The 144,179-nt window shown below is 36.2% G+C and overlaps 7 protein-coding genes across 12 annotated transcripts in view; 3 read left to right on the forward strand and 4 right to left on the reverse strand.

The window, feature by feature from the left end:
• Nucleotides 1-507: 507 nt before the first annotated feature.
• Pask (PAS kinase) lies at nt 508-35,312 on the reverse strand. 3 transcript variants are annotated; one of them, XM_071585152.1, is made up of 21 exons: nt 35,284-35,312; nt 34,548-34,652; nt 33,865-34,043; nt 29,033-29,232; nt 28,232-28,399; nt 28,019-28,150; nt 27,778-27,921; nt 27,036-27,155; nt 23,294-23,410; nt 21,088-21,312; nt 19,950-20,412; nt 18,821-19,047; nt 16,966-17,205; nt 14,383-14,505; nt 14,124-14,264; nt 13,708-13,907; nt 10,787-10,920; nt 7,816-7,953; nt 4,517-4,897; nt 4,161-4,212; nt 2,023-2,126 (listed from the first exon to the last, which is right to left on the reverse strand). In XM_071585152.1, exons 1-20 carry the CDS (start codon nt 35,301-35,303, stop codon nt 4,175-4,177), a joined length of 3,495 nt encoding a protein of 1,164 aa, XP_071441253.1. In that variant the 5' UTR covers nt 35,304-35,312; the 3' UTR covers nt 2,023-2,126; nt 4,161-4,174. The 3 variants fall into 3 exon arrangements, with proteins under 3 accessions (XP_071441251.1, XP_071441252.1, XP_071441253.1); XM_071585150.1 differs by lacking the exon at nt 4,161-4,212 and having other exon boundaries at nt 508-2,126; XM_071585151.1 differs by lacking the exons at nt 4,161-4,212; nt 23,294-23,410 and having other exon boundaries at nt 508-2,126.
• Nucleotides 35,313-38,726: 3,414 nt separating this feature from the next.
• LOC139687943 (mitochondrial intermediate peptidase) lies at nt 38,727-60,468 on the forward strand. Of its 2 annotated transcripts, XM_071585308.1 has the most exons (10): nt 38,727-38,880; nt 39,002-39,118; nt 39,199-39,461; nt 50,553-50,819; nt 52,891-53,079; nt 53,160-53,301; nt 53,800-54,138; nt 55,831-56,052; nt 56,397-56,639; nt 59,878-60,468. In XM_071585308.1, the coding sequence occupies exons 1-10, from the start codon at nt 38,872-38,874 to the stop codon at nt 60,175-60,177; spliced, it is 2,091 nt and encodes a 696-aa protein (XP_071441409.1). In that variant the 5' UTR covers nt 38,727-38,871; the 3' UTR covers nt 60,178-60,468. The 2 variants fall into 2 exon arrangements, with proteins under 2 accessions (XP_071441409.1, XP_071441408.1); XM_071585307.1 differs by having other exon boundaries at nt 38,727-39,118.
• A 6,675-nt stretch (nt 60,469-67,143) lies between these two features.
• Cul4 (cullin 4) lies at nt 67,144-92,262 on the reverse strand. Its single transcript, XM_071584902.1, has 14 exons — nt 91,663-92,262; nt 91,196-91,369; nt 90,915-91,104; nt 90,561-90,749; nt 89,283-89,429; nt 87,711-87,897; nt 83,758-83,950; nt 83,404-83,540; nt 82,386-82,550; nt 78,074-78,301; nt 75,862-75,969; nt 74,487-74,657; nt 73,547-73,699; nt 67,144-67,760 (listed from the first exon to the last, which is right to left on the reverse strand). The coding sequence occupies exons 1-14, from the start codon at nt 91,910-91,912 to the stop codon at nt 67,665-67,667; spliced, it is 2,388 nt and encodes a 795-aa protein (XP_071441003.1). The 5' UTR covers nt 91,913-92,262; the 3' UTR covers nt 67,144-67,664.
• A 951-nt stretch (nt 92,263-93,213) lies between these two features.
• PIG-Z (phosphatidylinositol glycan anchor biosynthesis class Z) lies at nt 93,214-104,414 on the forward strand. 2 transcript variants are annotated; one of them, XM_071584905.1, is made up of 5 exons: nt 93,214-93,781; nt 93,857-94,245; nt 94,564-94,833; nt 95,799-96,173; nt 102,406-104,414. In XM_071584905.1, exons 1-5 carry the CDS (start codon nt 93,589-93,591, stop codon nt 103,030-103,032), a joined length of 1,854 nt encoding a protein of 617 aa, XP_071441006.1. In that variant the 5' UTR covers nt 93,214-93,588; the 3' UTR covers nt 103,033-104,414. The 2 variants fall into 2 exon arrangements, with proteins under 2 accessions (XP_071441006.1, XP_071441005.1); XM_071584904.1 differs by having other exon boundaries at nt 93,215-93,781; nt 94,564-95,055.
• Nucleotides 104,415-108,363: 3,949 nt separating this feature from the next.
• Lipt1 (Lipoyltransferase 1) lies at nt 108,364-113,712 on the reverse strand. Of its 2 annotated transcripts, none has more exons than XM_071584907.1 (6): nt 113,519-113,712; nt 113,097-113,440; nt 111,887-111,994; nt 111,447-111,654; nt 111,192-111,337; nt 108,364-109,859 (listed from the first exon to the last, which is right to left on the reverse strand). In XM_071584907.1, exons 1-6 carry the CDS (start codon nt 113,706-113,708, stop codon nt 109,560-109,562), a joined length of 1,296 nt encoding a protein of 431 aa, XP_071441008.1. In that variant the 5' UTR covers nt 113,709-113,712; the 3' UTR covers nt 108,364-109,559. The 2 variants fall into 2 exon arrangements, with proteins under 2 accessions (XP_071441008.1, XP_071441007.1); XM_071584906.1 differs by having other exon boundaries at nt 111,887-111,997.
• Nucleotides 113,713-113,885: 173 nt separating this feature from the next.
• LOC139687666 (uncharacterized) lies at nt 113,886-114,225 on the reverse strand. The gene has a single exon (XM_071584908.1). It carries the CDS (start codon nt 114,030-114,032, stop codon nt 113,889-113,891), a length of 144 nt encoding a protein of 47 aa, XP_071441009.1. The 5' UTR covers nt 114,033-114,225; the 3' UTR covers nt 113,886-113,888.
• A 21,145-nt stretch (nt 114,226-135,370) lies between these two features.
• LOC139687869 (venom protease-like) overlaps nt 135,371-144,179 on the forward strand; it is a 23,944-nt gene continuing 15,135 nt past the window's right edge. Inside the window, exons 1-2 of the mRNA XM_071585204.1 lie at nt 135,371-135,522; nt 139,103-139,215. Coding sequence (XP_071441305.1) covers nt 135,414-135,522; nt 139,103-139,215 — 222 coding nt within the window. The 5' untranslated portion in view covers nt 135,371-135,413. The remainder of the gene's footprint in view (nt 135,523-139,102; nt 139,216-144,179) is intronic.

A 144,179-nucleotide genomic window follows, 5' to 3' on the forward strand; every position in this document is an offset into this window, starting at 1 on the left:
TTCGCCTCCTCCTTGTCCCCCTCTCTCACCCACCCCTCCTCTCCCTCATGATTGGTATATAAGTGAACTGCAACTGATTTATTTTGTACCTGATGATGACGCTTGAGCGTTGAAACCGGTTGTACGCTAATAAAGGACAGTGGAAAGTTACTTTGTATTCTTAATTTCATTACCATAATTTCTCGTGGGATATATAAATGATTACACTTTTAAGTAAGATAGAGATATTTTAAACATTTATTGTTATATATAATACAATCTTATCTTACCATACTCATGTGCACAACATAAATTATACTTTTACGAATGTGTACAGCCCAGAGGCATTGGTAATTTATTTATAAGTATCATAGAGATATTTTCAATTTCTTTCAAAAATATAGCACTTTGACTGGGTCAATCAATGGAATTTTATATTATTTGAATTTATGTCTACTTTAATTAATGACACTAATGTAATATTCAGAATATTAAAAAATAGCAATGAAATCACAAAAATATATTAAATACTGATGCCACATTGCATTTATTCCAATGCTTGTGTATAAACCTCATTATAAACATTTTATAGTCATGATATCATTTTCCATCACAAATTTTAAGTATTAATTGGCCAAAATCATTGTCTCACTCAATAATCAAGAGAATTGTGCATTCACTTTAATATTTTTGTTAATGATTTTGGATCAATTGATAATTTTAAATGCCTGCATATTTGTGGAAATACATTTCCAAAGATTGAGGAAGACATCTGATCCAATAGATCTTGATCAAATCACATGCTTTTACAATACACATAATCTAAAAACTTGCCTGAAAATTATGCAATACTTGTTAATGCCAAGAGAAGTACTTCTCCCTCAGTAAAGTACTACCTTCATATTATTTAACCATTCTGATACATCTCACTTTCAGTAGTATTATCACAAATTCCTTGTCTCAAATAAGTTTTGAAAAGAGCCTCCACTAGCATAAGCAGCATCCCAATCTTTAGGAATGTACCCTTTGTAATAGAAAAACACCTTTCTGATAAAATATAAGGCATACCAAAACAAAATAAATTGCTGAGTATTTTTCTAAAACCTATAAATGCTTTCACATATAACACACATATTTTGAGATGCCATGTCATGTCTATCACAAATGTATAGACTCACAAAGATACAGACTTTCCAGTAACATTTTATTTGCAACTGAAGTGTCGAAGTGCCAACCCATTCAACATCTTAGATGGAAATTAAATGCATCCATTGCAACATTAAATAATATGCATAATACTAACAAGGTAGTAAAATTCTTCCAAAGGAAATATGTGCGTGAAATAAAAGATTTTCTCAGAAATAGAAGAATACATATCTTTCTATATTAAGATAATACTAATTACTTAATAGATTCTTTGTTTAAACAACATAAAATAAAATATATGGTAATATCAGGTACTCATGAGATTGCAGGTGAAAAACCTATATCCAGGTAACTTAAAAATACATGAACTGGCCATGAGCTTTGTGTAAAAAAATGTCCTCTCTTTAAATGAAGCACATCCCATGGAAGTTGTGTTATGAGAATAAAAAACTGAAAGCAGATTCACACTGAATTCTTAAGTAAATGCAATAATATTTGAGGATATATGTCTTTGTGAGTTAATTTTAAGGCAAATTACATCACTATAATTGCATTCACTGAGCATAGCTGAGTGCAAAAATAAGTTTATTAACCTTAAAAACCTGTAATATTCCCAACGTATATATGCGGGCACAAAGATGGTCCAAAATGTACACTAACAGCAAAATGCAATAACTATTTCTCCACTTCAACTCAAGGACTTCAATAGCACTCAGAGTCATTCTCAGCAAATAGACTACAAAATATTCAGTAAATCAACTTGTTGTTGCTGATCCGATAGGTAGCACATTAAGCAAAATTACAATTTGGTATCACTTTTCATGAGAAGCTGTCTTGTTCATCATATGGACTATCATCTAATTCATCATAATTATTAAAATCTTCAACAGTAAATGGATCAAAGCCATATGGCCTGCAGTCTCTCATATTTCTAGTCTCAGATGATGGTTCAACTTCACTATCCAGTTCATCCACTACAAAACGAAGTTGCAATGGCACACCTGCAAGAAAATTCAACATGTGTATTACAATAAAATATTGTTTTAATATCTCCTTTACCTAACTTAATTTCCTCTTTCTCCACTGATAAATTATACAATGAAATGAAGGAGATGACATATAATTTGATAATGGCATCACAATAGAGTAACTAGTAGTACACTTATATTAAATATGAACAACCTCCTACACAACCTCAAAAAGTAAATATAAATTTGTTACTCTTGATAGATAATAAAAAAAAGGTAAATGATGTATACACTAACGCACTTCATGCAAATTATCTTAATAATTTAATGGATTATTAGCAAATATTTAAACATGCTAAAATTTTTATCATTATCCTTATTTCCTGCTATTCAGGACAATAAAGGATATTTTAAAATCACTGACCAATCACTATTTTTTCATATTTCACGATTTAAGAACCAGGTTAAATGCACCAATTAGGGTATTTGATCATTCATCTGCCAGGGAGGTTTCTTCAAATTTGCTTTAATAAAAGTCTAATACTTTTGTGAGAAACTAAAATGGGGAACCCATTTTGAAGACAATCTAGGCTAAATATTGTTTTACTTTCAGCATGTAAAGCTTTTAGGAAATATATACCACCCAGATACAACATTAGAAATAATCTTAAGATGAAAGGACAGACTTTGAAGAAAATTTCTACAGAAGATTTCTTTACAGTTGCCATTCACTTTTTAGGAAACTAGTATATATACCAAAGTTTCCTTTCAACATGATATGAATCTTAACATCCACACTACCGAGACATTATATCAGTCATATAAAATAAGAGAAATGCCCTACAGCAGAAGTGATAGATTAGATGCACATTGTCCTAATTTTTTCATTGCATAGGTACTTTTCTAATAAGGAAGTTCAGGCTTGCTTATGTGAAGATGCAAGAAGATAGCTAAATATGTACTGTCTTCATGACCATTTCTGAAAACTGCAGAAGGTACAAAATGTCATTAATTAATGATATACCTGCATTAATTCAACATCCAAAAGAATATTCTTCCATGAAGAAATTTAGCATTCAGACAAAGTCATGAGCAACTTCATGTCATTTTTAAGGGATATTTCTGACACACTATTGCAAGCAAATGCAATGGCTGTATTCTTCTCCATCCCAATATATGAGGGTAATGAAGTCACCCTTTAGGTTGATAAATTGCCACTTCTTTCACAAGAAAAGGCAAAAATTTTAAAGGAAGAACAATGGAGTGGGAGCAATAATTTCTAAATATATTAGCAAGCAAAGTAGCTTTATATATTATATCAGTATCAAGGACAAGAAAATGAAAATGGCACCATGTTAATAAGGCTGACTCTTATGTTCGATATGTTTTCAAGCTCAAGTCAATTCCATTTGATTCCTCATCCTACAAACTACAGTGCAGACATTAATACATTATAAATTATTTCTGTTACTATGTGAAAACTGTAGGTATACAGTGTTTGTGAATAAGAGAATTTGCCCTTTCAAAGGAATGGTCACATATTCTAAAGGGTTAAACACCATTATGAATATTAGTTGATTCATCCCACACAATTGCATTTTATCAATTGATATGCTATAAATAAACATTGCACCAGGCTTCCAGTGAGTACAATATATCATATCTCATATATCTTAATACAAGTATATGCATAATTTCTTTATTTTATCAATATCATGTATCTTGCTCAAATCTTTTAATATGACCAAAAATATGTCAATTTTATTTTACATAAATGACTTATTTATTCCTATATTCAGTGAAACTTATTTTATAATGTATGCTACTGTTGCAAATTTCATATTAATATGGCAAATTAAAAAATTTTCATGATTATTTGGCTGATGATCATTTCATTGATACTTGCTTCGAACAAGAATACATGCTCATTATTAACATTGATTGAATCTCAGGCATAAATAGTTTCAATCCAATAATTTAAAGAGAAACCATACAGTCTTGCCCTTGGTCAAGGAAAAGAAAAGCATCCACATGTCTTTTAACTGCTAACTAAAACTATTAACTTACAGAGAATCCTTATACTACAAGACCTCATCATTTATGCTAGCTTCAATGGCAGCTGAAATAAAAGTGGAAAATAAAAAAAGATATACATAAATGAATAAAAAGTAAAGCGATATGATGTTTAATTAAAATAAATACTCAAAACAAAAAATAAATGACCTGTTAGGAGATTCTAATCCAAATTTTCCAAAAAAAACCATGAGACAAATATTAAATTATTATAAAAAGACAAAATAAACATTTAATGTTTACTCTAAATGAACTGAATTCTACATAATACATGTAACTTAAGCAAGGTCAGTTTTGTGAGGCAGCAATACATTTATTAGACTGAGAGAAGCAAACTACCATTCACTTACAAGAATCATTGTCTTTAGACTCATGTCCAACGCCACTGATGATGCTGCGAGTGGAGGTCATTGTCGAAGAGGTGGAACCACGAGAATGGGATGCTGAATGGTAAGATGCAGATGAAGCAAGTGAATCAGAGGAAGTAGAAGAGGAAGAGGATGCAGAGGTAGAGGTGGGAGAAACCCGTGAAAAAGAGGGAAAGAGAGAAGAACCGTCATAGGATAGAAGCAAGCTTGCATCAAAACCTTTCCCTCTATCATCACCATGACCTCCTCCATCTTCCTTCACTTTCACCTCTTCACCGTCACTTATGTCAAAGTCTTTGAAGTATGATGACTCAATGTCTTCACCCTCATCAAAATGAGTGGGCGGATTCTCCTCATGGGGTTCTGCAAAGTTAATAGTGGGTACGCTTGCATAAGTGGAGTTAAGTAGAAGCTTACTTATTGACATTCATGCGAAAACAACTCCACACCGAGCATATATTTAAAACAAACATTTAGTCTAAAAATTTTGAAATTTCTGGACCAGAAAGATATGCAGGACTACATCAAATAATAATTAAATGCAAATAATAAATTTGCAAACTTATACATACAAAGAAGGTTGGACTCTAATTCTTGACAGAATTAATTAGTTTCAATACAATAATTTCAGAGTGTAAAAAATCCCTTGACCGGGATTCGAACCCAGATCCCTCAATGCCCAGTCGAGTGCTTTAGCCAGTTTAAGAGAATGCCTCAATAGCTTAACTAGCAGAAGCTTAACTCCACTGGACATTGAGGGATCCGGGTTTGAATCCCCGTCAAGGCAAATGATTTTTACACTCTGAAATTATTGCATTGAAATGGATATTAGCGAATGACTCCATTAAAAGTTACTGTTGCGGCATCTCCTACAGTTTCTTTAGAATTAATTGGCTAAAAACATATTTAACATGTTTTGGCCAAAAATATTATTATTCTTAGGGGTTTCCCATAAGTTATGAATTACACATTTATATTAGCCCAAATTTGAATGAATTCTATTCCTGAAACTATCTCAATTTCTTTTTATTTTAACAAAAATTGAGCCAGATGCCAAGAAGATAAATACTGATTCAAGGATATTACCATACTTTTGCGGTACATATAAATATTTTTATATCTGTTGTCTCCTACATTATGCAGCCTAACATTGAAGACAAGGATGAGAATGAAGCTTTAATTTTTGTATTTGTTGTCACTAATGAAAAATTTAAATATAAATGCTTCAAATTACCTAGGGTGCATAAAGATACTTCAAGTTCTGGAAATTATGGAAAAATAAGTTTGGTTCTTCGATTCAGAGCCTTGCTACACTGTCCTAAAAATACGCAAACTGAGGCCATTAAAACTTCATTTTTCAAAATTTAGCCTACATTGATTTTGTCCCCTTCAAAATACTCTCCATTCCTTGCTATACACTTATCCCATCTTCTTTTCCACAGTTCAAAGCACCCTTGGAAGCCCTCAGCAGTTAGGCTTTTTAGTTTTGTTGTCGTTTTTTGCTTTATTGTGTCCACATCTTCCCTAAGATGTCCCCTCACCACATTTTTGCATTTTGGGAAAAGGAAAAAAGTTGCAGGGGGCAAGATCTGGTGAATAAGGAGGATGATCAAGGATGGTGATTGAATTTTTTCCCAGAAACTGGCAAACAATCAATGCTGAATGTGCAGGGGCATTGTCATGGTGAAGGATCCATCCATGACGTTCCGTTAAAATAGTGTGCACTGTTGATTTTCCTAAAATTCATCAGCTATCATTCAGACAGTTTTTCGATGATCAGTAAGGACAAGGGACCTTGCACGATCAATGTTGTCATCAACACAGGTGGTTGAAGGTCGTCCCGGCCTTGCATCATCCATGGCATTTTGTCAGTCATCTTTAAAATGCTTAATCCACTTGAAAATGGAGGTTTTCTTCAGAGCATTATCACCATAAACAGCTGTCAACATTTTAGTAATTTCTTGATATCTTTTACCGCTCTTCACCAGAACACTTGATGCTGATTCGCTGCTCCATAATTTAGTAAATTTTCATTTTTGAAATACAGTAAAAACAAGGACAACAGAAACTGACATAACTGGCACCATGCGCACAGCTCGATGACCTGCCAAGCACAAACGACTCATTGGGTCTCAGGCAACTAGCCCCGCTAGCGGGTGGGGCTATTTGCCTCAGACCCAATGAATCCACGTCATGGCCGCCAGATTGCACCTGTTCACGCATTCCTTGCACAGACCATGCATAATCAAATATGGTTTTTGGTATTCAGCTTCATGTGCATTAGTTCAAGAAAAAATATAAAATAGAATCTTGATTAAAAGTATACTCAGCACACTAATTTAAAAAGATAAGATGCAATAAAAATATAGATGGGAGTCCCAAACGAGTGACCTATGATTCCACTACACAATGCTTTACCCTCTTGTCCACCGACCAGTTGAGAAACAGAGCAATGGTAAATTAGAGTATTAACTTCATTAATGATAATGTGATGGGCAACTTGACAAATATCCAGAGAAGTCAGCACAAACAGACTACATTGGAAAGGTTCTTTCTAGTAGAAAAATTGGAAAGTGATCAAAAACTGTAACTCAGTAATTTTAAGATGCAGTCATCAACCCTCCTCACTAAGATGCAGTAAATTTAATTTTGATTTAATTATGAAGTATTTACACATGTCATATTTTGCATTCATGCTTTAATTTATTATTTAGGGCACCAAATTTTGTTAGTTGTGCATTTTCTGTTTATTAAGTTTATCAAAACGACTTTGTTTTGGGTCTGGGAATTGACTAATTTACTTTCTACTACTTCTAACTGGGAAAAGTGATTCAGACTTAAACAATTCAGTTTGAACAGCCTCTTAAACAAATTAAATTTGAAGTATAAGTCTTCACTATAATTAAAAAGTTATGATGCTAGTAACATTTTTATTGGGGGGAAACTATACAATCCAATGATTAACTCTTTCTATAAACATCAGTCCAAACTAACTTCCAAAATATTCTTCAAAATTCACATTACAAGATTTTCCCATTCCCAGTTTTTGAGTATTGTTGGTTACCCTTTCATCCCCATTCTAATTTTCTTTCTCTGCACATATATCACACAAAATAAAAAAGAAATAGCATGAAAACGTGAGGCTTATACTGCATCAGTATTCCCTAACTTCTAGGTAGCCGGACCATGTCCACCAGGGGACAGCAACCATCTCTTTCCAGAGGAGCATTGAAACTACCTAATGGAATAAGAATTTTTGAAAATAGGAAAAATTTACTTACTACACTGAACCACTTCACTAAACACATACTGGGAGATATCCACATTTTGGTTAAGCCATGGATTGTTTACCAGCTGATCCACTGTACATCTCTTAGTAGGATCCTTCTCAAGCATAGATTCCAACAAAGCCTGAAGACCTAAAAGCAAAAAAAATTTAACAAAATAAACATAAACATTGTGAGAGGAATAAACATGAAAAGTTTAGATTTTGTAAGACTAAAATACTTTAAGCCAAAATAAAATATTCAAACTATTAAAATAAAAAGAGGAGCAATATATCAACCAAAACATAACAATCGTTGGTATGAATCAAGAATGCTTTATACCAATTTTTTTGAAGCTTGTCATAAATTTAGTAGTATTTCCAAGGAAGGAAAAGAAGTTTTGAAAACAAAAATTAACAACATAAAAAGGATTCAAGTACAGTATGTCTCTTTTAGGGTAAATTTATATCTGTACACAGGAGAACTTGTTAAACACAACATAATTAATTTACATACACATATGTGATACATGCATTTGATAATAATGAACTATTTTTGCAAGGAATATGTTTACTAGTTATGTAGGTACTGTGAAACTACTATTTTAGTCAATCTTTCTTATTGGCAAATTTCTGAGGATTGCTTTAGTCAACTGAATGTTATGATGATATGTAATAAGTTTATTTTCGTTAATATGGATTAGTTAAGTACAAATTACTAGTCAACAGAATTGGAATATAACCTAGAGCATCCAATTTTGAATAAATACCATCATAAGGACATTGAAGGAAGGTGACAGTTATGCAACAGAAAAATAATTGGGAGATCTCATGATCCCATCCTGGTGCATATTGTGATTTTTTCAGAGGAAATTGCATTTATGCGCATTAACTTAGCCCCAGGCTAAGGACTGTATAGCATGATGCTGGGATTTCTTTCAATGCTATTATTGTGAGAAGATAAATACACTTGTAGATCAATTATTACTCCATTCTTGAATCAACTTATTTTGGAAAACTTTAATTTACAGGAATGAAAATCATTATTATGAATTGAAATAAGCATTTGATGCTGTCATGGCAAATCATACATCACGGTTTACATTTCTCAGTTTTTCCACTAGGTATGGTATTTTTCATACTACATTGCGATATCATTAAACCTCAAACCATGAAGATAATGGCCACAGAGATATCTGATATGCTAAAAAATCTATCTGGATTTAGATTTTAGAGATAGGAACTCAAATGGATTTAATATAAATTTCATAAGACCAACAATTATCAGTGTGATATTTTAATTTAATCCCTATAAGGAATACCGAGGAAAAATTTTTAATGTAAATACGATGCATGTTTGGATACATCTGAACGAAGTAGATTTTCTAAAAAAGGCAATTATTATTTCACTCAAACTGTGTACAGTCCTCAAAAGATGGCTAAAATAAGGGGTGCATCTTATGTGCCAGTACTTAAAATCACTAGCTTAACTTGATGTCTATAGCTTCTGGTTTTTATTAACACAGGTTTTTAAGTAACCTATTACATTTTCTCTTTTGGTGACAGTGGTTACAAATACATGTTCCATTACTTTTTCGGGTCCACAATAATAAGTTGCATGATATAATTTTTTCTTTACTCTGAAAGAGGGAGTATTCATGTAAATGAGTTTACATCCACTGACATCTAAAGTTACAATTTCTCTAATATGTGTAAGTTTGCGTCATTTGATTAGGCAAAAGCTGATGAAATCATGTATTCTATTTGGATGTGAATGATGCAACTCTCACCTTAAAACTAAGCTCCCTTTGGGTGTACAATAGCAATAAATCCACATTCTTCATTTCTGCACGAATTTTAATAATGCACTATTGGTCATATTTGACCCTTGTATGTGAATTCATCATTCAAATGAAGGGGGGAAGGGGGGGTTGGCGTATTAGCCAGCATGGTCAACACCAGATGGCCATGAGCCTATTTCACATGTTCTATCACGAATAATCGCAATTATCACAGTTGCACATCAATGAAAACATAGAAACAGCAGGGTGTTACTTTGTTTTCAAATAATGGGATGTATATTTTAATGAAATATTTTTTAATAAATCATCAACGTTATTCGTATGTTTGAGATTACATGGCAGAGCATGGCTAAAAAAATGCAGATTCTTCTATGATATTGTACTCAAGCTATGAATGATTGCATATGCCAAAGAACATGGAAATGGCAAGAGAACGGAATTTTGGAACACCATTAGCTGAAAAGATAAGAACCTGACAAAGACGGAAAGAGGAACTATAAATATCTATTCGTAGTAAACACAACTTGTGATATGTAATTGCAAAATGTCCAGAACTAGAAGAAGAATTTGAAATTAGACCACAGGAGGTTGAGAGGTTTCCATGTCTGTAAAAATGACTATTCAACAAGAAAAGAGACTGCTACTAACAGAGACATTGCTGATTTTACAGGATAAACATGATGGTGTCCCAGATTCATAGAGGGAAATGACCTACGTATGAGGGCTAAAATTTGAAGATGCCAACAGAATATGGAGACCAGATTATGGAGTTGCATAAATTTGTCAAAAATGCAAGAAAAAGATTAAATTTGGAACTTTAAAAAATAAGAAACATGGATGAGGTCACACTAATGTTCAATGTACCCTCAAACAAAACATAGATTCTAATATTGCATTGACGGGTGTGCCTCTCCAGAGATGAATTTCTTGATTTTGAGATTGGAGTCAACAAGCCACCTAGCTACAATATTCCTCATTTATATTTTTATGGACATATATAACTACAAAATAAGTGACATAATATCATTGTGGAAATTCATGAAATATGCAGAAATATTTTATATTAAAAATATTAAAAATTGGGACGCGTTCATTATGCCAGTGAGTCATATACACCAGAAAATGTGGTTATTTAATTTTCATTATTAAAATCATAACAATTATAGAATAAACTTAAATACTCACCCTCTGATACAGTGTATGGAGGATTAAGCTCAGCCTTCAAAGTTTCCTCCACATCAAAGAATGGATTTTCTCCAAAGCACAATACATACAGTGTCACACCCATTGACCACATCTCAAGCTCAGGTCCAGCATACCTAGAGAGATCATCCAAAATTCAACAGCAAAATGTAGATTATCTTTCTGGAAGTGAGATATTCATGTAAAATACATAATGAGCACATGCTTGATTATCTTTTTACCAAATAATCCATATTACATTTTGAGAGAAGACAATGAGATAATTATAGTAAATTCTTGATTATCCATGTTAATGGATGCATGATGAACAGACAATTGAAATACATGGATAACCAAACTATGGTCGTGATATAAATGAATATACAGAGAAATTCACCTTCTTCATTCCCTGTGATTAACTTGAGCTTTTTTTGGCGATGGAAAATATATTTTTTCCTTTACAGCCATTTTAGAAGAGTAGAATTACAGATTTACAATAACACAGAACTATCGTGAAGTGAATAGCAGAACGTGTTTTCCTCAGAAAGCTAAACCAATTTTGTAGTCGGGGAAAAAAGATGACTGGTAAAAAATTAATTTTAAAAAAGGATTGCTGATACGGATTCATAACTATCATATGATACTGATTTAGACAATGCAGGGTAGAGGGTTAATGATTAATTTGTTGCATAGTAAAACTATGTAATTGCTTCCCTTAAATGAGAATATGGAATTCTCAGGGCTAGTGAATGCGAGGGACACAATAATGGTTAAGGACAAATAGTACAAAAATTTTTAAATTAAACCATTTAATTCTATTGACAACTTTTGATTTTGTGAATTTTGCAAAGTTTTAAGAAAGCCCAGGTATTTTAAACTCGCATCATTTTAATGCATATCAAAGTTTCAAAGCATTTTATTATCTTTACAATTATAACTGCATTAAAATGAAAGGGGCAAGGAAGAGAGTAGCATGGATAATCCACAAAATGGATAATCAAGAGTTCACTGTATGCAAAAAAATGGACAGGAGGATGTGATGATGAATTGTTATGGAATTGAAAAAACAAGTATTGGAATTGATAGGGATGATCCATAAGGAAACATAAAAATAATACAATAATTTTTGCATGTTTCTTCTAGTGCTAGTGATAATTATTGCAAATAGATTTGATGCCATTATTTATTTTACTTCAGGATTTCAATGGAAATAAATACATATTTTGAGATTCCTTGTAAACATTTTGTTCATTTTCTAAATGTTGTACATATTTATAAGTGACAGATTTTTTGTGCATACAGTAATTCAAAAATATTAACCCAAGGAGGGTAAAATTTTATATTTAACATTTTTTTAGAAGGGTAGATTAACTATTTGATTTTTTTTGCCCACTAGAAGTGAAGGTTTCATAATTTTTCTAATATACTTTGATCGTGCTCTGATAATTAAAAACCATTAAAAAAAGAATGGATAATCAGAAAACTATTTTCTTGAAGCACTACTGCAATCAACCAATAAAATACAGAAGCACATTTAACTTCAATTCTTATTTAAAATGATTTCAATTCCCATGAAACATCAATATATTTTTCCATAACAATGGAGGAAGTTAGTTATCCCTCTCAGCATGAGACTTAAATCATTATAACTGTAAATAATTATAATTTTGAATAATTAGAATTTATCTGCATAAATCTTATACCCAATATAAGTAGTGAGGTAAGACCTTTCTTCTTTTACAAGAAGGTATGATAAAATTTTAGTAATTACCAAGAAATAACCAAGATGCCTGGATAAAATTAACTGGGCATATTAATTGTTCCTAATGTACATAATGTTGTATATTATAACTATTGCAATTTTTTTTGCTTAAGGAAGCAGTAATTGAAGTAAAAAGCAGTATGGAGAAGAAAGAGGCTTGCAGTGTGATTTATTTACATGATTTGTTACAATGTCTGCTGGGAAGGTCATGCAGTTTTTTGGGACTGTTGAAGAGTCATCTCAGCAGACTACCTACAGAAGGGCGAGATCACTGGGGCTTATTACTTCACAATGCAGAACAAATTGTTCTGAAGAAGAAACAGTGAGATATAATCACCAAAGACATCTGTCTTCTTGCCCACAATGCATCTGCTCACTCATCTCGTGCAGTGGTTGAAGAATCAAAGCTATGTGGCTTTGAAATTTTGCCAAATCTATCTTATTCTCCCAATTTCCCCTCAAGCAACTTGTTCTAATTCCCAGAAATCAAAAAACTTTTTCAGGATTGGAGATATGACAACACAAATGACCTCATTGAAGTGGTGAAACAATGGTTCTCAACAGACTACCTAGATAAGGGCGAGATCACTGGTTCTAAAATTACAACCTTTGAAGGGCGATATCAATTCTACAATTACAACCTTCGAAAGTTCCAGAAACAAGGAGAAATATATAACTGTGGACACCTCAGGGCATCAATTCCCAACTTTTGCAGATTTTGTTACATTTTTTCATATTTTTCTGCTAAACCTTTCCACCCTAATAAATATTCTGCCATGAAAACTGAAAGCAATTATCCAAAATTTTAATACTTAAAATATATACACTGAATTTTTTCATGGATTTTTTATTGCTTCACTGATAATTAATAATGAGCCATTTCTACCAAATGAATTTGTATTCAAATCTAGGATTATATCAAGGTGATTTACTCATGAGTAGTCACTAGACTATGCCCAGACCTATCATATTCTTCATGCATGGGAATATCCCTTAATTACCCCAAAGCTGATTTCCTTGAATCTGTCATCATTATCCTTCAAAAGTACAAATAATTTAATCAGAGTAATATCTAGCACATGAACTGTAATTTTCATGTGCAAAGTCATTCAGAAAACAAAGAAAATATTATGCTGCAAAATATATATCAAACAGAACTTACTTGTTTCCTGCCAAAACCTCTGGACTACAATACTCAACAGTGCCATAAAAATTGGAAAAGAGACGCTGAGGGGAAGAAAATGTAGCTGACCCAAAATCAATCAATTTTACTTGAAAAGTTTCATTCAAGATAATATTCTCATCTTTGATGTCACGATGTAGAATTTGTAATGAGTGCAGATATTTGACAGCAGAAGCAACCTGTTTACAATAAAATAAATGCATAACCGCAATTGATTTCATACATATAACTTTCACTAAAAATATTTTCCAAAATAAAGCCAAATGATAAAAATATATATTGGCATCATGGAGCTTATATGTTAAGAATACGAAAGTTAAATGATGTTTATATTATGACCAAAATCAAGAAATATGGACAACAACACAGAGTACTAACACAAAATTTCAACCAACCTGACGAAAAATGTAACTGATGAGAGGCTCATCCAAATCAGGGTTTCGATCAATGAATTCAAAGAGATCCATTCCTGCTCCATGTTTTTCCATGATTAGTTGGAAGTAGGATGGATTTTCAAATACTTCCAAAACATTGACCTGAATGTAGGTAAAGAGTGGTCAAAATAAATTTCACACAATGATAAAGACTATAAATTCAGAAATAAGTGAATTCATGAGTATCTAATAGATCATGAATGCAAAAAAACATACTTACAATATTTGGGTGATTGAGTGTGGTAAGGAGACTGATCTCAAGGGGTACACGTTTACCCATTTTTGGGTCCACCACCCATGATTCTTCACAGACTTTTTCTCTGCGAATGAACTTGGTGATTACCTGATGGACAATGAGAATTTTAAGAAGTACAACAAAGTTTAGGAACCAAAAATAAGGTCAAATGCTTCAAGTTAAACAAATATTGAGTTAAAAGCAATTAAATAAAAAACATTTCCTTATTACATATATTTGATTCAACTTAGACAATTGATTGGCAAATATTTTTTCAATACAAAATGAAAAGGAGCTTAATTTCTAAAACAAATTATGCTTAGTATATATCCAATAAGATACATAAGGATTAGTCAAGGAGTATGAAACTGCAATTTACTCTAATCATTTATGTACCATTCTTGGGGACATTTTAAATAAATATATTGGGCTACAGATACATGACTAGCGATTAATTGTAAAACTATATCTTCTAGTGTTTTCATTATGCATTTCAGAATAGCTGCTAATACAAGCAATTCTCAATGATTGCTTCTAATTCAATTATCTTCAATTTTTTCCCACAACAAAGCTTTATGGACAATACATACGAGGGTGGCCCCAGAATTACCTGACCCAACAAAGAAAACACAAAAATTTTGGAAAAAAATGTATTTATTTTCCTACATTATCTCCTTTCAGCTATATACACTTTTCCCAGCGATGTTCAATAAGTCCAATACCCTTTTTATAATAAAAATTGTCTTGCTCCTCAAAATAGCCATTTAATACTGACATCACTTCTTCATGGTTGGAAAATCTTTGACCACCGAGTGATTCTTTCAAGTTTGCAAACGGAGAGTAATCCGAGGGGGCTAAATCTGGTAAAAAGGGTGCACGAGGTAGCAATTCAAATTTCAATTCATGAATTTTGGCCATTGCAATAATGGATTTGTGAGCTGATGTACTGTCTTGATGAAACAACACTTTCTTATTAGACAGCTGCGGCTGCTTTTGCTTGATTTCTTTGCTCAAACGTTGCAATAACATGCATAATACTCGCCATTGATAGTTCTTCCTTTTTCAAGAGTGCGAATGAAAATTATCCCACACGCTTCCCAAATAACCTTGCCTACAGATGAAATGGTCTTTACCTTCTTTCGAGGCGGTTCTCCCTTTTGAATCCATTGTTTAGATCATTCTTTTGTCTCATGTCTGACGTGATGGACCCATTTTTCATCCATGGTTATGAAACGGCACAAAAATTCTGCTTTGCTGCTGTGAAACTTTGCTAAACACTTGATTTAAACATGTTCACAAGACTGGTTTTGCTCGAGTGTGAGCAACCGCGGCACCTATCTTGCAGACAGTTTTCTCATGTCTAAATTTTCAGTAAACATTTGATGTACCGCACTTTTTGAAAGCTCGGTCACTTTCCGTGTTCGGTCACCCATTATCTTTTTGTGGATTTTCTTCACCATTTCTCGAGTCTTCACTTCCTTTGGTTGACTAATTCAATGCTCGTCTTGACAGCTCATATGGCCTCATTGAAACTCTGCTACCCCATATTTTACTGTTGTAAACGAAGGAGCAGACTCACCCAGAGTAGAATCCAGTTCAAATTTTATACTGGTTGGACTGAGGCCTTTCAAATAAAAGTATTGTATCACCTAACAATGACCAATTTTCTCCATTTCCACAAATTCACCGAAAATGTTCACAACTGATGGCTGCCAATCAAATACTAAACAACGTGGCATCTTCAAATTTAAAACATATGCTTTATAAATTGCATACTTTCTAATCTAGTGATATTTTTCAAACAACTACCGCCATTTCTAGGTGAGGCTGGGTACTTCTAGGCCTTCCCATGTATATCACGAATCCATCATCCTGCCTCGAGGTTATTTCTGGAGTTGAATTAACCTTCTGATAAATAGCCAAAGGACATAAGTACTTTTGAATTATTTTGATTCCATTTGATGCGAAATAGTATGTCTACATTTCTTGTTAAATCTGATCATTGCATTAAGAGAATATTACCTATTTTGTTTCTAATTTATCCAGGCTGTAATACCTAACCAAACACCACCTAGTCTATTATACTGAGGATCATGCGTATTAATACAGTTGATTCTAATATGTATATTTAGCTAACTTCAAGTAGAAATTTTATGAGAGATGACCCATAGGTGATGTCATTTGCACCATTCGGGATAGATCGGAAAGGGTGAAGGGTGGAGGGAAACCAGGGTTTGGCATTAGCCTACTCTTGACCTAAGGCGCCAAGGGGTCCGCAGCATAACTTCCCATCCGATGGATGGAATACTTACTCAAAGTGCTCTCCACAAAGCACCTCAAGTAGGGATCAGGATACCATTGAAAAATATCTGCCACTGACGGGATTCTAACCCGGGCCCTTTGGGTGGGAAGCCAGTACATTAACCACCTCAAAATTTCAATCCCATGTCAATTTCAAATCAAGAATTGATTCATTCTAATATCTATTCAAATGAACCAATCCATGCTCAAATTTATACATGTATTTCAACAAATATTCATATTCGGAGTCAAACCAAGATATCTTACCAGTAATTGGTCTGATTTTCGATAGCCCATGCAAACACAGCCAAAAGCTCCCTTTCCAATTTGATAAAGGGATGAGTATTGTTTTTCATAATCTCCTTCTTCCATTCTATAAGCATCAGTAGCATAATCATCTTCACTTTCATCTTTTTCACTATTGATTTCTTTAAAAGCTGGAGCCACTTTTACATTGGCATTTCGAGTCAATACATTTTTCAGTAGTGACTGATTGTTTCCATTGGTCTAAAAATCAAAGAAAAACACAATGTAAATCACATAATGTAATTTATGTTCTGAATGATACATTAAAATTTGTTAAAATTGTCATTAAACTAAAGTTTTAAAAACTAGATATACAGGGTCCATACAATAAGTATTGTGACTGCTTTACTGTAGCCTCAACGGAGCGGTGGATGGAGGTCTGACCGGTTGGCTCGGTAGAGGGGTCCCCCACCACTCAGGCGCACTTTGGCTCAGTCACCTTCGGGCATAAGTTGAGACAGGAGGTGGATTTTTGTGACGTGTGATTGTTCGTGGTGTCATCGTACCAGCATGGAGCACACCGTCGAGCACCGCTATGCTGTGAAGTTTTGCGTTAAACTCAGGAAATCCACATCGGAGACCCTTGAGCTCATTAAACAGGCTTATGGGGATGATGCCTTAAGCCACACAACAGTTTTTGAGTGGCACAAAATGTTTAAGGAAGGCAGGGAACTCGCTGAAGATGAGCACCACATCGGATGCCTAACGACCGCTCGAACCAATGCTCAGGTGGCCAAAGTGAAAAACGTTTTGGACTCTGACAGGCATTAAACCATTGCCCTTATCAGTGAGGAGATCAGCCTTTCAGTTGGAACCATCCACACCATTGTAACAGAGGATCTTGCGATGTGGAAAGTGTGTGTGAAGCTGGTGCAGTAAGTCTTGAGTGAGGAACAAAAACTGTCGCAGGTGGAAATTTTGCAAGAAATTTTGGACTGCATTCAGGAAGATGAAGATTTTCTCAACAATGTTATTACCTCAAAGGATAGCTCAAAAGGAGCTCAAAGAATATCGGTTCAACTCCATTGAGGCGGTTCAAGCGGTGACGACAAAGGATCTCAACAATATTCCAGAACACCGACTTCCAGCTGTATTTTGATGAGTGGCAGACGCGCCAAGCTAAGCATATATCGATGCAGGAGAAATGTATTTTGAAGATTATTAAGTAATTGCAATAAATTTTGATTTTTGGAACCAGTCCCGATACTTATTGTATGGACCCTGTATGTATATGAACCACAAATATTTTGCAACGTGCCAAATATCTTTGTATCTGTGAAATTTGCGACTATGTGAAAGTTATAACATGTAAACAGACTCAGTTTTTAAGTTTCCATAATAAATTTAGCGGCACCTTAAGTTTTTCAAAAATTTTAAATTATATCCAATTTCTTTGCCAGTCTAAATTAAAATGTATTTTTGACAAAATAGTTGAATTTCCACCATCATTTGAAACAATTTGAAATGCTTGTTTACTGCCGCAATGCTCTTATCAACAATGTTCTTAACTTTTGTGATGTGGCACTGGAGCAAGCATGCATCCTCACAATTACCACACAGAGCACTTATGTCCAGCACTTATAGCACTTATGCACAGAGTACTTATAGCACAGAGTACTTATAGCACAGAGCCTTATCTTTCAAAAGAGAAATGAGTGCAGAGCCAATTCTTAAAACCTTACTAGTCCCTATACTTATAGATAAGACCATACAGTATGATAATGTACAACTTTGAATACAAATGACATTCATCAGTATGACCAAATTAATACCTCAAGTTATGTTTAAAGAAATATACAAGTACAAAATATAATACCTTTGCCACGGGCACCTCTTTCTTAGGGGTACTAGTTGCAGAAGTGGCTTCCTCTGAATTTGACAGAGTTAGATCTCCAATATTTTGGAGTTCAGTTTCATCATAATGCCAACCACTAATAGCTGCAGTTACCTCAGCATCCGGACTGGTGTTTTTAGCTACCCACACACAGTAGACCAACTGTTTTGACTCAGTCAAAACAGCACTTTGGACCCTGTATTTAACACCTGAAAAGGGAGCAACAACTTTTAATAATTCCAAACTTCCTTAAATTTATAAGACCCAGAAACCCTGGCTAAACATAGGTGGCTGCCACTTTCTACCTGACAGGAGATGAAAATTTCTAGGATCATTAAAAAGTTATGGTTCATGCACCTAGAACATGGTAGTTTTAAGAAATTTAAATCACATGCTGAGACCAAAGTTCATTACATTTTCAAAAAAATTTTACTTGCAAATATCAGGAATGTCTACTGGCAATTATTACAAAAAGAGTCAAAAGGGACTAAATGAAAACTTCAATTTGCTCTTGGCACTTAATTTCCCGATATTACTTTATTGAGATTTTCCCTATTTCCCTAAGGCATAACTATGCTGGAACTAAAATGGACCTAGGTTTAGGAATACACAGTAAAAATACTAAAAACTAAGCATATCACATCGATTTAACTAGGGTCCACTTTTATGCTATGAATTAGCAGGAAAAAAATTTTTAGTGCTTATTTTTGCTTTGTTGCTTCATTTAAAAACAGCAAATGAGAGGGGATATTGTTGAATTCAAGAAAGCACAAATAACATAGACGTCAACATATTTTCCTGCTATATGCATATACTATATGCAAACTATATGAAAACTAGTGACCAAAAGAAACAACAAAACTACATTAACCATCTACATTTTTATGCATTAAAATGCAGAAATAACAAACTGTAAAAAGAATTTGCCATGACCACGTTTCAAACCCAGTGCATATTAGTGGATGCTCCGTTAAAAATTACTGTCGTGGCATCTCCCTAAATTCCTTAAAATTGCATTTTTTAATTTAATTGTGCATGTAAATCAAATTAAAATGGATAAATAACGTCTCTTGCACCATAAAATGTTCAAGTACCATGTAAAGAAACTTACTTAATAAACCTCCATCCTTATGCATGCCAAATCCACAATACTCTCCATTTGTATATGGACCACATGACAGAGTATTCCCATTATCCTCTTGATCTACAGAAAGAATTCTAGATGCTGAAGGTGTATCATCATTTTGCTCCACTCCAAGAGTATCATCACTTTTATCATAAACACTCTTCTTGACCTTGTGCCACAACCTATTTGGCACAGCTGGAGTAGATGTGACCAATATATCTTCAGACTGATCCATCGGAATGGTATCCACAGATATGCATTCATCTTCACAGGGCTCTTGGTTTTCATCCTCCACTTCCTTCACAGGAGGAGCAGTAAAAGATTCTTTGAAACCATCCAACATATTCCTACTCCGATCATACATGAGCAGTGAACGCTGTCTCCTTTGGTGTTTGGGGGTATCAGGCTCTGATTCACTGCGGCTCAAACTGAAGTATGCCATGTTCAGCTGAAATATTGAAAAACTCATAAAACTCTCCTAAACCAATCAAAATATCACAATTTTTAATAGTTTTGATTCAAAATAAAATTAATAAAAAATACTCAATAATTTGAATTAAGAACATAAATTCCAAGGACCAGTGGATTTTGGGGCATTTAGGTGAGAAGGGAATGGTACTACATTCCAGCAAGTCTATTACATATTTATTATCCATATCCTGTGCTGCAATTTTTTTGCCACTAGTGATTCCATTGCATCACATCTTTTAAACCAGTCTTTCAATTAAATTGCACCAATCTCTATACCAGAATTTAGGAAAAAACAAACAAGAAGTGGGGAAATTAAATATATGTAGATATCTTGGGTTGGTGTAAAATGAGATGGAAACAGCATTAGTTATTGGAACTCGGGCCATAATTAGAGAAAGAAAAGCCAGCGTTAAAGTTATGGCGATGAACAATGAGCCAAAAGAAAAAGCATTCAATGCCAGAAGGAAAAAATTTTTAATTAAGAAAAGATACATCTCTGATGGTAAGGAGGCACTACTAAATATTAATGGATTTCTCTCATTTTTTTAGGAATGGGTCATGATGCCAAACTTCGTCTTACGTGCATAGAAGAAATTCACGAAAAGGAGTTGTTGAGCTTTGTAAAAGTATGTTCATGAGAATAAAGTTATACCTTCCCCATGGAGTCAACAATCTCATCTACTGATGACAAAGACTGTCTCCCCTTCAGCCCCATAACTTTTGAATTTGTATTTCCAACAGCGGCTTTCTCCCGGTCATTTCCTTTGGAACCATCATGGCATATAGTTGAAGAAGATGGAGTCATTCCCAATACTTTGCCACCTTCATGTACATCTTTCTTGTATGGGCAAAAATCTGGGATGATCTGAGTTACTTTCTGATGGATAAGAGAAATATCATCTGATTAATCGCAAAGGTTTGACATCATTATGACAACTTAATACTCCAAAGAAAAAAGTATCTTTTGTATGAAATAAAATAGATTAAAAAGCAAAATGTATTGTTATCCTCAACCAAACAAGTTTTCTTCTATTAGTAATGATTAATTGTGCACTGTACAGAATAGCCAATTTTATAGAATAGCAAAATGATGTCAATGCTCTCAAGTTATCCCTCAAAGAAAATTTTAATTCTATTATTTGACTATTAGAAAGAACTTATATTCTAGACAAACTAAGGTGTACCAAAATACCATTGATTCCTTTAGCTTTCATTATTTTTAAATACATCAAGAATTAAAAGTGGGCCTAATCATAATACAAGAAAACCGAAACATCATTTATTATTGAAGCATTTTCTTCAGGTTTTAATAATGCATTTAAGCCATCGTGACTGATTCAGCATGATAAAATTAGGTTAACTATCAATAAAATGGACGACAGAATATTTTTTAATATTTTGCATGAGAGCTCCTCCATTATTTACATAATTGATCTAATATTTGCAAGATCTGCTACACAATGTATTTACTTTTTCAAACACAATCGTAATAAATATATTTTATTCACACAAAACATGCTTGAAAACCATGTAGCAAAGCCTTCAATTGAAATAAGTGGAAGATAAGTACAACAATTTTAAATTTTAAGGAAATGGATTAATGACAGCAAATTTTTATGAAAACTCACACAAAAAACCCAACTTCATTCACAGTTTAGAAAAATATTTTGGAAATTCTGAGCTTGAGAAGGGGAATAAATAACTTTGCCAATGAATTTTCAGGTTCTTTCATTGCATCAGACGATTTTCCTGCTGATGATATTTTATTCCTATTGAAGGTATATCATCGGCAATTAAGAAATATCCTTCAATGGATACAAATCATTATCAGCAGAAAGTTAAAACCACCACAGCAGAAGAATCAAATCATTCAGAATCTTTATGCAACTCAGCAATGTGAAGAACTTCATCTTAAATTACTGACTGAACAGTTTTCATTAAAGTTCATTACTGATTATCATTCCTCTAGAAGAATGGAATGAAATTATGGCCAACTTTTAAAAATTCAAATTTTTAATGTAATAAATGGATTTGATTTTATACCAATTCTTATCCATTAAATTAATATTAAAATGATGGGAATTGCATGGCTTATTATTTATCCATATTTATTGGTTTATTCAATTATTTATTCATCCACACTTTAATACACAAGTATTATTATATGCATATCAAATCATTTTCTTTACTCAATGAAAAGTGAACATATTGAGTAATAGAAAAAAGTTTGAAATACACATAAAAAGGAATTGTTAAGATTCTACTGGTTCCACAAGCTACCTCATTTTGCAAAATATTTTTCAAAAATACTTTTTATATGTAAATTCTGTATGCATAATCTCCTTTAACATATCATCCCAATTGAATATGTATTACTTATAGCAGCAAATGCATTGATGCTCGATTTGTACAGCAATCAAACAATATCATTAAGCATTTTAAACCATTTATACAATTTATGGTGGAAAAAAATGTAATTAGTACATTTTAATAAACAAAAATAGCAATGTAAAATAGCAAGCAACAGAGAACCTACATCAAAAGAAACTTATAAAAGCTTAAATTGATTAGGTGTATTTCAGTATATCATCTGCCAACTCATTTGTTAAGCAGAAAGTTGTCAGGAATCAATTTGGTATCTTGTTAAAAATATTTGGCCACTATTCTGCAATGAATATTTCTTTGATGTTTAACAAAAAACTCAAAATTTAGAATTAATAAATACTATAATGGCACAGCGGTCTTTTAGCATTATCATGATCTGTGGAATAATGACACTTTTTTAGGATAATTCCACACATAATTTATTGAAATAGGCAGATAATTCAAGTAATTTCCCTTAATATGTCCACACTTACCTTACCAACAATTTCAGAACGAGGATAACCAAACATCATTTGAACAAAATGATGGTTACAGCCCTCAACAGTGCCATCATTTCCAAGTACCAAGAGTCCACTCATGTTAGCAAAAACCTAAAAATTAACAAAATTGCTAATAAAAAGCTCAAACAAATCTTTTCTAAGCAGTTGGAATAATGAAACAAAAATTTAATGAATACTGAATGCATTTTGTGGAGGAAATATCAGCCAGTGCACTAAAAATTTGGGTATGGATACTCAAAGTATAACTCACTCATACTTTTCTCAAATACATGCAGAACAAAGCTACTGGAATAATTTTCACGAATTCTTCTCACAACCAAAAGGCTTTAGACTTAGATGTTATGGAATCAGAATGTATCATGAACAAATATTTTTCCATATAGAATAATTCAAGTTACAGCACACAGTACATATCTTCTTCTGGAGTAAATTTAGTTTATTATAAAGAATTATATCCAGTACATTATATCCAGTTTGATGGGCTAAACAGATGAGAAATGTGCCCATCCGCTAACCTGGCACCTGTGAGCTGAAGTAGGACATACTCCTAAGTACCAGTTATGAAAACTTTGGCGTTTTACCTCCAGAGAAAACTAAGAGCAAACAAAAAGCAGCTAATCCGGACCCCAATGGTGCATGGGAAGCTTCTTCTCTTGGCACTTATCCATCCCTAAGCTATCCATTATCCTCTAAACCTCTACCCTCATAAATCAAACAGAATTAGAGCTAAACCAGTCTCATCACCCTTCATCATCTGGCTCTACAATATGTATTTCCTCCATCTCCATTGCACAATCAATACCATAATTCAAAATTTCCTAAGAAGTAGACACTTGTTTCTGAAGGGAAGAGACAACAATTTAAAAAAAATGCATACATTTTAAATCCAATGACTGCACAACTTAGCAGTACTAACTATGCTAATACTCAGCAAGTAGCCTTACGCCAAGTTAAAGGAATGTTGATAGGAAAATTGGCAATCTATTTTTAAACCTCTTCAGGACCATGAAATTCCCCTAGTATTTTAAAAGGTTGTTCGCCAAAATATAGGCAACCTTAAGAGATAACTACATATTATTTTTAGCTGGTCCCATGCCTAAAGTGGAAGAAAATGATAATGATCCCTATATTTAATTATGATAAAAGTTCAGCTGAGAGTGTAGCCCCTAATTAATTAGCAATAAGTTTCGACAAGAGCAAAGAGCCTTTTAAAGGTGCATTTACTAGCTAACATAAATAATGATTCAGTTTTCCGATTCAGTTCAGATTCAATCAGGCCTATTATAATTCACAAAGTACAGCTAAAATTTCCATATCAGCATAAGGAAGGCTGCTACATACAAAACATGTGAATTTACAAACAACATATTTACAAACTGTGTATATGCTAAATTTCTAGTCTGTTTAGCTATGAATCAGAGAAATTTGACAGTTTTTACATCAAGATCTAAGAAATAAAGTGAAAAAGAAATAAAGAATCTAATAGAGTGACTGGATTCTTTATCTTTTAAAAATAGTGATACAATTTGTATTTCAGTTTATTATGATATGAGGGCAATTCGAAAAGTATGGTCTCCTATTTTTCTTTCATGAAAAAATCATTATTCCCAACTTTATGTAGATTGTAGGAAAGGCTGTGCATTTAGCTATTTTTCTACATATTCACCTAGACGATCAATCACTTTTTTTCATCCTTATAGGCAGCTTTTTAATACCGGCGTTGTACCTTTCTCCCGCCGCGTCGCGAAGCATAATGACAACTGCTTCTCCAATATAAATTCATCACTATTTAGTGGAAGTGTTCGGTGAGAAGTGTATGGACATCAAAAACATGTGGAAGTGGTGCAGGGAGTTTTTTGATGGCCGGGAAAACGTCCAGGATGAGCAGCAGTCGGGGTGGCTCAGTTTGCCGGAATCAACGGTGGCTCCAATTGACGAGATGGTGTGCAATAAACGGAGAATTACCCTTTATGAGATAAAGGAAGGCCTTAATGAAGAGAGTGGCTACTTCTCCACGCAGAATATTGTGTCGGAGGTCCTCAGTTACAACAAAGTGTCTCACCAAAGGAGTGTGTTTGCATCATGTCAATGCATGTCCACATGTGTCACATCAAACTACCATCCTACTCAATGAATTCGGCTGGGATATCATCGACCACCCTCCTTACAGCCCGGACGTTGCCCCCAGTGACTACCACTTGTTTCCCTCTTTCAAAAAACACCTTGGAGGACAGAAATTAAAGCCAGACGAAATGCAAGAAGCAGTCGTCAGTTAGCTTAATGACGCAGCGGGAGAAAGGTACTTAGGTATTAAAAAGCTGCATACAAGGATGCAAAAAGTGATTGATTGTCAAGGCAACTATGTAGAAAAATAGCTAAATGCTCAGCCTTTCCTACAATGCACGCAAAGTTGAGAATAAATTTGATTTTTCATGAAAAAAAATAGGAGAATAGGAGACCTTACTTTTTAAATCGCCCTTGTATATCCTAATTTGCAAAGCATTTTACTTTGGCAACTTTTTAAAGCCATGGGCATTACAATGCTGACCATTGGTCATTGGTATTGTCTTCTGTTTTGAGAGACAATTAAGTCATTGGAATGAAGATGAACAGAATGAAGGGATTGCACAGAATTGAATGGGGCTTACTGTAGCGTGGGATGGCAGATTGTGTTTTCTTACAGGAGGTAAGTAAATATATCGTTGTACAGTTAGTTGTACAGGCTGTGTCCATTCAAAACCTAGTTTAACTGGTAGAACACCAATAATAATGTAATTGTTCAAAAATGCAAGCCTCATTAGCTGTTAACATAGGCTATCATAGTGACTATTCATTTATAGTGCGAGTACATTTAATCTAATGACATGAGTGTGTATGATTGGTTGCCCGTGGAAACTGAAACCTTCTTAGGTAGGATGTACTCCCTGATGTTTTCAGTTGAATGAACATTGGAATTTGGAAAATCAGATTTTGGATTAATTTATGTTGCATCTTACAAAATAAATTTCATACTTAATTTTTAGGTCATTAAGTTTTACGTCTACTCGGAACATGTGATGAGACATTGACTATGATTAGGGCATTCACAACTACTATATAACACTCAATTATTGGGTTAAATACTGAGGAAGAATAAAAATCCAGTATATTCAACTGAAAAAATGTAGCATCATGATGAAGATACTATTTACATTCCTAAATAAAACAGTTTCTTGCCTCACTTGGTGGAAAATCTTCATGTTGAAATTGAAATTAAACCACTTGGCTTTTCCACATAGAAAAATATTTTATTTACTACCTAGGTTTTGTTATCATCAGATGATTGACCTGATGATGTTATACCATAACGACACCTAAGTATTAATTAAAAAATTTTTCTAGGTGGAAAAGCCAAGTGGTTTAATTTCAATTTACATTCCTAATATATTTTATAATTAATTTTATAATTAAACCATCATGAAAAGAGCCTTAAGTCAGGTATAAACATAAAATCCACAGGGCTGATCATCATATATTCCATAAAATGGCATACAATGAGTAGCACTCATCTTTTAATGATAAGGTTCATAAAAAAGGAACATATTATGAGAGATGGATAATGGTCCAGTTAAAATGAAGAAACATGAAAAGAATTACACTTAACCCCAATATTTTGTGCATAGCCCTTGTGCTTTATGGAAAATAATTAAACATCATGCAAATACTTAACACCCACCCAAATTGTGACTAAGTAAGCGATGACATTATCACCAGAGTCAGCTTCATCCAGAAGCAATGAAATGGGAAAACTTTCACCATCCCATGTGCGTCCAGTGGCTTTCTGCTTCCTTTCCTCCTAAAATAAAAGTTGAAAAAATCAGGATTGATGCTGGCTTAGTTTCTGATCAAATGCCATAACTTGCTCTATTACAGAGACAGCTAACAAAATTGAGGTCCCGAATTTTGTCACATTTTTGCTCCTTTCTGACCCTCTTCCACTACTCATTTTGCTTCTACCACCCTTCCCCAAATCACCCAATTTCACAAATTCATCTCTTAAACATCCCTTAAGACACCCAATCATCAACACTGCAGTTGATGATTGGGAGTCCTATTGAGTGTTATGAGATGCCACATTTTCCGTAAACATTACATTTCACCATCTCTTTCTTTATCAAACCTCATCACCCCTTTGGCGTGGCATGTATCTGGACAGTCACAAACAGTACACACCAAATCACATTACAGGCTTTCAATTTTGTAACAGAATATAGATAATACGCCAATTCAGTTTTGATGACATTATTACTTTATTCATCTACATCTACATAATACCCCGCTAGCCGCCGCAAGGGCGTGTGGCGGGGGGCAGAGAGGAGCAAACTATCAACTATTATTCAAGGCTATCAAATAATATATTTCAAGGTGCAGTGGGAAATGTAAAATAGGAAACACATCACAGTGAAACTCACACTTACCAATGATAAGTTGTTTTTTGGAAGTTTAATACTTGGAATCAATACATTCAAATTCATACCATACAGCTCTTTATGGTCATACTGGAAAAGTGCTGCAGTACATTTATCAGCAGATATAATGCCACCTTGCTCATTAATTGTGATCTATAAGCAAGAAAAATATTACATGTCCAATTAGTGCAATATATTTCTCATACACTTCATTGTAAATAAGGTCATGTTATCCAAAAGCAAAATATACCTGTGCAACAGCCCTCTCAACTGGTTCGGCAACTGCTAGACAGCGATTAGTTCCTCCTGTCTCTTCTGATTGCAGACGTGTTACCCACATAGAAACTGGTATAACTCTCCCATCTTTGGCTACCATTTCCACCTACAGTAATAGCTTTCTGATGAAAATAATCTTGTCACGTGAAAATGGAAAAATTGCCCATTTATAAACAAATATACCCACCACTTTACCACAAAATGAGACAAGATGATTGAAAGCACCATCCAAGTGCTCTTCTGATAAGGCCGTTTGGGTTTTTGTTCGTCCCAACAGATCCTGAAGATGAATTCCTACAAGCTCTGAGGCAGGATAATTTAAGAGATGGCAAGCAGCATCATTCACCACCAATATCTGTGAAATAAATGATTTAGTATAATAAGAGGAGGAAAAAAACAATATTCTAACAGCAACGCTCTCACATGATCTATATTCTGAATTGGAAACTATGAAAAGAAGAGCATGGAATACTAATATTTACCCCCTCACATGTGGTTTACAAGATGGAAATGGGTATGCACTAAAAACTCAAAATCACTCACCTGTAAACAATGACCTCATATTTAATCATTTATTGTCAAGCTATCACAGATTCACTTAAAATTCAATACTTAGAAATACTGTGACATTATTAAACTAATATGAATAATTATGAAATCAATGACAAAAAGTTTTACATCCATATCTTAAATTGAAATGATTACATTTATATTTATTTCACATACATATTTCAGGATTAGCTAAGAATTGTACAACGAAAATTATAACGATTGAATTAAATACTAATCACAAAATAATTTTGGTCAATCAAGAATTCACAGTATAACAAAGGATCTAAACATTAATTTGATTATACCATTAGAGTTTTTCACATTTTAATGAATATTCACTCCTGATTACGTAGTCATTTACGGTGAATGAGGTGAGAAATGTGCTAATGAAAGCAAATAAAAAATTTTCCATTGCAATATCTATACAAACACTTACCTCAGTTGACTTGGAGTCAATCGTAAATACTGCCTTGGAAGGATTAAAAACTGGAAAATTGTGAGCGGACAGCGGACTAAAAGAGTTGAGGAAGGACGAATTTCCTTGATGGCATGGAGAGCATAATTTCTGCTCACCTGCTGAATTACGCAGAAATGGGGGTGCAGCTGAGGAATAACTCAAACTGTGTTGGCCATCACCTGAATCATAAATAATATTTAATTCACTAATCAAGAAAACTGGTATACACACAAACAGGAATGGCAACCGTATCAAGAGTGAGTATAAACAAGAATATGAGACCAAAATTCCAGAGGATCCACATAATAGTTATGGATCCAAATTATACGTATCACACCCAAAATTACAGAAATATTAAGGTGATATGAAAAGTTCTTGGCTTAATGATGAAAATGACAATATATGTTTTCAAACAAATTTTAATTTTCAACATAATAACCTTTAATACTAATGCATTTCATCCAGCAGTGTTCCAGTCCCCATCTCTGTACTGTTCTTATGGAAGGGCTAATAAGTGTTCACCTACAGCGTCAATTATTTCTTGATTGAACGGAAAATCAGCATGGAAACTTATGAATTTTTGGAAGCGCCAGAAGTTTGAGAGAGGCAAATCCAGGGAATAAGGTGGATGTTCCATGTCATACTTCATAGTGAAAATCCCTCAATTTTCCCAACACCAAGAAACTTTTGTGGTCAGGTGTATTCTCATGATGGAAAATGGTTTTTTCCTCTACAAACCGAGTCTGCTTTCACAAATTTTTGCATCCAAATCGTTAGAAGGCTAGAATAGTACTTCCAAGTTATTGTTTTAACTTTATGAAGATAATAGACCAACAGAATTCCTTTCCCATCCAAAAAAAACAGATGCTACGACCTTCCCTGCTGATGACATCATCTTCGCCTACACTGGAGCTGAAGTACCAGCCTTTATCCACTAAGGGGATTGTTATGTTGAATCTGGTGTATAATGATGAATCTATGTTTCATCCATATTTATATGTTGATGCAGAATATTGCTCTCTTTTTTCGTAAAGCACCCCAAGTGCAGTTTGGAAATTGTCATCCAAATTCGTCTCTGATTCACAGTGAGTACATCAGGAACCCATCTTGAGCAAAGCTTTGTCATGTGCAATTTCTTGTGCTAAATGTTACCGATGCCATCTTTTGCTATCCCTCAGTATTAAATATTTTACGAATCATCAAATGCTGATCTTCCAAAATAATATCATGTACTTTTCCGATGATTTCTGGCGTGGTAGCACTTTTCGGGCGACCTTCACATGGATCATCTTGGGAGGCTTTCCCAGCCACATTTAAACTTGGCCAATAATTTCTTCAGGGTGAAAAAGAAAAGTCCCTAGGCATATTTAGAATTCTTCAATGAATTTTGGTCGGCATTTAATTATCTTTCCCTAAGAAATTTTATCACTTCACAACACAAAATTTTTCTTATTTCTAACAACATGCACACTACAGCTGATTCAAACAACTGTCTACAACAAACTGCTGGATGGAATGGCTTGCAATTTAACACAGTGTCTAATTACAGTTGAGCCAACATGATAGAAAACAGTCATGTTAGTAATAGTGCCATCAATGTGTGAGGCTGAGAACTTTTCAGACCACCCTTGTATATCTATAATAAAATTTGAAGCAATAATTCAGTTCCACGAATCAAGAAGAGTATTTTTAGAATCTGTATTGAAAACAGTATTATATATTTTTCAAAGTTTTGTGGATGCATCATAAAGGCATCATGTTTCTGTTCTCCATTAGATGCAAAAAAATCCATTGTTCTTCGCAAATTTTAGTTTTAGTGATTGAAAATTGGGTGAATCCTGCAGAATGGGAGGCGCATGGCAGAGAGAGGTTATGATCACTAAGACATGAGAAATAAAAGACACTTTATAATGCACAAACAGTTCATACAACCATTCAGAAGTCTCACTCATGGATTGCTTCCTAGAATACAGGCCTAAGCCTTAATACAGGAATATTCCTATATTAAGGCTTAGTGACTTCTCTTGAAGCCTCCCATTATGCTTTCTGCTGCAGGTATGGACTAGAAGGGAAGAAAATAACTGCAATGACTCTTGCCCCAATCCCAAAACCTACCCTTCTCTGAAGTTTATCAAAGAAATTAAAATGCATGGCTCCATGCCAAAAAACAAAGGGAATTTATTAAGGGAGACCTAAGAGATTCATGGAGGGAGGAGAGAATAAACAGCTGATAAGCTGAACAATGTAATGGTAATGATATAAGTCCAGAACACTCAGAAATAAAAATAGATGCAGACGTTAATAGCTTGAGCCAGGAATACTAAGGAGCAAGACAGAACATTAACATAAAAACATCATAATAAGATTCACACACTTATAATATTATGGAGCTTCACATGTACACTATGTCCAAATGGGGGATCTCAATTATTATTTTATGTGGAATGAAACTGAGACATTTTTGACTCTATTTTCCCCTTCCAAGGTTTCTTGAATGCATATTCTCATTCATTTCTTAATACTATATTGCTTAATACTTAATATGTTATTTACAATATATAACAGCTCCTAAACAAAAATTGATAACCATCTACTAAAAGATTATAATTATAAAACTACCAATTAAGTCTCAGTTCTTTATAATTAAAGTAAAAGAGCAGAAGAATAATTATTATTGGAGCTTTTTCCTTTATACCTATTTGTTCCATTAGGGTAAAGGAAGAAAAACATAAAAAACAGGAGTTAAGAAAACTGCATTTAAATATTAAGCCACTGCAGTAGTCAAACATTTCTCTCATCATTTGTTTATAATACGGCCATTGCAAATAATGTGTAATGCCATCTAGGAGTCACCCCAGTATGCTTGAAATGGCTAGCATAAAAAAATTGCAATGATTTGAAAAATTTGGAAAGAATCTTTGACTATTTTTAACATAATTTTTAATATTACTGGTATACATGCAATTTTTATTTTTTCATCGCACTATCAAAGTTAAAAAGAGGAATGTATAAAACAAGTCTGACTTTTCACACCATAAATCCTGCCAAAGGGTCTGAAGGAAGAGCATAGTAGTACATATTTCCTTTATTGGCATTAAATGAGAGGAAGTACATGTTAGGTGAAAGCATGCAAACACTAGCAAAACCTCCAGAACAGATAAAGTATTGAGACTTAATTCTAGCCAATAGTTTACCGAAAACTCTGCAAACATATTCTCCTACTTAGCTTCATGAATTGAATGTAAAACAGGAAAATAGAGAAAGAAAAAATCAGAGTCAATGACATATGCCAAATAATCAATTGATAGACTTAGCGACCCATAGGTAAACATATTTCTTACAACATTAGAATCACAGATTTTCTCAGATTGCGAAGATTACAGGTTGCCAATTATGCATAAAATAGATTTACTATGACTCATTCATCAGTTTTCTCAAGGAGCTATCAAAAGTTATCAGAATATTCAAATGATAAACTGTAAGACGATGTTGATTGAAATCACCAAGTTAAAGTGAAATTAGCGTCAGAATGATACAGCAAACAGTCAAGTGCTCACAAAGATCAAGAAATAGAGCTGGGGAAACTGCTGTAAAGAAATGTACCTCAGTGCTGTAGGTATGGTCAATTTTGAAAGTTTGTTTCATGGAAAAATAGTTACACTGCTCACTCTGAATGAACTTCACCATGATTTCCCTAATTAATTTACACTCCAGGGTACATATTTGTAATTCTCATGAAGAGTTCCTTGCAGTAATCACATAGAACAAGAGTGAATTTTTTTGTGTTTAATGAATTTTCAAAATAACTGCCACCACACACACAAGAAATGAATAGAAATAATTAGATTCTTGACAAATAATACAGGCATAAATTGCACCTCCATCACATTTTTTCTTGCACTTCAAGTGGAGTATGGGGAAAGTGAGGTTAACTGCCATTCTTTGGAGAGATCAAATCATGTAAATCTAATGCCATACATAATTATATAACAAATACATAACATGGAGCTCATCTATTTGCATAAAATATTCCGTATTAAGGTACTAGGTGCGAAGAAACTTAATATTAGTGCAATTCCCAAGATATAAATTTATTACATCCATCATTTCTATAGCAAAATCAATTTTTAAACAAATCATTTAAAATGTATTTACAATAACTGTTCTTATCTCATCACATTCATCAAACGATTTCCAAAATGTGATAACGCCACTTTAATCTCAATTGTTAATGTAAAAGGCACTCACATCCGGGAAAGCTAGAGTACAACACATATTTCAGTTTCAGAAATTTATAGAATCGAAGAAACTGCAAGAAAAAGCATGGAATTAGGTGCACACAGTTAGGGCATCTGCAAATATATTTATCTCTAAATTAAGAGTACAGAGTTAATACATGGTTTCTGCAGATATACCATTAGTATCAGGCAGTGAACCCAGCGATTCTGACAATTTTTGGTATTTTTAATCATGTAGTATGACATCAAAAATAAATATTATTTAGGGGCATCCTGGCATATATTCTAAGAATTTAACAGGAATCAACCTATATGTTATCCACACCAGGTTTGGAGGTAATTTTAAATATATTGTCATACATTTACCTACGCAGGAAACCATGAGCCCCATCATTGGCCATTGTACAGAAGATCTCCATTTCCTTTCTTTCCTTCTAGGAAGCCATTGGTGAATTTTAAAGACACAGATTACTCATTTATTAAATCATTAGATCTTTGTTACAAACAGTTGTCTCTAAGGATAACTAGAAAAAGAAAAATGTAGCAAGGGTAAATTAAAAAATTAAACCATACCATTAATATGATCCATACTAAATCTTGATAAATCTAAAGGCTGCTTAAGTTGATGAACTTTTCTTGAACGAAAACAACGTCGAGGTCGAGTACTTCGGGGGAAGCTCTGGTTTGCTTCAAAAGACGACAACCTCACTCCACATTTTTCTTTAAATTTTCCACCATAGCTATTCCTATCCCTGATGAAAAACAGTTAAAACACAAAAAAATATATATTTGGAGATATATTCATAACAAGAAATGTCAAGATATAAAGATACTTAACTAGTTTCAAGAATCTAAGAGGTAAATGGCCTTCAAAAAATAAAATGTTCCCATTTCTTGACCGTTAAAGGAAGCAATATTTCTGGACGATTTTACTCAAGAGTAAATGGGAGCAACCACCTTCACTGTAGTTAATCCCCAGCTAATGTTAATTACAGTTAATGACCATGAGAGATGAAATTTCATATTTCAACATCACCTGTATTTAGGAATGCATGAAATGCCGCCCGTGCATCGTCCAGTTAACTGGACGAAGCCCACCCCCCTTAGCAGACGTAAACATAAATAGCCACAAGGTCCATCGATTAATTTCAACACATATACAAACGAGTCCGTAGAGATCTATATCACCGCACAAGTTCAAATAAAATATCACACGGCATAAAAAATGCATTGAACAACTATTAAAATAAACAAACCTTATTTTATCAAGTTCCAAATGACAGGATCTGCTGCCCAAGTTCACTTTTTCTACAAACTTTTCCCATATTAGCTCTCCTGGATTAATATCAAGGGCAGGGATGCTAAATAAGAAAGTAAAATGACAGAATGTAACAAACAAACACTCGTAACGAAAACAACAATCTGGATGGTTACATTTAATGACGAACTGCACATGCAACAATTTCATTTTTATTGTTCAGCTGAAGATTGTCGATTCACTCCTCATCCTATGTTGTAGAATTATTACCTACCCGAGGTATTGCCTAAAATGTTGTTTGATTTGAGGATATTGGGGTCCTAAACATTTACCCCGTTGTCGCAGTTGAAAATATTATTGATATAAGCCTACGAAAAAATAATGTGCCTTTACGACTGATGAAGACAACTGCGCATGCACTAACCTAACCAAAGCAGAACATTGCAGAGGTAATTAACTATTCAGTTGCAATCCCGATTTACAACCTCTAGAAAAGTTGTCTTATACGTTAATGTTGCTCACACTTAATAGGCAATTGATATTCATCAACGTATCGCGAATAATGTCACAATTGACCAAAAGTTGTGACAAAAAATTACAAATAATTCTCACTTTCTGATTGATTACATACATGAACGCACTCAAATAAACCATGACGACTTCATTAAAAGGAAAAACTAAAAATATTGAATATGTGCTCATAAATTAGCTAATATAAACATTTAAGGGCTTACCCGTTTGAAATTTCCGCCATCTTCGACCGATTTCCATCAAAACTTCCAACGTTTTTTCAACTGACAAATTTAATGATCAAGCGTTAATTTATTTCATCCTTATCGCTCGAGTAAATGTTCCTATATTGCAATCAAAATATTATATTTTATTATTTTATTTTGTTATAAATAATGTGACATAAATATTGCAAATTAGTTTATGTTATTTTGTAAATAGATAGTCAGTTGATTCGTCTCCGGGTTAGGGAGTGTGCGTTTGAAATTTCGAATGCCTGGGTATAAGTTAAAGTCACCAACACCTTGCCAGCCACCCTCCCAGTCAAGATGTGGGTTCATTGAAAATGTAATCCAGAAAACGCCATCCCATTGTGTCACTCTTTGTCCTTTATTTTCCAGTATTCTTCGTATCCAAGAAGATCTTGTTTGTATCATTCTAATCTCGCCCACTACTGCGAACTTGAGATGAAGTTAGCCCAGTGGAAATATTGGAGAAAAAATTGGTTAATTATCTTTCTAATTGCTACAGATAAATTTATATCATGTTGCAGAGACTTTTGTGCCATGAATTTTAATGGCGATCTTTTCGACACACTGACATTATTATTTTGACACTAGAAGAATTTTCGGCAGCTAGTATATTTCTGTCTAACTTTTATTTTTTTGGCAGTTGTTAAATGTTTTTTTTAATACCCAGCGCATTTTAGGTGTATTGAAAGTCATCTGTCTCATGAGGATGGTGATAGTGCCTCTTTTTTCTATGTTTTCAGCCTATACAACAATGATACGGCTGTATCATGCTTTCTACGAGCTAATGATACAAATATGGTGCATCCATTTTTGCTTGTATACGTACGGAAAGGTCTTAAGATAGTAGTGACAACAAGTTCTGTAATCTTAGATGTTTGTTATCACATCGTAGCCCACAGCATTGTCGAACCTTGTAAGTTGATATATTAGGACTTCAAAAATCCAGGAGACAAATTTCCAGGAGCGATGTTTAAAATAAAAAATGAAAATGCCAATTCTTATCCTCCGAGATTGAATTATCCACAATTCAGTGTGATGTTATTCTAGTTGGTATGCCCATGTAGTTTTAATTCCCTATAAGCAACCGTTATTGCAATTGAGTATTCAGCTTAATCATTTGCTGACATATATAATCTGGGTATCGAGATGGTGCGGGGGCTAACGTACTGGCTTCCCACCCTGAGGGTGCGGTGTTAAATATTTTTCAGAGGTATCTCGATCCCTACTTGAGGTGCTTTGTGGAGGGCACTTTGAGTGAGTACGCCGTCCGTCGGATGGGACGTTAAGCCGCGGACCCCTTGGCGCCTTTTGTAAAGAGTAGGCTAATGCCGACGCCGGGTTTCTCTCCACCCTTCATCCTTTCCTGTCCTTCCCCAATGGCGCCTCCCCTCAAAACTACTACTATTACAGTTTCTTAATTATTTACATTCTAAGTAGTTCCCTAGGTGTTAACAACCAATGCAAACATTTCTCTTTCACTTGGTTCTTTCTTCGGTGAGGTTGATACTGAATTAATTATGCTATGGAATCAATGAATTTAGGTGCCATGTGGGTACTGAATCATTTTTATTTCATCCTTTTAGAGTAACTACTCTAATGATACAATATGCCTAGGTAAGATTCACCCCTAACATTAATTTAGAAATGCTGTCCCTCTCAATAGTCAAATCAACATACTACAATGAACCACTATCTCTCTTGTTGGTTTAGCAAAAATTTAATTATTCTTTCCTGAGTTGTGATTTTCCCATAGTATGTCAACCATATTTGGTTAGGACAATTCCAACCAAACCAATGGTTGGTTTGATTGTTAAGGGTAGATCTTACCTAGTGCTAATCACAATTGCAAGTGAAAACCATTAGGGTGGGGGACCAGTTCCTTATTCTGTCCCACCAATCGTTTCCTAGGAAGAACTGGTGCTTGAGAAAATTAAAACAGATTGGGTGAAACTGAGGGTACCTTGTAGTCAAACAGGCCTCTGGTCAATAACACAGTGCTCTACCCACTGAACTACTAATTCCTTGTTAGACCAATTAATAAGATGGAACACCTAAAGTTTTGTATAGTAGGCCAAATTCTATTTTGAATACTTTATTTTAATGGTTTCTACACATTGTTTTGAATCAACTTCTATAATGTTTGTCGTAGAGATTTATTGATCCCATGTCATCTGGTAAGAGTGCATAATAATTCATTCTCCAATTATTGAAAGTTTGAAGGAAAAACCTTGAGAGATAAATTATTTTGTTTCACTAAAATACTGTTTTGGAATTTCATGACATACAATTTGACTGGAAATACACAAAAGTATTAGAACTTCATACATTTTTTCCCTGCCAAACATACACTTTATTTAATCTTTCACTATCTTGTTACTGTAAAAAAATGTTTTTTTGTGGGTAAAATTGAGAAAACTTAGTAGATAGCATATTGAGTTTACAGAGAAAGAAAGGATTCTTGCAAAAATCCAGTGAAAGAATTGCTTACATTATTGAAAAAGCTGAAGCTTGGGTAAGGATGTCAACTATATGCAGTGGGTATGTGGTACTCAAGGGGTGTTTGTGATGGCAATTAGAGGATGAGGAACGACATGGCCATGGAAGAATAGATATTGGATATGTTGTTGAGTGGAGTTCTCCATACTGTTTATCCCAATGCAAACAGAAGAACTCACTAGCCCAAAGGAGTTGAATGGACCAACGCACCAGTAAAGCTAAGGCGCGAATGTGCTGAGCTGTTTTGATCATTTTGACGATTAGATGACAGTCGTTCCACCAAGTATAACATCAATCATTAAATGTTTTGGAAGAAGGGGTTAGCTGAAAAAAGGCATATTTTCTTCATGACTAAGGGAAAGGTTAGCGAAATAATTATTCTATATAATATAATTATTCTTCATAATACTACTAAAGAGCTACAAAATCTACTGTCCACAGAGCAGCCTTGAATGTGGAAGTAAGGTTAGTGGTCAATAATATTATGTATGTGTGTAATAAGAAACAAACCTGGCCTGCACCACTAGCTGGAGGTCTTATATCATTAATATGACAATTAATGCTTTCGGCAGTCTTCCTGTCCACATTAATGGACAATCACTAAACACCCTATAAACTATGACGGGTAAAACGTATATTTAAGTAATTTCTATTATAGCTCAATCCCTTGATATTGATGGATTTATTACGCATGGAAAATGGACTTTCCTATGAAGATTTTTCTACTGGAGAATGCATACCATTTTAGATTCAAAATCATTATGTATGGTTATTAAAAATAAACTTTTCAATTATTGGTGAAAAATTGAATTACTAAGAGGAATAATATTGGTATGGTTTTCATAATCGCGGTAGATGCTAAAGATATTTGAAGAACGCCAGGCGAATATAAGATATAAGAAGAGCGATATTTTAAATAATTATCTGAATTTATAAATAATATAACTACAGCTATGATCTAATTCGTGGAAGGCCGAGTTTTAACCATGAAAGTTAAAAAATAGAATTTACTCTGACTTGAGAACTAGCATGCCTCTCGATGGTTTTTATGTAATTTAAAGATATATGTGCACGGTATTGTAATCAGGCGAATTGAATAGTCGGGAAATGGAATTTATTTAGGCCCTTATTAGGAACAGTACTTAAAATCAACATGAAACTTCTTTCTTCTCTGCGGTATGTACCGCATCGGAAGATGGTGGGTTATAACTGCTATGGAAAAGCTTTCTCAAACACTTGGTCGTCATTAGCTACTGCGTTCAACAAAAAACCAGAGAAAAGGCTAAATTTGAGTTTTAGAAGGGATGAAGTGGTAAGTTTTACGCTCCATATATGAGCACGTGAACTAGTAAAGCTAATAATTTACTTTGCGATTTCAATTTATCTGTAAAGGGGCTTTTTGGAGTACCAGAACTCACCGAAGCTGATGGATTTAGGTTACTTCAGGAAAGAGCCATATCTGAAACGGAGGAATTAGTGACAGAAGCATGTGATCCTTTAAGGAAGAGAAAATTGGTTGATATATTTGATCAACTTTCGGACACACTCTGCCAAGTAGCTGACCTCGCTGAGTTCATACGAATAGCTCACCCAAAAGAGTCCTACGCGTCGGCAGCCGAAAATGCATGCATCACCATCAGTAGCATAGTTGAAAAGTAAGATTCCTGAGCGTATGAAAATGATTGATTTGCAAATGGGCCATGGGAACAGAATTTCTTCTGTCGGTGTGATACATTTCTTAAGATAGGCTGATAAGTGATAAACATGCCTGATTAACCTTTACTTACTAAAACCCTAACTCTAGTAGCTCATTTTAAACTGTACGTAGTCGAAGAAAGTATTAGGAGTGTTTAATGTGGTAACTTTAATATGTTTTTTGGACGTCCACGACTAATGCTTTTTGCTAAACATCAAGTTCTCATTCAATGATTACAATAATAATAATACTTTATTCATTTTGAAAAATGTTGCAACCATATTAAATGTCGTCAATTCAAATATTGCTTGATGTATAAAAATAAGTTCTTAGATGTGATGCTGATTGTCACAAAAGAATTCGTCAAATGAGTAAAGAGGGTGAGCAAGTTATCAGGTATATACCCTATTCTTGAAACTCGGGATACAGTCCAATTTCAATTGAGTAGGTAGATAGTTAAACAGTCTTGTGTTCACATTATGAAATGTGTTGTAAGTTTATGAAAATCTACAATTAGTAGTATTTAGATTCTCTGTCCCTCCTTTGGTGTAGTTATGTATGTGAGATCTTAATTGGTAAGTTTATAGATTAACTTTCGCATAAATCAGAGTCTTAAAGATATATAAACTAAATACAATCATGATTCATTGCGTAATAAAAAAAGGTTTGCAGGAATCATGTGGTGGTATATTAGCTAGAGAGTGAATAGCTCTCTTTTGTAGTAGCAAAATTTGTTTAATATGTGGGGAATGGCCCCATAACTCAACACCATGATGCAAATGACATTGAAAGAAGGTATGGTTAAGTGTTAAACGGTACTCATTTGAAATGAGAAAGTTGAGCTTTCTTAACATATAAACAGCTTTACTTAGTTTATTACAGATCTTACTGATGTGGGCTTCCCAGTGAAGTTTTTTATCAAGATAAATTCCTATTATTTTAGCAGTTTCAATATCAGTTATTTTTTATTTAAGACTGCATTCAATTTGCTCATTTTTTGTATTTAATTGTTAATGGTTAATATAAAACCAAATTTGAAATATAAAACCATTCCTTAGCCTGTCTTTGGCTAGTGCTAGATCATTACTTTGCATCTTCTAGAAGTTGACATTTTTGTACAAAAGTGGTGTCATCAGCATATAACACCAATGTAGATTTCATATTACAGGGCAAATCATTAATCATGATGATGAAAAGTACAGAGCACAAGCGCAGAGCCTTGTGGGACACCGTATTTTATTTAAAGAGCTGCAGACCGAGAGCCATCAAGTTCAACCAATTTGTGGCGATCATCCAAATATGACTTCATTAGTTTCAGTGCAATACCTTTAACACCATACTGTTCTAGCTTTGATTGTAAGAGTGAATGATTAGCACAGTCAAAAGCATTACTAAGGTCACATAGTGTCACATATACTGATTCATTCTTTTCAAATGCATCAATGGCATAATTTACAATGGGCTCTACAGCCAAAATTGTAGATTTCCCATATTGAAAGACGTGCTGTGATTTGGAAAACAGATTATTTGAGTAAAAAAAATAACATATTTGATCTTTCATTATAGCTTCAAAAATTTTACCAAAAACAGGGACTATGGAAATGGAGCAGTAATTAGTTTTATCATCTTTATCACCTTTCTAATAGATGGTTACTGTTTTGGAATATTTTAGACCCATTGGAAAATCTCCTGTCTCTAAACATAAATGCACAGCAGCTATATTTTACATTTTGCAACGCCTGGTCCAAAATTTGAAATGCCGTATTTTCCCATCGATAATGCGCACCCAGAACATTGTAGTTATCATGAATTTGTAGAGATATCACACGCCAAGGGCTTCATAGTTAACTTGAATGTGTATAGATGCCGCGCATCTGTATACATATATATATATGCAGGGTCGCACCCAAAAGTGGTAGGACTGATTTTTTTACAAGAATTTTATTGACGATGTACTTACATCGACTTAATAATCTTCAAAGTATGCTCCTTAAGCTGCTACACACTTAGTATAACGTTGCTCCCATTCCCCGTACGCCCGCTGGAAATTTTCTTTGGAGATGCCGTTGATGACCCTCGTCGAAGCCTCTTGAACGGCCTTTATCGAGTCAAAACGTCGTCCCTTGAGCTGTCTTTTCATCAGGGGGAAGAAGAAGTCCGGTGGTGCCAGATCGGGAGAATAGGGCGGGTGCGGCAACGTGGCAACGCCGTATTTGGCCAGGAGCTGTCTGACGATGAGCTCGCCATGGCACCATCTTGGCGCACACCTTGCGCATGGCCAAATCCTGTGAAATAATGCGTTGGACGTTGGATGCAGACAGACCCAACTGGTCTGCAATTTCTTCACTGGTTAAGCGTCGGTCTGTGTTCAGCAGTGTCCTCACTCTGTCCATATTCGTGTCGGTTCTTGCCGTCAACGGCCGTCCGGAGCGATGGTCGTCTTCAACGAGCTCCCTACCCTCTTTAAACAACTTGTGCCACTCAAATACTGTGGGACGACTTAAGGCAGTGTCCCCATAAGCCAGCTTGATCATATCGAGGGTCTCAGTAGCCGTCTTCCCGAGTTTCGCACAAAACTTCACGGAATAACGTTGCTCTAAATTCAGATTCATTTTGTTTTTCGACACGGACAAAAAACTTGCTTCACTAAAAACGGTGTCCTCACTCAACGACAGCCTGCAGGCGACTGAGGTTGTTGTGGGTCTGTTGCTAAGAGTCCCCTCCACCTTACCCCGCCAGGCAGACCCCCCTCCACCGCTCCGTTCGTGCCAGAGAAAATCAGTCCTACCACTTTTGGGTGCGACCCTGTATATGCACGTAAAAATATATAGTTTGTGTAAAAATACGTCTATATTGGATGTTTATGTGTGTAAAAATACATCTATGTTTTGAATTTTTCAATTTTCATTGCACAATGGGCATCGTGATTTTTTTGATCATCTGAACATTTTTGTACGGATAACGTGCGTGTTATCGATGGGAAAATATGCTACATGTATTCATGTATTTCTCTTGAAATAACTTTGTTGAATCAAAATAAGAGATTGATCAGGATTGAATAAGAACGAAAAGTATGGTGATGTGATAACTTAATGTCAGTTAAGGAGGAATTAGAAAATGTATTATGCCAAACCTTCTTTTATTCTTGTGTACTAAGTTTCATGTTGGCTAGGTTAACGCACATGTTGAAGCAGCGAGGTGTATTGGTTACACAATCTTATTCCTTATTGGATTTCTCTTTGGTAAATCAAGGCTAATGAGTTAATGCAATGGAGCCATTATGTGTATGTAGTTATTGTCATCATAGTTAATCTCTTCAATGTAGTGAGGTTTTTCAAAATGTGTTTTACATTAGCTGATTCTGTGAAAAAATACCATGAAGCAAATGATACTTTTTTCAGCATGCTTGGTAAATTATGAGTTCAGAAATAAAGGCTTGTGTTCCTGGGCAGATGCTTTGTGAGTATCATATTTTCGTCGGTGTCTTCAGGTTTAGGTGCACACCTAGGGTGGCATTATGAAAACAGGCAGCACTTTTCTTATAATATGGTAGTAGAATGATAATTTTTCATTCTGTTACCTACATTTTAAAGTGGGTGACAGAACCTTTCAAGGAAAGTAGGGGCAGAAAACAGCTAAGCATGCTCCTGCATACCCCCACCAATATAAATGATTTTTTGGGTTCATTTTTGTTTTTGGCCCTATGTATTTTATGTCTATGATTTAAATTTATTTACACACTTTCTCCAAAAATTGGGGTAGCAAATAGTACTTGGATGGCTGAGTTATTCTTGATATAAGGGTCCTGAATGTTAAATTTGTTTCCCATTAAAAAATAATATTTTGGAATGTTATTCCCAAAATGGAAATTATTTTCTTAAATGATTAAAGTTAAATCAGAGGCAGTAATCAATGCTCAAAAAGAGTTTTTTTTCTATTTTATTTTGTTTGTATTGAAAGAGAACCTCTGAATGGACTAAAAGAATTGTTGCCTACATTTTGTTTTTATTAAATAAAGGAATATCAGAATGTAATTATTCATTACTGTGCTCAGCAACATGTAAAATGTTATAACTGGTAACTAAGGAGGAGTGATTTTGTTCATGCTTTTCACCATTAGGATTATGATTAATAGGATTAACCCACTGTTTTCACATCAAAGCAAATTAACTCAGTCTGAACTCGGCACAATGCAACTATGTAACAGAATGGTTTTTTTTTCTGTACATAAAGCATAAAATTATGCAGCAATAACTCAACAATAGTGGCCATCTCTGCATTTATTTGACAAAAACAAAATGATTCTTTGTGACTTTTATGCATTTACCGAAGAAAACTTATTGATGCCATAAATTGACTCCAGTTGAATGAGTTCCCTAAAGTTCAGACAAAGCTAAATTGCTTTCTATCATCTAAAAACAGTATTTTAATCCAATTCATCAAAATCTCTTGGAAGCAGTCCTTCTTTTTGAAATATCTCTAATATTTTAAATCATGCTGAACTCAGCAATGAACAATTACAGTCTGCTATTTAATTATTTGTGGGGCATGGTCGTCCAGGGGTTGAGTGTTGGACTAATGACTGGAGGGCCCGGGTTTGATTCCTGGGCAAGCCCCTCTGGGCACCTGCAGCTCCACCCAAGCAATGTGATTTTTCGGGTATCAGATTTCCTGGGAAACCATAACTGGCTAAAGGAAAGGAACTGGCCCCCTACCCTGATGTCTGAATTTCACACACAGACCTTCGGGTTAATTACAGTGGCTATGGTATATATATGGTATATATATATATATATATACAATATTTGTGCGTCGCCGAAGAGCGTTCCATTTCGAAGATTTTATATATATATATATAAAATCTTCGAAATGGAACGCTCTTCGGCGAAGATTTTATATATATATATATATATATATATATATATATATATATATATATATATATATATATATATATATATATATATATACTACCTTGATCAAAAATTTCCCGGAATTTATTCAGAAAATTAAAAATACAAGTTTATTCATCTAAATCTATATTGTCCCCTTCAAAGTAATCCCCATCGACTGCAACACACTTATGCCAGCGCTTGATCCAATCCTCGAAACATTTTTTATATTCGGTTTTCGGTATGTCCATCAGTGCTTCCTGCGATTTTTCCATTACTTCCTCTCGGCTGCTAAAACGCGGTCCCCGTAATGGTTTTTTAACTCGATTGAACAGAAAGAAGTCACAGGGAGCCAAATCAGGTGAATTCGGTGGCTGTTGGATGGTATTTGTTGCATTTTTCGTCAAAAAATTACGAATAATGATAGCACTGTGCGACGGTGGTGCAAAATCCACGAGTTTTCTGCCCACATTTCTGGTCTCTTTCGGCGAATTGCTTCACGCAAACGTCTCATAACGCCCAAATAATACTCTTTGTTTACTGTCTGGCCTTCTGGCAAAAATTCATGATGCACTACACCGTTGTAATCCATGAAAACCGTCAGCATTGCCTTCTTTTTTGACTGAAAACCACGTGGTTTTTTTGGTCTCGGCTCATTTGGTGAACGCCATTCACTTGCCTGATGTCTGGATTGCGTGTCGTACTCATAAACCCACGTCTCGTCTCCAGTAATGATCCTTTTGATGAATGTGGGATCGGATTCAGCCTCGCAAATCATGTCTTTTGCGACGTCAACACGGTCTCTTTTTTGCATGAAATTGAGGTCTTTTGGCACCAACTTTGCTGCTACACGACGGAAACCCAAATCATTAACCACAATGTCTTGGGCGGATCCATAGGCAATGTTCAAGTCCTCCGCTTTTTCTCTGATGGTTAATTTGCGGTTATTGACCAACATTTCTTTTACTTTATCAATTTTTTCACCGACTTTCGATGTCGATGGTCTGCCACTGCGTTCATCATCTTCGATTGACTCACGACCACTTCTGAACCGCTCGTGCCACTGGTAAACGACCGTTTTTTTAGAGAATCGTTGCCGAAACACTTTTCCAACATTTCCAACGTCCGTGCGCCACTAAATCCGTTTTTTACGCAAAATTTAATACAAGTCCGTTGTTGCAAATTTAAATCCATTTCTGCAATTGTAAAAAATCGCCAACACACACAGAGATAGATGTACTCTTGGCTACGTAACTTTTGCAAATGTCAAGTTATGACACTAAGATTTAAAGGGAATATCAACAACAGATGTACCAATTTAACAAAAAAAACAGAACTCAAATCGGAACGATGGGAGCGCCACACGGTGGTTATTCCGGGAACTTTTTGATCAAGGTAGTATATAAAATCTTCGCCGAAGAGCGTTCCATTTCGAAGATTTTATATATATATATATAAAATCTTCGAAATGGAACGCTCTTCGGCGACGCACAAATACATAAAAACACAGATGTAGATTTTTAGAATATAGAGACACAAAGAAAGGACACTCACAATTTGTTATTTGTCCCTGTCCAATTTGTTATTTAAATCCCTACTCACACCGCTTCCCACAATCAATCTTTTGACGACTGTTTCTCCGTTTCGGTGATTGAAATCCTTCCCAAATCTGCGAGTATAAAAGAGGTGAGAACCCGCGAGATGGCGCATATCTGGGTGGCCTAATCATTCAAACCGCCCGGGCTGAACCAAGCCCACTGAATGCATCATATGGCTGCCTACATATCCCCCCCACCCCCTTGTTCATTTCCTATTGGTCCCTTTACCTCTCCTTCCCCCACCTCTCCCCCGCACATTCTCTCCGCTCTTCCCCAAGAATGCCATTCTGAAGACGACAGCCGTGCTGTCAAAACGTCAAATAACAAATTGTGAGTGTCCTTTCTTTGTGTCTCTATATTCTAAAAATCTACATCTGTGTTTTTATATATTTGTGTGTCGCCGAAGAGCGTTCCATTTCGAAGATATTTTATATATATATATATATATATATATATAACGATTGTACGGAAAAACTCATACGAGCGGCACAATAATTGGCTGACACAACATAACACAAATAGAAAAGAATAGACACATATAAAAGAAGAAGGCCCCTGAGAGGGCCGAAAGCTCGAACAATTTACCGTGTAAGTGTTCTTTTATATGTGTCTATTCTTTTCTATTTGTGTTATGTTGTGTCAGCCAATTATATATATATATATATATATATATTATATCGACTGTTAAAAAATTTAAAAAATCCAACAGTAAGGATATTTATGGTCTTTCTAACTCCCTAATAAAGGACATTATTGTGCTCATTGCGGAACCATTAGCAATGTTAGTCAATTTATGTTTTAAGACAGGAGATTTTCCAACAGCTCTAAAATATTCTAAAACAGTACCTGTCCATAAGAAAGGTGATAAAGATGATTTAGCTAACTACCGCCCCATTTCCATAGTCCCCGTTTTTGGTAAAATTTTTGAAGCTATTATGAAAGATCAAATATGTAATTTTTTTGAGTTAAATAATCTCTTTTCCAAATCCCAGTACGGCTTTCGATCTGGTAAATCTACAATTTTGGCAGTAGAGTCCATAGTTAATTATGTCATTAATGCATTTGAAGAAAAGGAATCAGTCTCAGTGACACTATGTGATCTTAGTAAGGCCTTCGACTGTGTTAATCATTCAATATTACTAACAAAGCTAGAATATTATGGTATTAAGGGAGTTGCACTGAAACTAATGAAGTCATATTTGGATGATCGCCACCAATTGGTTGAACTTGATGGCTGTCGGTCTGCAGCTCTTAAAGTAAAATGTGGTGTACCACAGGGCTCTGTGCTTGGCCCAGTACTTTTCATTATCATGATTAATGATTTGCCCTGTAATATGAAACCTAGATCTGTTTTATATGCTGATGACACTACTTTTGTGCAAAAGTGTCAACATCCAGAAGATGCAAAGTTACGATCTAGCGCTACCCAAAAACAGGCTAAGGAATGGTTTGATGTTAATCATTTACAATTAAATACTAACAAAACTCAGCATATTGTGTGCAGTCTTAAATCAAAAATAACTGATATTGAAACTGCTAAAATACTAGGAATTTACTTATATTGATACAAAACTTAATTGGGAGACTCACATCAGTCAGACCTGTAATAAACTTAGTAAAGCTGTTTATATGTTAAGAAAGCTCAACTTTATCATTTCAAATGAGTATCGTTTAACACTTTACCATGCCTTCTTTCAATGTCATTTGAATTAAGGTGTTGAGTTATGGGGTCATTCCCCTCATGTTAAACAAATTTTGCTACTGCAAAAGAGAGCTATTCGCTCTCTTGCTAATATACCACCACGTGATTCCTGCAAACCTTTTTTTATTAGGTATAGAATCATGACTGTATTTTGTTTGTATATCTTTAAGGCTCTGATTCATGTGAAAGTTAATCTAGAAACTTACCAATTAAGATCCAACCTCCATAACTATTCCACAAGAGGTAAATCGAATCTAAATACTACTTATTGTAGATTGTCATCAACTTACAACACATTTCACAATATGAACATACGACTGTGTAACTATCTGCCTACTCAGTTGAAATCAGATGGTATCCAGAGTTTCAAGAATAGGGTATATACCTGGTTACTTGCTCACCCACTTTACTCATTGGATGAATTCTTTTGTGACAATCTTCATCACATTTAAGAACTTATGTTTATATATTAAGTAATATTATGATTGACGACATTTAATATGGTTGTACCATTTTTAAAATGAATAAAGTATTATTATTATTATTATAATATATATATATATATATATATATATATATATATATATATATATATATATATATATATATATATATGTATTCATACACAGACACACAAGTATATGAGGATAAACCCTACCCAACAAAGAAAACACAAAAATTTTGGAGAAAAATGTATTTATTTTTCAACGTAATCTCATTTCAGCTCTATACACTTTTCCCAGTGATGTTCAATAAGTTTGATACTATTTTTATAATAAGAACTGTTTTGCTTCTCAAAATAGCCATTAACTGCTGACATCACCTCTTCACGGTAGGAAAATCTTGGACAATCGAGCGATTTTATCAAGTTTGCAAACAGAAAATAATCCAAGGGGGCTAAATCTGGTGAATAGGGTGCATGAGGTAGCAATTCAAACTTTAATTCATGAATATGTGGCCAATGCAATAATGAATTGGTGGGCTGGTGCATTGTCTTGATGAAACAATACTTTCTGCTTAGCCAAATGCTGCCGCTTTTGCTTGATTTCATTGCTCAAATGTTGCAATAAGTTGCATAATATTCGCCGTTGATAGTTTTTCCTTTTTCAAGATAGTCAATGAAAATTATCCCACGAGCATCCCAAAAAACTGACACCATGACCTAGCCTGCAGATGAAACCGTCTTCGTCTTCTTTGGAGCCGGTTCTCCCTTTTGAATCCATTGTTTTGATTGTTCTTTTGTCATTTGTCTGAAGTAATGGACCCATGTTTCATCCATGGTTATGAAACGGCACATAAATTCTGCTTCGCTACTGTGAAACTTTGCTCAACACTCAATTGAAACATCTTCACGACACTGGTTAAGCTCGAGTGTGAGCAACCACGGCACCCATCTTGCACACAGCTGTCTCATGTCCAAATTTTCAGTTAATATGTGATGTACCCCACTTTTTGAAATGCCTACTATGCCTCTGCTAGCTCGCACACTTTCAGTCGATGATCACCCATTATCACTCTGTGAATTTTCTTCACCGTTTCTGGTGTCGTCACCTCATTTGGTCGACCAATGCGATGCTCATCTTGACAGCTCGTGCGGCCTTGTTTAAACTCTGCTACCCAATATTTTACTGGTGTAAATGAATGAGCAGACTCACCCAGAGTAGAATCCAGTTCAGCTTTTATATTGGTTGGGCTGAGGCCTTTTAAATAAAAGTATTGTATCATATAACGATGACCAATTTTCTCCATTTTCACAAATACACTGAAAACGTGGCATCTTCAAGCTTTATAGATTGCATACTTTCTCATACAGTGATATTATTCAAACAACTGCCGTCATCTCTCGGTCAGGCCGGTACTTCTGGGCCTTCCCGTGTATATATACACACATACAAAAAATATAACATCATAATATAACTCTCTGTAATAGATTGAAAGCAGTACATCATTGTTGACTGTATGCCAAGTGGATTTAATGAAAAAACACAGCACTGCAGCTGATTAAAATGACCATGAATACGCAACTGTCTATGGTAACACCCAAGAAATTAGAACTTGTATTTTGTGGGTTAGATTTACCATTGATATGAACTGAAAAATTAATGATGGTTATTTTTGTCGGTAAAGTAGATTGAATTAGTTTTCATAACATTGAGAAGGAGATATACTGATAACACTACTTCTATAGAAGGAGTGCCGCACCAGCTCATCTTAAATTTGGTTGTCCATTGAAGGCTCAGATACTAAAGCAGTTGTGTCATCAGCGTTCAATGGTAGAAAAAAACTCGAGGTACAGAGTTTTTGTAGTGGTTTTGGAATGAAAAGATCCATGTTACATTGTCCTTGTCCAGTCACATTTGGAAAGCAAATTGTTTACAAGTTATGAAAAATATTGTTAGTACATTGTTCTTGATTTTTATAGTGCTCTAAAGGCTGAATGATTGCACCAGGTGTAATTAAACTGTCTAAACAGTATCTCGTTGTGAAAAATACTTAATTTTTTCACGAGATGGCATCAATTTACAGGGGCATTTATGTATATTGTGACCAGGCCCAAGCACTGATAATGTTTTTTAACAAATGCTGTGTTGTTGGCTTAAAGTACTTGAAGTATATGTATTCAAGGAGATGCTCTATGGATAATTTGGGACATTTGACCTGTTAATGTTGACAAAAATCATCAGTATGGGAAACAAAATAGTTTTATAAAATCAATTAAACAAATTGTAAATTTTGTGGTTGTAAGTTATAATTAATAGTGTTGCTTTGAAAGAGAATCAATAAGATATTTGCAGGAATATTACAAGACTTTAATAAAGATAAAATCAATGCTGATTTATTTTTCATATTCCACCTAGGCTCAACACAAACCGATCCATTTATGAAGCTCTTCATTCAGTCTGCTACAAAGGTGATTTCATCCCTACCACAGCTGAAGATAATCATGTGGCAATGCTCTTTTTGCTTGACTTTGAACTTAGTGGAATTCACTTACCAGAGGAAAGGAGGAAAACAGTTGTAGCATTGAATGATTATATTTTACAGCTGGGCAGAGATTTTTCTTATGAAGCAGCAGCACCTACCCGTGAGCTCCTCAAAAACATTCCATCATCAGTTAGACAATTGTGAGTGTGTATTCCTTGAGAAGTATATCCTAACCCAGCATAAGGACAATTTATTTTTCTGAACATCTTGTGAATTATAGTGCTCTTTAGGTCTCATAATTAAATAATGTAAACAATTAATTAAAAGTTAATTGCATGTTCATGAATAATTCAAGTTTATATGTATTTGCATGTTCAGATGAGGATGTTACCCCGCTGGCCTCGGTGGTGGTGGGGTAACATCCTCATCTTCCAATCCAAGGATCGTGGGTTTGATCCCAGTAAGCAGAGGATACTCTTGACTTAATATATGCATAATAGTTAATATAGTATTCTACATAGTTGAAGAGGTGTAAAGATCATTACTCTACTATATAGTGGACAATATTTAGCCATTAGAATTTTTTAAATGGCATTTGAATCGAAGAGAATGTGTCATGTAATATTGGATAGAAGAAGGTAGAAACGTGTGGAAGAAGGGGTGTGGGAAAGGCTGAATGCACAAAATCATACTGCATACATGTAGTAAGTGGTATTATTGTTAGCATTATTTAATTGAATTTTAAAAGTTATGAGGGAGATTTATGTTTCCGTATTGTTTCCCTTTGGTATTGTGTTCCTCTAAATCTATGGGTAGATAAAAACTAGGTCAATGAAGCTGTTAGAGATAGTCTTACTTTCTTACTTAAATTTAGGGAAATTAATAACTTAAAGGATACATGTAGTAGCCATCCCCTTTCTAACTGTATCAAAAACTGCGAGTTTGATTATGAAATATTACATACTTGGAAATACAGAGTGCTTTCCTAAAGTAATGCAATGGAATTTCCCACACTACTCCTATTGGCTAGAATGGGACAAAACCACTTGGAGTAGGTGGGGAAGATGCTAAGCTCTGCCGCAAAACCAGTCAATGTTCTTCAAACTGTGAAAGTGGCAGGATATCAGTTATTGTAAACCTCTGCGTGCCAACTGTGTCATAGAAAAAATGGAATCAACAATCTAGCAACGTTATGTGATTACTAAGTTTTGTGCTAAACTGAAAAAATCTCTTGAGGAGACCAACAAAATGATTCATGAGGCTTACAGGGACTCTGCTCTGTCGTACTCACAAGTTTTGAGGTGGTCAAAGAACTAAAGGAGAGCTGGGAAGTGGTCAAGATGAACTATGCTCTGAGCAGCCATCAACTAGCAAAACCAACAACAGTTGTGTTTGACAATTGTTGGACTTGGACCATCGATCAAGTAACAAGATGGTTGCCAATGAACTGAACTTGTCATCTACTATTGTGTTTCGTGTAGTTACTGGAGATTTAGCGATGAGGAAAGTGTGTGCCAAGCTCATGCCTAAGGTGTTTGCCACTACATGCTACAAGTCTGTGAGTTCCTGGCCAAACACCAGGAGCCAACGCTGCCCAACCCCACTATAGTTCTGACGTTGCCCCAGCAGACTTATTTTTGTTCCCTCCGATTAAGGCAGCCTTGAAAGTAACCCGTCTTTCGCCCATAGAAGAGGTTCAAACAGCCATGACGAAGGCCTTGTGAGAGGTCCCCGAAGGCACCTTCCATGGTGTGTACCAGTCATAGCAGAGTCACTGGAAAAAATTTATAGAGGGCCAAGGGCAGTACTTTGAGGAATTTTAAGTGTTTATGCAAACATGATCCATAAATTACTTAAAAAATCGCATTACTTTTGAAATGCACCCTGTGATAAAATTAGGATTAAAATAACTTTAATTTCTTACATAGCAAATAAAAATAATGCGGGGTACAGTGAGTTGGCCGTAACAGCCAGAACTTAGCAAAGAATCTCTCCTATATCAATTTCACCTTCACCCGATTGTAAGATTTCCATTATAATGTAGTTAATAATAAGAGTCTATCATTACATGTAGTCTTTAATTAATCTCTCTCTTTAAAGCTAATACAATTCTTTTTTCATCACTTGTCTCATTGCCTGGACTTTTATTTCCATGAAATGCATTTCTTTTATAAATCTGTAATATTAGTTTTGAAAGTTATAATATTGATAGAAAAAATATTTTACATATTGTCTATAAATGTGTTATTTGTATATTACTCTTTCTTATAGAATTCCTAATGATGGGAAGGAAGCAATTTTTGGTGGGGTGCGTGTTGATTCCAGTGATGAGCTGGTAAGGGAGACAGCATTTCGTATGTTCCTGAGACCTGATAGAAAACGGGAAGAGTTGTTGTATAAACTTTTAGAAGCCCGATATCAATTAGCCACACTCTGCGGATTTCCTTCTTATTCCCACCGGTACATTGAATGATACCAATACCTTCTGCATCTTATACCCTTCTTTTTAAAATTTAACTAATAATTCTTTCCTTTATTAGTGCCCTCAGAGGCAGTTTAGCTGGAGAGCCTTCAACTGTCGCAGAATTTATAAATGTTCTCTCTGTTGAGTTGGGAAAACGAGCTTTGGAAGAATTAGATGCAATGAGGAAAATAAAGATGATTGACAACCCATATTCCAAGGTTATTATGCTTTTATAATTTTGTTAGATAGTGACGCTGTTATATACAAATGTGAAAGTTGAAGATTTGTAATTTTTCATAAGTATCATTGTGTTAACAGATTAGCTATTTCATGAATCAATCTAATTAAGTTTAGATATTGATATAAATTAGTGGTGAGGTGGTTCTGGTTGAAGTTGGAGTTCTTAGCTTCAGTTCTCAGTTTCAATTCTGACAGTTCCAGTGAATAATACTCATCAAAGTTTTGCATGCCTATGATTCTTTAAGTTTCATAACTAAAAGGTGGTTATGCATAATTTATTTTCTTGTGCATCCTTAAAATTGGTTGCTAGATTGTTGAATATATGGTGTTGTTCGGTGAGGTTTGGAATTGTAGCAATGCTTAGTCCCTAATGAGTAGTGATAATATGCAGTAGTTTTTCTTGATCTATCAAAAATTTACTTTTAACAATTTGATGTGTACTTAAAAATAAAATTACTGATTCTGACTCTCTACAGGACATCTACCCATGGGATGTGCCATATTATGTGAACAAATTCAGGAGAGAATGGTTAGGTGCATCAGACTCTGAGATCTGTCCATACTTCTCATTAGGAGCTTGCATGCAAGGACTGAATTTGTTGTTGCAGTCTCTTTATGGTGTTTCTTTACACCGTGAAGAAATGGAACCAGGAGAATCTTGGTCTCATGATGTTCATAAACTTTCTGTGAAAGAAGAAGATGGATGCTTACTCGGCTATATTTACTGTGATTTCTTCGAACGTTCAGGAAAACCTGCTCAGGACTGCCACTTTACAATTCAAGGGGGAAGGAGATTGCCAAATGGTTCATATCAGGTAATTTAACTGCAATGACAGTTATTTTTAATGAAGAAGAGCAAAACTAATGGAATCATGCAAATAGTATTTTATGAATATCCCTCTGTAAGCCCATAGTCAATGTATTAAGAGTGGTATTAAGTCCATTAGTTAAATGTTTCAATGTTAATTTGTTGTGGGTATTGGGAAAAATCTTCCATGACATTTTTAATTTTATTTTTTCTCCCTTTTACATCCACTGTATGCTACATACTCATTGTTCTTCTTTTAACCCTACGTCTTATCTACATAGTCATTTTGAAGGAATATAATCATTTTAGATTTTTAATTCATTAACATATCCCCTATTTCTCTGCGTCCATACAATTTACCTGACAGCATTCATTTGGTGAAACTCATTTTCATTCAAAGTTCAATGTTTTTAAGCAACCATATCTGTAATGATTCATTTACTTCTTTTAATGTTAAGCATTCCCAAAAACTACCATTATGTTAAACTAAGTCGACATCATCAAATGACTGAATGGCAATACTATCATACCATGCTTGCTCTTATCTTTATGTTGATTAGCTTACCATATTTTTGTATAATCAACCTCCTACTTCTCTGTCCCTACCCATGGACTACCTTGATGTTTTTAAAGAGCTTGTGCATTCTGATTATCCTCGGAGCTGTTCTGGCTGGAGCAATGGCAATTGCTCCTTTTGGGTCACTTATACCAAATAGTTCAAATGGTAGAAGCCAAATGAAAGCTAGTCCTCACAGTGTCTGTTCCTCAGCAAGAGGGTTGCAAAGGTATCTAACTCCAGTGGGATGGCCATTTGAGAGATAGTGTCGCTCTAAAAACACTATAAAGGAAGGCAACAGGAAACCACCTCAATTATTTATTCCATAAAGAAACATTGAAATAAGATAAATATGTCCTGACAAATAGTCAGGTCACAAGCAAACAATGTGGGGAACTAATCCTATGCCAGGGACCAACCTACTGTATTCATACTCCCACTTCAAGAGAATCAATCCTTAGGCTTCCGCGCCGTCTATCTGATGAATCCATGCTGGTTTCCGGGAATTACCGTCGCGTAGGTTAGTCGGATGACAACTGTTTCGCCCCCAGTCCTGGAGGCGTCTTCAGGTCGAAGTGATGTGCGTTGCGTTTTGGCCGCTATATATAGGAGACGCTGGCTGGCCAGGAGCTCTCTGATTGGCTCTTTCTTGACGGCGAGTGGGAATCACCCTTTTCCAAGTGGAGGTCAGGGTGTAGCCGTCCTCACGGTTGAAATTATATGGATTTTTTATTATTTCCACCGGACTTGGGAGTTGTAGAATGTCACAGGTGCAGGATTAATTTTCCTGTTGGCAACCAGAGGTAGTTTGTGTGTTTTCCTGCGTAAATTCTTGTCCGTAAACCTGGCATGAAATATTCTCCTTGAAATCACATATTACTGTTTTTGTGGATTGTGTACAGTTGGTATTTAATAAATGTACACCTATTGGAGCTTGTTCCCCCAAATTAGGTCTTTATGGCCGTATGGCCAACTTCCTTCACATTGAATTGTACCAAATATTAAATATTTCGTATAACTTTTTTAATGACTCACCTCCACAACATAATTCATAATGATTTTTAAAAACTGAATCAATATAAGTAAATTGTATCATTATTTTTGAGGTAAATTATAATTTAGAAACATTATTGCTTCTTTCAGGATCCAGTTGTCGTAGTTATGCTTGGTTTGCCATCTCCAGGATGGGGTCAGCCTGCCCTTCTCTCTCCATCTACTGTTGACAACTTGTTTCATGAGATGGGACATGCCATTCATTCCATGTTTGCACGTACTACCCATCAGCATGTTTCAGGAACGCGATGTTCTACAGATTTTGCTGAAGTACCATCGGTTCTCATGGAATACTTTGCCTCCGACACTAAGGTAGCACCATGCTATTTCGATTCCATCTATGCATTAAATTCTGGAGACTGTTATGCTGAATTATCCAACATTCTTTCAAAACTATATTTGAATTGAACATAGACTTTCTTTAACTTTTGTGCATTTAAGATGATTTTAGTTGATTAGAAATGACTGAAATGAATTTACTGTCTTGTGCATCTCATTATTAAAAATAATATACACATAATAATGCGATAAACATGTTGTAGTTGTGGCTTAACTGGGTTCATTTAATATCTAAATAAAAATTGTGGAAATTTCAACATTCTCTTTCATCATAATACAGGCTTAAATAAATAATTATTCTCTTCCAAATATTGAAGGTCCTGAGTAGTTTTGCTCGTCACCATCAGACTGGAGAAGCAATTCCAAAAAACCTTGTGCATCGCCTATGTGCATCGAAGCATCTTTTCTCTTGCTCCGAGATGGTTACACAAATATTTTATTCTGACCTAGATCAAGAATACCATGCAATTTGGCCACCATCTAATGGGTCAAGCACAACTGATGTTTTAGCAAAAGTTCAAAACAGGCATCCAGGCCTCTTACCTTTAGTCCCTGATACGGTGAGTACTAATGTGTATGTACAAGGTTTTTATAAAAAAAAATGGGTAACAATTTTTACGTGAGATGTGCTTGAAGTGCTTAATGCTGATCCTCAGTTAAGTGTGTGTGTGATCACAGATCGTATTGGCATTGATAAAATGATGCACATCATATTACTGAAAATTTGGCGATGCGAATGATCTGTGCTAAACTCATTCTTAAGGTCTTGACGAATGACCAAGAGCAGAGCTGAGTGTCTGCTTGCAACCTTCTGCAACAGCATTGTGACAATTTTCGAACCCCCTTACCATCCTGATATGGAATCAGCAGACTATTGCATATTCCCAAAAGTGAAATTCTTCCTCAAAGGACACCACCATGGGAACTAAGCACCATCAAAGAAGCTTGCATGCACACCCTTAAAGACCTTCAGGAATCTGCCTACCAGGGAGCCTTGAAGTTGTGGAAAATTCACTGGCAAAAGTGTGTCGACACTCAAGGGATGTACTTCAAGGAGTTTTGAGGCACAGTAGCAATATTGTATATTCTAACCAATTTAAGAAGTGTAAGAGTTACCCCGGCACAGATATAAATAGCAATCACAACCTGGTGATAATTGACAGCAGACTGCTTTCCAAGAAGATGAAGAAAGAGACGCAACCACCCAGATGGAGCACAAAGATACTGGAAGAAAAGAGCGCAAGAGAAAAATTCACCGCAGCCATCAAAAGGGGAGTAGAAGGAAATAATGAAAATACCAGCACCCACACTCTATGGAAAGAAATGAAGAATATAATTACCAAAGCGGCAGATGAGAGATGAGAGGGAAATGGCGAGATGGCTTATAAACTTATGAAGAGGCGATTTGGGGAAAGAAAAACAAAACTGCACAACATCGGAGCCACTAATAGAATAGTTAAAGACCATTGGGGTCCCCAGATATTAAGAAGCGGATTCAAGAGAGCCGTGGCTGACCTGAGAAAGAGCAAGGCACCAGGAGTTGACAAAATAAATGGAGAAGTAATGAAGGCACCCAGGGTCAAAGCAAAGTATGCCTTCTATGGAATAATCAAAGATAGCTACAACAGTGGAAAGATACCAGAAGACTTTGAGAAAAGTATAATGATTGCAATATCAAAGAAACCAAAAACAGATAAATGCAAAGAACACAGAACATTGAGCCTGGTGACTCAAGCATTAAAAATCCTTACTCGGATAATTAGCCGAAGAATAGAAGGAAACCTCTCAGAAAACCAATTTGGATTCAGGAAAAACTGAGGAGCAAGAGTGGCAATTCTCAGCTTGAGAGTTCTGGCTGAAAAAATGTAAATGAAAAACGTATAAATTAGCCATTTTATGTGGCATTGGTGGACTTAGGGAAGGCCTTTGACAATGTCGAATGGAGCAAGATGTTCAAGATACTAGAAGCTCTTAGATTGGACTACAATGGCAGAAGAATTATCCATAAGCTCTACAAGAATCAGGTTACAACAATTCAAATGAAAAGTGGAAGAAAAATAGAAGCCAAAATTAACAAAGGAGTAAGACAAGGATGCAACCTCTCTCCAGCAATATTCAACGTGTTCCTAGAAGAGGCAACAAAAGGAACACAAGCTATGGGTATCAAAGGAGTCAAAGTAAATGGAGAAGAAATCAAAATGCTCCGGTTTGCAGATGACATTGCAGTAGTGGCGGAAATGCGAGAGGACCCACAAGCAACTCTTAAGTGCTATGGATCAAGTACTAGGGGAATATAATATGGACATCAACAAGTAGAAAACTAAAATCCTTGTTTGTGGAAGAGAAGCTGAATGCAGCTATCACAATTCGAGGGGTGAAACTATCCTAGTGAGGGGTGAAACTATACTAAGCAAGTGGAATTATTCATGTACCTGGGTAGCAGCATAACATGGGATGGAAGAAGTTGGACTGGCATCAAGCAAAGAATGCATTCAGGAAGAAGAGGCAATTCTATGTTCAAAGAACCTTAGACTGGAAACAAGGAAGCAATTCGTCAAGACTTTTGTGTGGAGCATGGTGCTCAATGGTTCCGAGACTTGGAACATTGGAAAAGTGGACAGACGAAGAATAGAAGCCTTAAAACATGGTGCTGGAGGAGAATGTTGAAGATAAAATGGATAGACAAAGTAACAAACGAAGAAGTATATAGAAGAGCAGAAGAGGATAGGGCCATGTGGAGAACACTAAAGCAAAGAAGAAATATATGGATTGGACACACATTGAGGCACAATGGGTTGATTAAGATTATAATAGAAGGGAAGATTCCATGAGGAAGACCAAGAAACAAGTACATAGGACAGATTAAGAAGGATATAAAATAGAGAGGGTGTCAAGGATTGAGGGCATTGGCATTAAATAGAGTAGAATGGAGGGCTGCAGTAAACCAATCCTAGGATTGAAATACTGATGATGATGTAGCAATATCTGAAATAAATCTTTTTTTCTGAAACTTTCTGTGATGCTTTTTTATACAAACGATGTACATGCAATGCTGCATACAGCAGTGTTGTATTCATTATATCATATTTCTGTGTTTAAGTTCACATGTAATTTATTCTTGTGTAGGCATGAAGTACATCTAGAGGTGCTTTCACATACTCCAATTACATGTGGATAGTTCACCTCTAACACGTAACAGAATTTTTATCATAATTATAATCATGTCAAAAACTTTATTTTAAACAAAAATATCAGTTTAAAAATTAAAAATCTTTTTTTTGATGGATTTTTCTTTTTTTATGGCATTATTGGGCTGATTCTTCGGACAGTGTTGCGTCTTTGCAGCAGCAAAGTTGTGTATTTAATGGCAATCCAAAAACCAAAGAATTATAAAGTTGATCAAACAAATGTGGCTCATTATTATTTCAGTTTAACCCAAAACTATTATTTGAAAGTTTTGGAACAAGTTATTACAAAAGTAAAATGCTTCATAATGTGATTACAGTTATTTTATAAACTATTTGTTAATCTTAAAAATTAACCCATTATAAAATACATAAGCAAACTGAACACATGGCAGTTATGTAATGCATTTCATAAAAAAATATCATGAATTTGAAAAAAATGTCATAATCCTTATGTGTACACTATTTTCAAGAATTTATTGATTAATGTCCTGTTTTACTTTATTTATTCATATCTTCACACAGCCCAAACAAAAATTTCATGTGATTGATTTTCAAAATTTTAACCGACCTTAGGACTGTAAAGCTAATTGGTTTTAATTAATATTTTCAGGCATGGCAGCTTCGTTTTGGGCATTTAGTAGGCTATGGTGCCAAGTATTACTCTTACTTAATGTCACGAGCTGTAGCATCACGTATCTGGAGTCAACACTTCTGCCATAATCCTTTGGAGGGTGGTATTGGTAAAATATATAGAAATACATGTTTAGCTCATGGAGGTGGTCGACCCCCATCTCAACTTCTGAACAATTTCCTTGGTGAGGAGCCAAATCCCAGGAAGCTGTGTGAATCACTGATTAGTGAGCAAGATTTGCACTTAGAGAAAACCAAGATGGTGCTACAAGGAAGTTGAGGCTGTTTGTGCTCTCAGGAATTTTTAAATTGAATTTTTTTTTATCTAGAAGTGAGTGCTTCTTGAAAGGAGTTTTTGTTTACCTGTGTGCAAAATAATTTTATTTTTACTCAAAAATGAATAATAATGTTTGAATCAATGATCATTTTAGAGCAATACAGAAAATTGAGTCATCTCATTATGAATTCATTTTCACCATAAAATTGTAATGTATGTACTTATAATGCAGCTGTATATTAATTCCTATGTAAATATATGGCAGTTACACTGTGATTGTTGAGATCTAAAAGAATAAATTATTAAATATACCTTAATTTCTTAAGAATTCAACTTGATTTATAAGCTACAGTGCCAATAAAACTAAATAATTGATGTCCTTAATTACAAAATACAGTTGAATCATGTCATATTATGTGAGAATTTTCATAACAGCAAACAACCTCTATTAAAAAATTGTTGCTTCGTAATAAAGAATTAAACAAAGTACCACTGGTAATGATGAATTCATGAATCTTTTGAGTAAATTTCATATTTAAATATACAAAAGGAAAACTTTTATTTGAAAAGCGGTAGCATCATTTGCCTAAATTTCAATGCTTTCACTATGGTTCACAGCATAAATTCATTCATTTATTAATTAGAATGTTAACATTGAAAGTCGACCTACATAAATTATGCAGTAATTTTAAGTTATGGTTCATGGAAACACTGAAGATGCTTTCTCCAGCATTAATGGAAGTTATGAATTAAGTAAGCTCCCTCATGACTGACATCATTCCAAAGGGCAGCTTGCACTTTGGAATCAATTATTTGGGGAAGGGAGTGTGACATGTCCAGTTGTTTTAGAGAAGCAAAATTGAAAGGGGAAGACTGATCGACATCAATTGATGATTCAATGTGCTACACGCAAGTGCACATTTTATACATTTTAAGTATCATTGTTTTTTTATGAGAATGATGTCGTTTGTGTGATCTTGAAAGTGCGTTTTGAATTTTTCTAAATGAATACAATTCGATCTCCCCTCCCCTGGATTTCTAATTTGAATTCAAAAACAAAATCTCCATAGCTTGCCATCCTCAAAGTTTATCACATATCTCAGTAACTTTCTGGTCTGCTTTAGAAGAAGTTATCTCACTGCGCACTAAGGTTGCAACATTACAGAGGACTCTACTAAATCACAAAACTTTTTCATTTCACTGTCCCACCCTCTGTTTTGATTCCCAACCTTGGGAATCCTTCTCTCCTTGCACCTTTCGAAGGCACTTGGTTTAGCGGAAGGGTGTATTAAATCTGGGATCCAGAAAGGTTCATCTGCAAGTAGTGCATTTTCTTCAACTTCTCTAGTCTTTTTTTATACATGCCATCAGGTAATTTTTTCCCTACAGTTTTGGCGTGGTTTTTGAGCCAGTGTATCCATTTTCCAAGGATATGCTTAGTGATATCATCTTTGATGCAGTCATTACCTTTTAGCTGCTCAATTTTTGTGAAATCTTTAAAAATCAGTAAAATATTGCAACAATGGACTTGTGAGTAGATGCTAGGATAAATTAACTAATAGCAAGCTACTAATAATGAACTATTTTACTGGTTGTGATGTTTTCCACCTCTTAGTATTCAATGGCATTGTACATGATTGTGTCCTTAGACTCCATAATCCTTGCCATAACTTTTGTCGACTTCCACCTTGTTTTTACACTCCATTTAGCATTTAACAGTAAATGCTGAAGCTAGATTTGCATTTTCTTCAAGTTGTCTGCAGTTTTGGGGTTTTATTTTAAATAGTTCTAATATTGATTTTGCTTTCAATTCTTTATCTTTAATATCTGTTTTTCCATCTTTTGTCTCCAATTGCTTTTTGGGTCCAATTTTGCTTTGGTATGAAAGACTTTAAGGGTAGGAATTTTCTTTGTTGCTATAGCTAATATAATCAGAAGTAAGATTAATTTAACAGTAATTTATGCACCTTTGTTTGCTTGTGGAAGTATAAAAATGTGTTAACCAGAACAAAAAAATCTGTAAAGGAACTTGAGTATGCTGTTTCATGTACACATTCATATCTGCATAGGTATAAATTACGCTAACGTAGAGGGATTACTGGAGTGAAAGAGAGTAATATAGAGTGGGGTGAAGATAACTAGCAAGAGCCAGCAATAGTATTGACTAACAAGGTAGGAAGAAGTGTAGCATACTTAGAGCAAGCCATTGATAGAACATTATCAGTAGAAGTAAAAGCTGAACCAATGAACTTAGTCATTTTTCAAGTCTACATACCACGTAGCAATCATAGGGAAGAAGAAATCTACAGTATGTATAGATCAATTAGAAAATATAATTATTGGTGTTCCTGGTAGAAAAAAAATGATAGGGATGGGAGTATGCAAAGGAAGAGATGGTATTGAGGTTTGGGATAATTGTTTTTGAACAAGGAATGATTACAGGAAGAAAACAATTGTTCAGCAGGAGACAGGGCTTAATCATAGGAAACACTTGGTTTAAACACCACAATAGGCAGAGGTGCACATGGAAAATGCTGGGGATTCAGGAATATGTCAGATTATGACACAGATTTAGGAACAGGGATTAAGTCACACCGTTTCCCTGGAGTGAATTATGATTTAGATCATAATTTAGTTCTAATTAAGTGTAACATCAGATTCAAAAGGATAAAACCGGGAATATTTAAGGAAATGGAGTATAGAAGCATTCATTATGATGAAGGTAAAGGTAGAGAAAATTAAAAATGATGATAGGGAGAGAGGTACGAAATAAGAAAAATGAGAATGTATCAAACATTGCGTAGGAAACTACGAGAACAGTGAATAGGATAAAGGACAAGAAAACCATGGATTACATACAAGAGAAGGAAATTAAGCTAAAAACTTGAGGTGGGAGACTAAACTTAATAGAACAGAATAAGCATGGGGAAAGGCAAAATTTGAAAGCATGGAGTTTTCAAATAAAGAGTGAAATTGGTGAGATATATAGGAAGTTCAAAGTCCTGTTAGGCAGTAAGAAGGGAAAAATCTTTGACCACCAAGCCATTTTTTCAAGTTTGCAAACAGAAAATAATCTGAGGGGGCTAAATCTGGTGAATGAGGTAGCAATCCAAACTTTAATTCATGAATTTTGGCCATTGCAATAATGGATTTGTGAGCTTTTGCATTGTCTTGATGAAACAACTTTTTTCTTAGCCAAATGCGGCCGCTTTTGCTTCATTTCTCGGCTCAAGCATTGCAAAAAGTTCATATAATACTCACCGTTGATGTCTTTCATTTTTCAAGATAGTCAATGAAAATTATCCCACGTGCATCCCAAAAAACCGACGCCATGACCTAGCCTGCAGATGAGACGGTCTTCACCTTCTCTGGAGCAGGCTCTTACCTTCTGACCTATCTGGTATGGGCGACAGTAACAGGATCAAATGCTATTTCTCCCACCAGCACAGCTCTTAGGGTCAGAACATACAAGTCCTTCCACATCATTAAGATTATATATAGTCCATGGGGAAGGCATATATACATGGGAGTATTGTAAAGTTATAATTATTACTAAAGAAGAATCAAGATAGAAATTTAATTTTCTTTCTTAATACTTCTCTACACAGTCACCATCCACAATGACACATTTCTCCCAGCGTTTCTTAACCTTTCAAAGGCTATCATTGTGGTGGAACTCAGCAGATTGTATTGAAAACCAATGTTTCACCTCTTGAATGATGTATGTCATTTGTGTTGTCAAATCTATGACCTCTCAATGATTTTTTGAGTTTTGGGAATAAGAAAAAGTTGCTTGGGGTGAGATAGGGAGAATAGGATGGATGCTGTAAAATTTCAGAGTCAGATCGCTTTGATTCCTCCACTGCGCCTCAAGATGAGTGAGCAGGTGCATTGTTATCAGGAAGACAGATGCCTCTGGTGTTCATACTGTGCCATTTCTTTTTCAGTGCATTATGCAATTTGTTATCCAAGCTTCATCTATTGTTTCCAGGTGACCAAAAAATCCCTTTTTCTTGCTCCAAAAGAATCAGCATCTCCCTTGACAGGTTGTGCTGTATTTGCTTCTGAACCTGGAGTCAGTAGTCTGTGTGCTGACACTTTGGACATTTGGCTGTAGCTATGATCAGTCTCATTCATGATAATTTGGATGGTTATTCTTCGGTCTATTAGGATAAAGTCCTCCCTTTTCTTCACTGTGGCATTACCATCCATGAGTGATGGTCTTTCACTTCCAGGATTGTGAGGGCCATAGTGCCAGTTTGGAAATACCTTTTCCACCTCACAACTGTATCATATGATGGGCTATCATACCCATAAGTAGCCATCGTTTATTCATAGATTTGCCAGTCAGTGTACCCTTTTAAATAAAGGAAATGTGAGCCTCTCACATGTGTATATATATATACACCCCCACTGGTGTATATATATCTATAAATGTATGTGTAGTACACTTGCAATGTGATAAACATGCGTAATCGGTCATTTGAAAACCTGTAGCATTTCTTTTACCTACCACCACTACCTTTTTCATTCCAATTCCTTTCATCGAGAATTCCATCACAATTTCTCAGCATTGAAGGAAAACTTCATTCTAATCTAATTCCCATTTCCTTGTCAACATCCAACAGTTCCCTACCCTAATCAATGCCCTCCCCAATTATCTAATTAATACCTTAAATAATCAGTGTAGCAGGCAATCAAAGACTTCAAATTTATACAGCATAAGATCACATATCCTCCTTTTTATCTCTTTCCAACCCTATCATATCTGTTGCCCTTTCTTTTCCCAAAATTAAAATGATCTTCTGTCATGCTATCTAATATTAAGTTTGACACTTCTAAGTTTAGGAACTCATAGTAACATCCATACTGTATGATCAATCAAATCCACTCTAAACATTTGGCAAAGAGCAATCAATGCCTTTCTCTGTGTCCCTTTCTTTCGGCCATTGGAATGCATAATTCCATTTTTTATAAAATCGGACAGCCATTCCCATTTTAGAATATTTGATTATGCAGTGAGTTAACTATTTTAGTCATCTCAGTAAGCTTTTTATAAGAATTTAGTGTCGCCTGTTCCTATTGTTTTTTCTGTTAAATTACTATTATTTATTTTTCATTCACCTTTATAGTAAGTATTAATTACCTCCTCTACATTCCATTTCTTCTATTTCCAAATCTTTATGGGCCTATTTTGTTTTATATAACCATTACATATATTTTGTACATCTCATATCTTTTCTTCTATCAATACACCTTGTAGTTTCATCATTAGAACTGACTCATACTATACTTCAATCTAATGTAATGATATTTTTAAAGGGTTGAACATCCAATAATATCTTTCAATTCAACTGCTCTATTCCCAATTTAGCGACAAATAAATACAAAATATTTAGAATGAAATGAGGAGAAAGAAAGTATACTGAGTTTACACTTTAACCATTCAACTTTCAACATGCATCCTTAATATACGAGTTTTCAACCACACTTATCCAGATCACTGCATTGGGAATGAAACTTTAGTGACTCCTTGTAGTGTTTAAGGGAGGCAACTGACAGCTGAGGTCATTTGCGCCATTAGGGATGGACAGGAAAGGATGAAGGGTGGAGAGAAACCCGGCAGCGGCATTAGCCTGCTCATTACGAAAGGCTCCCAGGGGTCCGCAGCTTAACGTTCCATCCAACGGATGGCGTACTCACTCAAAGTGCCCTCCACAAAGCACCTCAAGAAGGAATCGAGATACCACTGAAAATATTCAACACCGCTGGGATTTGAACCCGGGCCTTCTGATTGGGAAGCCAGCATGATAGCCACTGCACCATCTCAATCTCCTTTAGTGACTCCTAGACTAAGCTGAGGGCAAGGCTAGAAATGTACACCCATAGCCCAACAAACAATATTAAGAGCAATGCTTATATTTTACTGCTTGAATATTCATTTCCCCATCTAATTTTTACTCAGAGTCAGATAAAAATAATTAGATTAATAATGTGCAAGAATGACCATTTTGAACCATGAATTGAAAACCCATTAATTGATTAAGAGAGAATACATCATTAACCAAGGATTCAAGCCCATAACCCATGAGTGGGCCAACCTAACCTCTATGTCTCTGTGAACTAATATTAATGACTATGGATATTCTCAACTTTTACAATTTTACATCATAAATTTACTGTTTGCCAAAGCAAAGAAACGACAATCCATCACTAACCATAATAATCAGCCTGGAGTTTGGCTAAATAGGAGGGGCTAAAGTTCATCTAATACTAATTGTTAATTCAATAACATGTGAAATTCAGACTTCAGGGTAGGGAGGCGTTCCATTCCCTGCACCAGCTGTGGTTTCCCTGGAAAATCTAGCTCACCGAGTCACACAGCTCAGGTGAATCTGTGGGTGTTCAGACATGTAACCCAGAAGAACCTGAAACTCTAACCACTGGACCTGTATGCCCTTGAAATCTAAAGAATATTTTTGGAAAAATATCATGCCTCACACTTTGACTAACACCTAAAATCTATTTGAGGCCTTGTCAATAGACATACAATAAAATAAAAATATACAAATAAATAAATTTATATAAAATGAAATTACTGCAGAAACAGCAAAATTTTAAGGTCCAAATGTTATATGTTATCACTGGATGATAAAATGTACATGGTCCCACAGTGCACACAAAATTATTAAGCAGATATTTCAACAATTTTTGATATTTCTCCATCAACTTTCTAGTCCTCATTTTATTGATTGTCAAGTCTACCCAGATCATAAAATCATCACAATTCAACAAAATGAAAGTATATCAATACCATTTCATTACATGAGCATGAGAAGTCCTTTTAAGGTAAAATAAACATAATTAAATATTGATATGAAAAACAAAATGAGGAGAGTGCTAGAAACATGTACAGGGAAGTGGTAATAGTACATGATTTTACAAAAATACTGAAAACATTAACATTAATGAAATTCCAGAATTTATTAACAATACAGGATTCCACCAAACACCAATTGCCTGGTGTGGATATAATTAAATTTAAGGCTATGAGATATTTTTTACATTGTACAACACAATAGGTTTTCTCACATCTGGATTAGCATTCCTGAACTTACTATAAGCGAAACCCTGTCTCCTTGCTTTCTCACTGGACGAGGTAATCAACATTTCACATGGAGTAAGAGGCAGAATGGAGAGACAGCTGCCACTTGAGGAGGGTAAAATTTTTGTCTTTTCCCAAGGAAGACCGTTATAGGCCATACACACCCTACTTCCCCCGACCCTTGAGGATGTCCCTCCCGGCACGTGAGACTTCAATAAACCAACCACGCCTTCTGTGAGTCCTCTTGGGTAATGTCACCAAGATAGCAATGCAACAACACCTAAAGGAGACATGAAACCTTGCCTCTCTCAAGGCTGGTTGTATCCCACCATGGCAGAATGGGCAAAAGATCAATACAGTTGAGTCTATTCAAGATTTCCACAACTTATGCCACATAGTTGTACTGATTGGGGTTGTCCTTATCTCGCTCCATATAATCTCTGTCTATAAGGGATTCAATTCTTTTCTTGAGGTCTGCGGGCTAGAATTAAAAACCAAAAATAATATTAAGAAAATCTCAGAAACTATGCATCATGTATATGCTACGGTCAAAGGCACAGTCGTAAAATGTACAACGCAAACAAGATATTCATACAGAGATTTATGAATTCTGGAGGATTGCATGGCATCATGTAGAAAATTCAACCTGCTCAGAGAGACTAAAAGTTGGCACTAAATTAATACAATTAAAATATTTTAAATAAAATGCACACAAAAATATAAAGGAGAGGAGATGATGGAAGGGTGGAAGCAATCCTTGAATTCTTTTGGTTTAATAATGTGTTTTGAACTTCATACGATCTGCTTTGAAATTGAGAGCTATGAAAACTAAAAACACTTTCCAACTTAAAAGCTAGCAACAGAATTTGTTGTCATATCTCCTCTTTACATGCAAGAGAATCTCTAATATAATGACTAGGGGTATTACATCCTCTGGATTTGTGGCATTATGAGAGAAGTAACTTCACATAAAAAGTTATTTTCAACATAGCTCAGATATAAATTCCTTGAAATTGCTCAATATTGAGATATTTCACTACATGAAAAACAAAAAGGTGAACATACGAGGCATATTCATAGAGTAAGGGCCGTTTGCTTATATTTAAATAATGGCACTTCAGAACACAGTTTTACCCCTGCAGTGCCATCTACTGATTCATTGAGAAGCTATAGCAGCAGTTGTTTTGTTTCAGAAGTCGTTTGCATGTCCGTGCATGCAAACAACAATGTCTGCGACAATCGTTCATCCCGCCAGCTATGAAGTACGTTCTGTCATACGATTCTTGTATGCAAAAGGATTGTCGGCTGCTGAAATTCATCGGGAATTATGCCTAGTTTATGGACTTACAGTTATGAGTGAAAGAAAGATTAGACAATGGTGCCGCTATTTTAAAAATGGATGAACAAATGTCCATGACGAAGAGTGAAGTGGCAGGCCCAGTATTCTGATCAATGAAAATGTTTTGCAAGTGGAACAAAAACTGCGATGTGATCGTCGATTGACGATTAATGGCCTGGCTGAACAATTTCCTCAACTTGGGCGCACTACTGTTTACAATATTGTAATGGAAAACCTCGGATACCACAAATTGTGTGCAAGCTGGGTACCGAAACACTGCTGCTAAAACCAATGAGAAAATTTAAGATTTTCGTTGGGAACTCTTTGACCACCCACCGTACAGTACTGACCTTGCACCTAGCGACTAATTCCTCTTCTTGCACCTGAAACAGTGGATCGGTGGACAACGTTTCGAAACCGAAGAAGAACTCAAGAACGGCATTGTCACTTGGTTCAACTCTCAGGCGGCGAGCTTCTATGCAGAGGGCTTAAAGAAGCTGGTGCAGCGGCACGAAAAATGTTTAGAAGTGAACGGTGATTACGTAGAGAGATGCAGTGGGTTTGTGGCTAACTAATAGTGCCAATAAAATGTGTATCATATGAGTATATTTTTTTCCTGCGACCAAACGACCCTTACTTTGTGAAAATGCCTCGTAGTTCCCTCAAATACTCCACTGTATGATTTATTCCACATAAATCAACAGCCTTAATTAAATACTGACATTTTTTACACTTGCAAATGGTTAAAAACTGCATCGGATCTTATTTTGAGCCATAAGCAAACTACTCCCAAAATATAGCCAGAACAGGAGCACTGAGTCGTGCAATGACTTATTTCATAGAACCATGCATTCAAAACAAACATGACAATATTAAAAAACAGTATTTATACAAGCCATGCATATCAAACTGACTCAGACTATCCAACTGTCTATCTCAGGTTGACATATCATTTTACAGATCATTTTAAAATAAATACATTTATAGTTTTTTAGAAATCCTTTTTTCCATGGTCAAATAAATTTGGTAAAGTTCTCCTATTAAGGAGAATGAACTGGCATTGATATTGAGATTTCTATTGTGACGTCATTCAAAAGGGGAAAAAAACAAAGAGCACATTTGAATGGCATTTTTTAACTTGCTTGTTAGATTAATTTTAAATCCACCATGACAATAACAAAAAACTGAGTACATATTTATGCAAGCCAGGCATGGTAAAATGCCTCGTCATTTTTTTCAGTTTTTATTAAAGGTGACGAGCCATCAATAAAAGATTAACAGAATAAGAAAAATCAGTCCTCCATCCTGTATGATACTGCAACAACTCAATTCTTTCATTTTTTTTAATTAGAAAAATAAAATAGAAGTACAAGAGAAGTCTACCAGATATAATAAAAAAATAAATCTCAAATCAATCAATCAAATTGGTTACAAAATACTTAGGGGACCTCAAAACATCTTTTCCCAAAGAATTCCAAAAGTCAAGCATTTGAATGAAAACAATATACTATGAATGACAAAATAGAGCATGGAGAAAAAATTCAGGACCGATAAATTATTTTCATTCAAAGTTAATTTAAAATTATGCTGAAATATAAGAAATTTACAAAATGAATAATTTAGCCAAGTAAAATAGAGTAGAAAATAAATTTCACTTGATAAAGGAGATAGCTTCAGGCGTCACTTTGTGGAAACGATACATATTGCAAAGGAAACACTTGGTTTTTCCACATAAAATATTTATTCACGACCTAGGTTTCGACGCTCAGCGTCATCTTCAGGTGAAATACAGGCCAAAATCTTTCTTTATATAACAGAAGGAATTGGGAGGTGGGGGGGGGGTGTGTATGGATGTAAGAAAGGAAGAGGAGATGGTGGGGGAGGGAAAGGAGCGGGATTGGGGTATTACTGAGAAGGAGGAGTCAAGGTTAGTCTCCGGGGGGGGGGGGAGGGGGGGGGGGAGGTTAAGGAAGCATGGTAGGGAAAGGGTTGCCTGGCGGGGGTCCGCCTTGGGGTTAGTGGAGATAGGACAAAGAGTTTGGGAGTTTAAGGTTGAGGAGGGGTGACCAGGAGTTACATAGCACGTCGTTCACTATATTATATAACAGAAGGAATGGGGAGGGGGGGGGGTGTGTATGGATGTAAGAAAGGAAGAGGAGATGGTGGGGGAGGGAAAGGAGTGGGATTGGGGTATTACTGAGAAGGAGGAGTCAAGGTTAGTCTCCGGGGGGGGAGGGGGGGGGGGAGGTTAAGGAAGCATGGTAGGGAAAGGGTTGCCTGGCGGGGGTCCGCCTTGGGGTTAGTGGAGATAGGACAAAGAGTTTGGGAGTTTAAGGTTGAGGAGGGGTGACCGGGAGTTACATAGCACGTCGTTCACTATATTACAGGAAGAATTTGCTCTTTCCAATATCTCCATATTTTCCAAAATGTCCAACCGGGGGCCTTTTCTTTCGAAATGGAGAAACTCCACGCTGAAATCACTCTTATGGTTCTGGTCAATCAAATGCTTGGCAAATTGAGATTTTCCATTACCGTTCTTCAGGCAGGCCTGGTGCTCCTTCACACGTTCACGGAACTTCCTTCCCGTCTGGCCTACGTAGACGGCGGAGCATTCACAGGTTAGCTTGTACACTCCGCTCCTTTCCGATATTGGGATTTCGTCTTTGTTATTTGCGAGGATGTTTCGCAAGTTGCGTCTATTGTAAAAGGCTGGCTTTATCCGTTTTTTTGGTAACACTTTAGCGACCGAGAGAGACAACTGTCCTAGGAAGGGAAGCCTGCGCCACTTGGCTTCTGAAAAAACATTATGATTGAAACCATATATTAACAGCGTGCTTAGTTTTTTTCTTTTACACTGGTATATTATATATACACGGCCAATTAATTGACCGTTTATACCAGTGTAAAAGAAAAAAACTAAGCACGCTGTTAATATATGGTTTCAATCATAATGTTTTTTCAGAAGCCAAGTGGCGCAGGCTTCCCTTCCTAGGACAGTTGTCTCTCTCGGTCGCTAAAGTGTTACCAAAAAAACGGATAAAGCCAGCCTTTTACAATAGACGCAACTTGCGAAACATCCTCGCAAATAACAAAGACGAAATCCCAATATCGGAAAGGAGCGGAGTGTACAAGCTAACCTGTGAATGCTCCGCCGTCTACGTAGGCCAGACGGGAAGGAAGTTCCGTGAACGTGTGAAGGAGCACCAGGCCTGCCTGAAGAACGGTAATGGAAAATCTCAATTTGCCAAGCATTTGATTGACCAGAACCATAAGAGTGATTTCAGCGTGGAGTTTCTCCATTTCGAAAGAAAAGGCCCCCGGTTGGACATTTTGGAAAATATGGAGATATTGGAAAGAGCAAATTCTTCCTGTAATATAGTGAAGGACGTGCTATGTAACTCCCGGTCACCCCTCCTCAACCTTAAACTCCCAAACTCTTTGTCCTATCTCCACTAACCCCAAGGCGGACCCCCGCCAGGCAACCCTTTCCCTACCATGCTTCCTTAACCTCCCCCCCCCCTCCCCCCCCGGAGACTAACCTTGACTCCTCCTTCTCAGTAATACCCCAATCCCGCTCCTTTCCCTCCCCCACCATCTCCTCTTCCTTTCTTACATCCATACACACCCCCCCCCACCTCCCAATTCCTTCTGTTATATAAAGAAAGATTTTGGCCTGTATTTCACCTGAAGATGACGCTGAGCGTCGAAACCTAGGTCGTGAATAAATATTTTATGTGGAAAAACCAAGTGTTTCCTTTGCAAAATTTCACTTGGTTTGAGAGGCATTTACTGACCATTGACAATCAGCAAAAAAGAATTTCGGGCAGGAAATCTATCATAATGAAGTAGCAACACAACTTTATGTGCAAACAAAGAAAACAACATTGTCTTATGGCAATGAGGAGAAAGAGTAATCATAATGTATTAAAATGAAAACATTAAAAAGCACTGTAAAATTTCAACCTCCTTAAATGAATCTGTTTCTAGCATTTCATAACAATAACATAAAAAGTAAAAGTTTGTTTCAGTTATGACAACTAAAAATTGCCTTAAACAATGAGAAGAATCACTGCCTTGCAAGAATAGGATTCATGCATCCATCAATATAAAAAATTAAAAGAAATACTAACATCACCTCAAAAAGAAGGTTTAAGTTGGCATGAAAACCTTTCTCACACCTTCAGAAACAATCTCCTACTAGTTGAATTATTTATTAGCCCAATACTGTATCACTTTTCCAGTATTTTTTTATTTTTTTTTTAATGTTCACAAAACACTAACCACAGATCCCTTTATATCTCTCTCATGATATGGCTTTATGAAAGTCCCCCACTTTTGATTGAGCCTTGTACCTAGGGACAACTTTCCCGGCATGACTTCTCAGTTCCCTGCCTTGGACTGATAGCTCTTTGAAGATTTTGACTTACAGGTAATAGTGAAAATGTTAATAATAATTTACAGAATTATTTATAACCCTAAAATCATTGTTTACGACACCAACTAACAAAAACAAAGTAAAAAGAACATCCTAAACAAAAGATCAAGGCAAATGATTTTTATACTTTGTAACGGTTACACTGGCAAAAGTTTTACGATATAATGCCAGTGAGAAGAATATAAATGATTGGGAGGTACCTGATCCATTAGGCGGGTGCATGAAATTACATTTTTTTTCAATGGGCAGAAAATATAATCATACAAACATTGAAGGAGAATAAGCATGCATATAAACTTCTCAGATTTAAACATTTCATGTATGCCTACACAATTAACAGGAAATAAGTATAATGAAAGTATTTATAATTATTAACGTGCTTTTCCAAAGTTGCTAAGAGCTCAAAAACTAACACTGCAGTAATATGTGCAAATTTTGAAATTACCCCAGAACTATAGGAAATATAAGAAAGAAATAAACACTTAAAACATACCTTGACCGGAAACTTAAGCTGATTATAGAGTTCACTAATAAGTAAGTTATGACCTAATGCTTTCCTCATCTTCATTATGCGCACTATAGCTGCATCAATCTGGTATTGACGATCTTGAAAGACTCTTTCTTCAGTAGCTTTCTGCTCTTCCGTCTGAAAATAATATAGTTCCATGTTATTTTTATGCTTTCTTTAATATATTTTACCAGGAGGATATTTGATTAGGCAAAACAATCACCCAACAACCCAAATGGCATTGTTCTAGGCTAACCTTGGATATGTGTATTCTATAATTCTAATGGATTTAGCCATTGATAAACCTGAGAGTTTTACAAACGAGTTTATCAGGATAATGATCAATGATATGGAGAATTAGTAAATGGTTACTAGGGCATTTGTTATCATACCATGAATTATTAATAATCTGAATTTATTAAATGCAACTATTGATAAAATGTTCAATGTAAATGCAAATTTTAGAAAACATTCAAAATATTTAACTGGAAATATTACTATGCTAAAGAAAAGGGTCTCACATGATTATTATTATTGGAGTCAATGGCCTCATTGAATATTACTATTTACACTATTTCTACACAGATATACTACTAAGGTGGCCCCTTAAGGACCTGGCCTGACCTAGAGATGGCAGTATTGCATTGGTCGATCAAATGAGGTGACCACTCCAGAAACAGTGAAGAAAATCCACAAAGTGATAATGGGTGATCGTCGACTGAAAGTGCGCGAGCTAGCAGACATAGTAGGCCTTTGAAAAAGTACCGTACATCGTGTATTTACTGAAATTTGGACATGAAACAGCTGTGTGCAAGATGGGTGGCATGGTTGCTCACACTTGAGCTTAACCAGTGCCGTGAAGATGTTTCAATTGAGTAGTTTTTATTAGAAAACTAAAACATTAAGGAATTTATATAATACTCACAGTTTCCTTCATTTGGATTTGATTTATTTTTATCCTGAAAAGTTTATTTGTAAACTCTCTATTAAAAAGGAACCTATCATTATCTTCAACATCCCTTCCTCGGGGCATCTTTTGCAAAACACGTGCCTTTCCACAGGCTAAGGACTGTAGCGTGCGTCTCAGCTCTCCATCCTGAAATATTTAAACATTTCTGCATTAAAAGATAATGTCCTACAAATATTGGGGAGTTTAAAAGTGAATATAAAAAATGTCACAATTTATAGATATTTTTATTAGCTGCCTTTAAAATACATCTCTTTGGAGGTTATTACATCACCAATTAGAACTTATCTTCATCAAAAGATTAAATATATCTATTGAAACAAATACTGTAGATAATGATTTGAAATTTGAGAGGTGATATGATATGATTATACAGCATGTGGCGCTTAAATCCGGACAAGCACAAATTTCCTTGAATGAGATTTCCTCGCCGGGTTAGCGAAACCTTCCCCAGACTTCTCCAAAGCATTATACTCAGCCATAATATTGTAAATAGTTGATCTGAGGTACCAGAAGAATCAAACTATTTCTAAATATAACGCCCAGCGTGATCACTTTCGACAATAGTGGTTCTTCGATTGTACTCTGCACTCGTACGTAACATCTCGCCCATTTGGAGGTTATGACTGCTTACTAGATGCCTATAGCTTTCAAGACCGCCAGTCGTGAACTCCAGTGGAACTACGATATGGGGCAAAGTTCAAATTGAAATTTGTCCGGATTTAAGTGTTGCACCCTGCATATACATTTAAGCTAGATGTCACTATGTACGAACTTGATTCGTATGCAATTTTATCTAAAGGTAAAAAGTTTTTTTTTCTGGACAAAAGTTATTTATTTACCTCAATTTTATGATTTTATCATTAGATATCTATTTCATTTCAATAAATCCCTTTAAAGCCTTATTTGAACAACTTCCTTCTTTAAAATTACTCCAGAAGTTCCATTAATACTATGACTTTTCCAGATCATAATGCATTTTGCACTAAAATCATCACATTAGTCTTTAAAAATTATTAGAACTTTTTCCCTATCCTATCTCCATAGCTCCATTCTGACCGATCAGAGAGGGTAAATGGTTAAAGATGACATATAGTACAAAATGGAAAGCCACACCCTGGTATTCAACAAAGCAAACCACTGAACAAGGTATGTAGTATAATATACAAGTTAGAGCTAGTAGTCTACCAGTAGAATACATTTGTGATCTGACACAGATTGTTGAGGAATGGCTCAATAATAATACAGTAATTTCAAGTAAGCATAGATGCATGCCACTTTGTACCAGTCAAAATTGAAATTATTATTACATTTAACATAATGCGCTAAGTACCTCAATTCCTGTTGCAGTCCCAATTTCCTCTAAGGATAGTTCATCAGCATCATTAAAAAGTAAGAGAACGAGAGCTTGGAACAGTGATACCTGCAACTCCTTTTTCCCCTATAAATAAAGTCACAGAAGTGAGTATTTGCTACATTTTTTGGATAAATGTCCTAAAAAAGGGAGATAGATATGCCAAAATGGGAACGTCTTTCTAGCACAAATAACACACAACATGATCCCATTAAGAGAAAAATTTAGTACATTATAACCACAAAAGCAAGTTACAATGAGAGATGATTAACGGCCTTAGTTATTTGCACTATTAGGAATAGATGGGTGACATGGATTTAGTAGAAGTGTTTGGTCTCAAATGCAATAGTAAGATAAACATGGCATTAGTAGTAATATCACTCTGAATGAATGGTGCCAAAGGATATGTTTTCTTGTTCCATTTAATAGAAAGATTACTGCACTTTCAGTGCTATGCATATCAAACTCAATTAGGGATCGGAGTACCAGAGTAAAAACCATGTAACATCCCTCACATTTGAACACAAAGGCTCTTTGAGATGCAAGGCTATACACAAGGGGGAATTGTGTATATTTTCCACAGTTATCACCATCACAAAAGTAATAAATGTATAATAATATTTTTACTCCAAAGAAAACTAATTGCCCACTGAGTGGTTCAAATAGTTATGTCTACAGTGAAGTACACCATCAGTAATTTAAAAAAAGCACAAAGAAAGACGATGATTCTTTCTTCGTGCTTCACAAATGGATTTCTACAAAGCATTGGCCTCAACTATCACTTACATCATTCATTTTATTACAGTTAAAATATTAATACATGTACATTAAAAGAGTCCATTTCCAATCATCCCTGTCATAGCTTAAACAGAACAATGATTGAATTGAGGAGAACTTAATTTTGCAATAAAATTTGAAATACTTAATACTTTTGTTTTTTTTTTCATTGAATATTTAGCATAAATTGGGTAATTTCCAAACTCTGGTAAAGATATAATAATATTACTACGAGGGTCATCCGGAAAGTAGTACCCGTTCGTGCCGCATGAAGTGCTGACGACGCGAGTAGCCGCTGGACGAGGTCAGATAGCTTCAGTGGCTTGTCTGCCTTCTCTGAGCCAAGTTGCGTGACTCTAGCATTGCCTGTGTTGTTTCTGTGATTGTTTACAATGTTTAAAAAAATTGAGAACGCCGCCAGTTGTGAAGTGAGGGCAGTGATTAAATTCCTCAATGCAAGAAACGTTCGCCCATGTGATATTCATCGCCAATTAAAGGAGGTGTATGGAGACAATGTAATGGACGAGTCGTCTGTTCGGCGGTGGTGTCGCAACTTCAACATGGGGAGGGGGAACACACACGACGATGAGCGTTCGGGGAGACCGTCTGTCATTACAGACCAACTGGTGAGCTCAGTTGACGAATTCGTGAGGAACGATCGGCGCGTCACAATTGATGACATCTGTGAGCATTTTCCCAATGTTTCTCGAACAATTCTTCATGAAATTGTTAAACACCATCTGCATTATGCAAAAATTTGTGCAAGATGGGTCCCTCGCGTATCTCAATGAGCTGGCGGCGAAGGACTATGCAGCAGGAATACAGAAACTTGTCACACGTTATGACAAATGCCTTAATTTGCTTGGAGATTATGTTGAGAAGTAGTTTAAAGTATCCTCTTTCAAATAAAATTTTTTATGTTTGTTAATATTTACTTTTGTGTCTTTATTACATGAACGGGTACTACTTTCCGGATGACCCTCGTACTAATGCTGTCTAACCTTACATTTACCTTTTTTATTGGAACATATATTAGCTTTATAACACAAATTACAACAAACCAATCATCACTTTGAGTAATCGGATTTTGACTATTTGTTCTTGAGCAATGCAGCAAATCCTTATTTCTCTTCCATCTAATATTCAGTGATATCAGCAAACAGTATCTGTCAATGGTATCTACACTTAATGCCAAGATGGATGATCACTGCCTTGAAAACATACCATGAGTTGAAGAGGTGAATCAACATGCCATGAAGCATGGACTTTTACTGGAGTAGAAATATGACTCCATGAAAAATGTTGGTGCACAATTATTTAAAATTGCAAGGAGTTCTAGCATAAAATAACAATTTTCACACCCATCAAAAATTGTGTTTTCAATGCATCAAACTGTCAATATGAGAACACATACCATTGGGAAGACAGCTCGAAGTACACAATGACCCAAGGTTGGCTGCCACTGAAGTTTCCGTCCACCATGTTTTCCCAAATAAAATTTATTAAATACATCCTGATGATGAACCATTTCTGCAGGTGGCGTGACTTCAACAACAGGATAAGTGGGCCAGTAACCCATTGTGAGAATATTTACTGTCAGATCTGTGCCTTGAGCAGGTGGGTTACGAAGATTTGCCATATACTGAGAAAAGAAGAAAAATACATTTGCACTCCTTATTAATAATGATATTCATTCAAAAATAATAAATGGAATATTCCCGATTTCCCATTATACAAAAAGGAAAAATAAAAATAACACAAAATATCCGTACAAATAGTAACCATATGGATTGTTTTTACATAATCCATGCAGCTTAGAGATCAATGGTTAGGGTATGGTGCTCGCATTTATTCCCTTCTTCATTCATCATAATTATTTCAACACTGCATGTTGCACAGTTTGTCTATGAATTAATGCAGGCCGTGTAGCTGTGCTTCATCATAAGCATGTTAAATGCTCAAGTTGAGTGCTTTGAGATTGATATGCCATGTAAATCTTGGAAAATCCACAACAGAATTGTAAGAGTTAATGAAAGAATTTTATAGACTAAATGTAGGCAGAGAAATTGCTTGAAGTATGGTAAATTTATGGCAACAAATAAAAAGCTTTCTCAGTGACTTTGCTTCACTTTATATAACAGTGGAATGTAGTAAAAAGGGAAGTAAGAAGTATGAGCCAATGAGAATAAACATATAGGGATGTGCATATGTGTTCTTTTTATTTTAAAAGGTTATTTTTATATTCACTATGAAAATCCCCCCCCCCCGGACTACAACCTTGACGTGGTGGAAGAGCTTGTGCGTTCCGATGACCCCTAGAGCTGTGCTGGCGGGAGTAATAGTAATTGCTCCTGGTAGGGTCACCCATGCCAGATAGGTCGAAGGTTAGGAGCCTGACGAAAGGTAGTCCACGCAGTGTCTGTTCCTCAGTGAGGCGGCTGCAATGGCATCTGACCCCAGTGGGGCGGCCAATAAGTGATGGTGTCACGTTAAAAACACTATTGAGGAAGGCAACGGGAAACCACCGCAATTATCATTCCCAAGATTTAAATGATGGACAATACAAAGAATTTGAGTCCTGGCAACCACGGGGCTCGGCCCAATCGGCCATGTGTCGTGCCCGGCAGTGGGGGAGGCAAGGCTTCCGCGGTTGTCATCCCACGAAACCCTTGCAAGGGAAAACCAGCAGCAGCAGGACAGAAGACGCAGGGGAAGGAGACCAAATTAGTTAGAATAGGAACGTGGAATGTTAGGACAATGATGAGGACAGGAAAACTGGAAAATATCAAGCGAGAGATGGAAAGGGGAAATATAGATATTTTAGGTCTATGCGAGGTGAGATGGAAAGATAGCGGGGATTACTGGAGTGATAAGTATAGAATAATATACAGCGGTGGGGACAAGAGCCAACGAGGGGTTGCCATAGTATTAAATGAAGAGGTAGGAAGAAGCGTAGTCAACATAGAGCAGGTAACGGATAGAATACTACTAGTAGAGATAAAAGCAGAACCGACGAACTTAGTTATTTCAACCACCGAGCAACCATAAAGAAGAAGAGGTCGATAGGATATACGACCAGTTAGAGGACATAATCACGTGTGTTCCTACAGGGAAACATTTGATAGTGATGGGGGATTGGAATGCGACGGTAGGCGAAGGAAGAGATGGTGACGAGGTCAGGGACTACGGTTTAGGCATGAGGAATGACCGCGGGGAGAAAGCAGTTGATTTCTGCAGGAGACAGGCGTTAGTCATCACCAACACTTGGTTTAGACACCATAAAAGACGCAGGTATACATGGAAAATGCCAGGTGACTCCGAAAGGTATCAGCTAGATTATATCCTTGTTAGACACAGGTTTAGGAACAGTGTGATAAATTCGCACAGCTTCCCGGGAGCGGATGCGGACTCGAAAACCGCAAAAGACACTATTGGAACCGTTAAAGCTAAAAGGACTAGGAAACCATGGATCACGGATGAGATGATTACAAAGATGGATGAGCGGCGAAAATGGAAGAATTTAAATACAGAATGAGGCAAAATGAAGTACAAAGAATTAAACAATAAATTGAGGCGGTCAACAAATAAAGCAAAAGAAGCATGGTGGAAGATGCAGAGCAAGGATATGGAAAGTCTACATAGGAAGGGTGAAATCGGTGCGCTGTACAGCAAAGTTAAATCTTTATCGGGAAGTAAGAAAGGGAGATAGACGATTGCAGTTAGAGATAAGGCGGGTAAGGTAATAGTTGACGCAGGAAAGATCCAAGAGAGATGGAAGGAATATACAGAAGAACTGTATAGTAAAGAGCTTAGACCAACAAAGTTAGACATTGAAAAGGAACATAACGTAGAGGAAGATAGCTTAGGTCCAGGCATACTAGACAATGAGATAGAAAAGGCATTAGGGGAGATGAAATTAAATAAGTCTGTGGGTGTGGATAACATTCCCGTGGAACTTTTAAAATGCTTAGGAAAATGTGGGAGGAAGAGGCTATATGGGCTGATCCATAGTATTTATGAGGAAGTAATCTGGCCGGAAGACTTTGCGAGATCAGTTTTAGTTCCTATTCCGAAAAAGGTAAAGGCCACGTCATGTGAGGACTATAGGACAATTAGTTTGATATCCCACGCAGCTAAAGTTGTTCTCAGGATCATTAACAAAAGGATAGAGAGTAGGGCAAATGATTACTTAGGGGATGATCAGTTTGGGTTTAGGAAGGGGAGAGGTACGAGTGATGCCATTGCAGTAATGAGATTATTAATCGAGAGGAATATAGAACACAACCAGGAGGTATTTGCCTGTTTCGTAGATTTCGAAAAAGCATTTGATAGAGTGAATTGGGAAAAACTAATGAGTATATTGCAGAAAATAGGAATAGATTGGAGGGAAAGGAGGCTAATCCACAACCTGTACATGTCTCAGACTGCTCAGGTGCGAGTGGGGAACGGGGAGTCCGGTTGGGCAGTGTTAGGAAGAGGTGTAAGGCAGGGTTGCCCATTATCACCATTGCTGTTCAACATATAGTATATACATACGTATGCAGAGGAAATGATTAAAGAGGCATGGGAAGAAATGGAGGTAGGAATGAAAGTGGGCGGGGAATTTGTAAAATCAGTTAGGTTTGCTGATGACCAAGCTTTAGTTTGTCAGGCAGCCAAGGGGCTGCAAGCATTGCTGAGTGAATTGGAAATTCAGTGCGATAGGTATGGGATGAGAATCAATATAAATAAAACAAAGGTTATGCGATTTTCTAGAAAGAAAAAGGCTAAGCTTAACATTAAAATAGGAGGGCAAAAACTAGAGCAGGTAGAACAGTTTACGTATCTCGGTAGTGTTTTGGACCAACACGGTCAATGTGGGAGGGACGTAAGGAGAAGAATTGCCCTAAGTTAAGAGGCTTTCACAAGGAGGAGGGAGTTGATGACGGGGACGTTGAGTAAGGATGTTAAGAAAAGACTTGTTAAAACTTTGATTTAGAGCATTGCTATGTACGGCGCGGAAAACGTGCTCACTGAAGCAGGAGGATAGACTTAGATTGGAGTATTTTGAAATGTGGGTGTGGAGAAGAATGGAGAAGGTGAAATGGACAGAGAAGAAAACAAACGAGGAAGTACTTGGTATGGTGGGCGAAGAGAGGGGTTTGTTGGGAGCAATCCTATTGAGGCAGGAAAGGTGGCTGAAGGGGGTTTTGACCGGCAGCGGGATGTTGAAGACTGTAATAGAGGGGAGAATGTTATGCAAACGAGGAAAGGGAAGGAACAGGATAGGGATGTTGGACGGGATGAAGGGAGGAAGAAAGTATTCAGAGCTGAAGAGGGACCTGATGAAAAGTAGGATGTTGTGTTTTGCTAGGGGTCACAAATTATTAAATTAGTAATTATGTCCATCCAAAAACCTACCTTAACCTGTAGATTACCTAATAATAATAATAATAATATGAAAATCCCTTAAAAATGTTAGAGCAAAAATATGCAGCAAAAATTCTAACTTTTCTGATTCAACACAATAAAATTTTTCAATGCTAAAATCTTACAATCCTGTACTTGTACATTTTTATAGCAAAACAATTAATGAAATGAAAATCATGCAAAGCCATAACAATGCACAATAAATAATTATTAATAGCTTCCTGGTTGACATCCTTACATCTCTGAAGTAAAATAAAACCACCAATGACTATAATACTCGGAATATCATTAGAGGTATTCATTCAAGTTTTCCTCACCTGACGGAAGGCAATGTTAATATCTTTACTAAGTTCCATGTCTTTAAACATTCCTTCCAGCTTAGATGTAAAACCACCCCCACATTCCTGTTTCAACTTTGACAGCATACTTTTTTCAGCATCCACACTGGCTGATTTTCCAACAAGTAGGCGTTTGGCTAAATCCTGAGAAAGGAATAATACATATAATTTAAACACCAATAAAATATCAAAAGCAAATGAGAAAAATAACATTTTGATTGCACATCATGCCTTCCAATAGCTTGATAATATATGCAGAGCTTTATATTAAAACACATTATCACTGCAAATGAAAGATTAAAAAAACATAGGAGGGATTCAGAATGCATAAAAAATGGATATACATATGTGAGACCATGTAGATGAAAAGAAAATGTATATAAGTACATATACATATGTGACATCACCTACTCAGCTTAATGATTTTGAGCAAAAATATAGTATTCCGTTACAATGACAATGGAAACAATTTATTATTGCAGAGAAACTTTGCCCTATACAGTCAAAGAGCAAAACTTGAGTCTCATTTCACATCTTGTACCACTTAATAATGAAAAGCAGTTGTCTGTTCTAACCTTGAAAATTATCAGCTGATTCCATTAAAATATCTTACGTACCACCTTACTGTTTCAATGTCCACTGTAACTGTGGTGACCCAAGAATTATTAAACGCAAGCATGAAGACTTTTCCTGATGGTGCACGAGTAAAGTATCTTACTTATGGTTTCTCACTTATAATACACTACTTATGTTAAAAATATTACACCTATTTGCCAGGCAATATTAATATTATATTATGTACAAAGGAATTCAAAAAACAAATCTTAGAAATTTTTAAACAGGCCTAAACCTATACAACAATTAACTGAACTAATAAGATATGCACATGAAAATGAATATTTTGAACACAGTAATTTCTACAAGAGAAAATTTTTTTTACAGTCATTGAATTCGAACAACATAAATAAGAGGTTTTTTCTATTTTAGCAACCAATACCTTCTTGTAGAATGCTTCAAACACATCCTTTCCATGAATAAAGCGGAAAAGAACCATTATCTTATCCAAAAGTTTTTCCAGTTCCTCCTCGGTTGCTTCTTTGTTTCCAGCTCTCAGCTTGGAATCAACAAATTTAGCTAAAATATTGAATGCAAAGAAGAAAATCAACCTTTAATTATTTTACTTATCATGCATTTATGACATTAATAACATACAATATGAGAACATGAATATTATGATAATTAAAAATACACAAATTTTGTTCACATAAATTAGAATTTGTCAGTGAAACTGTGTTGTTTAATTCCCATGCAATTCGAGTTTTCAAGGAAACAGTGACCCTAGGGACATTACCTATTAACTCAGCAGGTTTATTTGCTCGTTGATTGATGAAGTGTTCAAAAGCTTCTTTCAGACTGTTGGTGAACTTTTCATTTTTATGAAAACAAGTAGTCACAACATTATCCATTTTATCTTTAAAATCCAAGAGTTCTTGGACCATAGTTTTATCTTTTTCTGGATCTATCACAATTGTTCGCCCTTTTTTCTGAAAAAAAAAGAAATGTAACATTTGAGAAACTATTTAAATTCATTAACTTAAAAATAGAAAAATAATACATTGTGAAAATGTAAGCATAAAAATAGCACTCAAAATATTTGAGATTGTATTCGCCAGTAGCCATCATAGTGGTAACACAAGAAAATTAATTTAAAACATCCTTGAAATTTCAGATTTTTCTAGAAAAAATTTTTTTGATGGCAAACTGTGAGAAAATTAAAAGATATATCCGACCAATTTTGTTGTAATGAATGTATACAAAAATATTCAATGAGAACAACAGGTACAAAATAATAAATTTACTTTTGGTTTTAAGAGTGAACTCTTATATTTATAGCAATTCCGAATTTTAACAAATATGGTAATTTTACACTGTTCATTAGTTTATTCTCATAGTTTCTTAGAAAACCATACAACTCATGCTACAGTTAAGCATTACAACCCCAAACTTATGGTAGACAGCACATCCCTCGTATAATAATTTACTCTGCATGTTTTCACATTCTTAAAATATAGGAAATTACTTTATCTATCCAAATTCAATAGATGATTTCATATGAAAATACTGACCAATGCTTTTGGCAAAGGAAGGAAAGGAACAGAAAACTTCAATAACAACTTGGTCATTCACCATGAAATTATGGAGCTCCTTCATCGGTCAACTTCTGATTACAGAGGGATAACCACTAGTGATTTTTTTTATATCATCTAAATTAAACAAGACAAACTAGTAAATCTGGCTTAAACTAACAAACTCAGCCTTACTCTGTCAATCAGTACTTTTTTTCAAGACAAATTTTGCAACAGCTTCTGTTAAAAGGGTAAAGGCAAAGAAACTGGATGCTTTTTTTTATTTCTCCAACGTTCAACTTTTTCTGGTATTCCATACCTAATTAAAAATCCGTAATTTCTCCATATTTCCCCAGTATTCCCAAAGCACAGATGACAGCCCTGCATATAGTAATGGTACACATTAAACTTCAATGAGAATTAAACACTGGATTTTCTACCTAAATTTTCCTCATTCCATCACTTAAGCTTCAACTTACAGAACCATATATCGCCATGAGAAGATTAGAAAGGAATGCAATTTCTATATTATTTCACAGAAGGGATTGAGAAAGGGGGATAGAGGAAGTGACACCTAATAGTTAGTGATATAAGTGGTAGTCCTATCCCCATAAAAGTTTTATTTTCAAACCTCCCCTCCTTTAAATAATACATAAGCCAACTCTTCCATAAACTTCACTTAATGAATGCATTTTAAGTCAAAACTTAGGTCATAGATTGAATTAACTTTGTGGAAAATCCAAGAATAAGACTTGTTTCCACAAAGTGAATCTTGAAACCACCCAGTTAATCAGAATTATGTCTCGTATATTCAATTCTATGCTCTTGTTTAATTATCATTTCTATTAACTACTTTTAATGATAATCAGTGATAGCAGGCTATGATAGCTATAGCAAGTGAAGCAGGATGGCAGAGTTACTGAATGAGGAAATTTTGTTCTTTGCAGAAGCAAAAAGTGAACTACGTGAAGAAAAATAGCCAGAAAACTTGAAATAAAACAAGATCTTTGAAGATAAAGACGGGGAAAGTTTTCCACAAAGCCAAAGCATGCCATCACAATGATGCATACAACATGAGATGTGCAATACTATCAATGACTAAAACAATCAACCTGAAATTGCTACGGGAAGTCTAAAAATGTGATTTCAGCAATCCTTACTCGTGATGTTCAAAGAATGGGGAGCGCAGAAACTTAAATGGTCAGAATGATGGGGAGAAAGCAATAAGGGATAGGGAGGAAAGCCAAAAGAAGTTGTGAAGTTATATAGGAGATGTTGGAGTGACTCCATTGTATATTTTGAATTGGGGGTTTCCTTCAGAATGAGATTCCCTCACTTTAAATCTTCATTCCTGAAGAGTAATCAGAAAACCCCTAGGATGGACCTTATAACAGTTTTCATTTAAAACATTTGAAATCACTATAAAAAATAGAGTTCCATATGTGCATTCTACAATTCACTAAGCAAATGCTTGCTTAAATATATCATTTCTGCATCTTTTCTTTAACTCTCTGGAGAAAATCAGTTATCTTAATTTACCTCTGCTTTCCTCTAGCTTCCCATAAATGTGCACCCCAATATTGGCACCAAACGTGGAATGTGAATGCCATCCCTTCTTAACTATCCAAAAAAAACCTCGGCTTGCCATCTTTGTGTTTAATTTTCATTGATACAAGGAATTATATTTGGAAGCTGTTATGGGACATAATTGGTAAGATTATAGGCATGATAGAGGATCACAACAGAAAAAAACAAACATTTTTAATCTTAATTATTTGGTTGCACAACCTTTTCATTTAAATAATTCCATCCTGAACCATTGACACCCAAAAACCCTTCTGAAAAAAAATTCTCAGAAGTGCCTATGCATCTAAAGCTTTCCTGCATGCTCTCACCAAATTGCACCACCTACTTCACAGTTATTCAGCCCCTTACATTTATCCTTGAAGACTTTTACCCCATCCTGATCAACCAAAAAACCAGAGCTTACAATCTAAATAAGCTTACATACTTTTTATACATCCTGTCAACCTATCAGACATCCTGACTAAGTTCTAAATCCTTCAAGTATCCAAACTCTGTATTCTCCATGCCCAATCCACATGAACTCTTAGTAATTGAACCAGATGCAAAACTTTGTCACATCTTTATCACTCTTTCTCTCCTCTCAGAACTCAAACACTCTCTCCCAGCACACTCTATTACCTCTCAAATCTCCAGCATTATTATCCACTGTCTAAAATGTAACTCTGACCCTCCTACGTTGGAAATTTCACCACACACTTTGATTTTTGAATCAACAATCACCCTTCTTTCCCATCAATCTATCTTCCAGTTCCCAAACAAACCTCCCTCACCGGCTCTTATGACAACTGTTTCATAGACCCATGCTGAGTAAGTTCAGGTACCAGGCCTTTCTGGGATACCATAGGTGAAATAGGGAAAGGAACTGACTCCCTTAATCTGATATGTGAATTTCACAGGCTGTTGGGCTTAGTACTAGGTGGGCTCTACCCTCACTTATCACACCAACCTCCAGGTTGAAAACTATGGTTACATGGTTAACTTTAGAATGAGTATAAAAACATTTGTATGACCTATAATTTCCCCTCACTTTTTAAATCTAACATTTAATCCAATAACAGTTTCATGGACAATACTACTGGTCTGCTAAACAAGTTTTACAATGAACTCATAAGTTAAAACTAGGTAAAGCCATTAAAAATATTTTAAAGTGTATTTCATGGCTAAAATGTGTTCAAATGATAAAATAAAGGTAGCAATCTATCTTGAATGGTCACCAAATACTGACATAATTATTTTCAAACACCATAAAATAGACCATTATAATCCACGCATACAAAATAAATACAATACTCATTTTGAAAGTGAATTGAAGTACTTGGATATCAAAGCATGCCTCAATGTAACCCACATTTATAGTCTGCACAGAGAATTTCAATAAGTAATTTATAATAATTATTTTTTATTTTCTCTCAGTATTTCCTGGTGGTTCATGTGTCCCTGGAATGCCAAATAGCTTGTCGTGGGACATCATGATATAATTCTGCTCAGGTTTTCCAGGAGCTGAATAACTTGAGCAAATACAACTTTGCTTTTTTCCAGAACCTAAGTCTGCCACCTATAGCCATGCCAACAGATGTTTTAAATGACTTACTTTAATGTATGCATTAAAGTTGACGCAGAGTCCAGAAAGGCCTTTCTCGACACGAGAGAAAAGGGAATACATGAGTGAGAGATCCTGGATACGATTTCCTTCCAACAAAGAATCCAGACCTTTCTGCAAAATACTTGTAAGATGCTCACTAAGTAGCTGCTTCTCAACTGTGTGGATTAAAGGCCACCTGAAATCAAAGAAAACAAAGTTTCAGATGCAGCGACAACAATATGCATGCAATATTCTAAAACAAAAACCTAATATTCTGAAATAAATAACCTAAATATCAAAATGCCATATTATATTTTAATCCTTTCAAATGAGGAAATTAAAATACCATGTACTTTTCATGGCCATAGGAAGGTGGTTTAGAAATTCCATGCAAAACTAAAAAAATTACTTCATTTTTCATGGGGTATAAGGATTGAGTAGGAATAGTAACTATGTCAATTTTGCAGCCAAAACTGAAGCAGAAAGATCTGGGGCATTGCCATATTGAGTGTGAATTTTCCTTGCAGTTTGGTTTTCAGATGATCTAACAATGATGTATGGCATGCACCTGTAATAGTTCACCCTTTTCCAAATACCCAAAGAAGATAATTACTTGCAAATCCCAAAAAAAATTTGCTATAACCCTCCCAGCTAAGGGAACGATGCTCGCTTTTTTTGGTGCAGACTTCTCATTGGCAACCAATTGCTTGGAATGTTACTTGGGTTCAGGTAAGTAGTGGTACATCCATATTTTCTCCACAGTTGTGAAATAATGCCGAAGTTCAATGGATTATATTAAAACAGCTGCAAACTACTCTGGGATCATGCCACATGATTTTTGTTTTTTTTGAACTGTTAGAAATCACAGCACCAATTTTGTAGATAGCTTTCTCAAGTCCAATTGTTTATGCAAAATATTGTTTACCCATTAACTTGAGATGCCTAAAACATTAGCAATCTCAAACACTAGACTCTTCCACCACTCATCACCATATGATGAATTTCATCTTCGGTTAATGGAGTAATGACTTCAACAGAGCCAACAGAAAATCCAGCAACATTTGCGACCATTAGGTCACTCCAAAAATTTTGAAATCACTTATAAACTATGGCGCAGATTAACCATAATGTTTATCCAGTTGTTCTTCAGCATTATGATGTAATGCACATATCATAGAATAATATTTTATCCAAATTAAATTCTCTTCCATCCATTTTCTGGAAAGGACTTGCTTGATTCAAACAGAAGTTCAACAAAAAGTAATAGACTGATCTGGCCAAAACCTGATCTGTGTTCCTTCAAGAGATGCTAATAACTGAAATAACTTCAATATGCACCAGTGGTGCCAAATCTCTGACTTAGCAAGGAGTTTTCAAACTACCCGACAAATGTACTTGTTTTCTACTATGTAAATATAAATACGAAAAAGCATTGTGTACAAAATTATCAAGTGTTGGTTTAAGTATATATTTCAGAAAGGTTTATCCATTATTACTTATTTTTATTGATCAAAAGTGTTCACTGAGGTCAATTACGACAATTCAAACATAAGAGAATACTAACAAGAAAATGAAACATACTTTGTGGTAGGATCAAGGTAGTGCAACAGGCGCTCATTTTCTTCTGCAATACGTCCATCCACATGTGCCAAGTATTCAGGAACATCAGTTTCCTGCATCAGGGTTTGTCCTTCAGCAGCATACAACCGTTCTGTTGCAGCAAGGAACCTATGAGAGACATAACAAGCTTAAGAAAAATATTGCAATTGGATATCATCAGCAAGAGCCAAAAAAATGACAAATAGCTACAGAATTTGTCAGATAATGACTACAGATTCAATATTTCATTCACATACAAAAAAACCATGATTGTGCCCTATGAAACTAAACCTTGAACTCTATGCATATTGTACTAAAATCATGAATGAGGGAAAGCATGTGAATGCAATTTTTCCCAAGTTAAAAACTTTTTTAAATAGTTTTCCACATGGAGCATACATTTAAATTGTATCATTGTCAATTCTTTTATATTAAAATCTTAGATTCATCATGTCTCATGGTTTGCTTAATTCATATCTCCCTCATAGTGCAACATGGTTATTTTTTCTTCCTTTCTTCCTCATTTCTCACTTTGTGCATTCATTTGTTATCCAGCATCTGTATCAAACAGACATTGAAGTGCCCTTTCTTAATGCCAGCTTTCCCAACAGCCCATGCCTCGATTACATAGGACATCACACTCCTCATGAGTAATTTCACATATTAGTGTTCTTATTTGTTACTTCATTCTTTGAGTGCAGAAGAGCAACCTCTTAGTGGTAAATACCTTCCTCAGACTTCTTTGAGTGATTCTTTCAAACTCCTTTCATCTCGTGTTATCTTACCTCTAGGGGGTGAGCATGATTTCTTATGTTCTAAACCTTTCATTTATCTCAAAAACTTGAGCAAAACGAAATCTTCCAAAACATCTGTGTGCATCTTGCCTCTGCTGCACACTAGAATTTTAGTTTCTTTTCTATCAGTTGATGTCCATGTTATATCTATGGAAGTATTTTGTTCATCCTGTTCAATTATCTTCATGTTCATAAGCCCTGCATGCTTTTTAAGTTTCCCAGTTCACTGAATGTCATTTTATCGGCATTGAGACTTTTGTGGCCAATTTTCCTTATTTTGCAGAGATATATCATTGAGGGACAAGCATTTGATGTTGTTCAAATTCTTCCAACTTATTTCTATCCTTTACCTTAGTCGAAAAACGTTATTGACGACTGTTATTATTGTTGTGTGCAAAGTTAAACCACAAAATGCTCCAAATGCCGAGATATACCTTATTAATAATTATTATGGAAACTGACTTACTTCGTCTCAAAGGCCTCTCTGTAGATTTGAAGATCAGAAAGCATTCGTAATAGGGACTTGAGCAATGTACGATCAACAGTATCCCCTCGTCGCTCTCTTTCGATGAGTAAAAGCAACCCTTCCACCGTTCTTGTCTGTACCAGTTGATTTAATATTATGTGATGGCCAAAAAGATCAAGACCCATATCCCTGTGCACGAAATAAAAGAAGCATTATCACACTGATAAATTTATAAATAATAATTTAAAATCCCAAATTCATAACTTCATTTACCACAAGAACATTTATACATGTTAATGACCACTATCTATGTGACTAAAATAATAATAATATAAAAAATCATCTGAAACTTACCATATTGAATGAATTGTTGGATTTTGGAGAACATAAGTCCTGTCTAAATAGAGGAAAATACTGCGAATCATTATCATCTGACGGCAATGTGCCAGCCAACACTCATTCATTTTCTTAAGGAATATTATCCTGTCCATAGATTCAGTTAAAAACTGTTCTATGTTCGCCTTCACATGCATTTCGGTAAGCTCTGATAAATAAAAATGCCGAGGAATTATGAGTATGTATAAACCAACAAATCGTTTGAATGCCAACTTCCGAGTGCTGAACGAACTCATTACCATTGAGCTTGGTGTAAAGCTGCGAGGCCATTTTATGATTGCACATATTTTCCACCGCTTGATATAATTCTTCCAAGCTGTAACCTATAGATTTGGATGTTTGAATAGCTATTACCGCTTCTTTAAGTTTATCCCAGGTGTGTTCTTGATAATTTTCTGGCAGTTTGGGTTTTTCTGATGAGATACAAATAACAGCAATGGAAGATTACATAATAGTACCTAGGGTCCACATTATAAATGAATAACTCCGTTAAAGACTTAATTTGTAGTATTTTACAACGACTTCAATAGAAGCCAATGATACTCTCACGTTGTCACTGCCGGCGTGAGAGTGGCTAAACCTTCCATATTCATATAGCAAAATATCCTTACTTTCTATCCAGCACGTATGCAACGCTAACATGAAACGTAAACATAGTTGAGACGTCAAAACATTAGGCTTATAGACACAGAGGAAAACACTTTACCTTTAAAATTCTTAATAATTAACTTCTTCGCAGAACCTGGCTTCACATTCACTATTGTAGAATTTTTGCTTACACCATTAGGGTTGGATAGAGCTGAAAAATTGGGTCTTTTCTGGCTTGTGTCAGTCATTGCTTCCTTCTTCAATTTCTTGTTTAGAATGTTTTCGTCCGTTTCACAAAAAGAGTTCCTTTTCCTATAACGCTCTTTGGATAAGTCCTTGAGCCTTGTGAAATTAATAGGGCCTGACATAGGAGTGCATGACAAGGCCTCGGCCTACCGATAATTATACTTTAAAAATAAATACACTTTTCAACTAACAATAAGAACCATTTAATTCCACTACTTCACGGCATATGGGCTAAATTTCCCGTGAATGGCGTGATCTAACGAGACTTGAACTATTTAGCTAGTATGAAAATTTGGTAGCCGAGTCTTGTGATGAGGCGCAAACAGTACAAAGAGAAATGTTAATTTACAAGGTTATGCCCATTAGTAACCAAAATATTCTTTAGTCTAACTCATCCTGCAAAATATCACCGAATTTGGAAGACTAAGGGTGAACAGTGGCTCTACACGTAAACTCCACGAATATCAATAACTTCATAGAAACAAAATGTAATCGCTAAAAGCGCAGACCATCGAATTGGATCCTGAAGTGGATAACGATTTCCTCGGGGAATGCATAGAGGAACGATGTTGTGCCCTATTAATAGTGTTATTACTTCACTTGTCGTCCAATGCAACTTCTTAGTTGAAGTTTCTGGTTTTCATGATAAGATGAATCTGTCGTGTTAATATTCAATTAATTTCCAGTTTTTCATCAATTTCATTTCTATTTAAAGTGCCCTCTTTTTTGATTAGATTACCTTGTGGATTTTTGATAAATAGGAAGCGTACTTCGAAAGAAAGATTGCCCAATTGAATTATTTATGGCAAGAGAACGACTTAAGTTATTACCTTTTTATCATTGGTGTATTCCCCTAGGATATTATTTTCGCACAAAGGGTCTTAAATAATTGGGTTTATGAAGGAGAATTTTCTTTTTTGCTAGCATTTTCAATGATATTGCAACTCTGTCCTTCGCGCATGCGAGTGGTAGTATGAGTATGCATTAGCATACTACCCTCCGACGGATATTATACGGTTTTTGTTTATGGTAGGCTATTTTTAATTATTTGCCGGAAAGTTCCTCTCAAAGAATTAGTCGAGGTAACTACGGCTTACGGTCGAATCTTCGATGCCCATGCATTATATTTAACGTATGTTGGCGAGGGATTGTAGGACCAAAATTTTGATGACTTGGTTCGGACCGGTGTTGTCATACAAACAGGGAGTATTGGCATTGCCATAGACCCTTAATGGACAACTACGGAGTTAATGCAAAAATGTTTCCACATCTATTGCTTAGTCTTATTATAAACTTTCTCGATCAACACTACACGCATTAATCTCCAATGTGGGAGTTGTGTAATCAACATTGTACTTAGAATAGAGCCATACTTGTAAGCTCCCAAAAAGAATCCCTTCTAACATTCCTGCCATCCAATCTATCATACGTAGATTCAGTCCGCATGCAAAGGGCACGCGGAAAGTAGCGATGCCATCGCAAAGTCCTCATATCCCGTCATATCTACAATCCGGCCACAATTTCGCATGCAAGTGCGCAAAGGCTAATGCGGAAAGGTGTGAGTCACCTGTTTTGAAAAGGGGAGGAGACTATTGGGGGTTTGGAGGATGATTGTTTACAAAATTGGAAATAATTTTGCCACAAATTCGGGATTTTCCAGTGAAATGTGCTCAAGAATGTCAATATTAAATGCAAATGTTTTGTCAGATGAAAGTTGATTTCACCTCTTTCAAGCAATTATTTACTTTAAACGGTAATTAGACAATGCCCAAACATACGGTGAGAAGAAATTGACGAGATGAAGGATAAATCTTCACTGAATGAAGAAAGCGGAGAAGACAGCGGAATCGACAGTTCTCATTGTACTCAGAAAAATTTAAACCTTTCTCCTTACTGGGGTCTTGTATGTCTTCGTGTTCTCCTTACAGTTTTTCCTCAGAGTGGTTACGTACACCCTGATGAATTTTTTCAATCTGTTGAAGTCGTAGCCGGTGAGTGTGGATAGCCATACATTTTTACCTAAAATTGTTTCAAACCTTTTAGTGAATGGACTTAATTTATTTCAGGTGATGTTTTCGGTGTGGAAGTATTTCGAGCGTGGGAATTTAATTCTACTCGACCAATTCGAAGCATTGTTTTTCCATACCTTGTTTCATGGCTGCCGTTCTCGATCGAGAAATACTTCTGGCCGTTTGGAAAAAATGGAATCATTCCACCTTACATACTTCTAATTGGCCCAAGAATCATTGTCTGTCTTATATCGTTTATAAGTGATTACTGTCTGTACCGCACTTGCTATATTTATGGGCAAAACTATCGTGCGAGACTCATGGCCTTTGCAACCTCTTATGTAGCCATTGTATATGGAACACGGACATTATCGAATTCAATTGAGATGGCCCTAACTTCACTTGTGCTCTATTGTGTTGCTGAGGCTATGTGTCACACAGACCAGGTACGAATATAACACAAAGTCTTAATCATAATTTTTGTGCCAGTGACGAATGGCAAAATTTAACAAATATATTTTTATATACCTATCGGTGTAGATTTAAATATATAAGTCGCCTAAATGTTATTGTCCCCTGCATAAATAAATTCTGGTTGAGTAAAGGACTAGAGTATTTTTATGCATAAGAATTTGAGTTATGCTTGAATTCCATGATTTTTAAAATTTTTATTTTGGACGCAATCGTTATGCTTGTAACTTCCTAACACAAATATGAAGTTATTATTTTAATCACTTAACATTAAATATAAATATATTTTTCAGGTGCTTTACCAAGACAGTTACCTGCAGGAAAAACTGGATCAAGCTAGAGGAATAGCCGAGCGTGTCAAGATAGCTCGGTTGAAGTCAAAATTACCTAACCATACTCTGAGGCACTGCCCCATTCTTGGTGCAGCACTTGCTTTTGGTATCTTTATACGACCAACGTTTCTAGCATTTTCTGCACCGGCGATATTTTTTTGGCTGAGGAGAGGGCCTCGAAAATCACAGCAAACTAAAAGCACACCGGCGAAGTTTATTGCATCGGGCACTGTTGAGTTACCTCCATCAGCACATTTCCATGTTCGTGCAGCTTCATTAGCTGTTTGTGCTATTTTTTTGGCTATTCCACTTCTGGTTGCTGACACTCGATATTATATTACCACTCGGGAGGATATCAATCCAGTGCTACCAGTCGTTGCGACGCCATTCAATTTCCTAATATATAATACAAATCGAGGAAATCTTCAGGAGCATGGACTCCACCCTCGATGGGTAATTATGCAATTTGGAATAAGTCAAATTTAGGGTGTGATTACTAACTAGCATGATTTGTTTTCAAATTAATGTGTATGAGAGTGTTTTAGGTCATAGTTGTAGTGCATAGTTTAATTCTGGGCGATGCCTTTGGGCTCTCACAGCTTAACCCAAGCTGTGGGATTTTTTGGGGTACCAGATCTTCCTGGGAAACCATAGATGGCACAGGGAAAGACACAACCCTTATTGAGTGAAATTAAGTTTTGATTGAGTTTGAGTAAATTTCACATGATATATTGGGCTTAGTATTAGGTGAGTGCTACCTTCGCCTGTCAAACCAATCTTTAGGTGGAATCACTGTAGTAGGTATAGTGAAAATAATCATAAATTAATATTTGACTAAATTTACAGACTTTACAACCATTGCACTACTTATGAATGTGTCATTTAAAGCTGGTATTCTTCCAAGTAAGCTGTGGAAGTGCATAGTTGTTCCACTCTTTTTGGGTGGTAATAGATATGAATTAAATAATTATAGGCAAATATCTATACTATGCCTGGTGTAGAAATAATTGAGAATGTTACAAAACAAAGACTTTTAAGCTTTCTCAAAAAATGACTGCTTTTATAAACATCAGTATGGTTTTATTGTAGTAGTTATCTCTGCTTCGACATGTACATTTGTTTTCATGTGAAGTGTTTCTAAAAAGCAGCTTCCTATTTTCATTCGTTGTCTAATGCATGTCATGTTCATCCCACAGCTCCATGTGCTGGTCAACTTACCCCTTTTATTTGGACCTCTTGGTATTTTTGCTCTCCTGGGTTTGGGACGACTGGCTTGGCTCTGCATACGCCGTCGGTGGGCCCGTTTGCCACGTTCAGAGTCACCCACTGCTCTTATGGTGTCCTCCTTGGTCCTTCCACTGTTGGTGCTGTCAATGATTCCTCATCAGGAGCCACGGTTTCTTCTTCCTCTAGCCTTTCCCATGGCGTATCTATATGCTCAGGACATTCGTGGCCCTACTTCAGATGAAGAAAGTGGAGACGGCATCTTGATGCGCTTATACAAGATAGTTCCCCATGTGTGGTTCCTTTTCAACATTATATTTGGCCTCTTCTATGGATTTATTCATCAGGTGAGGAAACAAAACTGCTTTTGTAGTTTTGATTTGAGTTTCCCCAATTCAAAGTGGTATTTGATAGTTTAATGATAGTATCAATCATGCCTTCTTGCAGTGAAGTTATTGTAAGCATGCACTATAGGGTAAAATCTTGCAAAAACAAATATTATGGAATATGTGAGGAAACTCAATCATTTAGACACATCCTTTCCATGAATATAGAGTGACTTTCACTTTATATTGTAACAAAAACATATAAGCTTGATAAAATTGATATGTTTTTGTGTCAATATGATGTGAAAATAGTCTGCAAATGAGAGCACTGGCTGAAGGTAGATGAAATTGATGCCTCTTAATGGTTATATCTTGGATCTTGACAGAATGATTATTAGCTTGCAAAAATTTTGAAGTAGGTTTATCGTCTATGGAGATTTTCACATTGTAATTACCATGGTTGTAAATGACTCTAACAATTTGTGAATTTATTGAAATCATATGGTCTTGCCTGTATGAATTTTGAACCCACAAGTTACTCTGCAGTTATGTATAGTATTACAAATATTTTCAGGGACCAATGCATGGTGTTATTGACATTGGCTATCAGCTCATAGTTGATTATTAATGTTAAACCTAATTGGTATTATTTATGATGCCAGTAAAATAAGTTGGATTAGACAGGCTCTTTTCTGATGAGAAATTGAGTAAATGTATTCATTTATTAGGCAATGTACCCTGGTCAGACCACCTAATCCATTTAAGTGCATAGGATAGTTTCTGTAAATTCCTCTCTTCATTATTGGACCTGTATAATCGCGGTTTTCATGTGATACGTAAAAGGTTATTTCCAAGAAACATTTGTAAACAGATGAAATGGTATTCAAAAGATCTGGTAAAAAGGATGAACAAGGTAATGGCCCTGTACAATTCATTCAAAGGCTTGGCTAAGGATAAGGGTGCATATTTCAACTGAATAAATAATTATAAAAATGCCATTAGGCATGGAAAACTAAATTTAAATGGTGATCTAATTAATAAAGCTAACAGCTATTGTAAGACTGCTTGGAAAATGATTAACTCTGAGGAAAATGGCAGGGTGGACCCCTGCAGTTTTCCATTTACAGCTAGTGATTTTAACAGGATTTCTCTTGAGAAAGTAGCTACTACCTCACCAAATGTTACAATTCCTGAAAAACTTCGGAAAATGAGTTCATCAACAAACATACAGCATTAACCTAGATGTAAGTCATCCCATCAGATATTTTTGGAGTAGTTAAACATATGAAAGGATCTGCAAGTTTGGACATATGTGAAGCATCAAATAATGGTATTACATCTATCATTAATTACATAGCAGAGCCTGTAACTTCACATCAGCGATAGCATGAGTTTCCCCACTTAGTAATAGGTAACCCTTAATAAGTAAACACTTAACGCGCTAGTGCTCTAGGAAGAGATTTTTGGTGCAGACGTCTCTCTGTTGTTGTTTCCATGTAGCGATTTGCAAAGATGGAAATAATTGGCATTTGAGCAGTGATTAAATACTCCTTAAAGTAAGGTATGTTTGCAAAGGAAATTCATGCCAACTTTCAGAACACTCTGGGGGGCTCTGCTCCATATTCATCTTTTGCTAAATGGAGGAATGAGTTTAAGTTTGGTTTGGTCAGCTTACAGCAAAGCCTGTAGATGATTATCTGCGTAGTGTTTGTCTAAATGTGCCACTCCCGAGAAATTATTGCAAAAGTGCATATGGAGGGTTGCCGACTAAAAGTGCGAGAAGTTGCTGAAGCTGCAGGGATGTTATCTGATTGGGCTTATCACATTTTAGCTGTAGAATTGGATATAAGGAAGTAATCTGGTAGAAAGGTGAGGTGACTGTTGATGCAGGATCAAAAATGCATCAGAATGGAAATTTTTAAACAATGTTGACCCATTTTAAGAGCAAGCAACAAGATTTTCTGTGCTAGTTTGTGACCGCAAATGAAACTTGGGTCCATTACTACACCCCAGAGGCAGAACAGCAGTCAAAGCAATGGAAACATGTAGATTCACCAACACCGAAGAAAGTAAAGGCAATATGGTCTGCCAAAAAGGTGATGGCTTCATTTTTCTGGGATGAGAAAGGGATTCTGCTGATAAATTATCTTCCCATAGATCAAGCAATTATTGGGCAATACTATAGGACCAAGTTCAGTGAAAGATACATGAAAAAGGCCAGGTTTGGCGAGGAAGGAGGCTATCTTTTATCAAGACAATGGATGCTCACACACAAGTATCGTTGCCATGGCAAAAATGCATCAATTAAGACACAAATTGTTGTCGCAACCACCTTATTCTGTGATTTTCCTCCAGTGGATTTCCATCTCTTCCCCATGCTAAAAATTTTCCTTGGTGGATGGAGATTCTCCTCAAACAAAGAACTAACAGCCAAAGTAGGCAGGTATGAAAGACTCTCCATTCTCGGGATGTCACCATATCTACGATCCCATATGGCACGCCTCTATGGGGAGGAAATGCACAAGAAAATCAGAAGATTTGAGAAGCTGTGGAAGAAGAAGGGAAGACTGCTGTCATCCTTAGCCTTCCTTCAACGCTGCCGGGATACAAACACGCTACCATCTTGTGTTGAGGTCAAACACCATCTCAAGACGGAAAAGGCCAAGAGAATTCTATGCCACACCAGTGAGGATTTGGCTGGAAACCCCCGACCAATCACAGAGCAGGGAGGGAGATGTGAAACATATATAAATGCGGCCAAAACAACGCCCCGGCACTTCGACCTGAAGACGCTCATTGAAACACGGGCGAAACTGTTGTCAGAAAACAACCTACGGGGTGACATCCCGAGAATGGAGAGTCTTTCATCTGAAGACCGCAAACATCTATGATCCCATATAGACAGGTATATTGCAGGGCTGAAGAAATCTAATATTTGAAATGGGATCAAGACGTGGAACATTGCTGCACCAAGTCTATTAGTATACAGCGAGCCTGCATTGAAAAATAAAAAAGTTTCACTCAGGTAAGTTGTTTATGTCTATTATATTCTGAGAACTTTTCGAATTAATTAATAAATGTCTACTACAGGATACAAGTACTGATAAATTGAAAATATCCAAGGTAGTTGTGATATTCTAATATTGGTAATATAAATATAATTGGCAATTACAGGTCCATATTGATTGTCCCAATTTTTTCCCAAAATTATTGAATCTGGAAGGAAATGCCATTTATGTCTATTTATGGAATCAAATCATATTATTAGTTAATATCACTTTGGTTTCAGGCATGGTAAATTAACTGTAGATGCCCTGGATGGGCTAATTTCTTTTGTAATAAATGAATTTGAGCAATGCAACTAAACTATTATTATGTGTGAATTGAATAAAGCATTATTCAAAAAAGAGTTGCAAGGATCATGGCTAATGCTAAAGATGATGCACACTATTAGCTACTATTTGTGAGTGAGAATATTAGGTCTGTTATAAACTTATATGGGAGGGCTGTCCAGAAATTAATGACCAGTAGGCTGAAAAAATGCTGGAATAGTTACAGAAATTTGATTATTTACATGTTAAACTCTCCATCTTTACTATTTTTCTACATGCATATTTACCAAACAGATTTAAACATTTGTCATGTTTATGAACTAGTTCAGAAATTTCCTCAGGATAAAATTCTGCCCCCTGAGATCACAACCAATTCATGATGGCAACTTATCTACAGTTGTTGGGGTCAAAGTGTTTGGAGCGAAGCCACTTTTTCATATGCATGAGCAGATTAAATCACTTGGCTCCAAGTCTGGGCTGTATGATGGGTATTGAAAAGTATCCCATTTGAACTTGTTCATCAATTTTCTGGAGCAGTTCATTGTTCACAGATAGGCGGTCACTTCTGTCATCATAATGGACATTTGTCTGTCCACTCATTGACAAATGATGATCAGCACTGTTACTCATCTTATTTGGTCTATGCACAGCACAAGTTTTCCAATGAATATCAGCAGCTTTGAAGTTTTTATCCTGTGAAAACTTTATCATTGAGTGGACTTGACATTTTGTGGGATGTTCAGTTGTAAGGTTAATTGTAAATTGCTACTGTAAACAAACGACGAGTGGCATGACCTTCCAACTACTGCAGCTCGAGGTGCCATGACGCACTGTGTGCATCAATTCAGCAACTATTAGATTCTCCTCCCTGCTTCTTACATTACATGGAAATAGAGGTTACTTTTTGACCGATTTAAGTATTATTATTTGGAAAACCATGATAAATCTTCCATGGTAAGTTAGTTGAACTACAAATTAGTGACTTACTCATTTGTGGCATCAGACTGAGAACCTAGTATGAATTTCCTGAGGTAATTGCCTTAGAAAACTGGACCTCAATGAAATAATTCCCCATAACCCCATTTGTGGTGGTAAATTTAGAATCTAGGTGGCATGCTACGTATGGCTTTATAAGCATGATGCTTTAATTTATTTTAATGGTGGGCTTAAGATTGAATATGCAGAAGTGCAGTTATGCATCATAATGATGCTTTGCAGGTTGTATTCTAGGATTAATTTTCTGAAGGTTAAAAGGTAAGATGGTGTACAATAATTGGATTTTGCTATTGGAAAAATGCCTACTTTATTCAGATCAGTATGCAGTTACCATATTAATTTTTACGGCACAACTGCAGACAAAAATTGCTTTTCACAGTCTTTTTTATATTCCATTGTAAAGGGTTCCTCATGCATCAATAATAACTTTTACCCCTCACTCAAATCACTACAGATTTATTTTTCGTTTAAATTCTTCAACACCCAAAACGATTGTGAATCCTAAGGACCAAGCTTGACCAGAATATCATTGATCATCCTAATTTTTAAAAGAAATTTTTTAAAAATATTGCAATTTTTCTAATGTAGATAACTCAATATTGTACATAATTTAATGTTGTAGCAGTAACTTCTATTTTGCCGTGAGAATACATATTTGCTAAAAAAAATGATCAAAAAAATAGACAGGTAATTTTAAATGCTTCTCATTATTCTAAGAAAAAGTTAATGTTTTATTCAATTGTGCATATGTCCATTACATGATGGTCATCCCAAAAGTAAGGTCTCCAATTTTTTTAGAAATAGAAAGAGAAGTTTATTTTTTGCAATTTATGTATCATTTGAAATCTCTAGAGAAACATTTCTCTATTTTTTTTACATAATCATTATTTCAATTGATAAATTTTTGTAGGCCCTGGGGTAGTTTTTGTATTCTCATATCATACCAGCTTGCCGCCATGTCTTTGAGGAAGTGTTGGATCTCAGCAATCACATCACTTCATTAAGGCTGAAGTGCTCTCTGGTCAAATTTTCTCTCAACTTAGTAGACTAGTGGAATCCATTGTTTGCCAAGTCAGAACTATATGGTGGGTGGGTGCTGATGTCATATCCAAACTAACAGGAAGGCAATGCTGCTTTGTGGGAGAGAGTGTTGTCTTGGAGAAGGCTTGCGCTCTTGCTCAGCATTCCCATCTCCAGTTCTGCATTTTCCATCTTGAGTTGAAAAAGTTTTCATCAGTATCTTTCAGCATTTTTTGTGTGTTGAAAGAAAATTTGACGGGAAGGTACTTGAGCGATGATGAAGAGGTGTGATTCCTGACGATTCCTAAATGACGTTGAGGCAAGTTAATGTGATATGGGGTTACAACAATTCATCGATTTAAAATTGAAAACTTTTAGAAATTTCAAATTAAGTGTAAATTACTGAAAATAAACTTTTCTTTCCATTCATCAAAAAATGGGAGACCTTACTTTTGGAATGACCCTCATACAAATGTCAATTTTCCTCAAGTATTGGAATAATATTTTCTATATAAGAGCCTTCAAACTCAATGTAGCCCTAAAAGAGCAAGATAACAGAGGATATTCAACTCTAATAATATGAAAAACTCTTCACCTTTTCTTTTATTGGTTGTATTTTCTTAAGATTTTTAGTTGGTTTTAATTGTATAAATTGTAATCCAATGTATTTTTTTCCAAATTGCCACATTTTATATAAGGCACACAATGTATCTGAGAGGTAATTCTTTTTTTGTGCATTATGAAAATTGTTGAAAACCGCAAACAAAATGTTTTCCTTGCATTATTCTCTTAAAACATGGCTAGGCTAGCCATGGAAGGATTTTCACTTCAAATTACAGTTCAGTACTGGTAATTCCTGGTATTTAATTTTTAGAAATCTTGATGTTCATTTATTTAACTTGCAGGGAGGTGTTTGGCCTGTTACCTCAGAATTGGCTCATCGATTGTCGGATTACAAATCAATTCCATGGAGAGTGACAGAAGTCCATATTTTTACCAGTCACACCTACAATCTTCCTAGACATCCATTGCAACTCCGTCCAAAACCAAATACTAGAGTGGTTAGATTTCATGAAATGGGCAGCAAAGATCCTGACGAGGTTATGGTGGAGATATTAGCTTGGCAGAAGAGTAAAACTAGTCCCCATAGAAGGCCAAAAAAGTATGGAGATCAACTATTCTATCTCGTAGTGCCTGGAGTTTTAGAAAAGGTGTTCTTGGAGGAAGCATCAAAACATTCCTTAGAGGTGGCATTGGAATGGAGTCATTTTCCACATTTGTCAATGGAAGCCCCTCTTTCTTGGAGAGAGAATGTGGAAAACCCACAGTCATGCTCTGATGAAGTTAACGGTGAATGCTTACTGAAAAATGAGCTAGTTCATGAGCATGACCTAGATGAATTCACTGTCAGCATTGAAAAGGAGAACACGTTTAAAAGTTTCACTCGCAAATTCAGCCTCCTATTATATAGAGTTTTCTTGAAATGTAGTGACAGTGGTGATCAAAGTTGTTTGCAAGCAATCTCATATTGAAAAGATCTATGATTGGGCTCAAAATTATTAATGATTTATTATATGCTGTAAAACTGTTATTGTGATTCATTTTAATATTGAGGGTGAGCCATTGTTAATTGAAACTATATTGATACTTCAGTTGTTATTCTGAAGCTATTATTTACCAAATGTTGCCACATGCTGACTGGTCATTAAGTTATTTGAAATGTTGTCAGTAATTTTATTTTTATAGTTTTTTATATTGGCCTTGTTACGTATTACTTAGGATGTCATTATGTAATAGTACCTATGAGGTTTTGTAAACCGTTTTATATTAAATTTCAAAAGCATTTAATTTAGGCAGTCCCTGAACTATCAATCGCAATAATGTATAAAGTTGCATAGTGTATTTCTTTTATTATAACATAGCATAAAATGAATTATGTTGAATTTGTCAATCCTTGAACAACCATTAATTTTTAAAAGAAGAAATGTACAAAACATTCATTTTGGTGTTCCGTACTAGCTTAGAACTCGGCAAAAAGTGTAGAAACTAGCACATATTGTTTCTTAGTTGGTCTTGGCTTAATAGAGATATCTCAGTGGCATAAATTTATCAAGGGAATTACCTGAAGAAAAATTCATTCGCCTTTTCCAATAGGTGCATCATGGGTCATCACTTACATGCTAAAATTGCATTATTTCATATTATACTTCATAATGATTGAGGCTACTTTGCACCTCCTTCAGTTTCCTTGCATTCCTCTGAATTGTTCTTAGCTGGCATATTGCAGAGAGTCATATTTCAATAAGTTCAGTCATCAATAATTCATCTTGAAGAAAATTAGTATTTAGGACCAGTGGAGGGTGATGAGGTATTTGCTAAGATGAGAGGGGCATGCAATATGCAATTAGGAATGAGAACATTTGGAATGTGAGGAGTTTGCTGATGTACTTATTGATTCCACAGCCAGAATTGAGGGACTGGGAGTCAACTTGTCTTGAAGCATTTTTAGGGAATTCTTACATACATATTTATTAACTTGTCTAAATTACACATTCGATTAGCAATGTAATCTTTCTAATGGCACCAGATTATGCTATTCTTATAAAGAGAGGCTTTTAAATAATCTCTTGGGAAACATGCTACTGTGGGCTTGGGCCTAACAGAAAGATATGCCCAGAATCATGTCTCTTAGGATTTTACTATTACGAATTCTATTCCATATGAAATTACATAGTGGCCCCTTTTGCATATGATGTGGATGGTTCTCAGCGATGACATTTCCAGCTGTGATATGAGTGTATAAAAAAAGTCAGTTCAAAATGTCTTTTCTAAGTGAAATGAGCTTGTTGAATGTGCTTTGCTATTTTTTTATTAATAATATTTGTGCGTAATAAATGAGTACATCTAAATAAAATGAATTTACTTTCAAATAATGCTTAATGGAGCAGAAACCATGAAAATCACAAACCCTTTAACAGGAGTATTCATTGTTATAAAAGAAATTAATAGTAGGCCAAAAGTTCATTATACATGCAATATATTACATGTATAGATATATATATATGCATGGGTTGAGGTAGTCCAGGGGTAGAGCATTGGACTACTGACGGAAGGGCCCGGGTTCCATTCCCGGGCAAGCCTTTCTGGGCATCTGCAGCTCCACCCCAGCTAGGTGATTTTTTGGGTACCAGATCTTCCTGGAAAACCATAACTGGCACAGGGCAAGGAACTGGCCCCCCTTCCCTGATGTATGAATTTTACTTGCTGCTGGGCTTAGTACTGGGTGAATTCTATCATCCACGACCTTCGGGTGGATTACTATGTTAATGGTTGTATTTACATATATGCACACACATACATATGTATATAAATGTATATATATATATGGGCTTAGTGCTCGGTGAACTCTACCATCAGCGACTCTGTTCGTCCTTTATATGTGTTCCTATCCCTTTTCCTTATATGTATTTCTATTTGAAAAAGTATTTGTTTGCTGTTTTGTGGGATTTCGTATTTGAATGTGTATGTATGTATATATATTGTGTGTGTGTATGTCAGGAGGGATGGAAGGTCTTGGGGCATTCCCTTATTCCATTGCCTGAAGCCCTTTCAATGATTCCCTAGGTAAGGACTCAATCATGTGGGAAAAGCTTTGTGAGCCAAGATGGTACTTACTCAGCACATATGTGAAAGGTGGCATGCACAAGTGCATACATTATTTACAGCTTACAATATTCGCCACCTTTCCCATTAGTGGTAACATAGCTTGAAGAGCCTACTTTGAAGAAGTGTTAGTGCCGAGCAGTTTGTGCTCATTCTTTCACATTTGCTATTGTAGTCTTACAGTACATCACTTTATTTATTTATTCTGGGTGACAGTTTCACCTGAGTGAGAGAATGTTCTCAAGGTAGAATATATTTTTGCAGGAATTGAAGGCAGACTGGGTAAATTGTGGCTTAGGAAACACACAAAGCTCCATGTGGCCATAGTGAACCAGGAAATGATCATGAATGAAATAATGCTGGTGAAAAACAGAATGTTTAGTCCTCATGATCTTAAATCACAGTTTCTCAAGATGTTTTTTTTTGTCCAAGATTTTGAGTAATTCATATGGAATGATGTTTCTTATTTTGTTACTAATACATTTCTCTTCAGAAATTTCAGGAGTATTTTGAATTTGTGGACAACTATCCAAAAATCTATTTCACAAGATAATGCTAGCCATAAAAAGTATATTTTAGTTATTTTTTATTTTGAAGCAAGCAAAATAGGTTTTATTCCTACTGGGTGGTGGACATGGCAGTCACATAATCATAAATTATTAAAAAAAGGTTTCTAAAGAAATATGTTCAGAAATTGCAGTAATCAAGTTAACAAATGTTCAGAATATGAGAAATGTGACAATTGCACGTAGATAAAGACCCCCTGGAGGCAATTTTGATGATTTCTTTGTCAAATTTGAGCAGTTATTATGAAGTGTTGGGAAAAAAGCAAGGATCTAATATTTGTTGATTTCAATATTGATATTACCTCCCAAAATGATCTGTCCACTAAACTTAGTGAATTCTGTACTGATGGACTTCACTTATCAACTCTCCTACCAGAGAGACTGGAATCTCTTCCCAAAGTATCAAACATGTTCTCACAAATCTCCATGTACGTGAAAATGATCACTTAAAGGTTAACATTTCTGACCATTATGCGCAAATGGTATTTATCCCAAAGTCAAAGGACGTGGTGGGTAAGAACTATCTTAAGTATTGCCCAATCAATAGTGTAAATTCTTTCTATTAGCAATTGTGTAAGATACCATGGGATACCTCATACAATTTCAAGCGACTTCAAAAAATGTATCATAAGCTTATTTCATTAGCAGTGTAAAACTGATCTTCGAAGAATGTTTTCCTAGAAGAATAGTTACTACGAAAGTCTAAGATTAAACCAAGTGCTGAGTGACAGATGAGGTGAGAGCAGCCAGCAATGAAGTTAGGGAATTATATGCACAAAGGTATAAGCCTTCAGCGCTTCAGGCAAGAAAATCATATCATAACCAAGTCATCAGCCAATCTGAGAATATCACAGAGGCATCATGACAAGTATTTAATAATATAACCAGGGGAAAGGTACACAGGAAAGGAATTTTAACATTAAAAAATGGGGCGGGGTTAGTCTATCCAATCCAAAACAAGTAGCCGAGTTTGCAATTAATTACCTCACTAATGTGTACCCGACTTTACAAAATGGAATAATGAGTAATGACAGTTTTGATGCGCGGTTTTGCCAGCATCTGATGTTCTCCATGGTCCTCTTTCCTGCAACAGAGGATGAGGTCTTTATCAGGATGAGCAAATTTATCGATTACATCACCAGGTATAATGTTGATCCATATCCATTGCCAATGCGGTCAGCAACTGGGTCAAAACTGCAGTGATGACATTAGCTCTCCATTATCCTTCAAATTTTGAAATTTACTTACACATACCTACTTAGTACCTGGTTCACGAATTTGAGAATATTTATGTCTTAACAATACCTTGGTAGTAGTTATTTATATAAGCATGTTAATTAAATAGCCTTGCCTATCACCCTCTTTGTCATTCATCCTTCTAAATAAAAAGACAAAATTAACCTCATTACACATACTTATAAGATGGCATTTTTATAAGTTATAGCAAAATAAGTACAAATGCAGAGAATTACTAGATAAAAAATGAGCAACAGTATCTTGTACGCCCCAAGATGGATAGAATAGAAGATAATATAAATAGTTGTGTTACATTTCTCTGGAGCATTGTCTCATGATTTTAGGTTTTCTCGCTGTTTACCACATATTTTGCATCACATAAGCTTGTCTACTAAGTGAAAAAGTATAATTTTATTTTACTCAAACATGGAATTTCTTTAATTCCATGTTTGAGTACAATAAAATTCCAATTTTTTCACTTAGTAGACAAGCAATGTGATGCAAAACGGGTGGTAATCAGTACAGGTTTCCCACCAAGAGGGCCTGGGTTCAAATCCTGGAGAGACATGAATAGGCTAATGGTGATGCTAGGTTTCTCTACACCCTTCCTTTCCCATCCATCTCTAATGGCACAAATGACCTTAGCTGTCAGTTGCCTCTCTTAAAAACTACTACTACTTTAATGCAATTTTTTAATTTTATTTCCAATCAGTAAATCTTTCCTCTTAAAGCTTTGTTCAGAGTAGAATAAAGGATTAAATGTAAGTGAAACATAATGCAGTCCTAGCTAACTGCTGAGACAAGTTTTTCTGGAGGAGGCATGAATTTGAACAGAAGTCAATGCTAGGATTCAAAGTAATAAAAATGCATCAAGAATTCATCTGTACATAATGTGGATAGAAGCCCTTTCAATCTAGTTTATCTCAGCATTCCTACTGTTGTTTTATTATCATATTCTATAAATGCCCTTTGATGGTAATATTTTGTTAATGACAATATCAACATATTCAAATGTTCCTTAAAGAAAGTTAATTTTCACTAAACACAGTTTCTTCCAGCAGAGGAAAATAAAATATTCCAGAAAACACCCACATTCTTATCTTTATAAGCATGTATCTACACATTAATTAGACCACAAATTTTGCATTTGGGTTGGCATCTTTAAAAGGTTAACTTTATGGAATGTTCACTATCAGTGTAAATTCAATGGCAATAATTTGATAATCTCTTCCTTATTGTTTAATAAAATTCTAAAAACAAATGATTGTATACAAGGATTGATTTAATTTCACTGCGACCTTTACTTTATATAAATTCTAGTAAATGTCGCTTTGACCTTGAATTCCTCAAGGTAGCATTTTCAACTTGGTCGTACAAAATTACTTGAAAGCTGAAGAATCAATTTTATGATACTTTATTGATGAGTATAATTCATTTTTTTAATCATCAAAATGCACTTAATGAATTAAACAATTATTGGTAAAGCAAACAAGATGTATCCAACTTTACACTGAGAGATCAACATTTCTATGTAAAAAATTATTCAGAAGCTGGGATAAATACTAGGCATCCTCAGAAAATCTTCCAGTTTAACTGAAAGCAGAGGATTTACAACTAAAAAGATATAATAAAATAACATAAGATGCAATAATAATATATGTACACTTAACTCATAGAAATAAAGTGAGTATTTACTATTCCACTTAATTCGTCATAATAATTAGTCTTTTCACTCAACCAAAGAGCATTTAAATTAGATGTTCCAGCATATAAAATAATAAAGAATGTATGTGCATGAAACAAAAGCAGAGCTTTAACAGAATAGCAATTGTTATTTATGATAGCCACTTCAATGAGCATTTTCTAACAATTAAATGTGACATACTGCGAATTCAATTATGACAAATCATTTATTTGCTTGTTAGTAAGATCCCTTTTCATACAGCTTTCAATGGTGGCTTACACTTTTTTGTAAGTTTTCAAACCCATAAATAAAATTATCCATAAAAATACCACAGCCATTCAAACATAATAGCATTTTTCTTAGAGAAATATGAATATCACAAAATTTGTACATTTCATGAAAATGACTCTTTAGTCTTATTTTTTACTCCAACGAAGAGAGAATTTTATAAATAGAATCAATTATGATAGGGGTAAGGCACAAAAACAAAAGCCCTATCAGACAAAAATTTTTTAAGGCCTTAATCACACCATTATTTACATAGCCAACTGAGTATGAATGCATACATTTGCAAAGAATAACCTCAAACAGGTTGCATATGTCAGGTTACTTCTCTTAAGACCAGTACATCAGCTGAAATAAAAACAAGAATTCGATACCCAGGGAGGTGTACACTAGTTAGCATGCATATTACATAAGTAATTATGCACTCATACTTTCCATTTGGAACCTTTATTTCATAAACATAACACCCATATATTGTTAAAAATAAGAGGAAAAATAAACAATGTAACTCAGGAAAACTAAATACATAATTAAAATCTGAACACCTTGCCAAAACTTGCCATAATATTACACTGGCTATGTTAGATAGGGGCAAGGCCCATTAAAAGCTTTTTCCCTCACCCTGTCAGACAGATTGCATTACTTTGCGAACACATGAAGCAACAAAACGATTTTTTTCTCCTCCTTGTCCAGGCTGTCCAGCTCTACCACATGGATCTGTTACAGCAAAAGATTCGTCAAGAATACGCAATGCTTCCTCTGAGAAGCGCTTCCCTCTTAGATCAGTTACCACTGCTATCTCACCACCATTAGGAGCTGCATTTAAAAATCCTGGTGGGATGGTTATAGTTACATCAGACACTCTACCATTTACAACTTCCATTTTAACTGTGAGCTGGGCTGGTGATGCATCTGCTGCAGGCGCCTGTAGAGAAAGATTAAACATACAAAAACTGAAGAATTACAAGATTTTGCATTCAATGCAATAGATGTTTAATTAGATGAGAAAATTCTTGAGTAAATAATTCCTTCATTTTAGCTCATACACATAAGAGTTACTTAGAAAAGTATTCAAGTTTTCAAATGGTTTCATAGCTATTTGGGGATGTTAGTAATTTTGTTCAGGTTATTAACAAGATCTAAACACACTACCTCCCCTCATTGGACCATCAGTTCCACAATCCTATAAAGAACACTGCCTCGTTCTCTGGTAGTATGAATTCATGTCACCTGATACTATCATAAAATGAAACCCAAGTTGTGCATGCACTAAATTTGGGTGGAAACTTGGCATTGCTATCTCAATTCAGTATTTTTCATTAGAGTTGGCACTCAATTTTTGTGCCATAAAACAAAGCATAGTGATACATGTCTGTCATTTGTTATGGGTTATTGCAACAAAAATATAATCACATTTATTACAAGCAAACAGAAGTGTATTAACTTTTTATTGTATCACAGTGCACACCAGATTTCAGTGCAATTATTAGAATGCCATCAGTACAATCCAATCAGCCCCATTGTCTTGTGAACCTGATTAGAGGATTCACCCTTTGAGTGCAAATGAGTAATTACTCAAAATTCATACAAAAATTGCCAGACCATTTTAAGGAAGATTTATGAAAATTCAAAATTCAGAAAATTATCATTCACAAAAAGTGTTGGCACATAAGGGTTAACTGGTGAATGAAATACATACAAGATGAGTCTGTTTTATTCTAAAAATTCGGCAATTAATGAAACTAGAAAATATCATATTTCAAATCTCAAAATATATTGATCTATAATGTAATGAACATGCTTTTCAAAATTATTGTCATGGCTCAATTTTCTTGTATCACTCTAGGTATGCTACAGAGACTTTTTCCATGGAATTAAAATATATATGTACCAAAATTTCAACATAACCCTAATTTTCATGCTTTCCACACTAAAAATTACACTTTCACCCTGGACATGTTTTGCAATGAATGTAAAGACAAAAAGTCTAACTTGCAGTGAATTTCTATAAGTTCCTGGACTCTTGCCAGGTTGATATGATGCAAATTTACATTTGTAGACATGAAAGGTGATTTTTTTCATTGAAAGGGCCTTTCAGTTCCCACCCAAATGCCCCTGGATACTACGTAGCATTAATTTTAAGGGAGGAAATGATATGTTAATCATGGATATCAATTATAACCTTCAAAAGACATGGGTAATGCATTCATATACATAAAAGGTTACAATAACTCCATTTTTATGCGGTCAAGGCTACCTTGCTCAGTTTCTCTGCCTCAGCTGAAGCTGCTTCACCAACAGCTAATTCTCGAGGTATAGTAAATGATCTGGTGACATCGAATCTAGGAGTTTTTCCAAACCTCCAAATCCAACTGCTCATCTCCTGACGCAGCTTTTCTAAACCTAGGAGTGGATATTAAGCATATAACAACAAAAAATTCACCAGATGAGTAATTACAAGTTCAATCTGGAAGTAAAAAGGAAGAGAGGTAAGGCCCAGTCCCATTCTGACCTGGGAACCAGCTCTCAGCTGGATTAATTAGTTGGAAGCCACGACGGGAAACAACCCCATTTCCAACATTCTTGCCTGCTGCATCTGAGCGCAAAAACTCTCGGCCAATTGCACCCAAAACATGGTCAACAGTTAAACCAGAGTAAACTTCACTTAAATTCCTTACTGGTGATGGTAAAGATCTTGTAGCATTAGTATGAATTCCATCCTGAAATTAATTTGAAAAATCATACATTACACATAATAGTTTGGAGTAACTCATATGCATCAACGCCTGCGGTTTATTTAATGAATAAAAGAAAGAGTTCTAAAGTTAATATTCCAGCTTAATAGAATATTTTAGAATTTTCAACTTCAGAAACGTTAACATACATTAAAAAAATAATAATACATTAGGAGGGATTCAAATAAAAACCATTTCACATTTCAACAATACTCACATCTTCCTTATGCATCGAGTCATGAAGGTTTGGCATGTTCACGTTCACCAAGAGCGTGCAATGGTGATATGCATTTGGATGCCCAAGTTTAGCCGCAGTACCAGAAATCTGCTAATTCTTTTGTTGAGGAAATACAAATGGCAGCTATTTGTCCAGCTGGGCAACTTTGAACTAGTCTTATTTCAAGGCAATGTATTGTCAATCTTAAAATGAGTCTATTAGGCATAAAATGAAAATTATGCCTTATGATAGATTCCACCAAATAAACATGACAACGAAGCAACACAATTTACTATGATATAGGATAACACAAATGGTAATGATATTCTTCAAAATGCCCTGTGCTGAGTAGCAGTTCTATAGAAAAAACCCACAGAAAATTCAGGAAAGCTCCTCTTTAATCTAATCCCCAAAGAGCTACCTCCCCCAATAAAATAAGTTCAAATAAATGTTAAAGGGCTTCTTTGTAAATAATGTTTTTTACAGTGTCCAAGAAAAAATTGAAAGAGCCAATGCAGGGAGTTGTTTTTTTTTAATCTTTAACACCTATTATTAGGTAATTCAAATCCATCCAAGAGCGTATGAATTCGTATAAATGTCAATCTAATGTGCCTGTAAATTTGATTGAATCTTTCACAAAGCCATTACATTTATGTGTTGTTCTATGGTGAATAAATCTATTTATCTAAGACTAAAGAAAAAATAAAGCAATTCGTTCTTTGAACAGCATTGGGTTCCTGGGGGAGCTTATAATAAAGAAGTGATTCCTAAGCTCTTTTCCTTGTACAACTTGTGTAATTACAAGAGATACACACATTGTATTATGAGGTGGTTTCAGTAGGTTAGAAAGTATCTTAAGGGGGTAGCTAGGCTGAGCCTTATACTGTTCTTTACAATTTATTAAAAACTAACACATTCAAACGTCTTTACTGCACCATTTTCAAGATAAAAAAGGCACTGCTACCTTGAATATGACTCAGTAAAGATGCTGCCAGAGATAAGTTGTTCGGAAGTGTGTTGGGCCAAATGACCTTCCCAGGTAGACAATTTTGCAGTTAGATACACTCAATTGTTGATTAATTTGGCAAGTGCAATTTACACCCACATGCTAATTTAACTCAGGAATAGTACTTTTTATACTTCGTATTTGTTTCACATTCCTATAAAATGAACAGAAAACCAACTTGGCATGAATACTTTGTAAGGATACTTTATAGTCTCCTTCCAAAAGAATGTCTTCTCTTGGGGAAACTGCCGTTCGTATTCCAAATTCGGAGTTGAGTGCACGACAGATGAGCTCCAAGTTGGAACGACGATTGTAACGTCCTCGTGGGGTGAAAAACGTTAGGTTTAAGTTACCGCCATCATGATACACGGTTCCTCCACCCGAATTTCGACGAGCAATTGGAATCCCAGCTTCTGAAAGCCTCGAAACATTAGCTTCTGCCCATGGATTCTGATGCCGTCCAACTACCACGCAAGGCGAATTACGCCATAACAGCAACACATGATGGTTGGAGAAATCAAAATGACGGTATATCCAATCTTCAAGAGCTGTGTATGAAAAATTATTGGGTGAAGAATAACATTATCACCATTAAGGATGAATTAGTAATTTAAATCAACACTTACCTAAATTAGTGAAAATATCACTTGATTGCGATATAAAAACTGATTTCACGACATTGGTGTCTTTCTCCCTAACAGAAGAAAAATTTTGGCAAGAAAAAGCTAAAACTGGCTTAAAGTCATTGTTAAGAGATTTCATAAATGCGGGTTTGCCAATTTTACAAAGAGCACCCTTGATCAATGTTTGTGCCATTTTGAATTTGGAAATTAAACTTTAAACAAAATTATGCGTACAGAATAAAGAATAATAGTTATTTGACAGGGTATCAGGGTCACAATAGAATTGAGTTACGAAAATTGAACAATTCTAGAGATACAATATTTCTATGAAGAAAACTGACAATTTACAGAAGTTAGATCAAAATGCAGTTGTTTAAATATTGTTTTTCTGAGAGGAAGCTAAAGACACCAAGAAATCATGTACAGTTATAGTCTGGTGCAGCCACTTCCAAGTTTGATGGAGCTGGCTGATTCTGAATCGGAGATTCACACAATCTCGAGGACAGTCCATTCGCATTCCTCCGTGTACAACCAGAAACAGGTAAATCTACACTTCCAACAAGGCACGACAAAGCACACACACTCCTACGGACAGAGACACGAACACTCCCGATGGATTTTACTGGTCTACTTATGCTAAAAATATTCAGATGAACCGCAGCATGGCCAGTTGGCAACAGGATATGGCGTCTGATCATGCACTGATCAGGTGGACGGGCGAAGGGCATTTTTATTGGCTCTGGTGGGAGTAGCAAACATGACAAATTTTAATAAGTTTAATTGTGAGGGAATGTTAGAAAGGATTTATTTTAAAAACATAAATATTTGCCGATACGTTTTATCTAAAGGAAATATTTCTTAAAGTACTTGTTCTATTATTATCCATCGCTGAGGAAACTTCAGAGAAGGTCACAACACCGCAATTGTGGTAGTAATAATTTTTTTCTTGGCCTATGATTAGACCGTTATTTTCTTTTTTTTTTCGAAATTTCAATTGAGCGATTACAAACGTCCTCATAAAATTTTCTTGGAATTTTTAATCCCTATTTTGTTGTAATATATACTTCGTATTAATTCCCAATAATTATCATGGCCGGATCAGCCATCATCTTAGTGATCATCACTCTCGGATAAAAGGGATGTGCGGGAAGGATGACAGAAAAGATAGCGACGAAGAAATGTAATGGCGATAATTAGGGTATTTATTCCAAGGCTGTGAAATAATGAAGGACTGAGTACTTTCTCTGCGGATGTGTATAGAGAAGATGACAAACACCATTTACATGTAGTCATGTCAACTTTAACGGGGCTGAAATTATAAGAGTGTGTAATTTCAATTCGAGCCGTGGCTCAAAGTCAACACCCTCAATGCTATACGTTTTGTTTGTTTTCGCGTGCACTGTTGAGACGATAATTTCGTATATACGGGCAAAAACTAACCAGCCTCTTCGGATCTGTTGACGAGATTGACGGCGCGACATATATTGTAAATAAATATGTAGATTGTATTACATGCATATATGTATATGAGATAAGCGTACATTCAGGGATAAGAGTAGTCGCTTTCTTTTTAAATGACTTTCATTGCTCGACAAAATTTAAGTGGGCCAATATCTTAATGAGGAAGTGCTTTTCGTCGCCCCCAAGGTTCCGGGGTGCTCCGAAAAGTTACGGAAAATCCCCAACCTTGATGAAATAAAAGCGTGCTCCAGAGGTGAGGACAAGAATCTTTGAGCTTGTTTCAAGGTTTGAGGAGGAAATCGCTCGCCATGAACTGGGTCGTTTACTTGAAGGCGAATACAAGTGAATATACTTATTCATTTCGTGTACCGATATGTTGACTATTGCTACGGGCAGCTGTAGGTTTGTAAATATTTGTCATGAAATGGCTAGTTAAAATTATTTTCTGTTCATTATTCATGAGTAAATAATTCATATTACCTCGAGTGTTGGTATAAAACTACGGGTGCATTATAATTTTGCCATATCTCGACATTTTCCTCTTTTTCATAGTTAACAACTTTCAACGGCCTGCCGAATAGTGTTACTTCAGCATACCATTAATGACGTACGCTCATTCATCGGTTCAAACGATAAAAGCGCAATCGCGAGTAATTACCTTCAGTGAAGGTTGAAACGTCATGCGCAGATTGCTCATGTTATTGCTGAAATCAAAATACATGTTATCAGCTGTTGATTCTCCGGTAGTGAAACCTACAGATCCAAGAAAGCCTCGCGTTCCCTCCCCAAGTGTAAGCTATTTTAAGCAAATGACGATTTTCTAAATGCTCTCCAGTTCTCATTTGGGACGATAACAGAAGTTGAATGACCATCAAGTCGTAGGTGGTTAGTTGGTTTCCCAGAAGTTTGCGCCCGAGAGAATGCGTCAAGTAATTTTTTTTGCGTAAGAAGTTTGAAATTACAAAAACCATAAAGATGCATGGGATTGCTGGATAGAGAGAGAGAATGGTATATCATTTTAGTTACAGAAAGTACTCGGCAAGCCATATAAAACATTACTAAATATTAGCACGACTTATTCCCCATTCTGTTTTCTGTGCGAATTTATCCTCGAGAGCAAAAGTGAAGAAGATGAGAACGATGGGAGGCAAACGGCAACCTTTAAAACTTTGGATGTTGCATAGATACTTAGGAAAAACAAAAAAAATTCTAGGCTCTATAATCGGAGTAAGTCATAAATGTTTTAATTACATCACATACGACCCCCACTAAGGGAGAGCTTGCAGAAACTTACTTTGAGTTAATCTCTCCTAAGATTTTGAACTCATACGAGGAGGTATGAGCCAAAGAAAAATATATCTCGAAAATATAATGGAGAAACCTAAGCAAGGTAAGTTTACGAACCAACAAGGGGAAGTTAATTATTCTTTTTGGAGGGGGCACAAGGATATTCATTCCGCACAAGGGGTGAACGAGGAAGTTACCAAAATAGCCAGGATGGTCCTCAACATACAGATTAGGGACCAACATTTCACAAATTTAATGATGGTTACCATTTGTAAGGAAAAAATTCTCGATTTTACTGCGGTTCATGTAACCGTTCCTCTAAGTTAACCATCAACCGGTACTGTAGAGTAGAGTTCCAACTCCCAGGGGGCAGCTCCACCGGATTCTTAATATTTTAAGATGCAAAACTCCTTGCCTGAAAAATTAAAATAATTTGGAAATGTTTCCTCATTATTTATTTTTCGCGAACACATTAATAATCCCTTTCCGTAAAACAAATATTGCGATCGGTCTCTGATTATTATCTAACCAATTTACGTTTCCGGGCGCAATCCGGACGAATGGGTAATATTCGTCTTTCCTATTACTTCCGCTTTATTAATCTTTTACGCATATTCTTTTTGCCTTTTGCCTGTCGTTCGATACGAAATATATTCTGATGACACCACGTTGCGGTGTTATTATCCTCTGAATTGGGAGATTTTAAAACATTTCTCTGAGTTTTAAGGCCATTTTATCCTCTTTAGGGCCTTCTGACATGATACGTAATGAGTTTCACATCTAATATGCCGTATTGAAAAGGGAACGGGACATGCGGTGTGGAGAGAGGAAAATCGGTAGCTGTTACGAGTTTTGTTGGAATGCGACACGAAAACCAGGGAATAATAATGATGTTAAAAAACTGGACTTGTCTCTTTCTTACTCTGTGAAATTTGTAAAGGTTTTTCAGAATGAAATAATTTCTCTGTTTCTTGGAACGCCCTTAAATCACCCATTTCCTAAAATCAGTACGCGATGCACTTTCACCGAAAGAAATCCAAGCTGACCTTATGTGCGAAGAATATTAAGCCTCGCTTTCAAGCTTTCTTCGTTTTCGTGTCGCTTTCATATTCAAGAAGGTTAGAAGTGTACTTCTTCCTTCACGTTCGCAGTTCACGAATATTTCTGCCTTTGCCACTATTTGCCGCTGCGTGGATGGTAAAAAGATGGGGATCTATAGCAGTTTTCTAAAGATTTTCCTACTTGGTTGTCGATTTTCCCGGTTTACTCTCTTTCAACCCGTCAGGCTTCCCTATGTCCATTGCGTCATGCAAGTATTCCACAAATATATAGTTTTTCGTCGAGGTATATTATTATCTCGGTCCACGTGCGGTCAATTTGTCCTCTGAATATCTATTAACGTCTAGACGGGCACTGCCCGCGAAAAAATGAGTCATCGTTCTTGGACCATTCGGTTTTTCTTATCATATCACTGTTTTCTGCGGCAACTGGATAATCTCCCTTTTTCGGTTTTATATATATGTGGGATAATATTATGTAATAATCCAGCGTGATTTCCTGATGTTAGGTCTTTGTTCTTAAGATAATTCTTCTATGTTTTCACCTTGAAAAGAGTACAAGTATTATGAAAAAGCAAGGTATCAGTGTGGTTGTAGGAAGTTATCGTATTTTACTGCCCTAAATTTAAAGACGAAAAGTGTATTAATGTATAGATTCGAAAAAAAATATCATGAGGAATGACTGGGTAATGGTACGTACTGACAATCCCTCCCACCAGTTGATGGTTCTAGGTTACATGGAAATGAGCATTCATATATGTAGGTAGAAGAATCGTTTCCTGCTATCGTTCAAGCAATGTGATCATCTTTTTCTCAAAGAAAAGTCATTTAGGAATTAATATATATCTTTATATTTCATAAAATTTACTTAAAAATTGTTTGGGGTGCATTAAATGTTTTTTTAATTGATACCTTGATTTAAAATATTTTATAGAATTAGTGCTTAGCGGTACAGCAAGATGGGCTGTAACGAGACATGGAAGATGATTTAAAAGGTAATTTGCTACTGTGCAACTAGATTGCCAATCAATCATTCCAAAGTATTTTCTCCTATTTTTTAACAAAAATTATGCGTACCTGATTTTTAAAAAATGAGTAAGTATTGATTTCCAATAATCAATTTGCAATGACACATGATATTTTTAAGTAGGAGAGTTTGATGTTAATTGAATTATTGAATGCTGTTGAACTGTATTTATTTGCAACTTTATCCCTCTGTATGTGTGCATAATGTAATTGCTCTTGAGTTCCCTGCAAGCAACTATTGTATTCGATATTAGCTGTATGATAGGATGCATTTCTCCATCATAGTGCATCATTCAAATTTTAATTTACATTTTGTAATTATTAAGATAAGCTGTTGTAATCATTGGTCAAACCCAACAAAATTAATGGCTTTCAACAGCTCTAATCATTTAGTTCAGTCTCTCAAATTCCATATGCTAATTTAGCAAATGAGTTTTAAGCTGCCTTGCGCCAGCAAAAATGCACATTTCAGAGAACACCTAAGTTTACTTGGGTATCTAATTATGGATGCTCTTTGTCATATTGGAAAAACATGGTTGAAGCCAATTACACACTGGGATGAATCAATCACAGGCATTCATGAGTAACTGATGAGATTTCATATCATGGAAACATTCCGTAGTTGGTTGGAAATACTTACCATGTAAAATATATCACAATTTGCTGAGTTTGTAATCAGGACAGTTAACCACTATATAGCCCTTCAGCAGCCATGATTTATTTTTTGCATACAAAATGAAAATTTTTACCCTGAAAATAATTTTTTAAGCTTGCTTGATTTTTCTTTTATACTGAGCTGCATTTATGGCACTCATATTTAAGTATAGTCCCCAGCTTAGAAGCATGCTGCCATGTATAGGAAAGATATTGCTCTATATGTATACATGTATTTTGCAATGCTGATGTGAAAATAATTGAAATTACATCACTGGTCTGGTTCCACATGCCTGAGCTCAATTTTCAACTTATACCATGTTCAATTTGATGTGAGGTAACTTGGTAATGCATAGGATAGGATCTGTTAGAAAATAGTGCTTATTCATGCAGACCTGTCTTAAGGACCTCTTTTAAACCTAAATACTGTCATAACAGAAATGTAATTCTTAACATATTAAATCCAGAAACAATTGAAGGCCCTTAGATTAATGGGAAAAGTTATTCCCTTGTTTATCATTTGGAGTACACATCATTTTGAACATTATTGACAGATATTGTTACTTGAAATCTACATATTTCAGTTGGATGGGTGTGCGCATCTTTATCTAAAACCATTTCTGGGTAGCATTTGTTAAAGTACATCTGTTGTCATGTGTTATCATTATGAGGATTGGTTGGTATAAACTATCCTATTCCCTGCCAATCCCTTCTTTGTCTAATCACTCCTCGCACTGTCATTTTATTTTTTATAGCATCCTTTGCTTTCCTCTTTTAAGTCTTCTCCTTCATGACCCTCACACTATTCATGATACAGTAGGAAGATTACTAATTGAATCAGAAAAGATTTCAGAAGATGGAAAAAATACATAGATTTTCTATATAGTATTCATGAGGGTAGTTAGAAAGGTTCTTGGAATCACCACCAGATATTAGTGCTGGCGCAACAAGTGTCCTCCATAGTAATAGGTAATCCTTCATGAGTAAACAGGTAACATGTCAGTGCTCTGGGAAGAGATCAGTGGTGTGGATGCCTCTCTGTTGTTCCCAAGTAATGATTTGTGAAGATTGAAAAAATTGAGGTTCGAGCATTGATTAATTACTTTCTAAAGAAAGGTATGACAGTAAAGGAAATTAATGCTTTCAAAACACTCTGGGGGACTCTGCTCCTTTGTATTCAGCTGTTGCCAAGTGGACAAAGGAGTTTTAGTTTGTTTGGGACAGCTTAGATGATCATCTGCGTAGTGGTTGGTCAAAATGTGCCTCTGCCCCAGAAATTATTGCAAAAATGCATTAAATGGTCATGGCGGATTGTTGAATGAAAGTTTGAGAAATCGCTGAAGCTGTAGGGATGCCATCTAAACAGGTATCACATTTTAGTAGTGGGTTTGGGTATGAGAAAATTGTCTGCTAGAAAGTTGCAACGACTCTTGATGTAGGGTCACAAATGCATCAGAGTGGAAATTTCCCATCAATTTGATCTTTAAGGGCAATGTGCAAGATTATCTGCGCTGGTTTGTCCACTGTCCTTTATTCACGTACAACTAGTTTCAACGCTTAAGCATCATCATTAGGTACAAATTAATTAATTTGCAGTCCATTTATATACCATTCATGAGGGAGAGGAGGGGTGGGTGAAAGAGAGGAGGAGGGGAAAAGTGGGGTTGCGATCAGTGTTGATAGGGAGAGGGGTGTTAAGCGTCCAGAAAGGTGATTTGTGGGCTTACAGTGGGGTGGGGGTTTGTTGGGTCTTTCTGTGAAGGAAAGGGGTACTTCCAGAATTAGGGAGAGGTATTCAAACAATAAATCGTTAACCAAATGACCCGTTTTCAATTTCTTCCTGATTTCCAGCTCTTCTCACTTGTCCATCCTCATTCCTTTTTCCATCTGGTGTAAGAGTTCTGGGTTGAAATCACTCCCATGATTTTCTTCCCATAGATACCTGGCGAAGTGTGATTGCTTGAGGTCACAGTTTCCAAAAAAACAGCATTTGTGCTCCTCCGCCCATGTTTTTAATGATCTGTTTGACCTATATATATATATATATATATATATATATATATATATATATATATATATGTGTGTGTGTGTGTATATATATATATATATATATAAATATATATATATATATATATATATATATATGTATGTGTGTATATATATATATATGTATATATGTATATATATGCTTTCATAGACGTAACACGGAAGTGCCGAATAGTCCAATACACAGTAACACATAATATAGAAACACAAAAAAAGAGAACACTCACACGTAATTTCTTGATATTTCGACGGAAACAATCCGTCTTCCTCTGAAGATATAGAAGTACTGACTGCTGGAATTGTTGAGGTTAGGGGTGCGAGAGAAAGGGAAGGGGGCCAGGGGAAGGGGAGAACGGGAGGCGAAGGAGGGGTGGAAGGAAAGGTTGGGGAGAGGAAAGGGAGAGGGATGGGGTGGAAGTAACAATTTTAGGCCACTCCCATCAGTGAACGACATTGAGGCCCGGATGCTGATAGGCCATACAGATGTAAATGAATGCCAATTCAAGGGTTTTTAATTCTATAGGGTTATCGGATGTAGGAAGGGACGCTAGGACGGAAACATTGTAGCACTGGTTGAAGGGGGTATTATGATGGGAAGCATGTTTAGGGATGGGGAGACCCGCGGACGGGGAGGAGGGATTGCACGAGGCGCGGTGGTTATTAATCCTAATGTTAAGTGGTGTGGAACATTGGCCTATGTAAAAGGACGGGCAGAGTTTACAGGTAAGAAGATAAACAACATTCTTGGAAGTGCAAGAGGAATAGGGGAAGGGCGGGAGAGAGTTGAATGGTGGGATGGAGTGGGGTGGAGTGGTGAAAATAGGGCAGGTTTTGCATCTTGCTCGATGACATGGAGTGGGTATGGCTCTGAGGGTGTGAGGGGATTTTGAGAGTGGCCTGGTGGATTTGAGGATATCTGCTAGGTTGGCGGGACGTTTGAAGGTGACAGAGGGGCAATTGGGGAGAAGGTTGGAGGAAGTGTTGTGATTTTTGAGGATGGGGAATAGGTCTTTGAGGATGAATTTGAGAGACTGAATACCTGGGAAGTAGGTAGTACAGATTGAGAGAGGCTGGGAGTCTGTGGTTGACGCAGGCTTGGGGGTGTAGGAATGTTTAAGTATTTTTTTATGGAGGAGAGAATCAGGGTATCCACGTTGGAGGAGGGAGTGGTGAAGGTTGTTAAGGTATTTGTTAAGCGATTCGGGATGGTTGCAAATGCGGTGACCGCGGATAGAAAGAGAGTAAGGGAGGGAGCGCTTGGTATGGGAGGGATGACAACTGCTGTAATGAAGGTATTGCTGCTTATTAGTAGGTTTGGTGTGAACAGAGGTAAGGAATTTGTTGTTGCTGAGGGAAATATTAACATCGAGGAAGGTAATCTGAGAGGATGAAATGGTCGAGGTGAAAGACAAAGATGAGGAATCATTGAGTTTGGAGATGAAGGAATTGAGGGAATCTATGCTGTGTGGCCATAGTAGAAAGATGTCGTCAATGTATCGGAACCACAGGAGAGGTTGCAGAGGATAGTTGGAAAGGAAATTCTCTTCCAGGACACCGAGGTGGAGGTTTGCATATGAAGGGCTGAATCTGCTACCCATGGCGCAGCCCTTTATTTGAAGGTAATGGTTATTATTGAAAGAAAAGGAGTTGCGGGTGAGAATGAAATTGGAAAGATCAATGAGAAAATCGGTACTGGGGATTTGAGGGGTAGGGCGTTTGGAGAGGAAGTAACGTAGGGAAGAAAGGCCTTCTTGGTGAGGAATGGATGTGTATAAGGAGGTGACATCGATTGTAGCCATAGTAATTTGGGTGTCCGGAGGGAGTGAAGTTGAGTGGAGCAATCTGAGGAAGTGGTAGGTATCTTTGATAAAGGAGGGCAGGGAGTGAACTAAAGGTTGGAGATAGTGGTCCACGAAGGCGGAAATTCTTTCGGTCGGAGAGCTACGCGAGGAGACTATAGGGCGGCCTGGGTTGTTGGGTTTGTGGATCTTAGGAAGGATGTAGAAGTGAGGGGTGTGAGGTTGGGAAGGGGAAAGGAGGGAGATGTCCCTGGGGGAAAGATTCTCCTTAGGGCCATTGTCTCGGAGGAAAGCGATTATTTCTTTTTGGAATGCGGGGTTAGGGTCAGCAGGAATATGTTGATAGGAGGAAGTGTCGGAGAGTAGTCTGTTGCATTCTTGAAGGTAGTCTGTAGTGTTTAGGATTACAACTGTCGAACCCTTGTCGGCAGAAGTGATGACTAGGTTGGGGTTGCGTGTGAGTTTTTTTAACTCAGCTAATTCGGCCGGGGAAAGATTAGTTTTCGGGTTTAGAGATTTAAGGAAAGAAGGACTAGATGTTTTGGACAGGAGAAGATTGATAAAGATTTCGACCGGGTGATTTGGAGGGAGCGGTGGAGGCTCAAGGTGGGAAGGCGGCCGGAACTTAGTGAGGGCGCTGTGTGTGTGTGCGGGGGATTGAAGGGTGGCGGGTTGCATCGCCCAGAAATGTCGCCATCTAAGATTTCTGGTAAAATTGATGACGTCTGCGAGGATGGTCACGTGATTAACCTTGGGGGTGGGGGAAAAAGAGAGGCCTTTTCCCAGAAGAGAGGTTTGGTGCTCATTCAGCGTTGTGCTAGAGAGGTTCAGCACGTGTTCGGCAGTATCTTTTGCTTGGTCAGCCGGCGGGGAAGGGACGGATTGAGAAGGGTTTTGTTGGTGGCAACGGCTCGGTGGAATTCCTGGTGTTGGTAGGGAAGGTGGGGGTAGGTGGAAAATAGTCGATAAATCCGGTTTCTGTAGGTAAAGGGGTGGGGGAGGAGGGCTAGGTTTGACAAGTTGGAGAGGTAAGGCAAGGCCTTGGCGGAAGTAAGAAGTGCAAAGATTGGACAATTTGTTTAAGGCTTTTGTGCGTCGGAACTCAAGGGAGCGGAGAGCCGATTTGAGGATTCGGTTTACATTCGGGAGGAGATGTGGGGAAGTGAGAGAAAGAATGTTGATGAGGGAATGTGTGGAATTGTGATATTTGTGAATGAGGCCATTGTATTGATCTCGGATGAACGTGCAAAAAAGAAAGGACTGTTGAAACTTGAGTGCATGTAGACTGGGGTGCAGGACGGAAGGTAGGCCTGATATAGGGAACTTAATGCATAAGCCATTGGGAATGATACCCAATGCAATGCATGCCGAAAGAAATTCAGAATGGCAGGTGTATTGGGCGAGTTTGTGAGAAAATTTCCGAATCTGGCGTAACCAAGATGATGTGGGATCAAAGTCGTTCATCATTGGAAGGGTGCAAAAATATAAAGGAAGGGTGTTGGGATGGTGATTAAGTGGAAGAGGAAGAATAGAGAAACAGTAGTGAAGGGAAGGATAGGACACTGAGAAAGGTAGTTTCAGCTTACAATACTGGAACCGTATATATATATATATATATATATATATATATATATATATATATATATATATATATATATATATATATATATATATATATATATATATATATATATATATATATATATATATATATATATATATATATGTGGCACTACAGTCCTTACAAGTTAACTTATAAATGCCACTTTTATTTTGTGTACCTATTTTGTCTTTTGTAATATTCAAGAATGATTTGAAGTTATTCGCAATGTAAAAAGCTATTTGAAATTTCTCCCTAGAAAACAGGTTGGCTAACTTTTGTGAAATCCATCCATAATACAGTGGAAAGATACATTGTGTTCTTCATTTAATAAAGAGGCAAAATGGTCGGAAGGAAAGGTGATGGCTTCATTTTTCTGGGATGAGTAAGGGATTCTACTTATAGATTATCTTCTCAAAGGTCAAGTAATTACTGGACGATCTTCCACTGAACTTTTGGACCAACTACTCCAAAAGATGCATTAAAAAAGACCAGGTTTGGCTAGGAAGAATGCCATCTTTAATCAAGACAATGTATGTCCACACAAGGGTTGTTTGCCATAGCAAAAATGCATGAACTAAGGTATGAATTGTTGCCACACCCACCTAATTTGCCTGATTTGACAATCAGATTTCCATCTCTTCCCCAAGTTTAAAATATTACTTGGTGGATGATAATTCTCTTCAAACCAAGAACTATTAGCCAAAGTAGACAGTTATTTTGCAGGCCTGAAGGAATCTAATTTTTGAGATAGGATGAAGACACTGGAGCATCACTGAACCAAATTCATTGATGTACAAGGAGCCTGCATTGAAAAATAAAAAAGTTTCACTCAGGTAAATGGTTTGTTTCTATTCCATTTGAAGAACTTTTCTAATTACTCTCGTATATTAGGTCCGCAAGCTTGGACATAGAGAATGCGATGCAGAAAGATACATATCTTAGGAATAGTCATAATTGATTGCAAGATTGGAAAGGTATTAAAAGAATTGAAATCAAATGATAAATAAAATACCTGCAGAACTACTTAAGAGAAGAGAAAAATGTGGAAGGAAGAATTTCAATAAGGTGATTTTTAGAATTAATATGGGAGGAATTTGGCTGGAAGATTTCATTGTATCGGTGTTAGTTCCCATCCCAAGGAGGGAAAGATAGCCATATGTGAGGATTATAAGACAATAAGTTTGATTTTGCACTACTAAGTACCAAAAGTGGTACTTAGCTGCAATAAATGAATGGAGAGAAGGCTAATGATGAGAGTAAGGATGGATAGTATTAGAAAGTAGAGTAAAACAGATAATACAGGATAAAGAAAGGCAAGTAGCAATTTTCCACTGGATAAATTTATCTTGTGAAAAATTGTTACTACCATTTCTTTATAATGTTCAAATTCCACCAGATCATGCCTGAAACCACTCAATCTGTTTAAAACAGAGATGTCCATAATCACCTGTTCCTTTCAACATGTGTAGGAAACGAAAAAAAATGATATGGGAGGAAATGGAAATATGAATAAAAGTCTGTTGGAAATTGATAAAACACATTTGTGAATGATCCAACTGAAATTGACCTGTCAGCAAGGGATTACAGTCATTGCTGAGAGCATTAGAAAATTGGCAATTGCTCTGAGCTCCTTAATGACTTAGATGCTCTACTTTCTGTGAGTTCCAAGATAGCATTTGTCAGATTCCCTGAATACCACCAAGCTCCTATTTGCCTAGAACTTCTACTTTTTGGGGGTTCCAAGACAGCATTTGTTAGGCTCTCTAAATTGCACTGAACCTAATACTGGGGGCATACGTGAAATAATCTTTAACACAAAGCAAATTATCTTTAATCAAAAGCCATAATTTTAGAAGGCGAATGGTACCACATTTATTTTGTATTTTTTTATAAGGAGAGGGAAGTAGTTATCTCACAAAGGTTATCACGGACTGTCATACCTAATTGTGGAGCAATGGTTGCAGTAGGCATTTTTCTATAGATTCAATATTCCCAATTTAAACATTTTCCTCCACCCTATGGAGTAAAACCTCCTTTGTCTTCCTCTTTTAAGTCTTCTCCTTTATGACCCCTCACACTATTCATGATATAGCTGGAAGATTACTAATTGCACCAGAAAATATTTGAGAAGATGGTAAGAATACATCGATTATCTATGTAGTAAATATGGGGGTAGATAGAAGGTTCTTGGAAATACTACAAGAAATCTGTGCCAGCGCAACTAGTTTCCCACTTAGTAATAGGTACAATGTTGTAATCAATTTTTTACCACTGTATATCCCGGTATGTACTGTACTGTATGTACTTTTTTACTCCAAAATGTGCTCTAAAATCAGTTTGCTTCTTATGGCCTGGGTGTACACGGTTATCATTTTGACAAATAAGTGCTAGCTGATTCACCAGAAAAGTACATACTCTTACAAATTTTTTCCCGCATTAGGCATAATAAATTGTTGAAGTTATTACAAATGCCAATTATATTGCTGTTTTGAGTCTATTGAGCAACATTGTTTATGTAAAAATCATTTAATCTCTTCTGCTTGACTTGTATTTTTGTAAATTCTGACCTGAAAAATCAGGGTGTGTCTTATGCGACGGGAAATATGGTACTTCTAAAAGATGCCCTTATCTATTGAATTGTGTGGAAATCCCCTTTAGAATGAAAGGCCTTGAATTCCTTCATGATAAGGGTAAAGAAAGAAACTTCTCAATTCCATATAAAGATTTAATATTTCAAGACCATGGTTTCGGTGCTGTGCATCATCATCATCAGGTGACATATATCAAACATTTCCAACTTATATAGCCTGACTCCAAGAGGGGGGAAGGTATGGGGAGTAAGGGAGAGGGGGTAAGTTGAGTGCAGGTGCAGCAACTTATTAGTGGGGTAGGGGAGGGGAGGCTATGTATTGGAAGGTTTCTGACTCAAAATTTGTGGAAGTTTATATTAATTAACTATCCGTAAACCATCCATCCATCCATCAACTATCCCTATCCAACCAGTGGTATCTAGTGCCTCCGCACCAACCCACCTACTGGCTCATAAGTTAAACAACCTACTCAGAGAACATGCTCATTTTTCCCCAAAATTCGGTATCAAGAACTCATATAAGCTCGTGAGTAGGTTGTCAGATATTGTAAAAAAAACCATGAACACAGTAATCAACCTGAAGGTCGGTTTGGTAGATGATGGTAGAATTCACCCAGTACTAAGCTCGACAGCGTGTGAAATTCACACATCAGGGTAGGGCGGCCAGTTCCTTTCCCTGTGCCAGTTATGGTTTCCGAGGAAGATCCGTTACTGCAAAAATTACATAGCTTGGGTGGAGCTGCAGGTGCCCAGAGAGGTTTGCCCGGGAATTGAACCCGGACCCTCTGGTCAGTAGTCCAACGCTTTACCCCCTGGACTACCGCGACCCACGTCAGATATAGTACTACTGTATTATGGTGTCCTTTGACGTTGCCAACATTTTCACAAGTATCCTTAGGATGGAAGCCCTGAAACTAGTGAATTGTGTGACTTATTAGCATTATGTCTGAATCAAAGTAGTTTTGTGTTCAACGGTAAAAATTATAGACAATTAGAAGGCCTGGCCATGGATTCACCTCTCTCTCCGATCCTAGCTGACATTTATATGGACAATAGGGAATGACAATTATTTGCTTTAAACCATCCCCTACAAAAAAAATGGTTATCTTGGTTCCGATTGTTGGCGATATCTTCTGTGTTTGGACTGGATCCACAAGACAATTGGATAAATTTTTGACTGTTAAATTGTTTAGAAGTAACAGTATGCATGCAATTCACTAGTGAGTTGGAAATAGATGATGCCTTAAATTTCCTGGATTTGATTGTAAAAATAATTAATCCAAGGTTCGACGTATCCATATACAAAAAAAAGGGTTACTCCAACCAAATTATCCAAGCATCACCATTCACAAGAACATGCAGCCTTTCAAGCCATGTTACACAGGGTATGCAATATCCCAATGTCACCCCACAACAAACAAGGGGAACTCAGCATTATAAAACAAGTTGCAGTCAACAATGGCTACATGGAATTAATGATTGACAACATGTGCAACAGAAAACAAACACAGATAGCTCAGAAATCTATGTACAACACAGCTAAACTTGATGAGCACTGATGGTGAAGAATTCCATTTCTTGACCACATTTCACTTAGGATACAACAAATACTCTCCAAAAACAAAATCAAGGCAGCGTTTTACAACACACTTTAAAAAACAATGGGTTCACCAAAAGACAAAATTGACATAATGCTACAAAGCGGGGTTTATAAACTCAATTGTGCAGACTGCCACGCCATCTACATTGGACAGACAGGGAGGGCATTCAAGATTAGGATTTAAGAACACTGATCCTGATTCTCAAAGAAAGAGAACAGATCCCAATTCGCCAAACACCTCTTCATCATCATACCAGTAAATTCACAGCAGATATTCTTCGCACAACAATGAAAGGACACTGGTTAAATGCCTTGGAGGAGTTGGAAATTTAGCAATCCCTTCAGTCTGACAGTTATGAGGTGGTCAACGAAACAATATACCTCTCCCTAAAAGACTCCAATGTCTTTCCACACCAACCCCACCCCCACTAAGTCAGTGATGACCATAAACCATCCCTTAATGAAGGTCAAACCATTGTAGACAAATACCCCCCTAATTAAATCTAGAACACAATGTGTTTTTTCCACTGCTTTTTTTAAGAACGGTGAGGTGTTACATTGTGTTCTTCATTTAAGGATCATTTAATGAACATAAACTTCACAAATTTGAGCCAGAAACCTTCCAATACATAGCTTCCCCCTCCCCTAGCCCACTAATACGAGGGTCATCCGGAAAGTAGTATCCGTTCGTGCCGCATGAAGTGCTGACGACGCGAGTAGCCGCTGGACGAGGTCAGATAGCTTCAGTGGCTTGTCTGCCTTCTCTGAGCCAAGTTGCGTGACGCTAGCATTGCCTGTGTTGTTTCTGTGATTGTTTACAATGTTTAAAAAAATTGAGAACGCCGCCAGTTGTGAAGTGAGGGCAGTGATTAAATTCCTCAATGCAAGAAACGTTCGCCCATGTGATATTCATCGCCAATTAAAGGAGGTGTATGGAGACAATGTAATGGACGAGTCGTCTGTTCGGCGGTGGTGTCGCAACTTCAACATGGGGAGGGGGAACACACACGACGATGAGCGTTCGGAGAGACCGTCTGTCATTACAGACCAACTGGTGAGCTCAGTTGACGAATTCGTGAGGAACGATCGGCGCGTCACAATTGATGACATCTGTGAGCATTTTCCCAATGTTTCTCGAACAATTGTTCATGAAATTGTTAAACACCATCTGCATTATGCAAAAATTTGTGCAAGATGGGTCCCTCGCGTATCTCAATGAGCTGGCGGCGAAGGACTATGCAGCAGGAATACAGAAACTTGTCACACGTTATGACAAATGCCTTAATTTGCTTGGAGATTATGTTGAGAAGTAGTTTAAAGTATCCTCTTTCAAATAAAATTTTTTATGTTTGTTAATATTTACTTTTGTGTCTTTATTTCACGAACGGGTACTACTTTCCGGATGACCCTCGTAGGTTGCTGCACCTGTGCTCAACGTATCCCCTCTCCCTTACTCCCCCTACCCTACTCCCCTTTATGAGCCAGGCTCTATAAGTTGAAAAATGTTTGATGTATGTCACCTGATGATGATGCGCAGCATTGAAACCATGGTCATGAAATATCAAATCTTTATGTGGAAGTGCAAAGTTCTGCTCTTTACCGTCATCATAAAGGCCTAGGAAGCTGTCAGACGAGATCCTTGTGGTTCTATTTATATACTGGAGCTCATTCTGGGAAGTATAAATTGCAAGATATTATCACCTACTGGATGGCAATGGCGACTGTTTTTGCAGAAGGGTTTTTAGATCCAAAGAGAATTGAAGTCACCCAGACATGCCTACCCACGTACCATGAACTCAATTACTATCAATTTGCTATTCTGCTTATACCTTGAAACCCTTAGAAGAATGTCATCTGTTGACGCTTCTCTTGTAAAAGTAAGAATTCAGTTAAAAAACTATTGGCAAATAACTTAATGCCCTCATAATTAATTTATGGCAAGAAAGCATTTCCTTATTACAAATTTCATTACATGGTAGTTATTACTATACGTAAGTAATACAGTCATAATAGCCCACCAAAAAGAAAACATATATAGCTGTACAAAATAAATGAAGGAAATATAACAACAGCATTATAATTCCATTGTTTTTTTGTATACAAGTTTAAAAAAAATGCATTGAAAAAAGCGAGGTACATAGAAACAAAACATGCTAAATGGGATCAATTAAATGCCACGTGGGTTATGGCATTCTTTCATTTCAAATTAAGAATGAAATAATATCTATATTTTGCGACAATCGGTTGGTTATAGTCTCATGATTTTAAATAATGGCATATAAAAAGTTAAACTTTTTGAGAAATAAGGAATATAAACTCTATAAGGCGTTTTTGTTACTCTGAGATGTCTACAAAATTTTAGTTTTTCCAGAAGTAAGGACAGTAAATTTGGTTGTGTAGTAAACTATGTATAAAGATTTGCCTAGCAACTTCCTTTCAAGTAGTTAGTGAGGATAAATCAAGTTCTCATAATATCTCGATTAATATCAAAAAAGTTAGGCCAAACCTTCATAGTACCATGCAGAGAAATCTTGTTTGTAGTCATTCTAACAAGTTGGAATGTGCGTCACATTAAGGCGACCACACTGGGGAGCAATACCTAATGAGAGAGCAAAAGAGAGTGCTAAGATAGCTTATGTCTGGAAATTCTTTAGTAGCACAATAAATGAAACCCCTGAATCCTCTAAGCTTTCACAAATATACTGTGAATATAAATAATAAACACAGTAATCAACCCAAAGGTCGGTGATTGTAGGGTTCACCTATTACTAAGCCCAATGGTATGTGATATTCAAACATCAGGGTAGGGGACCAGATCCTTTTGCTGCATGGCCAAATGTTTTCCAGGAAGATCTGATGCCCAAAAAATCACGTAGCTAGGATGAAGCTGAGAGTGCCCTGAGAGGCATGACAGGGAACCAAACCTAGACCCTCTGGTTAGTAGTCCAATGCTCTACCCTGACTACCCCAAACCACTGGGCTACTGTGACCCATGCTGTAAATATGTCCTATAAAATTTAACTTGCTATCAAATAATTTTCCCAAGTCAAAACATGCTTTTACTCTGTTTAAAAAGCTTTTAAATAAAGGGTAATCATGCAGAATAGTAGTCCTTTAATGACTGTGTCATGATAATTAGTTTTTAGTTAGTATGCTACTTACATTTTTTGCACAATAATTGGGTAACCGTTTACATATTTTATTATGAGGTTACTTTCACCAGATTTTGCCCTTTTGAATTCACATTTTGGCATTTTGAAATGTTGCTGCTGGCTCAGGGTCTGGTTCTGTGCATTGAGAAATTGGAACCCATTGTCACTTTTGATTCATTTTTTAGTATGAACTGAGCCTCTGGGGGCTTTTAACTTAACTTTAACTGGGTGCACTCTATTCACCAATGGTTTGCCGAATCTAAGCATGGTCATAGTTGTCTTAGAGATCAGTTCTTTTACCTTATTGGTGTCTTCTATTTGATCAGGAGATTCTTCAAGATTGAAAATAATAATACAGTTTGCTCTTCTTTACCTCTCTTCCAACTTTTGATAGAATTTCTCAAAATTATTCATATCCAATGTGCTGCTTTCAAGAGCACTGAATCTGCCTTTTATTGCAGAAATTTCAACATCTGACTGGCCATTATGCATTTTTAAAAGAACTGACAGATGCCTACTATATCTGCTAGCTCGCGCACTCAATCAACTATCGCACTTCAATCAACGACCATGTAGTACCACTTTGTGGATTTTCTTCACCGTTTCTGGGTTCTTCACCTCATTTGTTTGACCAATCCGATGCTCGTCTTGACAGCTATAATGGTCTCGTTTAAACTCTGCTACCCAATATTTTACTGTTGAAAACAAAGTAGCAGACTCACCCAGAGTAGAATCCAGTTCAGCTTTTATATTGGTTGGGCTAAGGCCTTTCAAATAAAAGTATTGTATCACATAACGATGAACAATTTTCTCCATTTTCACAAATACACTGAAAACGTTCACTTTTGATGGCTGCCAAACAAATACTGAACAACCTAGCATCTTCAAACTTGAAATAAATTCTTTATAGATTACATACTTTCTAATACAGTGATATTTCTCAAACAACTACAGCCATCTCTAGGTCAGCCATATGTATATAATTTCATTTAATCCCGTTCTGTTCTTGAGGCTTCTAATATTCTTGGAATCGGAGTGCCTCCTCATCCATGCTCACCAGTGACTTTCTGGCTCTTCACCTTCCTCTCAACCATTTATTTAATGCCCCCAAAGCCCCCCCACCCCGCTGTCAATTGGACCAACTTGACTTTGTATCTAGTGAAGTTGTGGAAAATTGTAGTAGCTGATTCCATGTTTGAGTACCATGTTTGAGCATTTTCTCCCAGTAGTTCCAGAATTAAAATTTTCAAATCTTCACTGTGAAATTTCAATTTGACTGAACATAAAGCCAGCATTAATGAAATTAATTTTCCTGATAATATTTATCTTTGTCATTTTGCGTCATAAAATTTGTCATCAAGTAAGTAGTCCAAGCCTCCTCAAATATTTGTCCTCACCTACCATTTTAATAGTTGAATATCGGCGCGAACTATAATTTTCCTGACTAATAATAGAAATAAAGATGTCAACGTTAATCGTTAACGTTTTGATTGGTATATGTTAAACAAAAACTGTTTTCGAAAGAGTACAGCGTTGACAACATATTTATTTGTACTACTTATGTCCCAGAGATCCCATTCCTAGCGTAGGATATCATTTAGATACAAAAATGCATTAATGTCGGAAAAAAGGACGACAACAGTAAAGGCATTTAACCCATGCCATAAGACTTGGTTTCGGAGGTGGAAATACCCTGCCAGATAAAAATCAAGGTGACGACGCGATGCCGTGGAGGATCCATCGCACTCCTCAGGCATTAACTGGTTAGTAGCACCGTGGCGCTAAACTCGTTAGCGCTTGTGCTTGAGCAACGTGTCTCCTGAATGACCCTTACGTGACGATCGGCAGCTTGCGCGGAAGCTCAACGAGGTTTCGTAGTGGACCAAATTTCGGATGGGAGAGATGCACCCGATCCATCCCGAGTATTGCTGAATTTTGAGCGTATCTCATTTACTTAAGGGAGCCAACTATTTTCTTATTAGTTGATGATAAGATAGTATTGTTCTGAAACGCAATACCTGAACGGGATTTCCTAAATACTAAATTTAATAACCCATCGGAAGAGACCACGGCCTATAACGATTTTGCTTCTTTTAATCAAAAGTGTAAACAGCGATATGTAAAATAGGGGCCTTTTAGCAAGCAAAAAAAACACTCAATTGACTTCAATGATCTCATTAGGAGTGAATGCAGTCCTTAGGAGGGTGGAATGGACTAAGTCCAACCTCCGGTTCGGCAGTTCAGCACCTCTTTACTGTATCGTACGAACAGCCCGCCAAATGTCACAATATTCTACGCTAGACATATCTTCATGCGCCGAAGTCCCTTGCGCTTATCCCTGTTATTGCTCTGAAATCCAAAACATATTCTCACATCATCTCCCTTTTCATGTTCATGAGCCAAAACCGTCCTGCCCTCTCTTTCCTTTTCACCCGTTTGCACTAACTCTTGTAGATAAGATTGCTTTTTCCTCGTTAAATTACCCCTTGGATTGAGTGCCATTTCTACTGCAAAACAAATTCTTCCACTTCTGTACTTTTTAATAAGCAAAAATTTATTTATTCATGTCACAAAAATGAAAGGATTTTTACCTTCAACCGCAGCGTTTTCACCAAGTTATGGAATCTTGCGACTCAGTGTTTAAGGAAAACTGACTGGAATTTCAAAATATGGTTGGCGAAACAATTCCTCGAATTTTTAAGCCCTTAACCTACCAAAAACATCCAATTTCGCTTAATTCGCCATTTACTGTGGAATTGGGAAAATGATGAGAATTTAATTTCAGTATCATTGATATCTGCAGAAAGGAGTGATTTCCTGACCACCGTTCTCCAGTTGGAATTCGAAGGCTGCAAAATGAACGCCTTGAATTAATTCGTGTTCCTTTTCGGATCATTTTTAACGTTGCTAAAGAAAACCAAGCCTTCCTCCACTCTCCCTTCTAGATATCACACCACGCTTCCGCCGTCCCCATCTCCTCCCCATTCGGTGTCCCTCGGCATCCAAAATCTCTCTTCCCTAATACGCTCATGTTATCATTATAACCCCCATAACCACATTCAATATCTTTAACCCCTTATCTTACAAAATTCACCAGCCCACATGTTTCATTCACGAAAATAATGCGTAACTTTATATATGTGTAGTGTTTAATATAATTTGCAATGACAAATACTTTAAGAATTCTGGTAGTCATTACCAAGTGATGAAGCTAAGGGAATACTGAAGGAATTTGACCGGATTAATTTTGACTGATTGGCGATTAAATATTGGCATTGAATAGGAACAGTCAAATGTTAGGAATATAATGCGCAAGAATAATTGAAAATTTTTAATTGCCCCTAAATATTGCTCTTATTGAATTTAGTTTAAATACACCGGGTATTTTTCATTTTAGATTGAAATATATAGCATGGCTGAATGGGGTGTTATTAAACTCTCTTGGAGTTCTGAATCGGAAATTCTGGCGTCACACCATTCTACAGTCTGCATGTGCGATAAATAAAAACGCGATAAAGGAATGCTCGAGTCTCTCTCTTTATCTGTACCCCCAGTGCGAGGTCTAACCATGAACAGCATGCTCCCCAGCGTTGGGAAGAAAGCTTTGAATTTATCCTAAAATATGGCAAGTACTTTGTGGTGTATCAAAAGCATCCGTTTTTCGATTGCATTATTATTTTATACTGAAATTCTTGCCATAGGAGGGCAAAAAACCACCGAAGCCATTGCAGGTAATATCTTGTTTTTTGTCAAATGCAAATACTGAAATACATGTGGCACAGTGAACTTTGAAATAACTTTCCTTCCCTTAACGTATATCTATTTAAAAATTTTTTCCTGGAGTTTCACAATTTATTCTATCAACAGATGGCATTCTTACTAATTTTGAATACGATTAATGTTTTATGGCAGAATGAGGAAATTATTAATAGTTCATGTCTTCATATTCCTTGGTATTATCATTAGGTTTAATATATTTAATATTCATTGGGTGCTGTATTTTTGTTCTTATCAGATTGTTTTATCTTCTGACTCGTTTTAATGAATGAACAATGCTGTATTTTTGATATCACAGGAAATTATAGTGTCGATAAGAGTTTTACGGAAAAACTATTATGGTAAATATTTAATGTTAAAAAATTTAGTCGCTGTATTTTCAATAATAATTGAGTTTCTTATCCAGCGAAAGTGAGGGACTCTTGTCATGTGTTACTGATATATCCTTAACTCTTATAAATCACCTCTTTCAGCATAATTTTTAGTACACATTCTTGTGAGCAGTTGAAAATACTGACGCAATAGTAGAGACATGGTGTTACCTGAAGTTTTTCTACTAAAATCATGGGTTGCATTTATTTTTTTTACTCTTATCCTATTAAGCGATTATAGTCATGCATTTGAATATACTATTATGTCTTCTACGGGAATTAAATGGGAAAGATAGCATTTTGTTGAAACACTTTATTTTGTTCTTCGTGGATTATCTATTTCAAGCTGAATGTAAACTTTCGTTGTGATGGCTTGAAAAAAGAGGAGAATGTTGAAACGTATCGAAAATACTGCAGTAAAAGGAAGTTCATCAGGTGAGAGACAAATTCAGGGGTGGAATAAAGGGTAAAAATTCAAGGTTTGGTAAATCAAAGAATAATGCCGTAGAAAACAATTTAAGTTAACCCCACTTAAGGGAGAATTGACATTATTGGCTGCATGAAGCAGATTGTAGATAAGAAGAAAGGCCAAACGAGACAGCGGGAAAGGTAAAACGCAGTTTATGTGCTTCGTGTATTCTAAAGCGTTTTTAAAGGATATTATTTAATTTTTGAGGTATTTATATTAATTTACATTGTTGAATTAAACATGTACCTACACTCATCATCATGGCCAACTGCATTTTTCGATAGGCAAAATTTAAGAGAGCTATTCATGTATTTTGTATTTTAGATGCTGCCCTTACTCTTTGCAAATTTATAAGCATGCATTAAAGTTTTATCGGTTATGTGAAGTTATATGAAATAATTAATTATTTAGAAGTAGATATACTTAGTTTGAAAGTTAATAGTGCATTTTTTAATATAGATTAGTCATATAACAGACTAAATTGAGAAGATCATTGATCGTCTGGGGAGTGAATGAGCTGTAATTAAGTGATGCTCATAGCATGAACGTAAGAGAATGTTTCATGAAGATAGTTATACAGGGTCGCACCCAAAAGTGGTAGGACTGATTTTCTCTGGCGCGAACGGAGCGGTGGAGGGGGGTCTGCCTGGCAGGGTAAGGTGGAGGGGGCTCTTAGCAACAGACCGACACAAACCTCAGTCGCCTGCGGGCTGTCGTTGAGTGAGGACACCGTTTTTAGTGAAGCAAGTTTTTTGTCCGCGTCGAAAAACAAAATGAATCTGAATTTAGAGCAACGTTATTCCGTGAAGTTTTGTGCGAAACTCGGGAAGACGGCAACTGAGACCCTCGATATGATCAAGCAGGCTTATGGGGACAATGCCTTAAGCCGTCCCACAGTATTTGAGTGGCACAAGTTGTTTAAAGAGGGTAGGGAGCTCGTTGAAGACGACCATCGCTCCGGACGGCCGTCGACGGCAAGAACCGACACGAATGTGGACAGAGTGAGGACACTGCTGACCACAGACCGACGCTTAACCAGTGAAGAAATTGCAGACCAGTTGGGTCTGTCTGCATCCAACGTCCAACGCATTATTTCACAGGATTTGGCCATGCGCAAGGTGTGCGCCAAGATGGTGCCATGGCGCGCTCGTCGTCAGAACGCTCCTGGCCAAATACGGCGTTGCCACGTTGCCGCACCCGCCCTATTCTCCCAATCTGGCACCACCGGACTTCTTCTTCTTCCCCCTGATGAAAAGACAGCTCAAGGGACGACGTTTTGACTCGATAAAGGCCGTTCAAGAGGCTTCGACGAGGGTCATCAACGGCATACCCAAAGAAAATTTCCAGCGGGCGTACGGGGAATGGGGGCAACGTTAAACTAAGTGTGTAGCAGCTCAAGGAGCATACTTTGAAGATTATTAAGTCGATGTAAGTATATCGTCAATAAAATTCTTGTAAAAAAATCAGTCCTACCACTTTTGGGTGCAACCCTGTATGTAAGAGTGAATGTGACCATGCGTGGCTGTTTTGAAATAAAATGGTATGACTCAAGGACGAGAAATGTCACTATGGAATTTCAATCTGTGAATGGATAATAAATTTACCATTTTTTTATGCCAACGGTGCAATAATATTGTTGGATGAGAGCCCAGAAGAGTACAATTGAGCCCTGGATGACGTCAGGGAGTGAAATTGAGAATAAATTCGTCCAAGACGTAAGCGTTTTGTTTGCGATGAGCGGAAACGGAGTTACGATTGAATAGTGAGATTATGCGACGAAATATTTGTCCAGGTGGGTTATTTTTGTGTATTGGTGAAATGTTTATGTGAATATTGATCGGATAGCTTAATAGGAGAGTGAAATACGGCATGAAGGTTATTTATGGTATGTTGAATATTTAAACATTACGAATGTCTTTCCAATGTAGCATGAATGGCAGAATAGCGAAGTGTTCTTCCCCCCACATTAATCGATAGAAGGGAGCTTTTGGTATGCCAAGATTAGCATAAGGGTCGACTACATGTGTTCATGTATGGGGTAGTCGAAGAGAATTTGGGTTTAGTATAGGTGTGGACGATGTAGTGATGATTGATTCTTGAAAGAATGGGATTTGGGCGCACCAGTGATAGACTGGTATAGTGTGCTACGCTGGAGTGCTCATATTGATGGAATAGACGAGGGCCAGAGCACCAACAATATACCCGCAAGAGAGAAAAGTAAATGATTTAGAGGACGGTGTAGAGCGAGAAAGTCACTAGTGAGTATGGTCGGAGAGGCACTCCGATTCGAGGAATATTGGAAACCTCAAGAACAGAAGGGGATTGAATGAAAGTATGTACATATGACATGAGTCAAAATTATTATCCTAGGATCGGGTCAAGGGAAAAGAATTAGAAAAGAAGAGACAATTTTTTTTGACTTGGTCTATCGCGAAAAGAAAAGCCGTGAAAGGAATGCATGTACGTTGTTCGTAATTTTATTTTTGAACGGCGGGATAAATGTTGATTGGCTCTATTTTATAACTACTAGCATTAAAAATTAACTTTTTTAAACGGGCCTTCTTAACTTATCTTAAGGAAAGTTCCACTTATGATGTACGAAGGAGTACAGAGTTGTGGCCGTTCATTATGTATAAGTTTTATTTTTTGTTGTCAGTTTTTATTTGAATTGTAATATTTTACCCTTTTCTGAAGATAACCACGCTGGATTCGTACAGAGTGGAAAATGGATCAATGGAGAATATTTTGAAGAGGACGAAGATAGTGTGCACTTTGACGAGAGGATTCGAACAATTAGTTTTTTGAAGGTAATTAATTGTGTTACTTAATATTACGCTCTATACGCATTGGGTAATGCTCCGCTTTTCATTGTATTTTACTGTTGCAGGTGATGATCTAATGTTGTGACTAAAATAATGTGCCCAAGAAAACCAATTATATCTTCAATAATTTTGTTAAGTCCAACTTAAAAAACATCGTTCTCCTATCATTTGCTGGTGTGATGAAATCGAAAAGAATGTGGTGAATTTTTTTTCGTCTTTCAAAGCGATGTTATATGACCAGCCAATTTGCATATTTTTTCCTGATATATCTAGTAGTAAAAATAAGAAGCTTTGCTACGGGAAATACGCTAAAATAAATGGGTAAAGGAAGAAGCGGTACTATTTAAAAGCACCTATTTAGAATTCTTACCATCACGTACGTATGTACTCGCAGAAACTTGGAACGAGTTTTGACGGCAATGCTCCTATTAATGTGATTAAGTATGAGTAGTTTTTTCCACATTACTTGTTCTAGAGCACGGTGGTATGATGTAGACAACTTGAAGATCCGGAAGTCTTTTATATGTTAAAAAATGCTTAATCGCTGCAGCTTTAACTTGTTAATCTGCGTTCTTGTTTTGAATGTAAGATCACTTTACAAACGCTTGTACTCCTTGCTGTCAATTTTATCGGATTTATATTTTGTCTATTCATTTTCGATGACATCCTATACCCTTGTCTAACATATGGTTTATGAGAATTTCCTCTGTCACCTTTTTTCCTGTTTAAATTATAATTATTTTAAATGGATATTGTCGTACCATACTCATATGCTTTAAATATCCCCTTATTCCATTACTGGTCACAGTATGTTTCTGATAACATGGTCGAAAACGTATTTCATAATCTATGAGAGGTAGATGCGTCTCTTTGTTTAACTCTTTTTTGTGGATTATATGTTCGGAGGTATATACAGTCTGTACAAGAACTTCCCTTCGGTTAGACATCGTGTTCTTCCAATGGTATATTACGAGACATGGTTTGTCTGTCATTAATTATTTTTCTAAACATATTTCCTGAGCGATATGATGTCTCGTGTTCCGTGTCTTATTCATCACATGTTATATAGATTAAGCATTCTATTTTCTTAAGTTATTCTTGTATTCTTTATCAATTCGGAATGAATCTAATGCATGGTTTGTCCAAAAAATGTAGAATAATTTTTTTCCGCCGACGTGGCCGGCTAAAGTGGGGCGATTTGTGGCGGAGTAGGTGGTGGGAGGTCTTGGGAAAGCAAACGACCCACGTAAGTTGTCTGTGAGCCGTTACAATGTCCTGATCACAACAGAACCGGACCCCTGCTCGAGGGTCGCGTCACGAATTCACGATGCTACGTTCCATGAAGCAACGATACGCGATAAAATATTGTGTTAAGCTCGGAAAATCGGGTTCGGGAGATACAGCAATGCCCCAAGGAATGGTTTCCCGCTGACATAAGATGTCCCGGGAGGGTAGAGAGGTGGTTGACGACGAGGAATGCCCTGGACATCCATCAACAACACAATGTGATGAACATGTGCAAAAAGTGAGAGACATGCTCAATTCTCATTGAGGCCCAAGTGTCAGGATGTCTGCAGAAGAGTGCAATACTCACAAAACAACAGTGCATTGCATTCTTACAGAAGATTTAGCCATGAGAAAGGTGTGCCAAGATGGTCCCCAAGGTGCAGTCAGAAGACTGCTTGTGTGACAATCTTGCCTTGGACCTCTTGGACCAATGTGAAAGTGACCCGAATATTTTAGAGTAGGTGGTTACTGGGTGGCGAGATATGGGTCTTTCAGTTCGACCCAAGTAAAACCCCTCTTGAGTACTATTTTGGACCACTAGATTATGTCAAAGAGGCCATGACGAGGTCTCTGAACGAGGATCCTGTTGATGCCTTACAGGAAGTATACCACAACTGGCGGAGGCATTGGCATTTGTGTGTCGATTCATAAGGGTGCCCTCATGAAGAATTTTAGCGATTTTTACTTTGATTTACAATATATTCTTTCTTCAGATTTATGCTACTTATTTTTGGGACAGATCTCTCATGTTCCAGTGCCTTTCCTGTTATTTGTTAATTCAGAGCGTGCCTTAGTTCCGTCATTTCAAAGGAGTCTACTCCTATTGCTTCCTCTGAAGTACTAACATCATCATACATTTGATATCTTGTGGAATCACACCATAGTAATTTATTTTGATTTATCAATTCCTGTTTTGATAAACTAATCTTTATCAAGTTTTAATCGATCTCTACCTTTGTATTTCAATGAAAAGTTTTTTAAGATTATATGCCAGTCCCTTTTTGTCATGCTAATGAACCTCCATTCCATTGGGAAACCAAGCCCAAGATATCATGTCTATCTTATTATTAACATTTTTGTGTTGTAGTTATATTTATTTTTTTAACTTTAATATTGTTGGTGGTAAAATTGTTATAAAATACCGCATTTCATCGATTGCATTCTAGTATCAGACACCCAGTGATTGATTGTTTGCGTAGAAAACTATGCTGATGATCAGAAAGCTAAGGGAAAAAGTCCGGAAACAAAATTGAAACTTAATGCGTTACATACTTACTTAATGCGTTACTTACTTAATGCGGTACATTTATGTACCCACAACCTTTCTACGATCCAAAAAATCGAAAAAGAAGAAATTAGTACATTAGAATCACATCAGTACTCTCGACTGCCATAATAATTTACTGCTCATGAAGCGTAGAGTTAAATTTCTAGAGAATAATGTAAGGGTAAATAGTAGATAGAATGTTTATGGGTGGGACCATTACACTTAGCGCCCAATGTAGGGCCCGAATAATTTAGGTGACGAGCGAAACTTTGGTGTGTGTGTCCATCAGTTCTGTCATTAAATATCGCGAAAAAATTAGATATGACAAAAGAAAACTAGCCACATTGGAAATAGAAAATTTTGCCGTTCAAAAATGCATTAATATATGAAAGAAAAAATGCACAGCTATATAAACATACAAATAAAAATTAAAATAATGTATGAATTCTATGACAAGGAAATACAATGTAGCATATTATGTATAATAGGGAGGATAGGGTGGGGTAAAGGGTCCACAAATTTATAAACGTGCCATGTAAACCTGACGCGTGTGTCTCGACCCACGACGATCCGAAAGATCAATTTATTCCTTAAATATCGTGTTCTCAATCCATTTCGAAATTTTCCATGATCCGCCCAAATTCCCAGTACACTATTTTCAGATGGACTTGGGCAAAAGAAGACGCAGAAAAATCGACCCTTCTTTTAGATTATAGATTATTTCTCTAGTTGATTTCGTTTGGAGTTGAATCACGATCAGAAGGGACGGCGTGAAATAATCAGTACGTAAAAGTTGAAGCCGAATTTCAATGCCAGAGATCCGGTCTAAATACTAAGTCAATATGGACGAATTGACAGCGGGGCTATGGGGGCATTGAAAAGGTTCGTTGGCGACAGACGCTCTGGGGTTACTCCTGGGGTATAGGAACAATATTGGATGTAAATTGTCGATTCCACAATATCTATCGTAGGCAAGGGCAAGGATATGTGACAAATGGCCATGCTTGGGAAGCAGAAATACCTGAATTTTTTTATGGAGATTGTAAAGACGTCTCGTTCCTGAAGCACCGCGATGATTTCATCCTATAATATGGCATCCAAAGAGATTATGCGGCATTTAATCCTGAGGCTGCTGAAAGGAAAGTCTGAAACATGGTACCGCGTGAATCAGGTCTCAAATAAGTCATATATAGAAGCAAGAGGAGCTATTCCCTTGGCTCATCAACCATTTCACTGCGACATTAAGCTAAAAATGCATTTATTCGCAAGGACTCAAAGCTTGGGGAACGAATCAAGTAATATGCGACTTGCCTCCCTGCGATGAATTACCGACTCTAGTGGCCTTTGCCTGATGAAGAATCAATAGAGAGTTGGGTTATTGTCATTAGTAAAAAACTATACATGTCTAATAGTTGGAAAAATCATTCGCACCTGGAGCGATTTGACGAGTGTTGGCAGAAGCGAGTAAGACATTGAAGAAGGTCGTCAAGCATACAGGCGCCTCCGACGGGTTAGGCGCTGGTAGACAGGGAGTTTGGATTTTACGTGGGGTAACCCTCCTACTGTCAGTGATAAATGGTGATGTCAGCAAATGAAAGTATGCTTGTTGGAATGGCTGGAGTTTAATGAACACGATTTACGCCAGTGTACTAGGCCCCTCTGAAGGGTCTGTCGCCGAGGTGGTTGTGCGGGAGAAGTTGTGGGAAATTGTAGTACGTAGCTGTTCGGGAAACGCAAAATAAGCGCCCCTTGATCCAAGCATTGAACGTCTCAGGAGCAAGTAACAAGACCGCCTGGATAATCACTGGGAGGACGAGCAATTGTAAGCGGAGATAATAGCGGAGGACTTGAACATTGCCTATGGATCCGCCCAAGACATTGTGGTTAATGATTTGGGTTTCCGTCGTGTAGCAGCAAAGTTGGTGCCAAAAGACCTCAATTTCATGCAAAAAAGAGACCGTGTTGACGTCGCAAAAGACATGATTTGCGAGGCTGAATCCGATCCCACATTCATCAAAAGGATCATTACTGGAGACGAGACGTGGGTTTATGAGTACGACACGCAATCCAGACATCAGGCAAGTGAATGGCGTTCACCAAATGAGCCGAGACCAAAAAAACCACGTCGTTTTCAGTCAAAAAAGAAGGCAATGCTGACGGTTTTCATGGATTACAACGGTGTAGTGCATCATGAATTTTTGCCAGAAGGCCAGACAGTAAACAAAGAGTATTATTTGGGCGTTATGAGACGTTTGCGTGAAGCAATTCGCCGAAAGAGACCAGAAATGTGGGCAGAAAACTCGTGGATTTTGCACCACGATAACGCACCGTCGCACAGTGCTATCATTATTCGTAATTTTTTGACGAAAAATGCAACAAATACCATCCAACAGCC

This window comes from Hetaerina americana, unplaced genomic scaffold (genome assembly GCF_022747635.1).
Source record: "Hetaerina americana unplaced genomic scaffold, ioHetAmer1.1.p SCAF_2, whole genome shotgun sequence".
NCBI classification, from domain to species: domain Eukaryota; kingdom Metazoa; phylum Arthropoda; class Insecta; order Odonata; family Calopterygidae; genus Hetaerina; species Hetaerina americana.

Coding starts and splice junctions, on each gene's coding strand:
- Pask (XM_071585150.1), bottom strand. CDS start 35,303: ATGGCGGAAATTTCAAACGG. Junction 29,233..33,864: donor TAGTATGGATCATATTAATG/GTATGGTTTAAT, acceptor TTTATGATTCAG/GTGATGGCCAACACAGTTTG. Junction 13,908..14,123: donor TCAGTTACATTTTTCGTCAG/GTTGGTTGAAAT, acceptor TATTGTAAACAG/GTTGCTTCTGCTGTCAAATA.
- LOC139687943 (XM_071585307.1), top strand. CDS start 38,960: ATGAAACTTCTTTCTTCTCTGCGGTATGTACCGCATCGGAAGATGGTG. Junction 56,053..56,396: donor ACTTTGCCTCCGACACTAAG/GTAGCACCATGC, acceptor CAAATATTGAAG/GTCCTGAGTAGTTTTGCTCG. Junction 56,640..59,877: donor TACCTTTAGTCCCTGATACG/GTGAGTACTAAT, acceptor TAATATTTTCAG/GCATGGCAGCTTCGTTTTGG.
- Cul4 (XM_071584902.1), bottom strand. CDS start 91,912: ATGTCAGGCCCTATTAATTTCACAAGGCTCAAGGACTTATCCAAAGAG. Junction 89,430..90,560: donor AGAGAGGCCTTTGAGACGAA/GTAAGTCAGTTT, acceptor TGTCTCTCATAG/GTTCCTTGCTGCAACAGAAC. Junction 82,551..83,403: donor TTGAAGCATTCTACAAGAAG/GTATTGGTTGCT, acceptor TTCCTTTCTCAG/GATTTAGCCAAACGCCTACT.
- PIG-Z (XM_071584904.1), top strand. CDS start 93,589: ATGAAGGATAAATCTTCACTGAATGAAGAAAGCGGAGAAGACAGCGGA. Junction 94,246..94,563: donor CTATGTGTCACACAGACCAG/GTACGAATATAA, acceptor TATATTTTTCAG/GTGCTTTACCAAGACAGTTA. Junction 95,056..95,798: donor ATGGACTCCACCCTCGATGG/GTAATTATGCAA, acceptor TTCATCCCACAG/CTCCATGTGCTGGTCAACTT.
- Lipt1 (XM_071584906.1), bottom strand. CDS start 113,708: ATGGCACAAACATTGATCAAGGGTGCTCTTTGTAAAATTGGCAAACCC. Junction 111,998..113,096: donor TTTTGGAAGGAGACTATAAA/GTATCCTTACAA, acceptor CAAAAGAATTAG/CAGATTTCTGGTACTGCGGC. Junction 111,338..111,446: donor AGCTGAGAGCTGGTTCCCAG/GTCAGAATGGGA, acceptor ATCCACTCCTAG/GTTTAGAAAAGCTGCGTCAG.
- LOC139687666 (XM_071584908.1), bottom strand. CDS start 114,032: ATGCGAATGGACTGTCCTCGAGATTGTGTGAATCTCCGATTCAGAATC.